At 41.5% G+C, this 105358-nt stretch overlaps 2 protein-coding genes and 1 long non-coding RNA gene across 5 annotated transcripts; 2 read left to right on the top strand and 1 right to left on the bottom strand.

The window, feature by feature from the left end:
- Window positions 1–16900: 16900 nt before the first annotated feature.
- Window positions 16901–78957, top strand: LOC115582951 (transient receptor potential cation channel subfamily M member 7-like). The gene is made up of 37 exons (XM_030419207.1): window positions 16901–16918; window positions 17395–17474; window positions 22495–22696; window positions 22962–23175; window positions 24449–24573; window positions 24721–24892; window positions 29284–29458; window positions 31832–31955; window positions 32254–32326; window positions 33610–33710; window positions 33842–33976; window positions 34063–34116; window positions 34367–34507; window positions 34728–34999; window positions 35085–35313; window positions 39374–39529; window positions 39989–40132; window positions 41103–41231; window positions 41362–41613; window positions 44678–44852; window positions 45891–46023; window positions 46149–46327; window positions 46460–46592; window positions 47585–48387; window positions 51097–51185; window positions 53686–53788; window positions 53886–53962; window positions 54060–54097; window positions 54197–54225; window positions 54767–54823; window positions 54949–55014; window positions 56834–57117; window positions 57941–58023; window positions 58522–58727; window positions 59739–59790; window positions 78535–78620; window positions 78747–78957. The coding sequence occupies exons 1-37, from the start codon at window positions 16901–16903 to the stop codon at window positions 78764–78766; spliced, it is 5409 nt and encodes a 1802-aa protein (XP_030275067.1). The 3' UTR covers window positions 78767–78957.
- Window positions 78371–93738, bottom strand: LOC115582626 (uncharacterized). The gene is made up of 3 exons (XM_030418694.1): window positions 93358–93738; window positions 84692–84957; window positions 78371–80855 (listed from the first exon to the last, which is right to left on the bottom strand). Exons 1-3 carry the CDS (start codon window positions 93429–93431, stop codon window positions 80404–80406), a joined length of 792 nt encoding a protein of 263 aa, XP_030274554.1. The 5' UTR covers window positions 93432–93738; the 3' UTR covers window positions 78371–80403.
- LOC115582632 (uncharacterized) lies at window positions 87657–89947 on the top strand. Of its 3 annotated transcripts, none has more exons than XR_003984198.1 (7): window positions 87657–87822; window positions 88591–88659; window positions 88744–88836; window positions 88937–89032; window positions 89182–89361; window positions 89522–89610; window positions 89735–89947. It is a non-coding gene; the product is annotated as an uncharacterized LOC115582632 (long non-coding RNA). The 3 variants fall into 3 exon arrangements; XR_003984197.1 differs by having other exon boundaries at window positions 87659–87784; XR_003984199.1 differs by lacking the exon at window positions 88937–89032 and having other exon boundaries at window positions 87660–87784.
- Window positions 93739–105358: the final 11620 nt, after the last annotated feature.

The raw sequence follows: 105358 nt of genomic DNA, 5'->3' as shown, positions 1-105358 counted from the left end.
CAATTTTAGTTGTGTTTTGTATTTTAAATAGATGTGTTTTCCCAATGACTGCATGAGTCTTCCTTTTTGAACAATGTGTCTTATGTAAAAACAGTGTGTAGAGTGTTGCAAGAAGTGTGTTGGAGAATTTCAAACACAGTGCAAAGCATATATTGTGTTTGCAGGGTTGGTGCTTTTGTTTAGGGCATGGTCACCACTTTTAGTGTGTAATAGGGCTGGGCGATATAGACCAATAGTCATATCCCTATATGTTTAGGCTGAATATCGATGTACGATATATATCCCGATATTCTTATTGCAAAGTGAGAGCAAATGTTCAGTCAAAGTCAAAGCCAAATATGACATGTGGGTGGGAATTTTGTCATTTTAGGCCAAGGCCATTCGGCCTTCATTTTTTTTTTCCAGGGGCACCAAGGCCACATGACAGGGCACAAAGACCACCAAGTAAAATTTGTTGATTTACCTTTCAGACTGACACCATAACATCCTAATTTATAATAAGACATGGATTATGTATTAAACATTTTATAAATACCAATGTCAAGTTGATGTTACATTAGAAAACAGTTTTTTTTAAGTAGGGTTAGGGTGAGGTGAGTTTTGTGACACTACACTGAATATTAGTGTTATTGAATATTTCTCCCAATAAAAATTCCCCAAAATTATGGCAAAGCACATTTTCTTCCCAAACAAAAAAATTGTAGAATAACCAGCAAGAGACCACTGATGTGTGGAATGATTTTGGCGACACTACACTCTGAATAATAGTTAAGTTATTCATAGTTGCCAACTCTCCCGATTCACGCGGGAGACTCCCGATTTTTAACCCTATCTCCCTCGATGCTCCCGGTCAGTAATTTCTCCCGTTAATCTCCCGATTTTACAGTAAAGGAAACAAGTAAGATTGTGTCCCTATATTTGTTGCAGTATCTGGCAACCCTGGCCTGCCTGTGTGGATGAGCAGGTGTGTGATTGTTACTGATAAATCCCGCAATCCGGCTTTTCCGACCTGAAGATGAGGCTCTCGTGAATCATGCAAATCCGTTTTTCTTTTTTTGGGGGGGGGGGGGCGTTGCGCAAGGCACGGTCGGTCGGGTATTGATAAACATAATGACATTGGATTTTGATGATGACGTGATTTTTGTCGGTTTAATATCACGAGCGAATGGGGAATTTAAGTTGCACACAGTGAAAGCACTACACCCCAAGTTATCTTGAAATCGATTATTATTGTCATTACTGCTATTTGTACCGTTGAAGTTGAGTGACTGAAATCCTCGTCATCCTATTTAAAGGCTGCAACGGGCGACTCATCGAACCGGGGTGAAGTTAGTTTCAGTTTGGATATTCTGTAGATATCGGGTCCAGCTGAGACTTTACTGAGGTTCTCCCAGTGTCAGCAGCAGGAGGACGGTCAGCTCACCTCTCAGAGCCTGGCGCTGAAACACTGAGACTGATTTAGGGACCGTCATTAAATTACTTAGCATAAATAAATTAATACAAAATAACTGCTGTTTTTTAGAATATCTTTCATGTCATGTGACCCAGTGACTCCAAACCAGCTGCAGATTGTATCAGTAAACTGGACGAGTAAGACACCTATTGTTATTGTATTTTAGTGCTTCCTCTATTTAATATGAATATTAATATGCAGAAATTATGATGAATTATTATGATAAATATTATGAATTATTTCTCAATAGCTTCCATAGCATGTGGCTCACTGACTTCTGAAATGCTCAGGATGTTAACATATTTTCAAGCAGCAATGTCAGCTTCTACACTATTTTGTCTCATGTCTTAGATTCTGATTCTGAAATTCTGAAAATGATTTCCTTTTCAAAAATCTCACGAGTAGGTGAGATTTAAAGGGTCATTTTTCAAATTTTTTTCTGGGGGGGCATGCCCCCAGACCCTCCTAGTGTTGCTAGGTTATCAACTCAGAGCACAGCTGCTATAAAAAAAATTAGGGGAAACACTGTTCTAAGAATTTTGGACATGTGTGGTTTAAAATACAAGGCAAGAAATTATGACAAATAAATCGCACACCTGGTGAAGGAACCTTGTTACTTGGGCCGATACACCGATGAAAAAAATCTCCCTATTTTTCACAACCCAATGTTGGCAAGTATGGTTATTGAATATTTTTTGTAGTATCTCTTTTCGGTGTTGCACTTTGTAGACGGTCCCTGCGCCCTCGTCTCACAGCCGGCTGATCATAGGCACAGTTGCCAAGTCCGCTTATTATAAGCGACTTTGGGCTTGTTTTTCTGTAGAGTCGCTTATAAATATTGATAGTCGCGGGTTGCGGGTTTTTGGGCTTGTTGTTAAAGTGTTCCGCTTCCTATTGTATTGCATGTCATATTGATTTGAAATCCTGGAGCTAAAACAAAAAAGGGTCATAACTAGGGCTGGGCGATTAATTGAATTTTAATTTCGATTTCGATTTTGGCTTCCCTTGATCATGAAAACAAGATAATCGTAATAAAATGATCATTCTGCCGCACGCCGTGTCTTGTGTGGTAAATGCAGCGAACCCTTCCATCTCCACCTGTGCACTCCACTCCGCCCCCGCCAGAAAATGTTCGCTTTCAGCCACGCCGGTGCGTATTTGGATAAAAACGTGTAGAAGAAGACGGTAGAAGATGGCAGGAATGCTGCCTTTGGTCGGAAAGAAATGTAAAGCGAATTCTGTGGTGTGGAAACACTTCGGTTTCGAGGAGTCTGACTCGGTGTCTGCACCTCAAGGGAACACGACCAATTTATTTAACCATTTCAAATCCTCATACAGAGTAATACATGACCAAGCAGTGAAGGAACAAAAAAACTCAAAAATCAAAAACTCCTCGACTCCAGTCACCGCCACCGCCACACAGTCCTCAATTAAGGCACTTTACAGTGCCACCGCATATCCACACCCAGCTCCCACAGGCATAAAGAAATAACGGATGCCGTCACATACATGATTGCCAAAGACATGTGCCCTGTCAACACCGTTAGCGACCCGGGGTTCAATAAACTGATTAACACATTGGCATTATATTTTGCCACCACAACGGACCTATGGTCGAGTCGCACCAGGATAGTGTTTATTTTTTATTTAACATATTATTTAATTCATTTTATTGATATATTTTTCTCGTATCTATTTGCATATTTCTTGTTATTCAGTTCAAACTTATCATGTTAAAAGAAATACCAGAGTTCAAAGTTCAATAAGTGCTTGTTCTCAAATCAATGAATAATCGTCTTTAATAATTGTGATTACAATATCAATCAAAATAATCGTGATTAGGATTTTTGCCATAATCGAGCAGCCCTAGTCATAACATATAAAAACAGTAAGAAATACGATGATATTTCTGGATTCAGGTTGATATTTGTGTGTGTGCAAAGTGTAATAATCTCTCTCTTTTTTTTTCTTTCTTTTTTTTTTTTTTTACCACGAACGGAAAAGTCGCTTGTTTTGGGCTTGTTTTCATAGGCCCGCTTGCTTGTTTCTCTCACGATATCTGGCAACACTGATCATAGGGGCCAGAGTTAATGTCCAGCCGCTCGTTTTTGATGAAAATATGGTTGTAGCACATTGTCTGCCTTACTACGGTAGGAAAGAGCCGTCGTTTGTGTTTTAACAAGGTTTCACTTATGAGTTACTGATCCGGGAAGTTCAAATCTGTGAATATATTTCCAACTTTACCGGACTAAATCCCACAACATAGTCAGTTACGTATCACGTCAAACCGGCTGAACTCACTTGTGCACCTGTGCTGTAAGTTTCGTTCTTCTGTTTTGAGATGCTTCTGCTGTTTGAGAGGCTTTCGCGTGAGATCATCGTGATGATGAGGCTCCACCTGCACGAACCGCGGACTCACTGAAGTTACTGTGAGTGACTATTGTCCCCCGGGTGGCTGTAATTCAAGCAAGCTCACTACGCTGACCGGGCCAGGGGCACAGAGGCCACTGTGGCCGTACGATGAGTTTTTTTTTCACGGGGCATCAAGGCCAAAGTGCGGGGTAGGGGTGGGCAGATCGATCCAAATATCGATAGTATCAATACCAAGTTGAGTATTGTATCGGATCGATACTAGCGTGATGAGATCGATATTTTTGTTGTAGTTTCTCTTCTATAAATTCAGCAAATCACACGTATTTCTTCACAGAGTTTGTGTGAGCGCAGTGTCTCTCTTAGTCCCCAAGAACAGCGCTCCTCTTCACCTCTCTCACTCGACTCACACAGGTTCACTGTAACTTTAACACAAAAATATATACTTCTATTTAGATATATAGCCTACCTCAAGAATATAATAACCCTTTTGTGTATCTGTTGAAGGAACATTAGTATTCCTATTTAGGCTACATGCAGACAGGTTATAGATTTAATTATGTTAAATATAATTTCCTTATTTGGCTAAAATCTTTGTCCTGTGTTTTATCGTTATTATAATCATGATCAACTAATTAAAGGCAAAAGTACAAAATCATTCATTGATCAGAAATTTTCAAGTAAAAAGTATCAGTATTGGTATTGATATCGGCAATACTGGCCCTGTTTTTACTTGCTATCGGATCGATACCAAAATTTGCAGTATCGCCCACCCCTAGTGCGGGGCAACAATAGTTTGTTGAAGAGTGCCAGAGTGTCTGTTCCAGCCCCTCCCCTCTCTGTGCATGAAAGAGGAGGGACGCGGGGAGCAGTGCAGAGAGCTCCGGGTCAGCAGCTTGCCTGGAGCAAGGATCACAGCGTGAATTTGAACTATATCGATGCGATAGGGTCTAATTCCATATCACATTAAAAAAAAAATAATATTATATCGATATATCGCCCAGCCCTAGTGTGTAAGCATTAGACAAAATCTGTAATAAGGAAGGACTAAAGGACTGGACAAATGCAAGCCACTTGCTGAAGGTTCATGAGGATAGTCGGGAGCACAATACCCACATGGCAACATGGAAGGAGTCGGAGGTCGTTTTGCAAAGTGGCTGACAATAGAAAAGTGAGAGATGGCACTCTGAGGCTGAGAGATAATATGTTTGTACAATGCCTTATTTATATTGTGTTTTTATCACTTGTTTCTTTCCTCAGTTTTTATTTGGTGTGATATTTTTGACTTAAAAGAAACAAAATCTTAAATACATACATGCAGTTTCTGTGTGAGTGTATGAACATTGATTGTAAAATTGACGGCGAAGATCTTGCCTAAGGCACCCAGGTAAAGTCAGTAACGTATATATACCCAATATTTACTTCATAAAGTTGTACCATTTCAAATAATATACAGTTCATGGACTTACAGACTTGCTGCTTTTGCTTGCAAGCTTAATTGACATAAATCTGTTCATCGTATAAGTCACGTTACTTTTCGTCTTTGCTAACCCTCCCCTCGGTCATGTGCATTTGTCTACAAGGAAGCCAGCAGGAAATCAATCAGTGGATCGATGGATTATCATACACACATTATGACGTGTATATTGTGTAGTCGTATCTGTCATAAACAAGAGATTACAGGTTACGGGGCGCGTTTGTGTCACGGTGCTGCAGAGACGAGAGCTGGGACACCGGGTCGGAGGCTCCATTCTCCATGTAACAAGTTACAAGTCGTTAATTTAACCAGCACTATTACTCTGAAGCTGTTTAATTAACGCAAAAATGAACCATAAGACAAATGTCCCGCATAGTTCATTTTTAGCCTCTTTCCATCTGTGCTCCTCCAATCAGACTGGCGTCTATACAACTGTCTGTTATACAGAAATCGACTTATTTAATTCAATTTCAATTATTTCATCTTTTGCAGCTCTGTGCTAATTAACTAGCACAAGCCAACTTCTAATGCTAGTAATAGTAGCACTAGTAGCGTCACCGGCATGTCGTTAGCTTGCAAGCTTAAACAGTAAGTCTATAAGTCCATGAACTGCATATTATTTTAAATAGTTCAATTTTATGTATAAATGCTGGATATACATGTTATTGACTTTACCTGTGATGCTTCACAGGCACCTCCACCGGTCTACTGCTGCTAGCCAAGTTTGAGTTTGGTGCATGCGCGTTTGGAGTAATTGAGGTTCGATTATTTTCCCCTGTGACCTACATGACGTAATTTCAACACTTTTCTACTCGTACCCAAAAACTTGAATTCGTGTTCACAGCGAGGACTTGGTAGTCATAGAAATTAGAGTCGTACTCACAAGACTTTGCACTCACAGCTTTTAGATTCATACTCACATAAAAACAATCCTAACCCAAACAATTTCTCAGACTTGCGTATATGACAGATTTTGTGTACAACAATTTTATTTGCACACAAATGTTTAACATTACGAATACAAATGATAGAATCATGCACACGTCTTTTTGACAGCGATCTTACTCCATTACTGGAGCTGTATGTTACCAGTGTACTGTGGTACTGCTCATGCAGAAGGGTTAGGGTAGGGGATTCCTGGGGTATCCTTGGGTGTATGAAACTGGCACCTGCTTCCCACATATACATTCCGGCAACTCTACTCTCCGTTTCCGGCTGGACTCATGTGACCCGTCCCCTGGTTAAAACACATTTCTGTCGGCTTGAAGCATCTTAGACCTTGTTAGTGCTATCAGTGACAATTTTAAAGGCAGTTTCACAAAGAAAATATGCATTCCTTATGTTTTAAAATGGTTGTACAAATCCACGCATACCAACCTTACCAGTTGAGGTGAAATCCCTGGCTCCTTTGAATCTCCTTTCTCCCCCTCCTCGTCTTCCATCTCCTTTACTGTCCCACTATCCATTCACCTTGAGTGCACTTTTCTTCCCCCAGTCGTATCCTTGATCCAAAAGCCAAAATATTTAAATTTTTTAAAAATCAGCTAAAAGAGCTTTCCAAAAAATAGGAAAGACTAAAAAGACAAAATTAAATACATCTCTTTTTGATAAAATGTAATTGTTTTTAATAATCATCTAAATAAGGTGTGCCAAAAAATTATTGAATATATAATTTTACATGTCAACTTTAAGTAAGTACATTGAACAAGAGTATTTTTCACTGCTGCACGTGAAGGTCTACAGTGGTGACCTTAAAGCTCCTGTTTGTAAGATGGAAAAACTGACGCTTTGGGTTTCCGAACTCGTCAGATACTGACACTTTCAGATGGTGGCCGACCCGACCTACAATCCTAAAGCGTCAGTATCTGACGAGTTGGGAAACCCAAAGCGTCAGTTTTACCATCTTACAAACAGGAGCTTTAAGTGCTTTGGAATAAAAAGATAAAAAATATCTGAATGGATGAATTCATTAATTGACACTTCAGAGGAAAACAAAAACCAAATGCTGACTTGGCTTGGCTAGCTAGCTAGCAGGAATACATTTCAGACACAGTTAGCTTTTGTGCTAACTGGCTTGACTTCTATAAAAACTACAAAACATTACTTACTCTCAGGAACCATGTAGTTCTCAGAAATTGAGTTAAAGGTGTGTCGGCATCTCCCTCGGTAACGTACCACCGTCCACCCTCTATCCAAACTTCCCATTTCTGTGGGTAAGTGTTTTCCACGTTTCCAGCTGTTTAGCAATCCTTAGTTTTGCTTCTTTCTGTCATCTGTTTTTCTGCCTTCTCCAACAGGTTCTCTCCCCTTGCTGGGGTTACAATTGTAATAATACATAATTCAGCCGCTGCAGATGTACGTGTATGTACATAAGAGACAGCCGGCATTCCGGTTACTCTGCTGTTTTGTTATCACTGAGCTGTCATCTGAGTGCTGCCTGGCTTGGGATAGGTTTAGGGTAGGGGACCCTGTACCCTCTCCTGAGGCTTTTTCTTTTTTTTTCCTTGACTGTAGGAAAGCATGAGGTTTATTGGGAGGGAAAACACATGTAATTTGACAATAAACTTTTCAACAAGTAGTAATTCCCGAATGTAAAAAGAAAACTTAAAACCACATACTTCACAATTAACATCCTGGTCTTTGACAAATGTTAAAATGTTTCTGTAAATGCTCTTGAAGCAAATTGTGACATGTATCCAACAGATGCTCGTATTCCACCAGCTCAATTGCCTCTTTTGTTCCACATGGCAACCATCCTGCAGAGAGACAATAAATAAATAATACAATAAATGCATTTGCATGTTTGCTTTTATGCATTTGAAGGTGCAATAATAGCCTCTGCGCTCTCACACACTGTCCTCTGCTGCAGCGGTGCAGTTACGTACGTGTCCAACATTCTGGACCCGTTCAAATCCAGCTGTCTCCGCAGGTACATTTCATGTTTCTATATTTGCCCTTGTATTTTGATTGTATTTGTACTTCTATTGTCCCTACATAATTTAATTGTATCATTATAAACAGGGAGTTGCACCAATAGGCGGCCATTTTATGTCAGACCAAAAAGCTGTTATCAGCGTCCCTATGCTGTTTTATTTGGGGCTATAGCCCAATAAAGCTTCAATAAATCAATGTTTTTGAACAGGTTTGAGTAACAACTAATTGTTATTTAAAAACAAAAATCCACCACAACAGCATTGGCACACAAGTGGGTAACACCTCCAGGTTGCAAGTCATTCACCCAAGAGCTTCAGCGGTCAGGCGCGAATTGGCTTAACAACAACAAGCAAGTGTTACAAGATGTCACAACAAAGAAAGACTTCCATGATTTTCGAAATTTGAATTATTTGAATTACTTTCTTTTTTCAGTGCCAAGACTTGTTTCAATGCCAATACAACTGTTTTCAATACAAATGTTTCAATGACAATGTTTTTTTTTCAGTACTGGTTTTGTTTTCAATGCCAGTTTTTTTTTTTTTTGGATGCCAAATTTTAAAGTCACCGTTCTGGCTCCAAAGTAACGTCTCACAACAGCAGCAAAACGGAAATTAATTGAAGATTATTGAGAAGTTGTTGTTTTTCTTTTAACCGAGCGCTAGCTAGTGTTAGCGCTATAGTATCAAAACAATGTGTTCCCATAGCATTGCTAACATTGTAAACTGGCCTACAAGAAATGCTAAATGAGCTAATGATAACAACTGAAAATACACCTTACCTGGATGTGTTTATTCAGATTTGACTGAGAGTTCTTGAACGCCAGAAGCTCGTAGTTTTTAGGTTGGCACAGGACACAACGCATTTGCCATGAATCATTCTTGGAGCCGACAACATCAAACAGTTCTCTTAAATAAGGTCATGGAGGGGAATGTCTTGCTTCTCCGAATATGATGCGTCGTCGTTCCCTGGTTTGTTCACTTTCTTCCTCCATGTCACTGCTGCAAGTTTTCTATCTAATATAACCTGTAACTCACGGCGCTTCTCTCCATGGTTGACTTTCCATCTCTAGGTAGTAGTTACGTCTTACGTCGTGTTGTCAACCACGGAGGGAAAAAATAAAAAAGTAACAAGCCTGTTTTGACAGTGTAAGGAGTAGTAAAGTACAGACTTGAAAAATCTACTTAAAGGAGAACTTCGGTCGATTTAAACATGCAGCTTCATTGCTCAAGCTATCCTTGACTTGCCAGTACCGAAGACGCAAACACATTTGGTCCAACCATTACAGAGCTCTGTGAACGCAGATTTAGCATTGAACGCTAACAGCATGGGGTCAGAACTTTACACTGTGTTTTAAGCGTCTTAACATGCTCCACATCTCACACCAAAAGTTATGCAACATCAGCAGACACCTTAGCACACAGCACTGTAGCGTGTATGACTCAAACTGAATAAAAAATTTGTTAAAACAGTGTGTTTGTGCAAGCAGCTACTTACCTGTTTGTTGACATCCGCTTCTTCCGGTGGCTAGACCAAACTAGTCAATCCGTCGAGTGTGCACTTAACAGGCTTAACAGGCTATTTTAAGGCTCATGGCTCATGACAGGATGTAACATGGACATGTACATTATGAACAGAAACACGAAACTGCTGGAATACGTTTCCATCTCCGCCAGTGAGGGTGTAAGCGCACGCTCGACGGATTGAATAGTTTGGTCTAGCTACCGGAAGACGCGGATGTCAACAAACAGGTATGTTTGAATCAATCAATTCCTTTCTTTTCCCTGTCCACTCTAGATAGCTCAAGGATGAAAATGTATGATTATGACTTCATGGAAAAGCAATCAAAGTTCATATGTGTCTTACGTACAACTTTATAACAGTTATTATCGAGAGCACAAGATATTCATTGTGTTGTCTTTGTCTTTTTTCTTATTTGTAATTGTTGATTTTCTTGTTGTTTGTGAAGTTTTGCTGGTTTAGTTGGTGCACTAATTTCCTGAGTATTACAACTTTAAAACTTTTTTGTCACAGAATCAATTCAAAGTCACATAATTATAACTGCCTATCATGTAGTTTAACTTTTTGAGCAGGTTCTAGTCTTTTTTTCACGTCTCTTAAGCTTACATACCCAACTGGCACAAACTGAAACAAAGGCAGCTCGGACGTGGTGAAATTGACCCAACATTGTCTGTTTCAACATAAAAATTTGTAGTTAAAATCTTGTGAAAATACCTTTTAACATTCCAGCATATGCGAGATGCGAGAAGGAGGAAGGGAACTGATGTAATTCTTGGACTCATCCAGGGAACTCTTTGCTGCCAGGTGTGACTCCCTCAGACTCAGACACCTCCTCTGCACCTCTCCTGCCATTTTACATTGTCACTTACTGCAGTGCCATATCTTAATAGAAGGATTTTAAACTTTTTCTTTCCTTTTTCCTCCACAGGGAAGAACTGACTGCTCCATAGATGGAGAGAAATGCTGACTTACCGTGTTAAGAATGGACCAGACTGCTGGATGCTTTTTTTCTTTTTTTCTTTTACATTTTAATATGACATTTGCAAACCGAGGGACATGTGTTACTGATCAGCAGATGCTCTCGAGAGTATGGGTTCATTTGACTGATGGTGGTTGAAAGGCTGTGAAAGGCTAATTTATTTTCTGTAGGTGGAAAACGAAGATGATTGAAAGGCTTGTTTAGTGCCTTAACGGTCTGTTCAGTTCATGTTCAGAAAACTGACTTTGCCTTGGTGACAAATGCATACAGCAAAATAAGAAGGCACTTTATAAAATTTAGCCTGATGGTTGTTTAGGGGTGTCTGTGTAACCTGTTTGTATGATGTGATTTCATTCATTGCCTTATATTAAAAATAACTTCTATCCATTGTTCTTGTGTGTATTTTGTGCCTTGCTGACACTCCAGCACAGATAATTTGGTGAAAATCAGCTCATCTCTGGAGAAATGGTGACTTGTATTGTTTGGGAAGAAATCTGCACAGCTATTATAAAGTGTATTAAAGGAAAGACGAGGTTTGTAAAGGACTTAAAGTGCATTTTATGTTCTTGGCACAGACAGAACCAAGCATTAATCAATAAAGTCTTAAAATGATTCGGCAATAAAGGAAGTTGCCAGTGTTAGGAGTACGGAGTGGAGCTGGTGCAGTGCTACTGTTGAACTACTCATCATTAGATTGTTATAAGTGAGTTTTATATCATTCTGAAAAGGATTCGACTTGATTTCAGAATAAGCACGTCAAAGAAAGACTAAACCAGCGGTTATGAAATTTTCTGTATGCATTGTCTATATTCTTGTAACATGACTTGTTTATGATGTTTGATATCAGTTGAATTTATTAACCATAAAACTAAGACTGCCCCCATAGCATAACACATTCCTATAAGGGACTCTAAACCTGGTTTTATTGATGGCTGATAATTTTTTTTCTGATGCTACTTGTTAGAAGCCATAAATAACACACTTTGACACACCGTGTTCAGAAAATAATCTAATGTCCTGTTTTTATTTGTTTGTAATATGAAATTCTCAGTTACTATTGAGATTTTTGCATTGGTGTGTGTGGGGTGAAATGCTGACAGCCAGAGTGGAGGAGCCAGCTGGAAGAGTGAGCAGGCCCTGCAATTTATTAAGAAAATCTCGTCTTCAACTCGCCCTCATTTCCACAGTTTTCACTCAAGCAGAAAAATAACAAATCCAAAGTGGACAAATAAAATGTATGTCAAATGACATATAATAAATTAAGCCTTTTGGCGGGTCTCGCGTGGTTCAACATGATTTACACACGTAAACACTACACTACACGTTACGCCCACTACAGGTTACGCCCCTCTCTCGCTGGCTGCTCTTCGGCCACAGGTAACAGCGAACAGGCTGCGTCAGAAACCTTCCGTTGGAGCTGCAGCTGAAGCGAATTTCTCCAACCTACACCAGGCTTTTCTTCCAAGGCTAACCGAGAGCACCGCCGATATTTGGATAAAAGCCAACGGTGAAGAGAATGGTACGTGATCTCCGTTTTCGTTTTTTGTTTGTCTCCTCCTGCTGTCAGACACCCAGCCGAGACCCCGGTGGATGTAGCTGTTTCCTCTACGTCTGAATGTGCTGCTGAATTAAACTAATACACTGAGTCTAGTGAAGTGTACATGGTGACACAAGGTCTAGCAAGAAAGAAAGAAAAACACACGCAGGCGTAACGTTAGCAGGCTGAACTAGAAAAATTTGTATTTCCTGCGAAAATACAGTGTGAATGCCGACAGCTGAAGCGATTTCCGAAATCTGCTGAACGTGCTGCCGAAAATGCATAAAACTATAACAATGTTGAAAAAAAGGCGAAAAGCTGTAGATTAAGAGGGCAATAAAGATGTTAAAATGGTGAAAGAAGGCTAAAAAGGTGAAAAGTTATACGCTGAAAGAGCATAAATAGGTGAAAAAAGAAGGCAAGGGATCAAAAGCTGTTGGGTAAGAGGGCAGGAAGATGTTAAAATGGTGAAAACATATGAAAAGCTGTAGAGTAAGAGGGCTGGAAGAGGTTAAAATGGTGAAAAAAGGATGAGAAAATGTAAAGTAAGAGGGCCGAAAAAGAATAAAAAAGGTGAAGAAGGATGAAAAGCTGTAGAGTAAGAGGGCTGGAAGAGGTTAAAATGGTGAAAAAAGGCTAAAAAAAAATGACAAGCAGTAGAGTGAGGCTGGAAGAGGTTAAAAACGTGAAACAATATGAACAGTTGTAGAGTAAGAAGGCTGGAACAGGTTAAAATGTTGAAAAAAGGCCAAAAGGTGAAAAGTTAAAGGCTGAGAGGGCTTCAAAAGGTGAGAAAAGGACGAAAAGCTGTACAGTCAGAGGGCTGGGAGAGGTTAAAATGGTGAAAAAAGGATGAGAAAATGTAGAGTAAGAGGGCCGAAAAAGCTTAAGAAGGTGTAAAAGGATGAAGTAAGAGGGCCGAAAAAGAATAAAAAAGGTGAAGAAGGATAAAAAGCTGTACAGTAAGAGGGCTGGAAGAGGTTAAAACGGTGACAAATATGAACAGTTGTAGAGTAAGAGGGCTGGAAGAGGTTAAAAAGGTGAACAAATATGAACAGTTGTAGAGTAAGAGGGCTGGAAGAGGTTAAAAAGGTGAACAAATATGAACAGTTGTAGAGTAAGAGGGCTGGAAGAGGTTAAAAAAGTGAAAACATATGAAAAGCTGTAGAGTAAGAGGGCTGGAAGAGGTTAAAACGGTGACAAATATGAACAGTTGTAGAGTAAGAGGGCTGGAAGAGGTTAAAAAGGTGAACAAATATGAACAGTTGTAGAGTAAGAGGGCTGGAAGAGGTTAAAAAAGTGAAAACATATGAAAAGCTGTAGAGTAAGAGGACTCCCCCGCGCCTCGCGCCTGGGTGAAGTGGGCTCAAGCCAGAGAAAAAATGTGTATTTCTTTTGCTCTTTGGGAGATCTCCCACAACAGAGTGGATGAGAAAGCAAGGGGGACAGATCTGCCCAGCAAACATCAGAACGCAGAGTGCAGCCTTTATCTGTGACCTGGTTCAGCACCCTGGACAGCTGCCTGCGTAACTGGATGTGGGAATTTGATGCATTTGAAGCCGCGACATTTGGTCAGAAACGTCATATATAATAACATTGTTTCAAGCCGTAAACAGTTCTGTAAGTGGATGAAATAAGAATCAATTAGGCTATTAGTGTTAGTCCTTCTTCATATAATGTTGTGTTACAGTCGCACAGCTGGAGACCACAAACAAAGTTAGAGACAAGAGAGACAGTGAATGAATTCCCGTGAAATGATGTGCGGTCAATATGACCGCTTATGGCTGAAATAGGTAAAACAAATCACATTTTCTTTTCCTTTTGTGTAATTTATATAAAAACTATTCTCAATTAAAATACAGACACTTTTAGAAAATGGTTAGAAATCTGTAATGTTTGCATTTTGTTTACATCGCAGATTGATAACTTAATTGTGTTAATGTTCAAAGTTATCATTATTATTATTAATAATATGATTATTATTTTTACTATTATTTCACATAAACACACATACAGCAAGTATAATGGTACTGTGCTAGGTATTCTTTTCGTGGTTCTTGGTGCTTGGAGCAATATTGTTGTTGTGGCATTCATGCCAATAAAGTGAAATTTAAATGGATTGAATTAATAAACCTTTAGATTCTTGCCTTTAGACTGATAAGTGTTGTGTTTACAAATGAGCAATACATCCAGATTTCTTGAGATTTGTATTGTCAATGGGAATTTAAATTTAAATGTCAGGCGATGTTTTCTGCATGGAAATTATTTTTCGGGCAAACAATTATGAGAGAGGGAGCGCGGACGGGGGATCTGTTGTGTGACAGTGGAGCGGAGGGTCAGCAGCTGGATTTTGCACGCACGGTCAGTATTAGTAGGTGTTTGAGGTTTATTATGTTTGCGGACATTATTACATTTGCCTTACAGCGCCTTTGCGTGTGCACAGTTTGCGCCTGTAGGCCCGTGGTCATGATAATCCGTCTATGGCTATAAGAGATGGATACACAATCAATTTCATGTACAGTGCTCAGCGTAAATGAGTACACCCCCTTTGAAAAGTACCATTTTAAACAATATCTCAATGAACACAAAAACAATTTCCAAAATGTTGAATATATATATTTTTAATATAACATCTGTTAAACTTATAACATGAAACTAAGGTCAATAACATAACTTAGATTACATATTTTTCAGTTTTACTCAAATATGGGCGATGCAAAAATGAGTACACCCCACAACAAAAACTACAAAATCTAGTACTTTGTATGGCCTCCATGATTTTTAATGACAGCACCAAGTCTTCTAGGCATGGAATGAACAAGTTGGAAACATTTTGCTACATCAATCTTTTTCCATTCTTCAAGACTTATCTCTTTTAGAGACTGGATGCTGGATGGAGAGTGATGCTCAACTTGTCTCTTCAGAATTCCCCATGGGTGTTCAATTGGGTTCAGATCAGGAGACATACTTGGCCACTGAATCACTTTCACCCTGTTCTTCTTCAGAAATCCAACAGTGGCCTTAGATGTGTGTTTAGGATCATTGTCGTGTTGGAAAAGTGCACGACGACCAAGGGCATGGAGTGATGGTAGCATCTTTTCTTTCAGTATAGAGCAATACATCTGTGAATTCATGATGCCATCAATGAAATGCAGCTCCCCGACACCAGCAGCACTCATGCAACCCCACAGAAGGACACTGCCACCACCATGTTTCACTGTAGGCACCATGCATTTTTCTTTGTATTCCTCACCTTTGCGACGCCATACAGTTCCAAAAACATTTATCTTGGTCTCATCACTCCAAATTATAGAGTCCCATTAGTCTTCATCTTTGTCAGCATGGGCCCTGGCAAACTCCAGGCGGGCTTTTTGTGCCTGGGCTTTAGGAGAGGCTTCCGTCAGGGACGGCACCCATGCATGCCATTCCTCTGCAGTGTACGCCGTATTGTGTCACGGGAAATAGTCACCTCAGTTTGGCTTTCTACTTCCTTGGATAACTGCAGTGAACTTGCATGCCGATTTTCTTCGACCCTTCTCATCAGAAGACGCTCCTGTCGAGGTGTTAACTTCCGTGGACGACCTGGACGTCTCTGTGAGATGGTTGCAGTTCCATCTTTTTAAAATTTTTGTATCACTTTTGCTACAGTATTCTGAATGATAAGTAAAGCTTTGCTGATCTTCTTGTAGCCTTTACCTTCGCAGTGTAAAGAAATGATTTTCTTTTTCAGGTCTTGAGACATTTCTCTTCCATGTGGTGCCATTGCTAACAACATGAAATGGGAAGCACTGTAGTTTTTATTGAATCAAAAATACATAGGTAGCCTATTGTCTTCTCCTCTGCTTTTTTTTGTTCAAAGACAAACTGAGCAACAGTGCTCAATCCACTCATACATTGTTAACCTTCCACAAAGACAAGTTATGTTAAAACGAACGAGCAGAGGGGTCATTCCCCGGCAGATCGCACCCATGGGCCACAGTTTATTTCAGAGCTGTGCGAGTGCGGCTGGAAGTGGGGATTTCAGCACCACGGATAGTGCGTGTAAAAAGATTAGACAAACGTTTAAATGTGTTTGCTGCAAGCAAAAATATACTACATAATAAATGAAGATAGTGACAAAGGCCTATTAGCAATAAAAAACAATGAGTTATGTGAATGTGGCCGGTGAGCGGACGGCAGTGTTTGATTTAGGAAGTAATGTAAACTTGAAAATCAATTTCGGAACAGCAGTGTTTAATTTCGGAACGGTGGTGTTTTGAGGGGAGGTTCGGAACAGCGGTGTTTCGGGGGTGTTTCGGAATGGTGGGGTTTTGCAATGGAGGTGTGTCGGAATGTCACTGTGCACCCGGTTAGGACAACAGAGACAGAGCTCCACTTCATCGGACAGAGCACACACACACACACATAAAGAGGACATTTCAGAGCAGCTGGCACTTTCAAGAAGACACGTTTCTCCCCAAGCTGTCTCAGATGTCGGAGAAGACACACTGTTATTGCCAGTAACAAGTCAATGCCACCTTGAATAGCTGCCAAAGTCTGTTCAAACTGAGGGCTTGTCGTGAAAGTTAATAATAATAAAGAGTACGTTTATTATCTCAGACCCTGTTTTGTGAGACTTCTGTACGCGCACTCATGACTCTGCGCTACTCGGTGGGAGTTAAAATGTCTTGGGCCTGTCTGCTGCAGACACTGCTGAAGACTCGTCTCAGCGTTTGTGTTTTATCAGGTATTTCCTGTCTAGTCGCTCCTGCTTTCATGGCACCTGAGATTTGCCTTTTAGGCGTAGATAGTAGGACTACAAAACATTTTTTTAAACTTTTAATGAACTTTTACAGCTAGCTCGAGCAGCTGTAAGTTTCAGGAATAGTTGAAAGGCTTTGGCGTGAAGCAGGTGACAGTGTTTGCAGGTTTCCCTGGAGGCATTGTGCTGGAAGGTGAAACTACAATTGAAATAATGTTTGTACAAGCACTTGATTACTGCACAGAGGAGTTTTGTATTTACAATCCCTGGGGAACAGTTTCCTTAGCAGCTTGAAATTATTAAATGCAAACATAATAGCAGTACGGACAACAAACAAGCAGCTGTCCGCTGCTCATAATAACAAACTGCTTCTCTTTGTCCACAGGCCCAGAAACCCTGGATAGAAAGCACTTTCACCAATAGGGAATGTGTGTACATACTTCCAGTGTCAAAGGACCCCCACAGGTATGTGCTTAGATGTACTGTAGTGCGCCTTGTGGTGATAGCCATGGAAACGCTGTAATTGCATGGTGTGTGTTAAAGAAGGCCCAAACCCTTACCACTACTCTGTCACTGTGATTACAGTGTTAAGTGAGAGGGAAGACCAGCGATGAACCTGTTTCTCTTATCTTCTCCCAGTCTTAAGGATTGGATTTGTGATTAATGTTTTATCAATCCGGCATTTAGGATGTTTGGATTTTCTGAATCCCAATTTAGAAAAATTAGTTTCCCTTAAGCTCACCTTCAGACTTGAAAGTGTGTCAATCCTTGTCATCATGGGTGGTTGTTGGGATTAAAACAAAGTGTCTTTTATTTCAGACGGAGGTGACAACAACTGTTGCTTGCATCAAGCATCACCTATAGCTAGATAGCCAAGTCAATTAAATTTAGTGTCATGATTTGGTTAAAAATCTCTCCAGCTGTCTATTTAATGTTTTTAGTCAACTTGTTTTAAGATGAGTACCCTGTTATATGTGTTTTTCATGTGCTTGATAGCTATATACATGATAGTGTCGTAAAAAAAGAGTGAAGCTAAAGCTGCAAACAGTCAGCATCTATCCTAGCTGATGAAATAAAAGAAAACATGTTGTTCTTGTATTACAATGTATTGTTAGATGCCCCTAGTGTTATAGGAGATTGTTTTTCCGCTCTAATACAACCCTGTTTGCCTGCTTTGCTCACATTCTTTGACAAGACAACTGTTTGCTTTAGTGTTTTATTTTGGAAGCATATGTTTCACTTTTCACAGTACAAGAGAAAGAGAAAAGACAGACCTGCTAACAATAGCCTAAACTCTGATCCACACAGGCAAATGGTATACAGTGGTTGTGCAAGCATGAAAAGTTTTTTTCATGGAAAAACAGAACAATAGTTCTCCTTGGTCTGTGATTCTAGGTTGGGTAATGCTGTAGGTGGTAAGCTTGTTCGGTGAACATGCTAACATAACAAACAAAAGATGGTGCTGTCCAGACCCTTGAGTACCAAATGTAGTTACTACAGCTCCGTGCACAATGTATGTTTAAGTTTAATTGATGCTTTCTCTTCCACACCACCCCTCTCTAGGTTCTCTGTCAATGACCTTGTACTTCATTTCAATTCCAAAATTACAAATGTCATGAATGCCATTGCACCCACTAAAGTGAAGGTGGTCTCTGGTAAGAAAAAATCTCCTTGGAGAAATGCCACGCTTGTCAAGATGGAAAAAAGGGAATGTCGAAAAGCTGAGCGCAGGTGGCGAAAAACAAATCTCCAGGTTCATTTTGACATTTATAAAGAGAGACTTTACATTTTTAATTTAGAATTAAAAAAGTCAAGGCAGTCCTTCTTCTCAGACATTATCACCAAGAACAAAAATAATGCTCGTGCCTTGTTTGCTACTGTCGACAGGTTAACAAACCCTCCTGTGCCAGTAGCAGCTGAACATCTGTCTACCAGGGCCTGTAATGAATTTGCATCATTCTTCACTGCCAAAATTCAGAACATTAGACAAGCGGTCAGTGCCACTCTACCAGGTACTGGAGGTGTGTTGTCGTTTTGTCCACCTAAATCCAACTCTAATACCCTGACACAATTTGATCCAATTAATGACAAAAACCTTCAAGACATTATACAGCATTTGAAGTCTTTCTCCTGCAGCCTGGATATTTTACCAGCAGGGTTCTTCAAAAAAGTTTCAGACTGCATGATTCCAGACCTGCTACAGATTGTTAATACGTCTCTTCTCTCAGGTGTCTTCCCCCAAGCCATTAAGACAGCAGTCATTAAACCACTCCTGAAGAAGAGAACTCTAGACACATCAGTAATGAATAACTATAGGCCCATTTCAAACCTCCCAATTTTAAGTAAAATAATTGAAAAAGCTTTCTTTCAACAGCTGAACAATTACTTAATAATAAATGGCTGTTTTGATGTTTTCCAATCAGGATTTCGACCACATCACAGCACTGAGACGGCCCTCGTTAAGGTCTTCAACGACATTCATTCAAACACAGACAGCGGAAAAATCTCAGTCTTAGTATTACTGGATCTCAGTGCTGCGTTTGACACAGTCGACCATAATATACTACTGGACCGACTGGAAAACTGGGTTGGACTCTCTGGTACAACACTAAAGTGGTTTAAATCTTATCTAAATGAGAGAGACTACTTTGTGTCTATTGGTGACTACACATCTGAACGGATGAAAATGACAAGCGGAGTACCCCAGGGCTCCATTCTGGGGCCTCTACTATTCAACATTTACATGCTCCCTCTAGCTCAAATAATGGAAAACAATGAAATTTGCTACCATAGTTATGCAGATGACACACAAATTTATATAACCATATCACCAGGGGACTATAATCCCATACATACCCTGAGTAGATGCATTGAACAAATCAATGATTGGATGTGTCAGAATTTTCTTCAGTTAAACAAAGATAAGACTGAAATAATTGTTTTTGGATCCAAGGAAGAACGACTTAAAGTCTCTTCTCAGCTTCAGTCTGTAATGTTGAAAACTACAGACCAAGTCAGAAACCTTGGTGTAATTATGGACTCAGACATGAGTTTCAGCAGCCATATTAAGACAGTTACAAAGTCAGCCTACTATCACCTTAAGAATATATCCAGGATAAGAGGGCTTATGTCTCGGCAAGATTTGGAGAAACTTGTTCACGCATTTATCTTCAGCAGACTCGACTACTGTAATGGTGTCCTTACAGGACTCCCTAAAAACTCCATCAGACAGTTGCAGCTGATTCAGAACGCTGCTGCTCGAGTCCTAACAAGAACCAAAAAAGTAGATCACATCACTCCAGTTCTTAGATCTTTACACTGGCTTCCTGTCTATCAAAGAATAGATTTCAAAGTCCTGTTGTTGGTTTATAAAGCATTGAATGGTTTCGGGCCAAAATACATTTCTGATCTGCTGCCGCGTTATGATCCATCCAGACCTCTGAGATCGTCAGGTACCGGTCTGCTTTCAGTCCCCAGAGTCAGAGGTAAACATGGAGAAGCAGCTTTCAGTTATTATGCGCCACATATTTGGAACAAACTCCCTGAAAATTGCAGGTCTGCTCCAACACTCACCTCTTTTAAATCAAGACTTAAAACATTTCTTTTTGCCACTGCTTTTAACTGAAGCAATTCAAGTCTTTGAACTGCATTATTACTCTGACTCTACAGTCTTGTTTCTTTTAAAGCTTCTCTATTTTAGCCTACTTGTTTTGATGTTTGTCTCTTAATGTTGTTGTGTTCTTAAAATGCTATTTTTATTTATTTTTATTATTATTATTAATTTTTTTTTTTATGCAATTTTTAATGTCTTTTAAATGAAATGTTTATGTCTTTTAATGTAATTTGTGTGTGCCTGTAAAGCACTTTGAGTTGCCTTGTGTCTGAATTGTGCTATACAAATAAACTTGCCTTGCCTTGCCTTGCCTTAAGAACATCTCTTAATAAGGAAAAAAACGAGGGGTCCATATGGAAAATGTATTTCTTATTTGTTTAGGGTACAAAGCACAAGACAGGGTTCGTACGGGTGCTTGAAATCCGTGAAAGTGCTTGAATTTCAATGTTGTGTTTTCAAGGTCTGAAAAGTGCTTGGATTTTAGTTTAAGTGCTTGAAAGTGCTTGACATTATGTCTATGCTAATGTCATATACTCTGTCTTTCACAAAATTGGGATCAGACTGGATAGTTTGCTTATTACAAGGAGAAATAAAATCACCAAGAGGACCGTATGTGGAGATGTTTTCTCCTGGACTCCGCTGAGCCTCTCTGCTCCTCTCCGCGACATGCCGGTCTGTGTGTGACCCCCCCCCCTTTCAAAGAGAGCAGGGGCGGTTCTGGGGGGGGGAGGGGGCCAACAGGGGCCATTGCCCCCGTAACTCCGAGTCTGGACCCCCCAGTGCCCCCCCCCCACCCCCCCACCCCGACAGGGAGTCTGCATCAATAATACATTGACAGATTTCTTGCAATGACTTTGTTTTGAAGGGAAAGGCAGAAATAAAGTGTCTCAGCAGTTTACTACCCAGTCAAAATCGCTGAAATTGTAAACACTGCTTTGTCTGAATGAGAGATTTATCTTTTTTTCCGGGTTGTATGTGTCCCCTAACAAAAAAGCCGGCCCAAACCTGGCCTCCCTATTAAAACTGGTCTAGTCAGTAGCCCAGCAGAACTAACCTGTTGAGGCAATGATAGCTCACCTTGTCATTGCTAACCTGGACAGGGATCTTGCTCACACATTTTCTAAAAGATGGAGAATCCACTGTTAAAAGTGGCAGCATATCTTCAACAACATAATCTGCCACAGTCTCCTCACTTCTTGAGGTTCAAGCATCACAGAACAGGAGACTGTTTTTGCTGCTTAGTTTTTTCTCCGCTCTCATCCTCAGTTTGCTTTCTTTTGGTTACTAGCTTAATGTTAGTGTGGCACCGCTCTAGATGTTTCATTAAATTACTTGTGCTGTTACTGGGATTTGTACCGAGTAAAATATATTTTTTGTAATGCCTTACATTACTGCGTTACAGCAAAAAGTAATGCATTACAGTAATTGCATTAATTTGTAATGCGTTACTCCCAACAATGCATTTTGAAACATACAAATTTATGTCAAAAAAGAAAATTACAGGGTGCTCTCAGGTCTCTCCTTGTCTCTGTGCAAGTGTGCCTGAAGAACGCCAAGTGGCTTCCATTTTTTTGGATAAAACTTTGTGTTCTCCTTTAATTTCTAAACTTTTTGCTATTATGAAACATAATTTTAGATGTTTACAGCATAACACAATGTACATAATTGTGATAAAAAGTGAAAAAAATGAGTGTATATATTCCTGTAGATATGTATTTTACCCCAGCGATAAGGTGCTGGAAAAATTTGAAAATGACACTGCTTGAAAAGTGCTTGAATTTGACCTTGAAAAATGTGTACGAACCCTGACAAGAAGAATTGAATAAAAAAATTATTGGATTATCAATCACAAGTGATTCTGTTCACCCTCAGGTGCTGCTGTGGGCAGCTGGTCCGGCAACATGTTGGCTTCACAGCCAGCTTGGCCACGAAGTACTCGGACGTGAAGTTGAGTGAAAACCCCAACCTGCCTGCGGTGGAGAAGTGGTCGGTGGAAAAACACACAGAGGCAAGCCCCTGTGACGCCTATGGTGTCATCAACTTCCAGGGAGGGTCTCACTCATACAGAGCCAAGGTAAGCTTGGCAGGGTTTGATAATTGTTTTACAGATTTGTGAGGAAATTGTCTTGCACAGTTATTGTACTGCATTTCTAGTTGATATTCAAATCTGGTGCTGAAACCATGAGGATCAGCTAATTAGTCAATAAACAGAAAGTTCATGACAGCTGTTTTGGTAATTTATCAATCATTTCACAGATTTTTCTATTAGAAGGGCTTGTTGGTTTCCACTTCTTAAATTGCTGCGTTTCTCTGCTGCTTTTCTTGTGTGAGTCGTGCAGTATGTGCGTTTGTCCCACGACTCGCGGCCGGAGAGCATCCTGCGGCTGATGCTGAAGGAGTGGCAGATGGAGCTTCCTAAAATCCTAATCTCTGTCCATGGAGGAGTTCAGAACTTTGAGCTGCATCCTCGCATCAAGCAGGTTTTGGGTAAGGGCCTCGTCAAAGCTGCAGTCACCACCGGGGCCTGGATTCTCACCGGAGGGGTTAACACAGGTATGTGGTCATAAAGAGATTAGTTTAGTCATCTACTTGCCCCCTGCTGGATGTGTTGTTCCTGGAAAATTGTATAGTTAAGAGAGGTTCCAGGAAAGTCATGAGCTTTCTTATTTCAAGGATTATAGCATTTCTTGATTATCAGAATGTTTTTTTTTGCTAACCCTTAGATGTATTTATTGGGGGGTTTCTGCTGTGTTTCACCTCAGCAAGCCTAAGAGTTAAGGAAACTAGTCTATTTATCTCTTCAGTAGGTAGATAAAGAACATGCAATTTAACTGGCTTGCAGCTCTGTCACAAACTCACAGGTTCACATTCAGTATTAGTAGCTGCTTTATGAGTGGATGTGGTTAAGCTAGTTATGTTATTTTCTACCAAGAAAGGCAAGGCATAAATCTCTGCCATGATTTTACTTTCTTTGCCAGTAGGTGGCACAGATTTCCTTGAACCTACAGGAGTAAAAAATCTTGGCACTGTGGCTCTGCAGGCTTAAAACACTAGCTCGGACTGGTTTTAGGTTCTTGCATCAATGAAATCAAATTCTCTATCTTATTTGAACTGAAAAATGACAAACGAGTGTACTAAAATAAGATAAAAATATTACAGCCAGTATTACAAAGTGATGTTGCAGCTAATAAGTAATTACTTTCCACCTCCTGCGGATTCCCAAAATGAACACTCTCTCGTGCTTAAATTGTACAGCCACCATCGGTATGATGCGCTGATGTAGCAGAAGTTGTAATACCGGGCTCAAAGCGTGTCATTTCACTGTGTGCAGTGGTTCAGGTGTGTCTGCAGCCACAGCGTGGCGTTAAAGATGGTGAGGTTTGATCATAGTGTTTAAATCATTACTCACAGGGTCAATTACCCAGACCAGTGATTACTTTTAATGCCTCCTCTGGCACTCTGGCCAGTTGGGATGGTCTCCTGACTCACAAATTACTGCTGAACCCATGAGATGCATTAGCCGAGGATTGTGATTCACAAGCAACCCCAAGGACTGATGTACTCAATATGGTCTTGCCCTATATGTGGCATTTTGGTCACTGAAGTTCAGGTGTTTTGGCTATTTCTTTTCATATACATGGTTAGTAGGACCTGCAGTATTAACCACACATTTACTGTTCATAGATTTGTACTAAAAGCCAGTTTTATTATTCAGACGCCCAAATTTTAAGCGAGGTATGCCAAAAGGTTAAGTAGCAATATAAACTTACCACTCCAGTTAAAGGAAAAATGTATTTATTGATTGTTTAATGCATCCTTTCTGAAGGTGTGGCGAAGCATGTGGGAGATGCTCTCAAAGAACACTGTTCAAGATCATCAAAGAAAATTTGCACTATCGGGATCGCACCCTGGGGAGTCATTGAAAACAGGAATGATCTCCTCGGCAGAGACGTAAGACAACTGTTACAATCTTTTTGTTATTGATCTTTGTACTTTTATGTTCATTATGACAGAAGTCATTTTTCTTTCCTTTACCCCCCTTCTCCTCTCCTCTCCTGTCCTCTCTCCGCTTACCACTTCTTCATCTTCGCCCTGCAGATTATAGCTCCTTATCAGACGCTGCAGAACCCTCTGAGCAAACTAAATGTTCTCAACAATCTGCACTCTCATTTCCTCTTGGTGGATGATGGGACAGTGGGCAAGTACGGCGCCGAGGTCCGCCTGCGGCGGGAGCTTGAGAAGCACATCACCCTCCAAAGAATACATGCACGTGAGTACAGCCAGCAACTTACATTTCCATATGACTGCTTGGATTCCTGAGAAACAGGAGATTATGTGAGATCAATTAGGATCTGCTGAAACAGTCTGAGTATCGTCTTCAGAGAAAATGCGGTGACATCTTTTGTGTGTCTCACCTATATGCTCATCTCCTCCCAGTCAAAATACCACATTTGATCGATTAAATTACCTAAAATCCATAGCGTCATGTTAAAAACATTTGGCAACTTGAAGTTTTTTTTGTCTCCTGATTATTCTTTGTCGTCATTATATTATTTAAACCTGGACATCAAAAAGATTGAAATGAACTTAAAATGTATGTCACTGTATCTGGTGGCTGATATCCAGTGTTGGGAAGATTACTTTGGAAATGTAGTTGGTTACAATTACAAGTTACCCTGTTGAAAATGTAATAGTAGTGTAACTATTTCAGTTACTTTCTCAAAGTAATGTAACTAATTACATTTGATTACATTTTGATTACTTTTCTTAATTTTGAATGAAATCTCTCAACTGCTAACCATTTTCACAATTTAAGACCTATAGTGTGATAAACCTTTCAGTTCAAAGGTTGAACCATATATTATGAGTCTGACCTTAGGCCTGTACTGTGAAGGAGGCTCACTTCTTCACTAAATGGAGCGACAACGGGCTGATTTCAGCCAAGAGGAGCAGGTTGTTTTAATGGAGAGAGTATGAGGATACAAAAAAAGCCTGATCACAGCCTGAAGGAACATTGTTGCTGCAAATATGACAAGAGGAGGCTGATTTTAATTTCTGACAGCACTACATTGAGCTACTTTTAAATATGAAGCTTTAGAGCAACAACAACTGTTGTTTTAAACTGTGTTTTATATTGTTTTCATATATATACTGATCGCAATTATAAAATGCCAGTGTGTGTTTTATTGAAAGCGAGGCTGGGTGAGCGTATCAAAATAGGTTACAGTGGGTTTTTTTAGGTGCTGTAGCTACAAGCAAATCTCATGTTGTCTCAGTACAAAGACCTTTTTAAATGTGAGAAAACAGAGGAGACCTATTCAAGATTTACTGTGTTAGGCAACACATAACAGTCGAAACAATGAATTTATTCATGGCCACATTAAGTTAAATAATCTGTCTTGCTGCGAGCGCACAACTTCTTTCAGTGGTGACTGACTGTATATAAAAGTAAATAGGCTATAGCCTAATAAATGACCTCGATGCGAGTGGGATCAACAGTTGAGCAACGTATCCCCTCAGCTGAACATTTGTAGGCAGAGACGCGAGAAAGCAAACAGCAGCGGATCAGCGCGATCTCTCCCTCCGTACAAATGCTCCGTTCTGATCCAGCTCCACTGAACTTTCAAAGTAAAGGTACAGGGATACGATTTTTCAAATGTAACTTAAGTTGTAATCATTGAAATTTCCAAAAGCAACTGTAATTTAATTACATATTTTCTCTCAGTAATGTAACGGATTACAATTACGTAAATTTTGTAATTAAATTACGTAACGTCGTTACATGTAATTCGTTACTCCCCAACACTGCTGATATCGATAATATAAGTGCAAATTTAGGGCTGTAATCAACCAAACAAATCCTTGGTCGACTGAAGCCATGAAATTTCGACAAAAAATCTACTAATTGGGGTAATTAAGAATGACAAAAAATTGTTTTTTTCAGCTGAGGAAAATCTCCAAACTTAGGTAAATGGTGTCACAAAATGATTTGGAGCTGATCATTCATGCATTTGTGTCTTCGCGTTTAGCCTATTGTAATAATTTGTTTTCATGTCTGAACAAGTAGGAGCTGTCTCGCCTGCAGTTAGTGCAAAACTCTGCAGCGAGAATTCTGACCCCTCTAATAGGAGGACACACATGTCCCCTATTCTTAAAGCTCTTCATTGGCTGCCATTTTCATCTGGGATCAATTTTAAACTTCTGGTTTTAACTTTCAGAGCTTTGCATGGTCAGGCTCCACCTTACATCAGTGATCTGATCCAGCCTTACACCCCAGCTCGCGCTCTGAGGTCTGTGGATCAGAATCTGCTGATGGTTCCGCTCACTTGTTTCCGGACCAGAGGATCCTTCCAGACTGTTGCTCCCCGGTTTTGGAATGATCTTCTGCTCTCTCTGCGTTCGATAGAGTCTGCTGACTCATTCAAAAGGCAACTTAAGACTTATTTATTTGTGCAGGCCTTTGCTTAATTGTCTTGAGGCTGCTATGATTGTCACTGAGTTGTCTTGGCCAAGTTTAAATTTGTATGTACTGTGTATTGTTTTGTTGTTAAAGTACTTTTGACCCTGGTCTGTGAAAGGCACTGTACAAATAAAGCTTACTTACTTACTTACTAATTAATTAAATAAAATTAATTAAAATTAAACAGAAAGACTAGTAGTCTGTTTGCTTAGGATTAAATAATTTTTTGACCCTATTATTTTGCACTGAAATTAATTATTAATTAATTAAAATGAATGAATTGATAAACCCACTCATCACGTGCATCTGCGCAATATCATAGCCCAGGCGTGATCTGGATGTATCTAGGGGATGCTGCTGTTGCAGGCTGCTGCGCCTGCAGATATAAAACGATTATTAGACTAAAACATTGAAATATGCCAATTCTGATATGTTCATATACTTAAAACGGATGCAGCAACCTAACGCAGACAAGTCAGCTTACAGTTTTTAGATGATATGCCATATTTGTAGTCGAGCTGTGATATCCAGACTGTTGTTTGCAAACTTTGCATTCAACGTTTTTTCCATTTGCTATTTTTATAAAATGCTGCCACACTGCTGATGTCTTTGACATGGTAGAATTGGAATGACTGTAAATGAAACACTTGAAAATAGATAAATATTTGACAAACCACCGGACCTAGGCCTTCTAGTACATTCTTAGTCTGTTTGTCTGTAGTGGGTTGGGCTAATCCAAAATAGTGTACAACATGTTTTGCATGCTGCTTTTGTTCTCCTTCTCCTCCTTCTTTCTCTGTGTTTTTGGCAGTACCAACTGTAAAGTTGCATGACACCACCTACTGCATCAGAGTATGCAAATGCTGTGCTTAAAGGGCAACTCCACCACTTTTCTTGAGGTGCATATGTGAAAAGAGTAGTGTAAAGCCTTTTGTGGCTCCAAAAGAGGCTACATGTAATCTGAATAATTGCCATGTCACTCTTTTACATGACGTTTACATGACACTCAAGAAAACCGAATTACTTGGTTAGTCCGACTATACACCTTAGTCTGACTAAAATCAGACCGGATCAGATTTCTCATAGTCAAATTAAAACACCCAGATTATTCGATTGATAGTCGCATTACTCCTGCATGTATACGTTCCATCAGATCGGATCAGATTTTGCGTTCTGCGCAGGCGCTGGAAGAAGTAGGACGGCGGTGGCTCCTTTCCTCCAAAATCACAGTAAGAAAGAGCACCATTGTGCCCCTAGTTTGTGTAATTATCATGTACACCATATACGAAGTGTACAGAGATGTAGCTTTGTCTCGCTCTTCGTACGCCATCTTTCTTAAATGCCGAGGCAGCTGGTGACGTAAAGAGGTCAGCCAGAGATGTTTCTGTTACCACTAGTTGAAATGGGTACAGCGCCATCTAGCTTACCGGGGTATGACATGCTGACAGGACAATAATCTGATTTTCTCACTGGCATGTATACTCGGATAACTGCAGTTGTCTTGTTGAGTAGCATAGTCGAACTATGGCTGTAATCTGACTAAGATGTGCATGTAAACGCACTGATTCAGTAGCTTAATTGCATTGTGGGTAATTTTGGTGGGGAAAGGGAAGAAGAATATGTGACATAAAAAAAGTGATATCTCAGTTTCTGCTGTATCCATTTTGATTATTTGTTTTTTGAGTCGTCCGCAACAAGTTCAGTAGTGTTACAGCTTTACAGCCATTGAGTGACATCACTGAACGTAATTTATCTGATTACATGCAGCTTCCTCTGGACCCATAAAAGACTTTATTATTTTATTTTCACATATTCCCCAAGATCTGCACACGGTTACGACTACGAGTATGAGTTACTGTTTAAGTTCTTACAAGCAACTTGGCTTCATAAGTGCTACAAACAGATGTTGTTGAGCAGTTATTTAGCACATCACATCATGAATACCTACAGCATATTAGACATAGCAGTGAATTATCATTACATACCCTACAGACAGGAGTAGACTGTGAGGTGCAATCATTGTGAAGTCAGTGTGTCTTTGCTTGGTAGAAAGTAGGTGATAACAGTGGACTGGCAGTTATCATCTCAGCCTCTTTCAAACTGTCACTTGGGTGGAGCTGTTTTATGTGATTAGAGCTGAAGTGAATGATGGAACCATGACATGACACACGCTCTTTTTGTTCTTTTGTTGTTACTCGTAGGAGTCCGTCAGGGTGTTCCCGTCGTGGCCGTCATCTTTGAGGGGGGTCCTAATGTGATCCTGACCGTGCTGGAGTACCTTCAGGAGAGCCCTCCCGTCCCAGTGGTGGTGTGTGAGGGGACCGGCCTCGCTGCTGATATACTGGCCTACGTCCACAAGCACACAGAGGAGGGAGGGTACGACGCGCGCGCACACACACACACACACACAAACAAACAAATGTAGAGGAAAAGTAGGTGGGGAAAGACAATGAGCAAACAAACAAAAAAAAGAATTTGACACTACAGAAGTATTTATTCGATTAGGGTATAATGAAGGAACAGTAATATTAATATTTATCATGACACACCTGACAATGAATCAAATAACATTTTGTGAAATTAAGATTTCAGCACTTGTTCTCTTCAAGAACATTTATAGAAGATTCATAAACTAAAATGGCAGTACGATAGTGTTTGTGATGACTTATTTACTGTGTTTTCAGACAGAGATGTTACTTGTTTTTCCCATTTCCTTTAATGTGAGGGTCATTCGTGGCGCTCATCTATTTTTGTCCTAGAAGGATTTCTAACAACCTAACCACAGCCCAGTGTGTTATAAAACAGAGTGCCGTTAAAAGCAATCTGTTGACAGGTTTCATCAGCAAGGATATTTGCAGGTACTGCTGCAAAATATTCACCATGTAACTCAGTGAGAACATGTTTTATCTTATAAAATGGTTAGCGCACATGCCACATACGCGGCCGACCCCGGTTCGATTCCGGCCGGAGGTCCTTTGCTGCATGTCACATCCCCCTCTCGCTCCCATATTTCCTATCTGTCTACTGCTTAATAAAGGTGTCTATGCCGTAAAAAAAATCTTTAAAAAAAAAAAAATCTTAAAAAAAAAATTAAATAAAATGCTCTATGCTCTAATTTGTGTAAAAACTTCTCAGTGATCCAATATAAGGCTCCAGTTTTACTGCCAGTCTATGGCATGTGATGCTTCAGTTTAGGATGTATCTCTCTGTAGGTCTCGGCTTACTTAACTGTGAATATGAGCTTCATTAGTCCAAGCATAAAAAGGTGGAGGAAATGTGTACAGATGCAAATCAGCAAGGTTTGATTTAGGTTTATAGGTCAACTGTAGACAAGTTTATCTATGAAGCCTAAATCTCTGGAGAAATATTTAAAAAATCACAAAATATGCAGTAAAACAAGCTGCAATCAATCATCTCCAATAGTACTTCATTGTATAACTAACCTTATTTTACGTTACAGAACCCTGGCAGTTGAGGTCAAACTGATATATTTTATTTGCAAATTATGAATCTAAATTTAACTAATTACAATAGTTTTATCTCACACTGATAAACTAATGTAAGCCATCTTGGATGTAAGATTTTAAAAAGTGTTATAATCAGTGCAGGAATTTCCCCTCATGCCCTCATGCCCTCGCAAATTGGCCTTGTGCCCCTGAAAAAAATATCTGCCCTAAGGCCACAGCGGCCTTGATGCCCTGCCCGCACTGCCCTAGTTGATTTTGCAGTTTTTTCCTCTGCCTCTTCCCTGTCAACACGGCTTTGAACACCAGCGTCTTTTGCGGAAAAAATGCGTCTTTTTATGACATTCTGGCAACATCAAATGAGACGATATCTAAGTTTTATCTACTATTTTATGTTTTTTGGGACTTAAGGTCCATTGTGTTAATACGGTATGTCAAAATGAAAAAAATAACTGTACAGTCACACATGTGAGGTTGTGCTGAAAATAATGACACCAAGCAAGGCAAGGTAAATAGTTTTTAAGTTGAAATATTATGGCAAAATCAAAAATAGTCAAAAACGGCCAATTATACCCTGGAATATCAGATGTCACAACAAACCTAAATATCCCTGACGTCCCACCTTCAAATACAGCCTCATTTGGCCATCCATGAAAAAGCTACTTAACCTCCCACTTTTCTATAGGAATACATCCTTCCTACGGGCAATGCACTAGTAGTCTGTGGATTATAGAACGGATAGCTGCCGTTTACTCTATTTTGATATGTTAATTCTCTGACTTATTTTGCGGTTCCACTGGTACAGATATTTATACATTCTTAGTCCTTAAATTAAATTCATTATGGACGTGGACTTAAAATCATTGTTTGCTGCCCTGGCTTTTGGCCTTTGTGCCCTCAAATAATTGACATCCCAAAAGGCCAAGTGGCCTTGCCCCTAAAATGATGAAATTCCAGGCCTGGTTATAATCAAGCTGCTAGTCGTGCTGTCATTTTTGTTTTAGCAGGACTAGTTGGAAGGAAATACAACAGTCTTAACTTCTGTAATTAAAAGGCTCAGCCAAATTTGAAGTCCTGGCGCCATGTGTTGTGTTCAGGGACAATGCAAAACATGTTGTCCTGTGTTGTTGACATAATATTTTGACTTTAAAGGCCTCTAAGGAGTTCACTGTGAAGGATATTTAGACAGACATGCTGGAATCAAACCTATACTTCTAGCGTTTTATAGCCGTGTGGGTTTTGAGAAGCGTGACTGTAATCATGTTATACTGTAATTCTTCTGCAGAAGACTTCCTGATGGAGTGGAGACTGACATTATCGCAACCATTAAGAAAACCTTCAACTTCAGTCAGAGCGATGCCATCCACCTCTTTCAGACTTTGATGGAGTGCATGAAGAGCAAAGAACTGGTACATTCATGCACATTCATCACGTGTCCACTTTTTATATCTCCATTTCAATGACAGTGGAATAAATCCTGGTCAGTGTTGCTTAAGAAACTTCCTGAAACACAAAAACTTCAAGAGAAGTAAAAGGAAATGAATCTGCTGTCAACTCAATGAAGCAGTTCTGGCACTGCCACTGAGACGACTGTGAATTTCTTCGGTTTTGTGTTTGTAAATTAATGATTCACATATCACAAACCCATGAAACATCTGGAGAATGTCTGCGGGAAAAATAAGTGCTATCTTGTTTCCTGGAAAACAGTTAACTGTGTTCCACATCAGCTCCGAGGAACGCCAGTACCTTGACGTAGCCATTCTGAGGGCTTTACTCCAAGGTTAGTGCCTGACTTATTTGTTTGATAGAGTAAAAGTCATAAGTTCCACATCAGCTCTAAGGAACACCAACCCCGTGACTGAAAAAGCCCACTCAGGCAAATATTTGTCGGCCTGAGGCGCAGTCACCTTGGTGAAACAGTAACTCATCCTCAAAAGGCTAAGCTGCAAAACTCTCAGGGCTCTTGAAGACTATTGAGTGCTGCCGTTTCTCTCGTCCATCATGATTCAATTCATTTAACAGGCAGGATATGAAATGGGAAGTTAAGAGGTAAAGCTGGTGCTGAATATACTGTAGAATACTTGGCGTGAATGCTGAGGTTATTTTGCCCGCCGGAAAGGGAGGGGTGATGAAGCGAATATTCAGTCCAGCAGACAGGCATTGTTTGTAAGTCACAGTTAGTCTACCCAGGAATCCGCATTTCCGCGATCGTGGAAATTACCACAGATTTCTCGGCCGTCTGTGGATTCAAAGACCTTCTGCGGAATATCACATTTTGCATGTAGTTTTCATTCCGGCCGCGGTTTGCGACCGGTGACCACCATGAGCAATCTCAATAAATGCACTTAGTCATGGAGCGACTTATCCGACCCAACCCCCTGACTGCAAGTAACTTCAAGCTTGCAAATATTACAGTGGCTGAAACAGTATAAAGAACTACACAAGGATGGGGCAAGCTATTTTGCACACCATGCAACAAAGTCCTGAATCATAGAAGAAATTCAACAATAAGAGACCACTTGTCTTCCGCTTATCATCTGAAGCGAAAGATTGAAACTCCTGCAGACATTGCTGCCGCGGAATCAATAATTGCTCTCCGCGGAATTTAAACTTTTTGCCTGCAGATTCCTGGGGGGACTACACAGTTTATGATACGCCATGTTATCATGGGGGTGAGAGGTGAGAGAGAGAGGGGGAAGGAACCAGGCCCTCTGATGAGGAGAAGGGGGTGAGGAGAAAGGGGTGCATGAGGGGGAGTTGAACACAGACACACAGACAGGGCCTCCTGCTGTGGAAGAGGCGAAGGACATGTTCCTACAATTCAGATGGTTCCTAGTGGAGAATACGGCAGATTACTGAGGAGGAGGGATTTAATTTGTTGTCTAATCTGCTGTGTATTAGTGTGTCATTGACTGTATTACTGCCCTGGCCCTGCTCTAAAACCCCCTCTAATCCTGCTAGCTGGCTAACAGGAGATACACAGTTAACGAGGCTTTACTTGCCTGGAAATTCATATCTGTTTATGGGTGCATGTTTACTCACGGCTTTACCTGTGTATTTCAGGCACAAACGCGACTGCCTTCGATCAGCTGGTCCTGACTCTGGTCTGGGATCGGGTAGACATTGCCAAGAATCATGTGTTTGTGTATGGACAGCAGCTCCTGGTACGTGTGCATGGTTTGTTATTTTTTGACATTCGGCTGTATTCTCCCTCATCATGTTTGTTTTATAAATAATAATTTGCCGTAAAAGTATGCTTCATAACAGCATGTTTATCTTTTGTTTGTGTGTTTAGGTGAGCTCTCTGGAGCAAGCAATGCTGGATGCGCTCATGATGGACAGGGTGGATTTTGTCAAGCTGCTCATAGAAAACGGCGTGAGCATGCACCGCTTCCTGACAATCAGTCGGCTGGAGGAGCTCTACAACATGGTAATGTGATGACACGTGCGCCAGAATAAAAGCGATCGACCATCTGTCAAGAAGGGTTGTTAATGTTTTTCTATCTTCTGTTCTAGAAACAACCAAGCAGCAACCCAACTCTCCTGCAACTGGTCAGAGACATCAAACAGGTAGAATTTGTCTCCTTCGTATCAATTTTATCAGCAGTGTTTCAGCAGGGGCATGCGCTAGAAAGGCAGAAATATTAATCAATGTATGGGAAACACAGAAGGTGTTTTAAGGTTTTAAGGTGCGGCGGCTTTTATTTTGCCGTGGCGGTGCGCCACAGTCAGTTACATGTAGGAGAAACCCTGAACAGTTAACTTTAACCCGTCTCTTCAGTCTCATGCATAATTTTGTTTCTGTGTCTTTTCCCTGTAGAGTCATCTGCCTCCAAACTATAAGATCACTTTAATTGATGTGGGCCTGGTTATTGAGTACCTGATGGGTGGGACTTACAGGTGCAACTACACCAGGAAACACTTCAGGATTATTTACAACAATCTCCATGGCAGCAACAGGGTGCATTTGAACTTTTGCATTTTCTGGGAATTCTTTGTAGAAATGTAAAAAAAATGTTTTATGTTGTTTTATCAAAACTGCTCAGCCATACAGACCCAATATAATCTCCTCCAATACAATTAAAGGAATGAGGCTGATGAAAACCTGTCTCATCTAAGGAGGTACTGTAAAATGGGAAAAAATAAAAGTTTGCTTCTTCTGTTCTTCCACCCCCTCCTAGCTTGAGTCCACCGCCGAGCAGAACAAAAAGAGAAGCAAAAAAGAGATTGTAGACGACCCAGAGATGCAGCAGTTTCCCTACCCTTTCAACGAGCTGCTGGTGTGGGCTTTGCTGATGAAGAGGCAGAAAATGTCGCTCTTATTCTGGCAGCACGGCGAGGAGAACATGGCGAAGGCACTGGTGGCCTGTAAGCTCTGCCAGTCTATGGACTACAAGGCCAATAAGAGCGACGTGGTGGACGACACCTCAGGGGAGCTCAAGGAGTACTCGAAGTATGTCTTTGTGTGGCTATGATTACATGTTCTCCCATCACTGAGTAAAGGTCTGAACTGAATCTTCTGTCCTGACGTATTTCAGTGAGTTTGGCACATTGGCGGTGGACCTGCTGGAGCAGTCGTTCAGGCAGGATGAGACCATGGCAATGAAGCTGCTCACCTGTGAGCTGAAGAACTGGAGCAACTCCACCTGCTTGAAGTTGGCCGTCTCCTCCCACCTGCGGCAATTTGTGGCTCACACCTGCACCCAGATGCTGCTGTCAGACATGTGGATGGGAAGGCTGAACATGCGCAAGAACTCCTGGTACAAGGTTCGTGTTCCATTTAGATTTTATTTCTGGTAACAAACAAGAATCTCGGGGAGTGTGTGTGTGCATGAATCAGTGTGTTGTCTGTGGGCAGCCTAATGCAAATATTAAGCCGTTCTGTATTGGTTTAAAGTGAAACTCTCGCCAAAAAGCAACCAAGGCTTTATTTATGATTGAATATGAGTCAAACCTTTGTGTAAACGCATAATTATGCATAATTTACTGCAGTTACGTTTTGAACCAAGCCAATTTTCAATGGGGTGCAGGGGCATTCATCAAAATCGCTATTTTTAAAACATTAAGAGGGCTCGACACCACATGAAACTTTGCTCGTAGTATCACCAAGGTCTCTTTGCATGAACACGAGCATTGCGAACATTGTTTGTGTACACAAAGGTTATTATAGTTTTGAAATTTTCATTAGTTTTTATTTTTATTTATTTTTTCATTTTTTTATTTCAGTTTAGTTTTAGTTAGTTCAACAAATGATTTAGTAGTTTTTATTTTGTTTTTATTTTGAGAAATTGACTAGTTTCAGTTTAGTTTTTATTTACTTTTAGTCTTAGTTTTAGTTTTTCAGGTATTAAGAGAAAGCCTTGACTAGTAGACGCTGAAAAGGATGAAAGAATGTGTGACACCCAATATGATCATCACCGTTATGAAATCTCTATGAAAATGGTCTCCATTGTGGATAGGACTAACAAACATGCATATTCACACACACAGGCACACATACCACTCTCACCACATATCTTTAGTGCAATACCTTTTTGAGGAACAAGCGTTATTCAAGAGAAGTCGTAGTCCGATTTCTCAGACCCAACGATAGAAGTCCACACATAGAGAAAATGCGCTCCACAAATGCTTGGGAGGCAGGGGCACTGACTAAATGTAAAGCCACTGGGGCAAGTCTTGAATAAATGGCTTCCCTTGACCTCTAGAAATCCATATATCACCATTGCAATCCGGATGTCAGAGGACGCTGGCATGAATATCGCTGCTTCTCAATCCTTAGCAAAACTGATTTTTTCTGTTGGAAAAAGAAAACCAAAGTTGTCCCTCCAAGTTCTGGGGCTGTGTTATTAACTTTGAAGGCTGCACACCAAAACCATCCGTGGACTCACCTTTCTCCGGTGATCAGCTGTTAGCCTTGCTGGTCAGCTGTTAGCCTAGCAACGCTAACTTTCAAACCGATGCACTCAATACTCCGTGGGCTGTCCATCACTGCTCCGCTGGTCCTCCTTCCACCACAACCTCTCGGTTATTCACCACTGGGCTCCTTCTCCTGCTGCTGTGTTCTCCCCCGGCTCGCGGCAATGTTGGATGGTCACTGCTCCGCCGTTGCTGGCGGGGTCTTCAGGTGTTCAGCACAGGAGCTCCTGGACCTCTGCTATCACTTCACCTAGGCTCCATCACTGGGATTGGATCTCTTGGTCTCCTGCGTCGTCCCGCTGTGTGCTCAGGGCCTCCAGATGCAAGTTTGTTGTTTATACGACAGTGGCGGCGGCGGCGGTCAGTCATGCGTTTGCAAGGCACCTGGTAACAGAAAACCGCCGGCGGTAGCAGTTATCTGTCATGGCAGCACCCATAGGCTTCTGAAGAAACGGGTGAATACGGACGGTGCCATTCCATGGTGCTGACTTTGGTGCTAGTGTTCCCTCCGTGCTGACTGCCAGGCACTCCATTTATTTTTTGGTTTGTTTGTTTGTTTGTTTGCCACCCTCTGGACTGGAGGAAGGGTAGCAGCACAGCGGCTGCCGCAGGACAGGCAGTAATCAAGGGAGAAAACGAAACGACAACAAAAACAAAGCTGAATTTATCTACAGTTCAGTTTAGTTTTAGTTAGTTTTGCTTTGCTCATTGTCGTTTTTACTTCGTTTTCATTTTTTTTTTAATTGTCGTTTTTATTTTTATTTCAGTTAACAAAATTATTTTATCACTGCTAGTTTCAGTTTTAGTCTTAGTTTTCGTTAACTATAATAACCCTGGTGTACACAGAGTTTACTAAAAAGGAGGTTTTTGAACTACTCACGTTATCAGTAGCACCTCTGGTGCGGCTCCGTCATAGCAGACAAAAAGTGTCGATCCCCGAGTGTGACCTAACAGGTAGGAGAGTGCCTGTTAGGTCGTACTCGTGGATTGATACTTTTTGTCTACTATGATGGAGAGACCTTGTTGATACTACGAGCAAAGTTTCATGTTGTGTTGAGTAGGGCCGGGGCAAAGCGTTGACGTAATCGGCGACATAAATTCGTCGACATGAATAATTTGCGCCAACGCGTCGTCCGCAACAGGAAGTGGTAGTACCTGGCTGAGAACAGCCCCCCTCACACAGAGACGCTGCATTAAGGCCGCAGCGGCGGTTCGTCAATTCTCCGCCGTTGGTTATTCACACAGAGCGAAGCACCGCTGGAATAAGGACGAACCGCCATGTAATTCACACAGAAAGCTGCACTGCCGCTCCTAAAGAGATGTGACGGTACACGTCATGATGATGAAGTTGGGGTCTTTCCCAGGTGTCCCCCCCGTCAGTCTAAACCCGAGAACCGTTTATGAGTAGTGATTGAGAACCCGGCCCCCTTAACATCCTGGAAGGTGAAGAATTACGTTTTTCGTGCTAAATTACATTATTACATAATCACCATCAGTCAACAGGTTGCTGCGTGTCACTTGCGGGGACGTAGGCTGTTTTCTGGGGGAAAGTTCACTGAAGTCTCGGTCGGGAGGGCTGACCATCGCAGTGATTTCTATCAACACAACCACTTGAGTGAATTAAAGGTTTTTGCCGGTGACAGACGCTGTTTTTCAAGCAGAAGAGTTGATAGGACAAGGGGGGAGGACAGACGCTGCTCCGCCTCCAACTGCGGTATTTTTTTTCCTCATAAGTTACCATGGACAATTACAGATACTACGTAACTTTTTTTTGGTCATGTAACATTAAGTTAATCGTTAGATTAGTCGACTAATCAAAAAAAATAATGCTAGATTAATTGTTTGAAAAATGATCGTTTGGGACAGCTCTAGTGTCGAGCCCTCTAAAAATAGCGATTTTCGAGCGCCAATTAGTTCAGTTGGTAGAGCGCACACCCCATGTGCCGAGGCTCTGCAGCGGATCTGGGTTCGACTCCCAGCCTGGGTCCCTTTGATGTGTGTCACTCCCCCTCTCTCTCCCCCTGTTTCCTGTCATTTCTTTAGCTGTACTTTCAATAAAGCAATAAAAGGCCAAAAAAATTCTTTAAAAAAAAAGAATAGCGATTTTGATGAGTGCCCCTGCACCCCATTGAAAATTACCTTGCCCAAAAATCAAACTCCAGTAAATATTAAAAAAGCCTCTTTCATCGTAATTATGCGTTTACATGAAGGTTTGACTCATATTCAATCTCAAATTAAAGCTGCAAGCAGCGTTGAACGGGCCCTCGCAGTCCACGCGCGATGGGGCATGCTGCTGTCGATGCATGCTGCCGTCGGGGGTATGTTTAGGCAGTGAAATATGCGATCATTTTGGACAAAGGAAAAAAAAAAAGGTTCCCTGCTCGGCCCTAATAAAGCCTTGGTTGCTTTTTGGCGAGAGTTTCACTTTAAGACAGGGTGCCCAAACTTTTCCCTAGGAGGGACAAAAACACTTGTATGGAAGCGACTTGTATTGGTTAGATGTCAAATGGTACCGCATCCAAAGTCCCCTTAATTGACTGCCCATTGTGCTTGTAATATTTAATTGGTCTCGCTCAGACCTCTTGTCTTCTCCCAGCTGTTCTGTTGTAGCTGTCGTCTCTGTACCGGGGCAAAACAACATTGTATAGATGTTTTTAACTTCTAACCAGCTCTCATTACCTCTCCTCAAAAAGTTCTAAAATTTTTGTAACTTTTTCTTCTTTTACTGCAGCTGTGCCTTAACTAGGAAAATGGATAAAACAAAACATTTTAAATTAGCGAGAAGCCACAAAACATGGCCAATTAAGTGCTTGAAATTTATAAGTGTGTGCATGTGTGTGTTTATAATGCAAAGGACTTTGTAAACTTAAATAGCAGCATCCACCTACATGCGTGTGTTTTTTGTCTCTAGGTGATTCTGAGTATGTTGGTGCCTCCTGCCATCCTACTGTTAGAGTACAAATCCGAGGCTGAGATGGCTCACATCCCTCAGAGCCAGGACAACCACCAGATGACCATGGAGGACAGCGAACACAACTTCCAGAACATGGCTGAAGTCATCCAAATGGTTAGGTTTACTAAGATGTTCTGGTTTGGTGTTTTTATCCAGTTGCTTTGTTTCCTTTTTTCTTTTGAAAATATGGTAAAATATGATCTGTCCTTTACTTTAAAGTCATCTGAACGGCCTGCATTAAAATAAATCATTTTAAAAACCATATCCAATTTCATCACAACAATGTTTAAATAAACAATTCTCCATTGTTTAAGTGATGTTAATTAATGACCTGTAAATGTGTCTGTTGTATAAGAAGAATAGCCTCACAGATATTCATAGAAAAAGTTTTTTGATTAAGACTTCTTTGCATTCCTCTTTTGTTTGTTTTGTTTTGATTCAGTTATTTATTTGCTTACCTTCTGTCGCTCACATTCTGTTTTTTGACTTTGCGCTCTCTCTCTGTCCATCTCTATTTTCTTGCCTCACTGTGGCTTGTTGCTGTCTAATTTGGGCCTTTGAACCTCTCTGCAGGATGTATTCGAAGAGGCCAGATCCCACGACCACATAGAAGCAAAGAGCGAAATGGAGACGCACATTCGCTCCAGGAACCTGCCCTTAACCAGGAAAATGTATGCCTTCTACGAAGCTCCCATTGTCAAGTTCTGGTCCAACACGGTAGGTAGATTACAGAAGAGAACATACACATGCATACAGTCATCTGCTCATCCATCCAGCTATTCTATGGTGGTTTATCTGGGTAGGATTCTGGGTAACAGGATCTACAAGGAAGAGGGTGTTGCTAGCCAGGAGCAGTCACCGAACACGCATTGTTTGTGTTTTTGCACTTAAAAGAAGATTTACACCAACCACCCTGCGGAGATACAGATATGTTCTTAATGTTACTGTTTACAGGGCGTTTCCACCACAGGAACTTTCCCAGAGGACCAAGAACCTTTTATGGGAATACATTTATTTACTTCACAAGTATTAGCGGAGCTTGTAGTGCTGAAAGTCACTTAAATTTAAAACCCAAGTGCTGCATCAACACACGTGTAAATTGCCTGTATCGATTGACTTTTAAAAACTTTCCCACAGTCTGCAGGATGGTTGACCTGTGCTTCACATGCACAGGGACTCTTTTGTCCAGACTTAATTCACATTTAGAATTGTTATTCAGTGTTACTATAAAGGATTTTTTTATTGCAGCTTTAAATGAGGACTCTGTTATAAAATTCCCATCTCTATTTCTTATAATTCCCCTCATCCCTCGCCTGTGAGAGCAGGCTTTGTCAGGAACTGTGAATTTCACTTGAGACTTCAAAGCTGAAGTTTATCTTCTCTCACACGGGCCCTATCCACACAGCTAACCGCCAGCTGACCTCTGAGACCTCAGGGACTATTTGCTCCTGACTTAAAGTGCCACAATGTGATTCTGCCCCTCCAGAGGGCCTCAACTGACCTTGTCTCAAAATATTTCAGAGAGAGGAACACTTGACAGTTAACATCTACGTCCAACATATCTTACATACTGTACATCTAAATTGCTCACATTTGTGTAGTTTAAGAAATGTATACTTTGAATAAGCATTTTATATGATATTTCAGGGTTGTTAAATAGTGTTATTGTTGTTTCTGCGACTGTCAGCTCTTCTACCTGGGCTTCTTGATGTTGTACTCGTATGTGGTCCTGGTGAAAATGCCTGAATGGCCTTCTCCTCAAGAGTGGGTGGTCACCCTCTACATATTCACCTCTGCCATTGGGAAAATTCAAGAGGTATGTGGAACTGAATTGTTTAAGACATTTAAAAATTATGACAAAGACTAACTTTGGTAAGTCCTAGTCCTTAGTCCATCTCCTGATTATTGTTTCATATTGTTCCTCTTCATCCTTTCTTTTTTTGTAGATGTTCATGTCTGAAGCAGGCAAAATAAGCCAGAAGATAAAGGTGTGGTTCAGTGACTATTTCAATTTGTCTGACTTTCTGGCCATTGTGACCTTCCTCATTGGCTTCGGCCTGAGAATGGCTGGAGGAGAAGCCTTAGTCACCGGGAGGACGGTGTATTGTGTCAATATCATCTTCTGGTACGTGCGACTCATGGATATCCTGGCTGTGAACCATCAAGCTGGACCGTACGTCATGATGATCACTAAAATGGTGAGTTCTATGAGAGAGAGGGGCACCGCTGGATGATGTAAGCTAGCAGCTATCAATGTTTTTGTACACGTTGAAAGACTGTCATTACTTTTTCTTCCATGTTTTTTCTGAAGGTGCTCTTATATTTACACAATACAGAAAAAATATGTTTACCAGTGATTATTGATACATAAGGCCATGACAGTATGCAGCTTTTGTATTGGTAGCTTTTTAGCAATTGGTTTAAACACACTGAGAGTTATCATGTTTTTTTTTGTTTTTATTTAACCAATTTGAACATTCACATTTAAACAGCATTAATCAACTACATGATGTTTTCAGGTATTGTAACCTACTACATTAGCTGAGCAGCCACATCAGTGTTAGAACAGCTCCACGTCGTAGTTTAACATAGTATTTTTATCATTTTTGAGAGGTGGATTACCTCCAAAAGCATATTGAGTGAAATGATCTGACAGTCATGATAAAAACGTGTTGATTACACTTTTTTAATTTAGTTTTTTGTTCATATTTGAAATGTACTCTCTTGCCCTGTAGTACGAGGCTTGTACGGTGGCCCTGAAGTGCAAATCACAATGGCAAATCAGAAAACACAACAACAAAACAGAAAACACAACAACAAAACAGAAAACACAGTGGCAAATCAGAAAACACAACGACAGTAACCAAATCAGAAAAGGTAGGTACCCTCAGTTCCTTTTGAACCAGAAGGAAGTTGTTTTCATTTTTCAAAACATGAGTGCTGCCAGTTCAAAGAACGGACCAGTACAGTCAGCGATGATTCATGTTGCCTGAGGGTACCTACCCTCTCCGTTTGGTTGATGTCATTGTGTTTTCTGTTTAAATGTTGTGTTTTCTGATTTGCTGTTGTGATTTGCACTTCAGGGCCACCGTAGGCTTGAGATGCCATACAGCTTAGCTCGGCTCAGCTTAGCTTGGTTTGACCTAAAGACTGGAAGCAGGCAGAAATGGCTAGCTTGGCTCTGTCCAAAGCTAATACAATCTGCTAACCCCAGCAACTCATAAAAAAAAGTTACGTGTTACTAGGGCTGGGCGATATGGCCTAAAAATTTAATCTCCGATTTTTTCACACCAAACTCGATTTACGATTTTAATCGATTTTTTTTTCTCTTCTCAAGAACAAACTTCAAATTACAAAGAAATAATTAAAAGCATTGCTTTTATTTTAATGCTATGATTTACAACAAATTTGCCCTGCTATTGTAAACAGTGCAGCTTCAAACTCACATAAAAAAGTCCATCCTTTTGAAAAGACTGTGTTCCTTTTTGATAAAATGCTTTTGTAAACATAAATTTAACATGTCAGATTGCTTGCTATTATAAAAACAGATAAGTTTCCATATTGGTATTGATAAAGTGTTAATATAACTTTCATTAAATCCTTTATTTTGCAAAAGGTGCCTTTATTTACAAAAAAGTATTTCATATACCTGATGATATGTAATCTAAATTAAACATCTGCATGCATTGCATAGTACAAATGACATGTTGGTAGATTTGACTAATTTTTGGGCAGGAAGACGAGCCTGTCTGCTTCCTGTGACTTGAGACATCATGCCCCGTTGTGGCTTCGTAACACCAGTCTGGGGTCGAACATTTTCAGCATGTGGATGAACCTCCGGCGTTTCCACAGTAAATACGAACAGCATAGCATGTCTTTGGCGATATACAATGTGACTGCATCTGTAACAGCTGTCCACCGGGACCCTTTCTTCTCATCAGGACACAATTATTAAATGATTCCACTAATGTTGGCTGCTATATAGCGGATACGTGTAAACAACAAGTGTCCCACTGTGATCCAGGCGTCTATTTGAGATGCTGAAATAAATAGTTCGGTCCGCTACCTTTAGTTGCAACAGCCTTGTACAAACTTTGCGGCGGACGGTGGTTTGTTCAAGGTCTGACGCCAAAAAAACCAAGCTACTGACGAGACGATACCTTGTTTGAACGAACACTTTGCTCGCTGCATGTTGTGTTTGTTTATCTGTGGAAAGTCGATGCGGGGAGGAGGGCGGAGCCGACTATGAACTACGGGAGCCCATGAGGAGCGGCGGTGGAGCAAGTTAAAGGAGTCATCACCCGGAAATCTCAATTTCTCTCGTTAAATCATGCATATTGGTGTTGGACCTCTGTTGAAACTTGCCTGAAAAGCTGGAGTTTGAAAGTGGCTTATTTTTTTGCTTTGGCTCTTTTTCCGAACAGGAATAGCGCACAATAGTGCGCATTCCTAAAGCACGAGATTTTGACTCTGCTCCTGTGGTGACGTTACCACAGGAGGCTACTTGCATAAGCATCGGCTCACAGCCGTCCTCAGCCAGACTTTCTGAGTGAGCTCGCCGAATCTGCCCATTTCTCTGTCATTTTCACGCCATACATCGTGACCGCCAGCATTAAAACTCAGGTCTTACATGTAAAACACGAGTGTGAAAAGTAAGACGGAAAAAACAAAGAATTTACCATTCAGAGACGTCCTGCTGTAAACGTGTCTCTTCCACCGTCTCTGCCTCTTCACTCTCCTGTTCGGATTTTTTTTTTTCTAATAAGTTTTAAGAATTGATCCAAAGCGATCCAAGAGGGACTGGATATGTAAAAAACCAGGTGATGACTCCTTTAAAAAAAAAATCGATTTTCATTTTTAAAAATCGTCCTAAACCAAAAACTCGAATTAATCGATTTTGCCGATTTTTCGCCCAGCCTTACGAGGCAAACATTTCTTGGCTAAGTCTATACAGCAATGCTGACTACGTTTTTACCTTTTACCTTTTACCTACGCTGCTTTGTTATAATGTTCCAGGTTAGCCATTTCCCCTGTTTTCAGACTTTATCCTGCCTGGCTGCTATCATTAGCTTTTCATTTAGTGTGCAGATATATAAGTTGCATCGGTCTTGTCATCTCAAGCTGAATTAATGATGTAGTGCTGATGTTTGATCCCCAGTGTAGATGTGTGTGCAAAATAGAGACTTTATAATTCAAAGATTGTTTCAAGTAGTGATAATACCATCAGTTACATGTTTTTCATTTGGTGTGTCCCTCTTTCAGGTGGCCAACATGTTTTATATCATAGTGATAATGGCTATAGTCCTGCTGAGCTATGGCATACCAAGGAAAGCCATTCTATACCCACATGAGGAGCCCAGCTGGAAGCTGGCCAGAGATGTGGTCTTCCAGCCGTACTGGATGATGTACGGTGAAGTATATGCTTATGAAATCGATGGTAAGGATGACGAGGATGGTAGGGGAGATTACGAGTGTAAGAGCAGTTTTATTCAAAGCTTCTCACCACAGGCAGATTGTCACTCAAAACAAGCACCAGAAATCAAACCCATGACAGAATAATCATTGCTCCCCCTCACAGCCTCTTCACACAACTTGCGCAGCCAACACCGGTCTCTTTAGGCAGTGCAGTGCCTTTTGCTTCACCCTATCATCGACTGCCTCAACTCAGTGACAAATGGTCTGGATGAATTGCAGCACTGAGTGTTGATGACTTAAGTCGGGCGCATTTGAAGCTTTGGTGCAACAAAACAGCTGGCTGTGCCACTTAACCCGAGTAGGCCGTACCAACTTCTCAACCACAGTTGGAAATTATCACATCATTTATGACAGTTAACGTGAACTTCATAAAACTGAGGAGGTGATAGATAGTCATTTGTCAATCAAGCAGTGTACGTTTGTAGAAAAGGTAAAAAAAAAAATGAGGAGAAAAAAATAATTAAACGCTAAAGGTTCATTTTTGAATAATCATTCAAAATATTCCTCTGAATAAATTCTAGTAATATAAGTTCATGTTTTCACCATATGACAGGCAACTATCAGCGTAACTCCTTCCCAATCACATGAACATTCTTGGTAGAAAATATTGATTAAATGATTGTAATGCTGAATTGATTTTTTTCTTACTTTCCAAACATTGCTTCTGGTCTCAAGGTAATACTGGAAGAAATTATGTGTTAAATGCTGTCACTTGTTATCTGGAAACAGTAACCGAATCATGCCTGCAAAATGCTAAAATACCTGTTTCTATTTTATTTCATAGTAATATTAGTTGAAACCATGAAAAACCCAGAAAACATCTAATTACATGGCATTACCTATTACCCCTTTATCATTAAACTATTACTCCAATTACCTTCTTATTTTCAAGCTTGACTAGGTAAAGATGAAGACTAAGACGTTTTTAGACCATATACATTTATATTCAGAGGTTGCATACGTGCGTGTGTGTATCCTAAAAAGCTCCTCCTCTTCACAGTGTGTGCCAATGACAGTGTGAGCTCAGTTAAGACCCTGTGTGCAGCAGGAGTGTGGCTGACTCCTCTGCTACAAGCAGTCTACCTCTTTGTACAGTATATCCTGATGGTCAACCTCCTCATCGCCTTTTTCAAGTAAGTGCCCAACATGTCACTGCTTAATCCAGCTGTGTTACCAGAATAATGTGTGTGTGCTCATTAGCCACATTCTCCACATCATCATCATCATCAATGTAATTTCTATACCCTTTGTTTTCCAGCAATGTGTTTGTGCAAGTGAAGTCCATTTCTAATCTGGTTTGGAAGTACCAGCGTTACCACTTCATTATGGCCTACCATGAGAAGCCTGTCCTCCCGCCGCCCTTTATCCTGCTCTGCCATATCTACTCCCTCTTCTGTATGTGTAGGAAGAGGAAGAAGGAGAATACCAACGGACCAAGTACGAGCACACAGTTGGAGGCATTTTGCCACTGATAAATGCCTGATGCCATTTTTCAAAAGAACACTTTGTGTTCAATACAAAAAACATTTGGTAGGTTATGGAAGTTAACAGTTCTTTCTTTATTTCCAGAGCTGTTTTTCATAGAGGAGGACCAAAAGAAGCTTCACGATTTTGAGGAGCAGTGTGTAGAGACGTATTTTCGTGAAAAGGATGATCAGTTTCATTCGGGGAGTGAAGAGCGCATACGTCTAACCTCAGAAAGGTGGGACTGTTATTGGCCTTCTGTGGAGCTTTCTTGTAAAGGAACTAAAGTTATGTTTGCTGTCACTGTCATCAAAACATACTGTGCATAAATCAAATCAAATCAAATCAACCTTTATTTATATGCCGCTTTTCATACAGAAAAGTATTGCAAAGTGCCTTACAGAGATGTACAGACAGCAGAAAAAGAGAAACATCAAATAAAATCAGGAGAAGAAAGTTAAAAGAACCCAACCCTCCCACCCCCACAGTCATGCACAGAGACATACACAAATATATACACACTCATACACACACTCACACGTACGCACACAGACACACACACTCACACCTACACAAACACTAGCTGTCACCACAGAGACATGGCTGGGCGCAGGGGAAGCTACCTTGAGGGGGGGCCAACCACACTGGGAGAGATCCCAGTCCAAGGTCGCAGGGAGCGCCGCCACAGAGACCACCCCAACCCGGGCAGACAGGAGGCCCCGCACCAAGGTGCAGAGCCCTCGAGTCGCCCGGGCCGGAACTGTCCACAGGACAGCACCCCCCGCGGCCAGACCAGAGACAACTCCCAATCTGGCAGGCCCCCATGAGGAAACACTGGAGATTAAAAACTGATAGCATAAAACAGTAAAGGGTTAAAGTATGGAGGCTAAAAACACGAGGGACTAAAACATAAAAGCATAGAGGCTAAAAACACGAGGGATTAAAACATAAAAGCATAAGAGCCGAAGACATGAGAGACTATAAAAAAAAAAGCATAAAGGCTAAAACACGGGAGAGATTAAAACAGTATAAAAGGATAAAAAGTCCGCTGATTAGCACAGCCTAAAAGGAATTAAAAAGAGTTAAGATTTAGGGTGTTGCAATTGTGCTGAACACATTTGTTCCTCCATAAAATAGACTTTCAAATTTCTTTTTATTTCTATTTCTTTAGTATTTTAAATGCTACTTTGTTTACACGAGCTAACTGAAGTTACTCTTTGTCCTTTGCAGGGTTGAGACCATGTGTATGCAGCTAGGAGAAGTAGGGAACAAGGTCAACTTTATATCACGCTCTTTGCACACGCTTGACTCTCAGATCAGTCACCTGCAGGACCTCTCTGCTCTGACCGTGGACAATCTAAAGACCCTCACTGCTCAGAGGGCTTCAGAGGCCAGCAAGGTCCACAATCAGATCACCAGGGAGCTCAGTCTGTCTAAAAACGTGGTCCTCAGCATCGGTCCTGTGGCACCAGATACTGGCCCCCACTCCAAATCGTCCACGATGGGCAAACGCAGTGTAGGGGCCTACTATGGCTCCTCTTTTCCCCAGGCAGGAGTCAACATTGCAGATTCTCTGTTTGGGATTGGTGTAGGGGGAGGGGTTGGGACAGAAGGTAGCCGGAGAGTCGGGCCCAGCCCTGCAGAAGAACTGGGGCTGGACCCCAGCCTGAACCCAGCATTAAGTCCAGAGAGGAGGTGGTTGTTTGGGCTCGGGCACTTTGCTGCAGAGGCTGGCTCCTCGGGCAGCATCGGCCCCAGTGCCTTTGTCCAAAGTGCTGTGGCCATTTCCTCTCCGGATCTGCGTCTCAAGGGCCACTTACTCACCCAGAGTAAGCTGACTTGTCCATTAGAGCCGGGCCTTTCTGACTCCCCATCCAGCCTGCCCAATGTGCCCTCCCCCAGGGCTCAGTTCCACATCAGCAGCACCCCTTCCCAGCCCAGTGGCTCCAGCCACCCAGAACTTGCCCTCACCGGGCTTTACCAGCAGCCCCTCCAGCCAGACAGTACCACTGTCGAATTTGGGGCATTTGTGGGTAAGTATGAGACTGAGAATGAGTCTGTTGTTGATGAGGAGGTAAAAGAGGATGGTGAAAACTGTAGCCCTTTTTACACAGTGTCTCTGCATTTTCTCTGGAGCAGTGGTTCGCCAATTCTCCGCCGATGGTGATTCACACAGAGCAAAGCATCTCCGCCATGCCACCTGTTATTCACACAGAAAGCCGACACTGTGGCTCCTAAAGAGGCGTGACGGTGCACGTTATGTTGATGATGTTGGTGTTTCCCCAGGTGTTCCCCCTGTTAATCTAAACCCGTGGACAGTTTATAATCATATGGATGCTGTTATAATGTGTAGTGATTGAGATCCTGACCCACCAAACATCCTGGAAAGTGACGGAGTTACGTTTTTTGTGCAAAATGACATACATAATCACCATCAGTAAACGGGAAGCTGTCTGACTCTGTCACTCGCGGGAACAGAGGCTGTTTTCTGGGGCAAAGTTCCCTGAAGTCTCGGTCTGGAGAGTTGATGGTTGCAGTGATTTATTTCAGATTCAGATTCAGATTCAGAATACTTTATTGATCCCCAGGGGGAAATTGTTTTTGTTCCAATGCTCCATGCAAAGAAGAAATAGAAATACAGCATGAATGTAAACAAGCGATAAGATGAAGATGTAAATAAAATAAAATATTGAAGTAGACATTAAATAAAATAAAATATCAAAGTAGACAATAAAATACAAATAAATAATAAAATAATAAAATAGTAGCCCATAGTATACAAAATGAAATATATACAATATACAATGAAATGGTTGTAACATTATAAGTTAAATGAGAATGGATAGTTATATTGTTTGTTTAGTATTATGAATAGCCAAGTGAGTCTGATCATCAGTGGGGGGAGTTGTGCAGTTTGATGGCCACAGGTAAGAATGACTTCCTGTGGTGCTCAGTGGTGCATTTAGGAGCAATCAGTCTCTGGCTGAAGGTGCTCCTCTGTCCGACCAGAGCGTTGTGGAGAGGGTGAGAGACATGCTGAAGTATCGCCCGCACCTTTGACAGCATCCTCCTGTCTGACACTGCTGACAAAGTGTCCAGCTCCACCCCCACAACGTCACTGGCCTTTCTGATCAGTTTATTGAGTCTGTTGGCATCGGCTACTCTCAGTCTGCTGCCCCAGCACACCACAGCAAACAGAATAGCACTGGCCACCACAGACTCATAAAACATCCTCAGCATCGTCCGGCAGATGTTAAGAGAGCGGAGCCTCCTCAGAAAATAGAGGCGGCTCTGTCCCTTCTTGTAGAGGACTTCAGTGTTCTTAATCCAGTCCAGTTTATTGTCAAGTTCATCACAAACACTTGGTGAGTTTTACATTTTTGCCGGTGACAAACGCTGTTTTTCAAGCAGAAATGTGAGGAAGAGTCAGGAGGACAGAAAGGAGGACAGACACTTCTCCACGTACAGCTGTGGTATTTATTTTCCTCATATAAGTTGCCAAAGACAGTAACAGTTACTACGTTACTGTTGTTCGGTCCTGTAACGTTGCTTTGTGGGACATTTCTCTGTATTTAGTTGAGTGAAGGACCTGTGCAGTTATCAGACTGTCAGACCGACACGCCCTTGCTCTGCGCCTCCGGATTATCCATTCACACTGGTACGGCTCACCAATAATGTGGCCCTGATACTACCTCCAGAGGCGGATCAGCGCCGGAGCCAAATTTCCCCCCTCTCCACATCTGAAACTTTCACACAGGGGAAGGTTGCGGAGAATTGGCGCAGGATCCCCACATGCAAACGGCAGTGTGAATGTAGCTAGAGTTAGTGTGTATCCTACAGTTGTTATCATCTCTAAGACTTCGGGCTCTGCTAGGCCTGCCTGCTTGCCTGCTTACGCTACAAAGCCTGAGAATGCAAAGGGGTCAGGAAGGGGGCAGAGAGACGGGGAAGCATTCTGCGATGACGAGGGCAGATCAGGCTCTCTTAGTAGACAGAGCAGACACTGAAGTCCCACTGACTCCTGAAGCTGAGTCATCATCAGGTGACACTCATGGAGATAGCGACCTGCTAGGTGGCACCCAGAAGACCCCACAGACGAAGGAGCAGAGAACAAAATGCGTTGGGACGATCTGCCCCTCTCGCGTGGTAAGAGAGGTTTGAGTTTAAATCTGAGCTTATGTTGAGGGTGGCGTCTACCGGGTGCTGGGGCCTGTTCATCTTCGGATCAGGGTCCCAGTAGACCTTTAACTGGTGCTTTTTGCTTTTCTTTCTCTGCTCTGTCTGGATCTCTTGGCTGACTGGTTTACTCTTTGTTCCTGGGTGGTTCTGAGGTTTACACAGTTAATGTGACTGGAGCATGAATGATTGGTTGACTGGTTGAAAATTTTAGTTTTAACCATGATTGATAAAAGATTTATTTGGCAGGTGGAGGTGATGGTGAATCAGATGTTTGAACTTTGATTATTATACAATTGAGATGATCTGGTTGTCTTGTCACCAGGCATTCTTGTTATGAATGCTACACAGTGATCACCTTAGATTTCACAGTGGGAGTAGAAAACAAATCCTAAATGCGAGAAAAATAATTATTTGTGATTGTTTTGGTGGGATATTGTTACAGGATGCAGAAATGAAAAATATCTATTCATTTATTTTTATTTTTATTTTTTGATAATGCGCAAACAGCAAGGGAAGTTTTTGAATTAGGCCAATATGGACTGACAACATTTTCTTTGTTTTAGGACATAAAGACAAATTGGACCTCCAGCACTGCTCACCCAAAGAAACCTCCAGCAGACAGCAAAGCCTGACTGCACAGGCCAGATCGCAGGTGTGTGTGTGTGTGTGTGTGTGTGTGTGTGTGTGTGTGTGTGTGTGTGTCTTCAGGCCAATTATACATCCCAAATGTTTGTTTTTGTTTCATTTACTTGGTGTGTTTGTTCAGTGTGTGTTTCTGTCATATTTTTCTCCCATCTTGTAATTACTCGGAAGAATGTCGTCTGTCCTTTACATTGAGACACAATGCGATTGATCAGTCTGTCACCTGTCAAGCTGCTGCTCGTTCTATCTACATTATTAATACTGATTATGATATTTCATGAAAACGTTATTATTAATAATTACGTTTTCTATTCTTCTTCTATTGTTCTTCTGGAATTTATCTTTATTCAGGATTCCGTACGTTTTTCGGCACGCTTCTTCTCCTACAAATCTTGAGCTATTGAAACCATTTAACCCTCAAAATGCTCAGCTTTTTTAGGACGTGATGGCGTGTATTTTTCTCATTTTACCTTTTATAGTTTTGGAAATATTCAGCTTTTTCTGCCAAATTTTTCCCATTCATCCTTATGGGGATTTTTTCAAATTTCACTCTGCTATAACTGCTATATTAACTTTTTAACTTTTCAGCTTTTTCAGAAATTCAGCTATTCCCCCCCAAAATTTAACATTGAATCAAATGGGAAAATCTTCAAATCCTCTTCAAAACTCATCGCCTTTCAACATCTTCTTGTTCCTCATACGTTGAGCGAGAGACACCATTCAAACTTTTTAGCTCCTCTTCTGATTTTATAATGGGTGTGTATTGTGTCAGCTAGAGTGTGTGACATCATCGCTAGAGACTGATTTGTCTCTCGCTTTTCTGCCCTCATTTCTCACTCGAAAGAAATAAAAATGACATGAGCTCGTTCAGCCATGTCCCCTCTCACTCACCATATAGATATTTGGGGGATAACCATTACAGTTTTTGACATCATCGCTAGAGTGTAGCGCAGCTGGAAAATCTGGAGAAAGAATTCTCTTCAGCTGGATTTGGATCCCATATCTTTTACTTCACATAGACAATGTATACATACAAAATGGAGGAAATCTTGTTGGCTTGCTTCATGGTTGCTCCTCCTCCAGCGTATGTGCGGCCATTTTAAGCTCTTTCACCCTTTGACTGTTTTACTTTTTCTTCCTTTTTTCACCTTTTTACCTCTTCCAGCCCTCTTACTCTACAGATTTTCATATTCTTTTCACCTTTTTACCTCTTCCAGCCCTCTTACTCTACAGATTTTCATATTCTTTTCACCTTTTTACCTCTTCCAGCCCTCTTACTCTACAGCTTTTCATCCCTTTCATCCTTTTTTCACCTATTTAAGCTCTTTTAGCCTATAACTTCTCACCTTTTTAGCCTTCTTTAACCATTTTAACATCTTCCTGCCCTCTTAATCAACAGTTTTTCGACATTTTATTCAACATTCTTATACAGGGTATCCGCGCATCCTTTAAAAGTCTTAAAAAGTCTTAAATTCACGTATCTAAAATTAAGGACGTATTTAAGACTTTTGAAGGCCTTAAATACGTCCATATTTTGAACATAGGTCTTAAATTACCATTAGTTAGGTCTTAAATATGTACATTCATTTACCACTTCCTTTGTCGCCTTTTCTGTTTTGTTGTTTTTGTTTCTGGGAAATGTTTTGGGGAGATTCACAGTCAGCTCTGTGTGTTGTACTTCTGTCTGAAGTAACAGGAACGTAAGTGGCATTTTGCCAACAGCCCGGTCAGAATTTATCGCCGCACACTTCACCAGTTCCAGAAAGACTTTGACTGCGGAATCTGCTACAACTATGGGAAAGTTTAAATTTAAATTGAGCATTGAGAACATTGTTTGTGTACACACAGTTTACTAAAAGAACTTTTTGAACAACTCACGTTAGCAGTAGCTTGTTCCGCTCGCCGCCATCATGGCAGCCCAGACGTACTCGGGGATCAACACGTCTGGGCTGCCATGACAACGGCTAGAGTAACAAGCTACTGCTAGGGTGAGCAAAGTTTCATGTTGTGTCGAGCCTTCTTAGTGTTTTAATAATAGCGTCTTGCTCTGTGAATGGCAATAAATGTAGTTTGTTTTTTTTCTTAGTAATCCGGGGGACTTTATTTTTCCTTACTTTTTCGTACTTTGTGTAGGTCTAAAATTTTGTTTAAAGTGGTCTTAAAAAGTCTTAAATTTGACTTGTTCAAACCTGCCGATACCCTGTTATAGTTGCATTTCCGGCTGTACGTTCAGCAGATTTCCGAAATTGCTTCGGCCTTCAGCATTCACACTGTATTTTCGCAGGAAATGCAATTTTTCTAGTTCCTTATGATCTTGGTTGAGGCACTCTTTATAACTCAAGAGGTGAAGTCCCTCTGAACCATTTAACAATGTGTGTTGGTAGCTTGCTGCCTTTACAGTCTTGTCACTTGTGGCCATGTTTCAGCATTCAGCTTATTGAAATTAAACATATAAACTAACCGAAAGTTTACCTTCGTTCTCCTTTTTTTGTTTTTGTCTCTAATTCTAGCTACATGCTCAGGCTGAAAGTCACGGTCACATCAGAGCAGTCAACTCCTATGCTGGTTTTACAGAGTTTGACAGAAAACCAGCTTTTCTCCATCCTGCCTCCAGTAAGCCTACAAAAAAAAGCCCAGAAACCCAACAGCAGCAGTGATATACTCACACTTGTACTGTTACAGATGGTAATTGCTCGCTGTGTTTCTGCAGCTCTGACAAAGAAGGACAGGAGCAGCGTGTCAGCTGAAGACACCCCGATCCACGAGGATCCCGGGACAGCAGTACTGGTAAGAAGTGTGTCTAAAGCAAAAACCAAACAAAACAACACACGTCTGTAGCTCGATTCTGTCATTGTTTAACGACGTCTTCTTGTTTCCTCAACAGGAAAGAGTTCAGGTCAAATCAGCCCAAGCGAGCAGCCTGTAAGTGTCCCACTGGCTAACATGATGTACACACACACATGCACACACACACACACATGCATGTAAAACTGATGTGTCTCTGTTGTCCCTTTCTTTCAGACGAGCCCCTGGAGAAGATGCACTAAGCGGTAAGCTGTGTAGTTTCAACGTGGTGCTTTAGTTTGTTCACCCTCGTTCTGTCCTGATCTGCAAGTCCAGCCACATTTACACAGACGCTGTTATCAAAGTGACTTTTACTCTTTTTCACTTTCAACGCATGTTTGTTTTTGATGCAATCAAACAGGGATCTCCCATGAAAACCATTTTCCAGTGTTTTTTTAACTTTAACATAATGATCGCATCAGAACCAGAGAGTGACCTTTGCTGTACGTTGACTCAGGCTCTGAAGTGTGATGGACAGTTTTTTTTACTGTGTTGACTTTTACCAAACCAGGCGATTGATTATGTAATCGAGGGAACAGTCAGCAAATTACTCACTTATAATTAATAAATAACTGCAGCCCCACTCCTGCATTTTGTTTGACATAAATAAATGAATGGATCATAATAAGAGATGTGCCTAGATAAAATGATCTTGATCTTGTTGTTGTTGTTGTTATTTATGAGAAAAAAAGGAGATCAAAGAAACATGAAATACATGTAAAATCATATACATCTATTTTCTATTAGTCCCCCCCGTAGCTATTGGCTCCCCTTTCAAACCCATGGAAAACTACCAGTGCTCAGGTGAGACATGGAAAATCGATATCATGTTTTCATGGCTTTCCAAAATCGATGCAGACTATATTCTGTTTGTTCTTCTTCCGCACTTGTCTTAAACTGTTTATTTGTGTTTGTGTTACTTCTTGTAGCTGTGGAGCGCAACAACTTGATGAGGCTGTCCCAGAGTATCCCCTTCACCCCTGTGGACCCAAGAGGTAAGTCTGGGTCACAGCACAGCGTCAGACATGTCTGGTCAGGTGAAAATCCTGCAGACACTTCTGAGAAACAAGAGTTGGAAAACAGTTGGAAAATTAGGAAGTTTTGTGGCGGATAAGAGATGTGGTTTTTGCATTGTTTTCATTGCACCAAGCAAGTGCCTTCATACAGGAACCAATTATTAGTCTGATTATGATTTTAAAATGCCTTGAAGCAAAATTTTAACTATCATCGTTTGATGATTTGACAGACATAATACAGTTATCAGTACTACAACAAACTAAAATCTTGGGTCTTGGACAAAGTTAGAGACAATATGTAAAAGGGACAAGCGAGTCTTGTTGAGAGTAAAGGGGTTTGAAGTTTAAACACATAAATCCATTGTTAGTTAATTGTGTGTGTGAACTGAATCATAATCTTTGTGACAGACTTTACTCAAGACCTCATTAAACAGTGGACCATCTAAAGGGCACAGTCATAACTCACTATCTAAAAACAACATATTCTATTTTGAACAAATGAACTTTTTCAAGAAATGAACCTCTTATTAAATTCAATTAAATATGTTATATGACTGGGGCTAATTTAGCTTTTACACATCACCAGAATTTTACCAGAGTCCAACACTACTGAGACAACGGCTATAGCTCCTCTGCTAAGCTAGGCTAGTTACCTACTAGGAGCGCTACTTTAACTGGTGTTGGCCTTCTTTTTAACTTCATTACGATTTAACAACTGTCTTATTTTAGTGATATAATAAACTGAACTGCCAAAATGTTGGAACGTCGAAATAGATACATTTTTCAATTACAGGAAGCTGGAAAAAGGGGGGAAATTAACTTGGCTAAGGGTCTTGCACGCTAGCCTTAACTGACCAGATTGCAATCACAGTAGATTGGTGATTTCCTACGAGTTTTTTAATTCTTGAACATTTTCTATGCCATTTTTTTAAGCACATTTTTAGACCCTGAAAGCAAAACAGGTAAACAGATGCAAACGTATTAGACTCTGGTCTTTACTCAGTTCTAAATATGTAGTTATTACCTTTTGGCTTTTTAGGGCTGTACAGCAAAACACAAAACCGTGGAAATAACTTACTAAATTAAATATTAGAGCAGCATCCTTCCTTCCACAGTGCACACAGTTGTCGCGGTTAGCTACTTGGTGTTTATTAGTCATTTCTAGATGGTAACTCACGAAAAGATCGGGACAGATTGATCGCTAACTCAAACCATGATCTTTCCGACAACCCTAAGCGCGTGTCTGCTCCTAACCCGATCTTGACCGCAGTGTTGTTACATTATATAACATAATTAGTTCGTACGTGCACAAGAACCGAGTTGGATGTCTCTCGCTGACACACCTAGAAAAAGAACCGTCTCTGTGTTATGCTGAACAGGTAATATCACCACCACCTTGTAATGCAATGTTCTTGGTTCAGATCCAGACCTGAGACATTCTTGTAATTCATATCCTTCACTGTGTGCCCTCACATTTCCTGTCTGACTCTCTGATATATACAAGTCGAATACCTAGAATGTTAAATAGACCCATACTACAGACATAATGGAGGAGGCCAGTAGAATCAAAGTGTTCAGGCTACTGTGTCAACATGTGAACATATCAGCCAGATAAACAGGTTGTATATCAAGGATCTGTTGCTGAGTTGATTTAGATAACCTTCTTTTAAAAACTGTAAAAAAGAAGACTTTAAAGCGTGCTTCTGTTTTGAGAAACAAACAGCTGAGGGGGTTACAGAGGTCAGCAAATCATCTCTGTGTCTCTCTGACCCTCACATGCTGCTCTGTGCTCCTGCAGCTGAGCTGGTGACTGTGTACCGTCTAGAGGAGAGTTCCCCCCACACCATCAACAACAGCATGTCTTCCTGGGCCAAGCGGGGCCTCTGTGCCGTGATAGAGTTTCTCAGTCAGGAGGAGATGGGCGGAGGACTCAGACGGGCCCTCAAGGTGCTCTGCACGTGCTCAGAGTACAGCATCCTGAAGCCAGGACAGATGTATATAGTCAAATCCTTCCTTCCTGAGGTGGTCCAAACCTGGCAGAGCATCTACAAGGAGGACACAGTGCTGAACCTTTGTCTCAGGGTAGGAAGACAAACACACACGCACTTAATGTCACATTTTACTTATTTACACTGTTGAGCTTCACAGAATCTCTTCTGTGCGCCACTAAATGTGTCTGTCTTTGCCACTGACAGGCGGAGATGTTTATTTTGTAAGTGTATGACAACTTTACAGAAACAATTACAGTGAGACCTTTTTGTTGAATAATAAGCTCCTTTTTGTAACCAGAAGCACAAGTCTCATTCAAGGAGAAGTCTTGCTCTGAAATCTTCAGAGAGGCTGTTTCAAGAAGACTGCGGTGTAGAGAGTTGGAAAGAGGGAAAGAGCTGCCAGCGGGAGTTCATCTTCAAAGTCATCACTGAGCAACAACTTGGGACTTCCCCTTGAACGAGACTTGAGACTGGTCGAACAACAGATCTTAATATTTATCTACATGTTTCTCGCTCTCAACTTTGACTGTCATTGCTGCCTCAAAGGATTACATTATAGCTATGTCTTGGCTGCCAGCATGAGTTGATCTGCTGGAACGACTCCAAAACCTTTGGTTTCATGTAAATATAAGGCCTGTGTTTAAATGTACTGGAATTCCCCTTTTGATAATCAAATAATCAGCAGTCACGCTGTGTTGTGATTTTTGCTATTAATACATTAGATGCAGCAGAATTTACTGTAATACATTACCCTTGAAAATCCCCCACTAAATTGCTTTACTGTTTGTTCTTGTGACCTTTATTGTTGTTATATCTTCAGCGTCTATCTTGTGAACAGCTCTCACACCTACACTAACGTAGGACATTAATATTAGACCTGTTATGATATGATATGTTTTCCTGCGTAATTACAGGAAATTCAACAACAACGAGCTGCTCAGAAACTGACATTTGCCTTCAACCAAATAAGTCCGAAGACTATTTCTTACTCACCAAGGTAAGCACATTCATTTTTTTATTTGTTTCCCTGTTGGACTGTTTTGCTTAGCTCAAGGTGGTTTGGCAGGACATCAATGTCAATATGAAGCCATCCTTCACCCGATCTAATAAGCATTGTTCTGACTGTGTTGCCATTGTTCCTTGTGCTGAGCTAGCTGACAGTTGGACGGACAGACAGACAGACAGACAGGAGAGTGGTATCAATCTTGTTGTCTAACTCAAAGAGTTCCCAAAGTGTTAAGTCATTCAAGGATCAAGACATTTGTAAACTGATGACATTATTCAATCAAGGAGTCTTTTTTCAACATTCTAATTTCATCAAAGCTGGAATAACTTAACATGCAGCTTGTTAGGACGCAATTCTTTCTTTATCTTTAACGCCTCATGACTAAAAGAAAATCTAAAACTGACCAGGAGAATTTGTTGGAATGTTATTTGTTCAAGAGTCTGCTCTTGTGAACCATTAACCTGAACCCTGAGTGCTCTGTGTGTTCAGGTTTCTCGAGGTGTTTCTGCTCTACTGTCACTCTGCCGGACAGTGGTTTTCTATAGAGGAGTACATTACCGGAGAGTTCAGGAAGTTCAACAACAACAACGGAGAGGAGATCAACCCCACTAACCTGCTGGAGGAAACCATGCTGGCCTTTAGCCACTGGACCTACGATTACACCCGCGGAGAGCTGCTGGTGCTCGACCTGCAAGGTAAAAGACTCTCTGCATGCTGACTAGAGCTGCAACGATTACTCGAGTAACTCGAATAATTCGATTACAAAAAATGATCAAGGCAAAATCTCTGCCTCGAGGCTTCGTTTAAATCCTATCACCTGCGTTATGTGGCCTGCTTAACTCAGGGATCATTTTCCACACGGACTGTTATTGCGGCACACACCACTACATTCAGAATTGAGTTAGCGCGATGGCGGAGAGCCAAGAAGTCGTCCGTAAAAGTCAGAGAATGTCCAAAGTTTGGGATGTAAAGCAGAGCTGGCGTATCACAACAGCACGTCAACAATGATTTAACATCTGAACCGAAAGCATCCAGTTGTTAACACCAGCTGACCAAGCGTTGCCGACACAAGTTAACACAAACATTGATGCTAGCTAATTTAACGTAGCCTACCATCGCCAGTAAGAGCGTATGGGATTTGTGGAGGCTGTAGCCTGATGTCTGTATGACTAGATATCATGTTAAGATGTGGAAACTACTTCCTGTTAAATTGCAAGAGAGTAATAGACTACACCAAATAACTCCTTTCCACACACACTCATCTCGTCTCTCACCCTCCCTCACGCATGCGTGCACACACAAACAAACACACACACACACTTACTCCTGGTGTTGGGAATAGTTGGAAGCAAGTTGCTGTAACGTTATGAAAGCCAATAGCTTGGTCTATTTAACAGGCCTGTCATTTTCGTTTTGCATTATTTGGTATTGTTGTTTAATAATGCAAAATTATTTTGTATTAGATTACTCGATTAATCGATGAGGTAATCGGTAGAATACTCGATTCTAAAAATATTCGATACCTGCAGCCCTAATGCTGACATGTCACCATACAGAGTCATTTATAAATGAAGTTTCCTGTCTTTAGTTTTAAATAGCACTTACTCATGTAGATTAGCCTTTATCTCCAGTGACTTCCAGTGTTCAGGGTTATATTGATGTCATGATAATAAAGCTTGTGTGTTGGTGTTTGTGATTCTCTGAAGGTGTTGGGGAGATTCTGACGGATCCATCCGTCATTAAGAGCGGTGAGAAGGGGTAAGTGACCTTTTTTAAATGTGTTCTGTCAGCTTCTTCTGGCTGAATTATTTCAAACTGAAACAAGGAAGGATTAGTTGATTGATCAGCATCTATTTTGGCCATCGATTAATCAAGTTTGTCTTTTTTTATGCAAACATAACTTAGTTTCAGCTTCTCACCTGTGATTTGCTGGTTTTTGGTCTTAAATTGATTGTTGCTCAGCTCAAAAAAAAAGTTTCAACAAGACTTCTCCCCATTTACCAGATACTTTGTCCAGTAATATTTCATTAAAGGACTGCTGTGTGACTTTTGCAGATCCTACAATATGATATTTGGACCTGCCAACCTGGGGGAGAATGCCATTAGTAACTTTTGCGCAAAGCACCACTGCAACTCCTGCTGTCAGAAACTCAAACTTCCTGGTGAGGAATAGTACACCGCAGAGTTTGCATCACAAATATGCTCAGCGTCTTCATATTACAACCTACAGACGCACTCTGATAAGATGTTATTTCTTCTTAAAAGCTCCTCAGGTCCATCTCCCACTGTGAAGGCCGTCCTTGACAAAAGAGCACAGCAGGTTCAAGTTTCCCCATCGCACTGGTTATTTGCATCCTTTATCTGTATGGAGTTTAACACAGAGACAGTTTCCCTCTTCAGCAGAAAAAAGTGAAAACAACCTCACATTTGCACTGTCACTCTGATGTATGAGGAAAAATTCAAGTGAAAGTACTAGAAGCAGAACACATTTCTAGCTGGTGTTCGTTTATTTCACTGTGTTTGTGCCCTGATAAAAAAAAAAAAAGTTAGAATAAAGATTCTAATCTGTTACATAACGTGGACTTTTCCTACTCATCAGATCTAAAGTGAAATGATTGCACACCAGATAAGTGAAGTTTTGACCCTAACAACACAAATGCATACTCAAGAGACAAATAACAACCACATCATCATCATCAGATGCTCTCTCTGGTTCCCTGCTACCCCCTTTCCTCCTCAGTTGGCAGTCTCCTCCTTTTTCAATGATTCAAAGACTCAATTTCTAAACTTCATGAAATTATTTCAAATGTTTAGGATCAGTAGGTATTGAAATATTTATATTTTCAACACTAGTCTATAACTTGAATAAACAATTAAGCTGTACTTTAATAAGCTAAATTAATGAATTAACTTAACTCCAGGATTCACTGGCCCAACCAAGAGACCCATCATCAACATTTAAAAACAGTTTTAAGGGCTAGTTAACGAAATACATCACAATTCACTCTTTTTGCGAATTTAAGCACAGCATCCAGCTCAAATGTGTGTCTGAACTCTGTTGCTTTTAGAGCAGCGACAAAATACAAATCATTTGGAAAAAAAAAAAAAAAAAGGGGGGGAAAACTTCAGACGTGTCTGCTTTGGCCTGAAAATGAGACATGTATGCCTTTAGTAAGTTTCCCGGAGCAGGGACACTTGAAAGCATAATGACTCAAAAGGCATTGCAAGACTGTAGAATTAGCTGAAGAACTCTGTCCAAAGGAGAAAAAACTACATCCTACCACGGCTAATTAAAATTGCAACATATCTCTCCAGTGAGACAACATGTGTTCTGCTGTTCGTGGAGACCAGTGTACTTGGTCACGTACGGTTTGAAACATTGCTTTTGGTAATTTTGGAAGGTGTGGCAAGCTTTCAATCAATGTGTTAATATGAGAGAGCGTCCATTGGTTTTTGTTTGGAAGATGCTTTGAGAAGGAGATCAGCGGCATGACTACGTCTGCTTTCGGAAATCTTTCTCTGGCCACTTTAAAAATGGCCCCCAATTCCCTTTTTACCTGCCCTCCATCCATGGCATTTTTGTCATTGATTCCAAATGAAAGAATGACTTTGAGGACATGATCCGCTTTCTTTGTGTTCTCCAAAATGTGCAGAGCATTGCACAATCGTGCACCTGGGTAAGAATCCACTTTTGTGATTGCACTTCGGTAGCCGTGAAGTATTTGAGTCACCAAGCACAAGGATCGACCGCTGGACGCTTAGCTTCCATTTTTTAAATTTGTCATTGAAATGCTCGTGCCTTGTAAACAGGGGTTTGTCCCCTGCCACTTGATTGAATTTTTCCGTCAGCTTTACTTCAGCTCTCAATGCCACATCCATATTAAAATCAACCAGTTCTTTCTTGACCCAGTTTACTGCCATGGCCCATGCCTTCTGCCAGTTTGTGCTATCAGCAGTGAAGTGGAAATCCGCCAATACACCCTCAAAATGTCTAGTGATAACTGCAACTGTGTCCTCAGTCCAGTGTCTGCAAGCTGTGTTAACTTGCTTGTGCACGTTCCCATCTGATGGTTTGGTTTGCACAGCCAGCCTAAGACGTTTGTAAGCATCTTTAATGTCTCTGTTTTCCAAAGTTTTCCTGTTGAATTTTAAGCAGTAATCAAGGTGCTGATGAACCTTAAGATATCTTCTGAAAGATTTGGCGAGGGTCTTAAAGACTGCCTTGCCTTCTGCCATGTCTTCTTTTTTTTTCTTCAAGGAATAAAAGCGTTTAAGTAGCAATTAAAATTGCTTTTGTGGCTTCAGGTAACAGCCCAAAGAAAGAAATGCTCTTTAGTAGCAATTAAAATTGCTTTTGTGGCTTCAGGTAAATGCCAAAGGAATAAAAGCTCTTTAGTAGCAATTAAAATTGCTTTTGTGCCTTCAGGTCGTCTGCAGATCTCTGACACAGTCTCGAGAGGGAATCTCCGGGTCAGTGAAGAGAGTTGACCTGGGCTGATATTTATACCAACAGAGAGAGGAGGTAGTTGGGCTAAAATGAATGTCTCTGGGTGGAGCTACTTACAGTTCAGCCCAACCCATTGACTCTCATGCATGTAAATGAAGTGGGGAGCAGCCTTCTCTGATGAGTCACAAGTACAGTGAAACTCAGCTAATTGCTCCATCATCACCTCCCTCAGTCATATGTAAACAAGTCATTGATTACTGATTAAGTGTAAAAGACGCAGAGTACATTAATCAAAGAAGACAGGTATTTGTATTTGCTGAGTGGGAGAAAGAGGAGGGGAGGACAGAGAAAAGAACACAGCAAAATGTAGGTTAGAGGAGAAAAGACAAGCCAGGAGAGATAATACATTACCCCAAATTTGACTCAGTTTTTCATGTCAGAAATCTGATTTAATTCATTGACATTTTAGATGTATTTCTTATGAGATTTTGAGTTAATTTAGAGACTTTTAGGAAAAAAACGCAGAGTACACTAATCAAAGGAGACCGATATTTGGATTTGCTCGAGCAACATTTTTAAACAGTCTTAAGGGCTAGTTAACGAAATACATAACAATTCACTCTTTTTTGTAAGTATCTTTAATGTTTCCATTTTCCAAAGTTTTCCTGTTGAATTTTAAGCAGTAATCAAGGTGCTGATGAACCTTAAGATATCTTTTAAAAGATTTGGCGAGGGTCTTAAGGACTGCCTTGCCTTCTGCCATTAGGGGTGGTTAATCAGCCCATTGTCCCGATTCGATTCCGATTATTGAAGTCTCATATTGATTACAAATCGAATTTTCGATTATTAACGATTATCGATTCGATTTTCAATTATTAACGATTATTGATCTTCCATTTAACATCAGTCAGCTGCTGAATTATTTGACTTCACCCTCACAGCACCTTCAATATTGTATAGTGTCACTATTATCCAATTTATAATTTTTTACTTTGTTTTAAACTTATTCTTTCACTGTTAAAAAAATGTCCACACTTGTGAATAAATGTCCAAATTCTATATATTTATTTTATTCTTCACATAACAACGATGCAGATGCTTTGGAACATTCTGTGGTCACAGGACAGCTGTGTAATACTTTGCATCTTCATGGCAACTTAAATGGCAAAATGAAATAGGAAATAGAACCAATGTTCTGTAGCTTATATACTGTAGTAGCAAACAAAACAGAACACAACACACTGTGTTGTGAGTAATGAAGTACTGAATCAGTGGTCTAGAACAACCAGATTTTTGGTCATGGTTACTCAAATGGAAAGTTAATTTCCTTTACACACATTTTAGTGTAGCCTCAGCTTAGCTATACTGTACACAGTAATAAAACAGAACACACTGTGTAACTTATGACTGATCAAATAATCTGAACAACATTCATTGCTCTGGAACAACCAGATTCTTATGGAGGAAGACCAGCTGGTCCACATGTTGTGGAGTGAGCATACTCCTTTGTGCTGACACAATGTCCCCCGCAGTGGAGAACACGATTTCTGCAGCAACGCTCGTGCCAGGAATACACAATCGTTTGGCCAGTTTGACTAGGCGAGGGTACACAAGATCGTTGGAGCTCCACCACTCAAGAGGGTTATCAGTGACAGGAAGTGAAGGGGCCTCCAGATACTTGCGAACCTCTTCCTCAACCCTGGTTTGTACTGACTTGGGCTCCACTGTGGTGACTGCATTAAAAGTTTGGCCCAGTAGTACAGTCAGTGAAGATTGTCTCAAGGTGGAGGGGCTGGAGGAGCCGGCCTCCTCCAGCTCTGGGCCTTGGAACCGAAACTCCTCAACTACTCCATCCTCACTTTCATCGTGCGTCTCAGCCATGTTATCACCTTCCTCGGTGAGCCATTAGCACACTGCATCTGCTGCTGGTCCGGCCCGGTCGTGAATGAAACAGGAGGACGGCCACAGTGACAACATCAGCTGCTGGATAAAAACGCTGAAATCTGTCTATTGAGAGGTAATTTAATGTTTAGTTATGTCGTAGTTCCCTCTGAACATGTAGGAAAACTTTATCTAGTACTAAGTAGCAGCTAAAAGAGGAGCTAGTTTAGCAGTCTGCAAACGAAGTTAAGCATTTAATGTTAGCATTTTAGAAGAAAAAAAATTATTTGCATACTGCCATGAAATATGAACAGCTGTGTCTGGACTTAAGACTGAGGGTGTTATTTGCAGATGTGAGTGTTCAGTAGAGCTAATGTTATATTTTTGACCAACCAGTGTGTGAAATATAGTGTGACAGTCTAGATTTAATTAGCTATTACACAAGAACAAGCTGGGATTTATTTATCTGCTCTGTGATTTAAGGGCTGTTTAGATACTTTTTGCTCTTAGAGATAAAGCACTTTTTGTTTAGATCATTTAGCTCATCTTAACAGTTCACATATTTTTTAGGTGTTTAAATAGGCAGAAGCCGAGCAAATTGCATTCAAATGCCACACATGCTTGAGATGCAATATGTGTTAATTGTGTTATTAAAAGTGATCGAAGATGTCGGTAGTTATGTAAAAATAAACCTTTGTAGATACTCTAAATAGACATAATTAAGCACATTGTTGACAACTTCATTCTTTTTGTTATTTTAATGGCGTCAAATCTGTTATTTAAGGGGTTCCAGAGCCCCATGAACACTTGTATTTTGCACACAGATTTTAACCCCATTTGACAATGATCCTGCTTGATGTTTGTAGTTATAGCTATTACTTCACAGTGAATTGACTGACTGATTGAGTGAATGAATTACATTTCCCCAGGGTTATTTAGAGAATAGCTATGGCCCGGTCCAGTCAGCAGCCTCAATACAGCTGTAGTAACAAAGGGCAGTCAGCTCCCCCTGCACAGGATGGTAGGTCATGCTTGGATAGATGGAATGTACCATGTAGGCTCACATTCAAGTTGTTTGTCACTCCAGTCATACAATTACAACTGTATGTATGTATCTGTGTATGAATGTGTGAGTGTGAAAAAAACAACAACATATATATATGTACACTACTCACAATAAGTTAGGGATATTGTGAGAGACTCAGTGGATTTCATTCATACGGTGTTTGTTTCACTTCAGAGAGTTTTGGGACAGGGAGGCAATTGTATTGGGGTGATAGACACACCTCATTTTGAGTTTTCCACGTAATGGTCTCACTGTGTACAGTGTGCCTTACATATTGGGGCCAATACCAAAAAACTAAAAGACAACCCTTTTCAATGTGGCATCAATTTCAACATTCTGTGGGTATAAAAAGCTGGTATTGTCAGTAAGTCATTCCAAATTCATCATTCAAACAGCCATGAACACACGACGTCACTTAACGGACGAGCAGCGCCACCTGGCCATAGTGCGCCTTCGGGTCGGTGGCAGGCAGTCAGATGTTGCTCGTGAACTTGGTGTGTCTCAAAGTGTCATCAGCAGACTTGCATCAAGACACAGAACTACTGGCAGAGTTCGTGACAGACCTAGGAGTGGAGCCCCACGAGTGACAGACCGCAACGATGACCAGTACCTAAGAACCTATGCACTCAGACATCGTTATGCAACTGACACACAGCTGCAGGCCCAGTTACGAGATGTGAGGGGTACTAGGGTTTCCAGACAAACCATTCGAAACCGACTCCACCGCTTTGGCTTGAACGCCAGACGACCGTTGCAGGTGACTCCAATGACACCAAGACACCGCTGTGAACGTTTGCAGTGGGCACAAGACCATGTGACCTGGACAATGCAGCAGTGGTCTACCGTCCTGTTCACTGATGAGTGTCGGGTCACCTTGCACAGAAATGATGGTCGTCAGCGTTGCTGGAGAAGGCGAGGTGAGCAATACGCCGAGGTCAACATGGTCCCCAGGGTTCCCTTTGGTGGAGGAGGTGCAACAGTCTGGGCAGCGATCACCAGTCAGTGCAAAACAGATTTGGTTATTGTAGATGGCTCAGTCACTGCACGTTCTTACCTCAGAGACATCATAGAACCCATCATCATCCCCCAATTCCGCCAGCACACCCCCAACTTTCTGTTCATGGATGATAATGCTCCACCACATCGTGCCAGAATTGTCACAGCTCGACTTCAGGAAGTCGGAGTGCCTCATATGGTATGGCCAGCAATGTCCCCTGACCTGAACCCCATAGAGCACGTCTGGGACCAGCTGAAGCAGAGACTGGATGATCGTACCCCACCCCCAAGTGACCTGGCAGAACTGCGTGTAGCACTTGTGGAGGAGTGGAACGCATTGCCTCAGATCATCATCATGAGGCTAGTGAGGAGCATGAGACGTCGCTGTCAAGCTGTCATTGCGGCAAATGGTGGAAACACCCGCTACTGACATTGTCAATTTTTGTTATTTGGGGCTATCCTTGTTATTGTCTAAAGTTTTGGGGTAATAAATATTAAACTAATGAAAATGGTGTTTCTTCTCATTCATTATTAGTAATATCAAAAGGGAACTTTTACTAATTTCATTAAAATTCAGACCAAATAGGAAAAGCACTCATGTAAATAACAATATCCCTAACTTATTGTGAGGAGTGTGTGTGTGTGTGTGTGTGTGTGTGTGTGTGTGTGTGTGTGTCAGAACCTTTAGCCTATTGATGTCTCAGATTTCACAGATATCTGTGTATTCCCACATTTGACCAGCCACACCCAGCAGATCAGGAGATAGTGAGAGATGAGTTTGATTCAGCAGTGTATGGAGCTCCACCTGCTAAGCATGATATGTCAAGTTCTGTTTTGTTACCTGAAGTTGTCATGTACTCAAATACATGATTTTATTTAACAAGGATGGTCCAATTTTGCCTAAGTGTATGCTGTATATTTGCTAATACACAGCAAACCCTACACTTAAACATAGACAATCTGTTCTTTAATCTCAACCGCGGTCAGCCGCGTACGTAGCATTACACTTCGCTATGCCATGGCCACCCCACACTAGCATTTTGTCCCATTTTGGCCACCCCAGTAAAAATATCCTGGATATGCCACTGATAGATATACACCTGCATGGTCTGATATATCTTTTACCCCTATTTGACATTTTAAAATTTTGTGTCTTTCTGAATTAAACATAAAAAAGTAATCAATTCTTGAATGGACATTATGAGGGTGGGAGAAAAAGTTAACTGCCTCATTGTTGGGTTTAATTCCCTCCAAACATCCATCATACCTGCTTCAAGGAGAAGTTTCTTAACAGTCACTGTCTCAGGATTAATTCTTTTTGTTATATTAGTGGAGTCAAGGGAGAGATGTAATTGTACATTCCAGTCTCCACCACAAATAAGGACCCATCAGTGTCTTCAGCAATCAGATCGAATATTTTTCTTTATAAATGCTTTATCATTACCTAGGGGTCTATACACATTTAATAGTGTTACCTGCTTGAGGTCAATGTAACCTTTTACTAGAATGTGTCTCCCCTCAGTATCCTTTATATGTTTTGAGATCTGGAACATAATTTTGTTTGAGATTAATATTATAACTCCTCTCTTTTGTCCATGTTTCTAAGATGAGTAATATGTCAATATATTTCCAAAGGCCAAATGTTTAAACTTTTCATGCTCTTTATCACTGAGGCCAGTCTCCTGCAGAAAAATAATATGTTGTTTTCCTCTTATTTTTCTCAGACTCATTTTGGATTTATTTTTAATATTTCCTGACATTTCTCAAACCAGAGCTGCAGGCCCTGCACAACCTCCCTCGTACTCAGCACGGACAGGGTAGGACCAGTAGGCCTTTTTATTTTATTTATTTTATTATTAAAGGATATTGTTGTTACATTGTAAGAATGTAAGTGGTGCTTAAAACTGATTACTAACTTCTTGCTAACTCTGTATAACAAACATGCTAGTGTTCTGTGTGTTACCACTTGGTAAAGGCAGGAACACACTGGCCCAACCGTTGGACGTCTGAAGTGTTTGGAGAGACTCGGATGAGGTCGGGAACAAATATGTTCGGTGTGTTCAGCTGCGTCGGAAGCTTTCGGAGCCACTCGGACGTTGTCTGATCCAATTGAACATGCGAAGTCTGAGGAGGTTGGCTGTCGGCTGTCTGAGCCATTGGATTCTCTGATTGGCTTTACACTAGCGAATCAGCGCGGTGTGCGGGGGGACGGAATATTGTGTGCGCTGAGTTTTACTACGCACTCCGTTCCGTCATTTCTTGTTTTCATGTTTTGGAGTACTGGCATGAGACTAGCTGCTATTATGTCCGTTCAGGACGAATTAATCTGTGTTCGTTTGGTAATGCCTCGCTGCATGTTTAGTATGCAGCTGTTTTTGTCTGAAATAGTTAAGTTTCGTTTTGATCGAAAGTAAAGAGAGTTGCATGCATAAACCTCTAGTCTAGCGTCTTAGAGCCACCCTCTTATTGCATCTCGCGCAAGCGCAGAATGTACACCCTACTGTGGAGCTGGCAGCACGTCGAAGCAGTGTGTTCAATGCAACTTTTCTGCCGAACGGGTCAGACAAGAGGCAACAGAGTGGTCGGAGAGTGGTCGGATAAGGCAGTTGGACGTCTGGTCGGTGTGGGGGGGCCTTAAGAGAACCCCCAGCAGATTTAATGTGGCCAAGAAAAGCAAGATGAAAACAAACGGTGTGTAACTGTACAATATAAATTGAAGTGATTACCCTTATTGAAGTGGGCGATCAGTGGCAGCTGTCATTTTTGTTACTTTTTGTCGCCCCCCCAAGGTTAATTGTTACCCCCTTTGCCCCCCAGCAGAAAATTCTCTGGACGCGCCCCAGCTGTAGCTGATCAAGCTGTTTTGTGAGGATCTGGATCAGTGGCTGAGCGAGGACGAGCAGCACGTTGCTGCCATCCGCTGCAAGGCAGGAAAAGGCCGAACAGTTGTTGTGATCTGTGACTACCTGCTGCACCGGGGCAAGTTCCAGGAGGAGCTTGTCTTCTACGGAGAGGTCCGGACACGAGACAAGAGGGATGTGACAATCCCCAGTCAGCGGCGCTATGTCATCTACTACAGCTTCCTGCTGAGGAAGCAGCTGCTGTACAAACCCGTCGCTCTGCTCTTCCACAAGATGCTGTTTGAGGCGCGCAGCTGGTCAAGTGGTTAGAGCGCATGCCACCCCAGTTCGAAATCCCCCTCTCTCTCCCGTGTTTCCGATCCGTCTACTGCTTAATAAAAGGTGTCTATGCCAGATAAAAATATTTGAAAAAATGTAAAAAGATGCTGTTTCTGTTTGAAACCATCCCCATGTTCACTGGAGGAACCTGCAACTCTCAGTTCATGGTGTACCAGCTGAAGGTGAAGTTCCACACATCGAACCGTTTCACACCAGGAGAGAAGACAAGCTGATGCTGCTTGAGTTCCCGCAGCCGCTTCCTGTTTGTGAAGACATTAAGGTGGAGTCCTTCCACAAGTAGAACAAGATGATGAGGAAGGTGAAGCTGTACTTCACAGAATTAGCTGACTGTGACGCCAGCAGCACGTTGGCCTCTGTGACACCAGAGAGAGAGAGAGAGAGAGAGAGGGGGAGAGAGAGAGAGAGAGAGAGGGAGAGGGGGAGAGGAGAGAGAGAGAGAATGAGAGAGAGGGGGAGAGAGAGAGAGAGAGAGAGAGATGTACCTGCACTCATGACAAGACAACAGGTTGTTTCTGCACCTGTGATGGAGCCGCTTATACACATTCAAGGACAACAGCCTCTCACTGCCTCCATGTTGGCGGCAGCTTCACTCATGGATCAATAACAGCTTCTTGGGGAGCGACTGTATCCAATTATTCCTGCCTTTCAGCCAAACTTGGCTGGTAAAACTACTGGGATACTGCTGGAGATTGACAACTCGGAGCTGCTGCACATGCTGAAGGGTGCTGAAGAGATATTTGAGCTGTTTTGAAAGAACGAGAGCAGAGCATATGACTGTGACTGTTACTGTAATCTTTTGGTCTGCATTGGTAAATTTCCCCCTGATATTTTAGTCATTAACTTCACTAATTAAAGTGATATCCTGACTGGCTTGGCAGGGCAAAAGAAGGGCAACATTGGGTGATTGGGGTAAAGGAGCACAAGACAGCAGCAGAGCAAGTGGCCGCCTTTGCCCTGTCAGAGGAGGAGGTGCATGGAAGTTCATCACATTTCCTATCAGAACCTGTCAGAATATTAACCTTAATTCTTTCTCTTCTGCCAACAGTGGTTTGATGTCTACTACAGACTGGTGCGGCCACAACTCCTGAGACCCACCAGGAAACGCAAGAGGGATGTGAGAAAGAGAAATTTCATTGTGATGATTAAAACTGGTAAGTCCACAGAACACTGAGATTTTTATTCAGTTTTTAAAAGTAATTTTAAGTACTTTTGGTCGGCCCCCCCAGGTTAATTGTTACCCCCTTTGCCCCCCAGCAGAAAATTCTCTGGACGCGCCCCAGCTGTAGCTGATCAAGCCGTTTTGTGAGGATCTGGATCAGTGGCTGAGCGAGGACGAGCAGCACGTTGCTGCCATCCACTGCAAGGCAGGAAAAGGCCGAACAGTTGTTGTGATCTGTGACTACCTGCTGCACCGGGGCAAGTTCCAGGAGGAGCTTGTCTTCTACGGAGAGGTCCGGACATGAGACAAGAAGGATGTGACAATCCCCAGTCAGCGGCGCTATGTCATCTACTACAGCTTCCTGCTGAGGAAGCAGCTGCTGTACAAACCCGTCGCTCTGCTCTTCCACAAGATGCTGTTTGAAACCATCCCCATGTTCACTGGAGGAACCTACAACTCTCAGTTCATGGTGTACCAGTTGAAGGTGAAGATCCACACGTCGAACCCGACTAACACCAGGAGAGAAGACAAGCGGATGCTGCTTGAGTTCCCGCAGCCGCTTCCTGTTTGTGGAGGTATTAAGGTGGAGTCCTTCCAGGAGGTGGAAGCTGAAAATTGATGTGTTTTTTGAAAAAACATCTATCGACTGTTGGGTTTAGGCATGTTCCCTGATAGGTTAAGGTTATTAAACATGGCCAGATCAGGCTGTAAGTACAAAGTAAATACAAGTCAACTGCAAGGCAAGTATATGGGCATAGAATACTGTCATAAATCGCGTGCGCGCGCAAATCAAACATCTGCCTGCCTGCGAGGAGAAAAACAACTCTCCTCTCGTCGCTCAGAAAACTTTCACTCTGCTCGCTTGCGAGTGATTTTTTTTAATGGGCGTTTTTGTCAGTAAGGGGGCGGGCCTTGGGGCATGCCAATCACCATTGTATCCCCGAATAATTGGTTGAGCGTATTCGCCAATCGGACAGCAGAGTACGGCAACACCACTAGGATAAACGGGACAAACCACACAGCCCTGAATGCCTTAATGACAAGTATTGCGATTTGGTGTCTTGACTTGAATGTTTGCAAAATGTCACACAGAGCAATGAACCTCAGTATGTTTGTCTGAGTGCTGTCTTTTCTTTCCTCCATCGTTGACATTAATCTGATAAAATGCTGATCATTTTTTGTAACTTTGGAAAAGCGCTCGGGGAAAAGAAATGCGCTCGCGGATGTTTGATTGTGTGCGCACGAGTCTCAATTTATGCGCGCGATTTATGGCAGTATTCTATGCCCATACAAGTAAGTCATTTGTCAGACATCTATTGGACTCTTTAGTCTGGCATCGGTGATGCTAGGTAACTGGAAGTCACCTAGCATCACCGATGCACCCAAGCCTCCACGCCACGTCAAGGCAGTGTCCATGTGGAGCGCCCTAACTATAACTATATACAACTCAATTAATGGAACTATGACTACATGTAACTACAACTAACTATAACAAAAAGTATGTAAATCTAAATAAATCTAACAAACTATATCAAACTAAAACTACATCTATATAGAACTAACAAACTTAACTAACTATATACAATTGAACTATTTACAAAAACACCAAAGTTGATTAAATATATCACATAAAAGGAGAATGTCGACCGTCCTTAACTCATATCCCTGTTGATCGAGGTTAGAGAGTGCTGTCAGTGGGAAAACTAACGTGAATGTCAGGCACAGTATCAGCAGGTATCAGTGTGGCAGTTAGAGCCAACCTATGCTGGCTGACATAGGTTGACTCAAGCTGCCTCTGTGATACCTACTAAATATTGTGCCAGACATTCACTGTATTTTTCCCACTGACAGCACTCGGTCACCTCGATCAACAGGGATAAGAGTTAAAAACGGCCGACGTTCTCCTTCAAGCAATCACTCATTCAGTGAGAGGTTGCAACCCTCAGTTCATGGTGTAACTGAGGGTTGTCATAGATTGAAATATGGAAATTGGATTACTACTGTAATCATTGTGGTTATTACAAGCAAGTGATCGCACAGAGCTCATACATTCAAGCTATACATATATATACCTATGTACACAAAGTATAAATAAAAACCACAAAATGAGAACCCCCAAAAGATTATAATTTTTATACATATTCAACACCAACAAAAAAAAAAAAAAAAAAACGGTAAAAAGGGGACACAATCAACCTGGGGAGGGTTTTATTCTAACTGCTACTAAAAAAGAACATCCAATCAAGCAAATACTCATTTTTGGAGTAGTTGATGTTCAAAGCACTCTCTAGTGGGGATAAAGTAACAAACAAACACTCAAATAAGACAGGACTTTAACTAGTACTAAGCACCCCATCCCTTGTTTTATAAGTCTTACATGCTAACGTTCTCAAAGGAGAACGTTGGCCGTGTTTAACTCGTATCCCTGTTGATCGAGGTGAGAGAGTGCTGTCAGTAGGAAAACTAATGTGAATTTTCAGCACAATATTCACCAGATATCATATCGAATCCCTCACCCCCAGAAGGAAAACGATTAACCTTGTCCTTAAGACTCTCCTTACTTGGAGGTGTTTGGAGGGAGGGGGTGGGTGAGGGACTAGGTAGTCAGGGAAGGGGACATTTTTCTTTAAGGCCAGAAGCCACATCCTCAAATATCGACTGTGTCTGGCCGTCCACTTTACTGACTTTCAAAATGTCTCTTTGGTTAAATTTGCGTGATCCCTAATGCCTAAACCCCTAATGAAACAGTAAAAAATCCCTATATAATGAAAATTAAGTGTATAAAAATTAGAAGAAGGGCAATAAAAATAAAGTTGAAAATTAAAATTACAGGAACATTTTGTTGAAAATTAAAGGAACATTTTTGTTGAAAATGTATAAGACCTCCTAAAAGTGGAAGAACGGGGGGTTTATGAAGCCGAAGTGCTTTCCCAAGACCGTCCTCAGGGCTGCGGTCATCTGAGCCCTCTGGAGATTCCAGAGATGCTTCACCGTCCCCTTCAGGATTTCCGCCTTCTCCAGTTTAGAGTGTCTGTAGCTATCTTTTTTGAATGCATCCAAGATGAGAGTTTTCAACTTGCCCAAGCTCTTGTTCATTCTGGCTCTTCTCCTCTTTTACTTAATTGGCTTGGACAAGTTTCTGTCTGTGTGTTTCTGTGATGTTTTCTATGACGCTGAAGTCTGGCCTCAGTGATACTAGTGACTTGGACACTCCCTGGTATCACCAAGGCATTCAAGCCTCAACGCCATGTCATGGCAGAGTCCATGTGGAGGGATCTAACTAACAATATTTAACTCCTACTGATTAAAAATAACTATCTGACTTATCTAAATATATCAACTATAAGTAACTATGAGTAATTTAATCAAACTTAATTATGTATAACTATGTACATAACAACAAAGGATGCCACATGGGACTCAAACTGCCTGGGAAAAAACTACCTCCTTCCGTATCTCTAACTTTGCTCGTGATGTGTTTCATTACATTCTATCATCTTTAGCTGCTGCTGCCGGGGGTTTGGGTAGGGGTAGCATCGTGGGAAGGAAGCATTCATTGAGCGACACATTGTGCCTGATTCTGTCAGGCTCAGTTTCGTTGCTCACCCTCCGACTCGCGCGCGCGTTAGGCTCCTTGGTCCGTGTTTCAAGACGGGTCGGGTGGGTTGCCGACATCGCCGCAGACCCCTGGCGCCTTTTACGTGGGCCGGTCCCCGCCCTGGCGATGTGACGCGGTTGGGGCGCACTGAGGACATTCAGCCGCCATATAGACAGTGTTTGATTATTGGTTTAGTATTTTCTAGGTTTAGGGAAACTGAAATCAGCATCCACCCATTCATACCTAGAGATAGCATATTTGACCATTTTTGAGCTACTGTAAAAACACTTTGCTTTATAATTTCTGGCTTTGGGTGGTATATATGACTTCTACACATAAAAGACTCCAAGTATAATTAATAAAGTATTTTTACTGTACCAATATGATTAGACAACAATTTGTTAAATTATTTTTGTAATAAACGAGTGTTGCTATCTGAGAGGTTTTTTTTATTTTATCATCTGTGTATCTGTTATTTATTTATTTAATTTATCCTTTTTGTCTTTTGACTTAGAATTGTTTGTGTGAAATGTTGTGTATGTCACCTGTGTCTCAGTGGAGTTGGGAATATTCGATGTACACTTCTGTGAGTTTAACTGTGCACACGTGTTTTGAGTAACATGTCAGTGAACATATCTTTCAAAAATGGTCAGAAACATCTCAAAAGTCACAATAAGATGAAAGACATGAGTCAACCTCTGAATGTCAAACATTTGAAAGTGAAGACTTTTAAGGCTTTAAAAGGCATCTGGGCACCTTGAGGATGATGATATGAGTACTTAATTATTACAAAAATCCCCAAGTATAACAAATTTAAAATAATCACAGTAAAAGAGTACAGTTGATTCGTTCTATAAAATGTGTCTCTGGAAAGGAATGGGATGTTAGAAGATTTGAACATCTGATTAGCAAAAGCGTTGTGTTGTAGTGAAAGAACAAGAAAGGGGTGACATATGCCATTAAAGGCAAATCATTTTTTTGCGTATAAATTTGTTCAAACTGGATTGAAATTTAAAGACTCCTAATGTCATGGTTCATTTTGTGTTATGTTTTGATATCATGGTTCCCTATGATATCAAAACATATTTCCCTGCGGTTTGTTGTAGTGTCTCTTCGTATGTCTCTAGTCTGTGTTTTTGATTTCGCCTTTTTGATTTGAACTTTGCTTTTTGTTTGCACTTTGTTTAGCTGTTTTGTCCTTGGTTTCCACTTTGCTTTCTGTTCTCTTTTTGTGCTTTATTGTATCTGGCTTCCTTTTGTGTAATTCACCTTTTTGAATAAAGCTCGCTTTTTGTTCTCTCCAATCCTGCCTCCTGTGAGTAACTGCGTTTGGGTCCACCTCTTATTCCCTCAGCCTCGTGACACCTAATTGACTCACTAACATATTTTGGGGCTCGTCCGGGATCTGAATCAGAATCAGAATCAGAAATCCTTTGATGTCCCACAGACGGGGAAATTTGTCACAGCAGCGTCAGATTGTTACAAGAGCAAAAGCAATTTAGTTCAGTTGGTAGAGCGCGCGTCCCATCGGCTAACGTTATCAGCTAGCCTGCCTGACAATATGACAGCGTTAGATATCTAACACCATCACACAAATTAGTCAACGTGAACTAAGTTAGCAAGCTTCATGTTTAATTAAATATCCAACAGAGTAGGCTAATAACATGACACCAATCATTTTAATGCTTTAGTTAACAACTCCACCACTGCTCCCATGACTTCCTTGTCAGAAAGACGTCGTTGGTGTAGACACTTGTCACTCAAACATGTCTGACCAATGGGGAAGCACCCGCCCACTGCCGGATGTTTGTGTCAAAATAATTCAATCAAAAAAAAAAAACGACTTCAAAACTTTTTTCACTTCATTCAAAAAAAAAAATCACTTTAAATCGAAAAAAAATATTTTCAATAAAAACAACACTTCAAAACATTATTTTTTTGGGGGGGGGGGGGGATTCAATTTTATTTTTGCATTTGAACAGTTTTTTCTTTGATTGAAAATATTTTTTTTGATTGAAGCAACTTTTTTGGCATTGAATTATTAAGACACAAATGTCCTACCCATAATATGGCCCAAACACAAAAAAGATTACTTCAATCAAAGAAAACATTTTCAATCAAAAAAGTGTTCAAATGCAATTTTTTGAGTCTCAAATATTTTTTTGCATTCCAAAACTTTTTTTTCTATGATTGAAAACGTTTTTTTTTTTATTGAAGTGAAGGTTTTTTTTATTGAAAATATATATTTTGATTGAAGCAAACTTTTTTTTGATTGAATAATAAAGACACAAATCTACCTTCATAAAATACAAGATTGCTGCAAGTCTTGTAACATAGAAATAACTTGTTGGTACAAAATAATATAATTAGCTAAAATAGCTTAATGCCTAATTTAGTACAGCCAAACCACTTTGTGTAGTTAAAATAAAATGTGGACAGCTTTTAAGATATTTTAGTAAAATTAGAGGAACAGTTCAACTTTAAAAAAAAGTGTGAGCAGCAGGACGACGGTCAGCTCACCTCCAGAGCCTCATGCTTAATCACTAGAGACTGATTTAGGGACTGTCATTAAATAACTTAGCACAAATATATTAATACAATGTGACCCAGCTAATCCAAACCAGCAGCGCAGAGAAATGAGACACAGCTCTTTTTATTGTATTTTAGTGTTTCCTCTATTTTATATGAATATTGATATACAGAAATGATTTTTTTCTCAATAGCTTCCATGTCATGTGGCCCACTGACTTCTGAAACAGATTCTGTTTCCATAAAATATATAATAATGAAGAAAATAATGGCAAAAAAGTTCTCTAATGCTCAAGAGGTTAACATATTTTCAAGCAGTAATGTCAACCTCTACACTATTTTGTCTCATGTCTTAGATTCTGATCCTGAAATTCTGAAAATGAATTTATTTCTTTCAAAAATCTCACCAATAGTCACCATTTAAAGGGTTATTTTTCAACTCTTCTTCCAGACCCCCCTAGTGTTGCTCACTTACCAACTCAGAGCACCGCTGCTACAGAAAAAATCTAGGGAAACACTGTGTTCAAAGAATTTTGGACGCGTGGGGCGAACTATTACTTTCTTAGCTGCAGTCGTCCCACCAGGACAAAATAAATGTAAAGAGAGACAAACTGGAGCCGTATATTTTCCTTCTTTTTTGTACTTTGCCAATCACACCTATGAGTAGTAGTAGTAGTTTAGATAGTTCCCTAATAAAAAACAATCAGTGGGCAATTAACAATTATCTCTATGCTGTTCAGTGTTTCCTACAAGAAATCTGTTGGTTAAGGTCGTGATTGTGAACACTTTAATGGCCGGTCAAAACATATTTTGGCTTATTCTGATTATAATACTGAGGTTTGGAAGACATGCAATTCTTAATAAGAAATTAACACTAGTTTATTATTTGACTATTTATTGGAGCGCAAGTGCAAACTAGAAATACAGGCTACACATCTAAACAAAAAAAACAAAACAAGAAATGACTACCGACTGCTAATGTGACTGTTAGTCGGAAGCCCGCAAATGGGCCCTTTCCTGAAATATGACTCATATTGAAGCACATTGAATAAGTGGAAGGCGACTTGTTAGAACCCACAAGGAAGTCATGTTGATGGATTTATAACTCACTCAGTTCAAGTCGCTCAACTGTCACGTCTCATCTCATGTGTGTGGTGTGGTTCTGATGAGGCAGCGGCTTTTCTCTCACTCTCTCTCTCTCTCTCCCTCCCTCACACACACACACACACACACACACACACCTATGAGAGCCCTCTTCCCTCTCCATCAAGGGATGTTTTGTTGACTCCACAGGATCCAGTAGAATAGTCCTGGTTGCAAGGAAAAGAGTCAAAAGAGTCTTTCCTCTCCTTTCATTACAACAGCACAACTTTTGAGCTTTACGTTGGCTATTTGTTCACTCTTGGTGTATTTGTTACAGACTATTTTTACTTCATTTATGGACCAGATGAACACATTCAGATCAGGCTGTGATTGCTGCTTTATTTCCAGACTGTAAAACTGTAAAGTCCAGTAAAACATTTGAATTGAATACAGAGCCACATTTAGGATGATCCTACTTTGCTATTTTATAACCATTTTGTCAGACATAACACAAAAAGTCTTTTACATTTAATTTTGTTTTAGGGAGAAAGCAGCAGCTGAACATCAAAGGCTGGGCAGAGAACGACCACCTTCACAGGAGGGAAACATTCCGCCATGGCTGGATGGAAGTAAGGCAATAATAAATTATAAACAATAAATAATAATGCACCCATTTGTCGGAACTGACGTCACTTTTTGAAAATCTTTGCATCCGTGTTAATGTGATCTTGTGTTTACCTTTTCTCTGTGTTTAGAACAAGTCTGGAAAAGATAGGCCTGCAGGGGAAGGTCGAGCCCAGCGGGCCAGAGACAACTGGGACAACTTGAAAACAAAAATCTCTCTTCAGACACAACCTATGTGTTCACGTGTTCGTGCCTAAGTGTTAATGCCTCTGAAGTTCCTGTGATGTTGACCAGAAATGTCAGCTTTTGTTTGTTAAAAAATAAAACTTGAGTTGAGTTATATTTCTGCTGGCATGTGAATTTTTTGTAGGCTATTATATTTTGTTTCATATACACCATATGTTGATGTATTTAACGCTGAGTTGAATGAGTATAAGTACTTGCTAAAGCTACTTTTTACTAGCAGTAGTTTTACAAGCTACATTTCTGAAAATATTTCTTCATGCCTGGACAAGATTACAAAGCAAGGCTTAATTGGAGAGTAAATTCTTATATTAAAATCTCAAATAAATGGCCAGCAGAATGCATCACTTAAGTATAGATGACTTCCCTATAGATTGAAAAAAGTGATTTTGGTTTAAGAGATGAGGGACAAAATCCCGTTAAGGGTGTCTCTTTTGTGTATGCATTTGTGTTGTTAGGGTCTGGAAACATATAAGCTTTGCCTATTCCAACCCATTTTCAAACTCTTGTAGTACTGTGTACTGTCTGCTGATGAATTTGGTGTCTCGTGAATATTCAGTTTAAAATAATTCTTGTTGATTCTGAAAATATTCTTGTTCCACGGTACTGATAACAGCTGAAGTTTCCTTGTTTCCCTTGTACACACACAGTCTGTAGTAAATGTGGGAGAAAATGGGAGAGGAGGGCAGAAGAGAGAGAATCAAGGAGAGGACAGTGGGAGAAAGAAGGGGGGAGGAGAGAGAAAAGAACACAGCAAAAGGTAGGATAGAGGTGAAAACAGAAGCCAGGAGAGATAATCATTAGCCAAAATTTCACTTTTTAAATGTATTTCTTATGAGATATTGAGGTAATTTGAAGACTTTTAGGAATGCATTCCTACCACTCATGCACTGTGTAATAGGCCATATAGCTTAATTACACCTCCACCTGAAAGAACCACCAATTATAACACTGGAGATTATAACAGTTTATATGTATTAATAAAATGTCTGTTTGTGCAGTAATTATCATAAACAATACAATGATTTTTATAGTTAGTATAGTATAGTTATTAAGTAACCAAGTAACATTTTTGGGTAACATTTGATAAGTTAAATGTACAATGAAAACCCCAGACATTTTCAAAACTCCAACTTTCCATCAGCATGGGGATGAGTACATAATGATAAACTTGTAATCAAGGCTTATGTGTGTCGGTAGGTGATCACGCCTGAATCAACACAATCATGAACATGTATGCATACTTAGAAAAAGGATATGTAGAACTATGCTTTACCCAACCTCCCACACCCCTCTATGTCCAACCTGTTGGTCTGCAACAAAATTGTCTTAATTAAAACTAAAAATATGTTGCACACATATTAAATAAAGGATTAACAGAACAATGAGCATTTCTTTTAGCCAAGCCACATGCAACCCACACCAAGTATGCTGGCATTAATATTTAGGAAAACATCAGTGATCAACAGTTGTGTAAATAGAACATGCAGAAGATCCTACACAACACACTGACACAGATACTTCAAACACTCAGAAAAACAAACATTAAGTAAAAAATCTATGAGGGGAGAAGTCAAGGTAATAATATCGAGGGCTATCTTCCTCAATCTTGACACGAGGGGGCACTGGAGGGCATTCTGGAGAGGCAGGGCTGACCTGAGAAGGCAGAAGGGATGAAGCCCTGGTTGGAGTGATCTTTGCTCTGAGGCGAGAAGGGCGCAGGGTGGACACAGGAGAGACGACACTCGTGATGCTGGTGGTTGTGGTGGTGTTGTGTGTATGGGTGTGTGATAAGCATGTAGAGCTTGCATGCGAGGGACTGTGGTCCCCCCGGGAGAAGAATGATGGGGGAGGCAGTATGGTGGAGGAAGGTGGCTGATGATCTTGAGCCCCTCCTAGACTGGCGGGGTAAGCTGAAGGGCAGTGAGCATGCTGGTGGATGGCTGGTTGACTGTACATGTTACCCAACGGGTACGACTGGTGTGCTGTGATCCCACCTGCAAGGAAACAGATTTAAACAGAGATGTGACAGCTGAACTTTACCGAGGGTATTTTAGCTCAGGAGGGCAGGGCAGGGCCATATCTCAAACACACCTCATTCTCTTATATGTCTATATATACACACACCTACCTGACCTGTATTCCTGTTTGTTCCCTTTTTTCTGTTCCCCACCTTGACTCCCCTCTTATCTCTCTCCTCTCTCATTAGTCCCCATAAGCTCATAAGTGGTTATTGGTGTGCCATGATATCTATTGCAATAGATGCAATGCACAAATATGCAACAAGTAAGTAACGAGTTTTTAATTCCCTATATTGGTACTTTGTACGCATTTGGCATTAATGCAACTGTCTGGTGGTGGGAATTATTTAAAGGCCCTGATTGATGGCCCGTGTGAAGGAGGATAACGGGGGAAAAGGGATCGTTTGCTGTACGGAGCAGCTCACCTCATTTTTAATTTTGTGACCTGTCTGGTTTAAATCTGAGTTGCTGCTTTTATGTCATTTTACAAAGTTTCAAATGAATTTTTGAACCATTTCAATAATACATATTTCATGGTCGATGTAGTTGTGCCAAATTTGATTTGGACTTTAGTAGATAAAAATATGGGTTTAAGTGTGATTAGATTACACGTCATTATCATCGTTAATCTTTCGTTTAAAGTTCAATAAACACTTATAATGTTGTGTCCTGGTGTCTGAGTGATTCAGCCACCTGCTATGCAATACGTAGTTTCGAGTTTTGTTTTCTACTACAGAAATCTATATCATGTCTTCCCTCTTGCTTCCCTCAAGATGTTTACATTGAAGCGATATAGCCCTTTGTTCCATTAACAAATGCACAAGAAGGGCAAACAGAGACAAAAACATAGTCCAACCTACAGCCCTGGTTTGGTAGAAGCTTCTCTCTTGTTCTTGTTAGGGATGCACATTTTTAATTTTTTTATGACCGATAACCGACGCTCATTAACCGATTAATAACCATTATTACACGGCTCTTCTTAATGCTGCTAAGCATATTCGACCGTCGTCAAGGAAAGTGGCCTTTTTGCCTCTGATTCGCATATTTCGTATCACTCCGCTCTAAAATCTTAGCCCTAAAATCTTTGCTCCGCAAGTAGTCCTGGTCACTTATCACCTCAGCGTCTTTGGTTGCCGACCGACGTCAGCTGATCTGTAGTCTACTTCATATGGGAAAAAACTACTCCTATGCCACTAGTATGGATGAGTTTCACATTAACTTAAATATTTTTGGTAAATACGGTGATTTCGAGTCTTGGCAAAAGGCTGAGTTGTCATCAAAGGCCAAGAAAAGAAGAAGAGGAAAGGAGCGAAGAGGGAGAAGCGAAACGGCATCGGTTTGGCAAACTATTTCTCTGCTGAAAAACACTGAACGCCTGAACGGTAACAAATAAATTGTATAAAGACATACTATGTGACGTCTTTTTCTTGTTGGCAAGTAGCCGTGTAATAAGCGGGATAATGTATAGAACGGCGGTCATTATCTGGAAAATAAGTCCCTTCAGGAAGGATCAGACCCCGACGCGCAGTGTACTGGTATTGCTTGAATATTTCAGTGCTGTACCGCATAGTTTGCAAATAACCTCATCTCCTTTTCAGTGAAATTTGTCCCACACAGAACTCCTTTTTTCTCGCTTCATTTTTGCTGTGAAGTGGGCTGTGGCGGAAAGTACATAAAGGCACATTTTGCACGTGTGGCACGCGTCGACACGCTCCCATGAGTTGATTGACAAGTAGCTGAAAAAAATTTAACCGATAGTATTAATCGGTCAAAGTTCCTGTTATCGGTTAACGGTTAAACGGTTAACCATGTGCATCCCTAGTTCACGACACATCATTTTATCCTATTAGACATTTCTGTACAATTTAGTTGTAATTATTGTATGAATTCTTGAGAAATGGCAAAAAATTTGTTTTGGAGGTCATAGTGACCTTTAACCACCAAATCTTGATCAGTTAATCCTTGAGTTTAAGTGGTCATTGGTGTCAAACTTGTTGTAATTCTCTAAGCATTTCTGAGACAGTGGCCCTCATTTATCAAACGAACGTACGACAGAAAAACGTGCGTACGACCATTTCCACGCAAACTTCGGCATTTATCAATCTGAACGTGAGCGGGAGCTACGATCAAATCTCACATCAGGTCTGAGATCGTGTACGCAAATTTGAGTCTGTGGATTTGCGGTGCAGCACAGCAAAATCTGGCCGAGTCTGAAAATAACAAACCTCAGCTGTCATTAAGCATAAGCAGTCACATATTTAGATCAGAGATCAAAACGGGTTCTTAAAACGAATAAAAAAAAACCATTTTTTTTAAAAGCCCACATTCTTACTGAAAGGCTACCACTTTTTTGTAATATAAAATATGAGGCTACGTGACAACTAATTAATGGAATACCTAATAACCCTGCTACAGAGCAGGAACGCAGACACAGTGTGCACACACGCACACGGGTCACAGTGGAGCTGCTTCGGGTTGCTGAAGGGCAGGTGGCTCTGTCTCGGACCAGCAGGGGGAACGCTGCTGTATATCCCGGAGAAAGTGTGCCATATCATTTTGGCCTGTCAAGTTTTGCACAACATTGTATTAGTGAATGGAGTGAGTGCCTTCGATGTGCCGGCGCAGCCAGATGAGCCAATGCCCATGGAACCGTGGCAGCACAGCCTCCACTGGGGGCTACACAGAGGAGACAGGACCTCATTCATCACCTTTAAAATGTAAAGTATACCTTAAACTCTTGCAAATGCTCTGCAGTATTTAATCAGTAATGTGAATTATTGGTGGAATTGGCTAAAGGCATAATAAACACAGAAAATGGACAACATTTAGTCATTTTTAGACTTTATTAAGGCTTTTTTAGAGTTTCATTAATTTCTTTTAATGTGTTATTTGTTGCCTCATGTGCGCCGACAACTGAGGCCAATAAACTGCATATTTCTATTTGTCTGTCCAGGACCTCTGCCGTGATGATGTTTGGTCTGGGTGCAGCACCGGGGCCAGAGGGCACGCGCTCTGGGGAGGAGACCTGGCCGACATGATGCTGGTGCCTGGCTGTGAAGCATTTAAAAATACAATAAAAATGTATACCCATGTAACATGTGTAAGCCTAATTATGTGTAGGAAATGTGAACAGTCAGAGTTTGATAGATTTTACAATGCAAGCAAAAGGGGGTTGTTAGTTACCATTCTGCTCTGGCTCTGACGCGACTGCATCTGCGTCACCTCAGCCGGAGTCCGTTCCTCTGGCAACGCTGTTGACTGCCTCCGTTATTCTCTTCCATACAGCGTTTTTATGACGTCCTTTAATTCCATTTTTCAGACTGCCAAAACGCAAATCTTTGTTTTGCTCCACCTCGGATGTCAGGATGCCGAGCTCCATTTCGAAAAAGTTTATTTTCTTGCCAGTGTTTCTTCTCTCCATGTTTGACCTCAGTGGGCGAGGCCTCCGAACCAGGAATATTTAAGGGCGTAACATGTTAATGACGATCGAATTCAGCCGCCGCATTTATCAAGACCCGCTCATTCGTACGCTGAGATTGGTCAGATACGAATGTTTCATAAATCACACGTGTGTCCTGTCATACGACCAATTCTGCGCTCAGATCTGCGCCCGTTTTCACACAAGATTGATAAATGAGAGCCATTGTGTCCACAAATAAATAACTTTTGTATTTATGGATCTTCATGTTTTGGTTTCCTTTTTTTTTTTAAATATTTTGCAACCATGTTCTCACCTCAACATGTAAGACGCTGCACTGGTGCATTTTTTGTTTCCAAAAATAAATAAATCAAATGTCATCCCTGTGACTCACCACGATGGCCTGCAGACTGCAGCAGGATCTGCCCTGTGCTCTGGGACTGGAAGTAGGCGTGAGCTCCAGTCGAGAACGTGACCGTGCCAGTGGAGTTTCTTCTGGGTCCAAAGGTCAGGGAAGATGTAGGGTTAGAATCTGGGGGGTTGGGGGTGAGGTATGCCATGCGGGGCAGTGATGCTTGAGGTTGATGCTGGGGCTGGCTGGTGGAGTAGGAGGCCTGCAGCTGATAGGGGAGGTTGTTGTTCTGCTGGGTTGAAGTCAGACTGAAGACGATACAAAGAAGAATTTAGTCTCAGATGCACACACCCAGTGTGAGAGAGATCCATATGGTCATAAACTATTAAACTCCAAATAAATCCATATGTCTCTGATCCATCTGTCTTTTTATCACTCTTCCAAGACAAGGAGAAAAGGAGTTATACAAGGAGATGTTAGGTGAAGGCTGTGCAGTGACAGGACTGTCAAAAATGACTGACAACATCTTTATCTGGAAAAGGGGGTCCAGAAGGAAATCTGTGGTATTTTTTTACAATGATTAGTTTATAAATCACTCATATTAGCTCCCTGTCTGGGTTAGGGTCAGTTCACCCTAAGAATTTAGGGGCTGTTCACACATATCTAATCAAGAGCAGGGACAGTAATAGGCTGCCGCTTATTATGACTTGGACGTGTACTGTTGCAGTCCACCATGCCCAGCTGAGCAACTGAGATGTGGAAGACGCTCAGGGGACAGCTGAAAAAATGTTCTAGTTGATGCAAATATAACAACCAGATGAGAGCCAATCACACACAGAGAGTTTTTTACCACTCTGCTCCACTAATAGAGTGAGGATTGTTTCAAGTGACTAAACTGCAATCTTGTCAGCTCAGGTGCCACCATATTAAAACAGTTTCAACAATGTATACTGCCCAGAGATTTATGATACTATATAAAAAATATAACTACAAAAGAGCTATTGTGCACTCAGGACACAAATTGTCTAAGAAAAGAAAATCTTCCTTGAGTGTACTATATGGTGGCTATGTTAGACACAAACAATCGAGCAAGTAAATTGTGTGCTAGTTAAATTACAGCATACTGCTCTGTATCTATGTATATGTGTGCAATAGTGTCGTCAAAAACATCGAAATACCAACACAGAAAATCTGAATATTTACATTGTACATATCTACCCATATCAACTGCGCTTACTCGCTCTTTCTTCACTCCAACCCTTGTTATTTTTATAACTCAATATTGTGTTAATTTTTCTCTACAGTATCAATATTTTTCAAGATATTGTACTGAAGTAGGCCATTCCTGTATCTTAAAAAAAAAAGTTTGATAAGTTTGGGTCTACAGTCTTGCTAGCGACTTTGAGAGGCTGTACTTGTGCATAGTCATCATAGTGATGTTCACCAAATTAGTTTAGCATGTTTGCATTAGGTTGATGGAGATGTCATTAGTGTTCCATGTGTACCAATTTCCATGCCAATCTATTACAGTAGTAAGAATATTTAACCTTAAACATCATTGTTATGAGAGAAGTAGAGTCAGGGTTCGTACACATTTTTCAAGGTCAAATTCAAGCACTTTTCAAGCACTTTTAAGGGTCATTTTAAATTTTTTCCAGCACCTTATCGCTGGGGTAAAATACATATCTACAGGAATATATATAGTCGTGTTTATTTATTTTTTTCACTTTTTATCACAATTATATAAATTGTATTATGCTGTAAACATCTAAAATTATGTTTCATAATAGCAAAAAGTTTCCAAAAAAAGGGAAGCCACTTGGCGTTCTTCAGGCACACTTGCACCGAGACAAAGAGAGACCTGAGAGCACTCTGTAATTTCCTTTTTTGACATACATTTTAATGTTTCAAAATGCAGTGTTGGGAGTAACGTAGGGCTGGGCGTTAAAACAATAACGATATCTATCACAATAGACAAGTGATCAATATCAATAGAAAATACGTTCGATAGAACGATCAATAATTTCACCGAACTCCGTTAGAAACAGGTGATCAGCAAGCGGCAAAATACAGTGCAAGGCCCAGTTGATGGACGAGAGTCTGCTTCTCCAAACTGAGGCTGCACTGATCGGTGATTAGAGTAGGAAACAGTCCAACTATAGATATGTACTTTATATGACCCCAATTCAAAAAACTCGAACTATCCCCTTTAACATATTGTCAAGCAGCAATGTCAGCTTCTACACTATTTTGTCTCATGTCTTAGATTCTGAAATCTTGAAATCTTGGGGGGTGGGGAATCAATAATTATCGATATCGACTGATATGAAACACTTATATCATGATTTTTCATCCATATCGCCCAACCCTAGAGTAACGCGTTACAAAAGTAATGCAATTACTGTAATGCATTACTTTTTGTTGTAATGCAGTAATGTAAGGCATTACATAAAAAAAGGAAACGGTAATATTTTACTGGGTAACGTGCGTTACAATGCATTATTAACCCTAAATTAAGTGCTGTGTTGTTTTCATACAAATTTTCCAACACCGCGAGATTAGGAGGGGAGAAAAAATCTGCGCAAATGTTTAGTCCTGTTAGTGCGAGAGAACTATTGATTGAGGAGAAGATTACTGCAGCAGCAGACAAGTTGGACTCTACATTTGCGAGATGAACATACACTCATTATTTTTAGTTCATCAGAGACAACAATTAAGTTCACTTTGTGTGAGAAACCAAAAGATCTCTCTACCTCACAAAATAGCAATTTTTAAGTAATTTAACGAAACATCTAGAGCGATGCCACACTAACATGAAGCTAGTAACCAAAAGATGGCAAACTGAGGATGAGAGCGGAGAAAAAACTAAGCATCAAAAACAACATTCTCCCGTTCTGCGATGCTTGAACCTTGAAAAGTGAGGAGACTGGTGGCAGAGTATGTTGTCGAAGATATGCTGCCACTTTCAACCAATACCCAACTGCAGCCACTACGACCCCCGAAGCCACTACAAACAACGCCCCATACAAACCACGCCCCCACAAACTACGCCTACGTGTTGCTACGGTGGCTGGGAAGGACGATTAAACTCACAGCAGCAAATGCAAGCAGTCAAAACAGAAGAAGAACAAGAAGGTAAATGCAGGCAAGACAAGACGGCAATGCCAGTTCAGGTGAGACGCATTTATATTATTTTTAAGTTCCTGGTTAGGAGGTGTGAACATTGAACACTTAATGTCATTTTAACCGTACGTTCGCCAACCGCAGTTGTCAGCAGCGCCTGTAGGCAGACAAGATGGAGATGCCGTTTCACGTTAGGTCGTTTACATTTTGGGAAGATGTTGACGTTTAATTTAATGTTTGAGACGTCTTTTGCCAGGCAGAAATAGCATTAATGACTGTTTTTCAAAGACACCGGACTCCATTTGTAAAAACACATTTCGTCAAACTGATATACTGAAAATGTCCGTAAGCAAACCCATTTTGTGTCGTCTTTTACGTTATGAAAATCAGGTTAATGACTGAGCAAGGGATGATGACAGAAGTATTGAGGGAACACGGCACGTAGACGCAGAATATTGTCATTTAACTCAACATATCAATTTGTTATTTTGACACACAAAAACATTAGAAAATAGGGTCATGTGTTATATCACTTCAAATAACTGTACTGGCTAGAGATTTGTCAATGGTGACGTTTAAGTGCATGTCAGAAATGTGCGTGAGTGACATACAAATACATTTATTGCAAAAATGACTGATGTATTCTTGAATCCATTTAAATTGTTCATGTTTGATTTGTTTATTGTAAAAAGCAGAAAGTTTGTATATTTTGTCAATAAACCTAATTTGCAATGTGGGTGCGATAGTTTTAAGTGCAAATGTCAATCCTACCTGGATCCCCATAAAACAAACTGACAGTTATGGTTTGCTTTCTGCAGAGTCCACAGGACACCGACCACATGTACAGCAAGAGGCCTTACAGCTTTCCAGCCAGAGAGAATATTAATGTGAGAGAAGATCATCGCATGAGAGCAACATATCCAGTGTTTACAGCTGTGCACTAAGTCATGACTTTGTGTGTCTTGATTAAGGACAATAATGATAGCATGGACCAACACGATGTGGTCACCACAACCAGAGACGTTGGGATCCTGAGTGAAGACGCATCTTTCGACAGGCTTGTGGTGAGGACATGCAAAGGATCAACAAACAACAAATCTTATTTAATATACTTTACCAGAATAATTACGTTTAACATCTGAATGCTGTTTGATCAAATTTAAGCAAAGGGCCCAGCAAGCTGACCACCATAGAAGAATCACTAGTGACCTTCATGTAACGTTCATCACTCAGGATAACGGTCTACTGCAACATCTTGAAGTGAGTTTGAAAATGGAATTTAAGTCACATAGTGTAACTAATTTTGGTCAAAACATGTTAAATGAATGATTTAAGTGAAACATTTTCTGTTAGCCTAGTGTTTGTACATTTATTTTGAGCATTCTCCAAAGAAATATATATATTTACAGGCGGTCATTGCATGAAAAGTTACATCCTCCTGGGCAACATCAAAGGGCAGGGTGATCATTTTCTTTGAGGAGGATGAGCAGCTGGACAGAGTGCTGGGCTTCTTCACAAGCCTGGTTGAAGCACAGACAACCAGGTGTCACAATCACGTGGCATTTGTTATGGATGTGCTTCTGCCAGAGGTAAACTATGAAACTTTTTTATTTATTATATTAACATATTTCGTATAATTGTTATTATTGTCAGTCTTTAACTTATGGTTAATATCTTGTTAACTGCAACATGACAGACAACTTAAATGTCTAAATGAAAGATGTCCATTTTGTTCACCTCATGACACAGGCAACAGTCCACGCCCTTTCAGCTGTCCATGCATGTTCCATTGACAGAGCCACAGAAGTGTATAAATGTGGACTGCAGTATGACTTGAGGTATGCTACATACATAAGGAGAGTGCTAATACCTATAAGTATTGTTTTTTATATTGTTTATGACAGCCTCTCCGTGTGAATTTCCTTTCACTAATCGCTATTTTCTTCCATTTTGTCTCATCAGTGACAAACGGCTGTTGGCTCATTACATGACAAAAAACAGGAGCAAGGAGGCAATACAGCAACTAGAAACATATGCTGAAAAACTCAGAAGAGCTCTGGACTCTGAGGAGCTTTTGAAGAGGCTTTAGTATGTGTGTAGGATGAATTAAAAAATAGTCTGTGAAATGATAATGTTTTATTTTATTGCCAATAAAAGTTGTTGATGGCTAATTCATTTGTCTCAACTTTGTGTTTTGAGGTACATATTTTAAAGACCTGTGTATGGTCATATTATAAATACATAAATACATTTTATTTGTGTCAAAGGGCCAGCAGTCTTTTCTGTTAACCCAGAAGAAATCATCACCTTAGAGTGATATTTATGGCATCTGATGTAGTAGGCCAAGCTCTGTGACAGAGTGGCTCTTAGAAAAACGGCCAGTGGAAACAACCTATTTTAATCGGAATGACTGCTACTAATTATTATTATTATTGTAAATATTTTATTTTAATGAGTTTAAAATAATCTTGTGCACATACATTAGTCACTTATATAAAAAATGAAAAGATGCATGCACCAGATTTAGCAGTCCTATATAATCTTTTATCAAATTAATCTTTTATCCCAATCTTTTATTACTTAACTTTCTATTTTTGTATATATCTATTGTTTCAAGCACATTGTTTGCATTGAAAAGCATTTAATGCTGTGAATCAACCATTAAAGTTGTTAAAAATGATCTGGTTATTGCTTTGTTTCCTTTGCTTTGTTTCCTTGTGTTAGTGCTCTGGGCCTCCACAGCCACCGTAGTGTAGTATGGGTGTGGTTTGTAGTGGCTCCGGCTTGCTGCAGCTGCAGCTAGACCCTTCTCCTTGGATTCTCCAGTGGATTCTCCATCTTTTATAAAAATTGTGAGGAAGATCCCCATCCAGGCTAGCAATGACAAGGTAAACTATCATTGCCTCAACAGGTTAGTGCTGCTGGGCTACTGACTGTAATATAAAGCCACCAGAACAGCGACATAACTTCAATCTGCTTAACATCAGTCTGTATCCAAATAAAAACATACAAAAACTTATGTTAAACTCAATAAGCATTAGCTCAGGGGCCTTACAATACAATGCTTAACATTGCAATTCATATTCAGCATGTTCAGTATGGCCAGCCCTTTCAAAAACTGTTTTCAGTGCTGGTGGTTGTGAATTTTGGTGAAAGTAACTTAAAAGTAATGCAATAGTAGTGTAATGCCTTAGAATTCAAAGACAGTAATATTATAATGTAATAAAGTTACTGAAATGACAGTAACAAGTAATAAATAATGCATTACATGTTTGGAGTAACTTGCCCAACACTGTCAAAATGTGTCACCTATCTGTAAGAAGTCTTGGCTTGCCATCTAATCTTACTTTATTAGATGCAAGTAATGAAAAGTGGAGAAAAGTGAACATTCCCTTTTAACACTTAAAGCTCTTACAGATGTCAGTGCCTGGTGTGACATTACACAGACAAACTGAACAGTCAGTTTCTGACTCTGGCACGTTCAGCTCTGGTGTGAGTGACTCGTTTGCTGACAGCCTGTCAGCAGCAGGAGAGATGCTCTGTGCTGCACAGAGTGCTGTATGCTTATTCATCCAAGTTTATTAATATTGAACGTGTCATCAGTCCAAATTGCATCGAATTTGACCTTCTCCTCAGCGATCCTTCTCTATTGCTACCAAGCTGCATGTGTGACGACACACACACAGGCCACAGACTGCATACACAGTCAGGCGCTTATTTAATGAGGTCACGTAATGTGATTAATGGTGCGTTAATTATTCTTCAGCATGTTATGGTTTCCATATTAATCACATGTGTTAATGCGTACCTTTTTTTCTGCAGTCTATAGTTTACACGTTAACTTTGACAACCCTTAATTTATATAATTTAGTCTGTAACGTTTAGCAAACGTTAGCAGTTAACATAAACAAAGTGTTAACGTGCAGCGTTGGCATAAGTTACTCAAAGTCTAAGCTTACATTTCATGTGACTGGAGAGCGCAGACTCTCCCATTGCACAAATCTGAAAATCTTTTTTGCAGCTCTTGTATGACGCCACACTTTGATTCGGTCCTCGTCTTAACCATGGTTTGTAGTTATCATTTTCAAGCCATGCAACGCTCGTTAAAACAGCAGCCTCCCGGCATTTTGTCATCTCTTGCTGTCTCTCTTCGAAAGGGGGCGGGGCTACACACTAACCGGCAGGTCAAAGAGAGGAGCAGAGAGGCTCAGCGGAGCCCAGGAGAAAACATCTCCACATAAGGTCCTCTTACTATCTAGTCTGATCCCAATTTTGTTGAAAGACACAGAGTAACAATGTCAAGCACTTTCAAGCACTTAAACTAAAATCCAAGCACTTTTCAGACCTTGAAAACACAACATTGTAATTCAAGCACCTTCATGGATTTCAAGCATCCGTACGAACCCGGAGTCTGAGGTTGATAAACTTTGTGCCAATCAGGCAATTTTTGTAAGCGAAAACTTTTGAGTGTTAGGGGATCGCCAAAAACAGCAGGTTTCATCCTCTTTCATGGCAAAGCAGATTGACCAACCAACATTGCCATCCACAGAGACATGCCACTAGCTATACAAAACAAACATTTTCTTAATTACCTCATAATGTCCAACACTGCAGGTAGTCATTGGGTTATTACTACTTGCACTGTTTGAGATAGAATGTCCCAGTTACTCTACAGAACACACTGTCAACCAATCTGAAAGGAACTATTATTTATGTTCAAAGTCGTACCAGTGAAAATATGTTGTAATGTTGTTGTAATTTAAGTGAACTGACCCTCCAACTTTAATAGCAGGACAAGATTGAAAATGTATTAATATTTATTGTTTGTCTTTGTGTCGTCTTCGGGGGACTTATAGTGCTGTGATTCATAACGTCATCTAATAAACAAACGTAACTTTGTAAAAAGCAACTGTGGAAAATCGCTATATTTACTGAATGATGTAAATGTGCTAATTAGGGGTTTATCACAACTACATGTGAAAGGAGCTTCACTCTGTTTTGATTGATATTGAGCCATTTTCTATGAGGATGAAATATAATGTGTGGACTGAAGAAATTCAGTGGAATGGGAAAGTACACTGTGTTCATGAGACACGGGACGCAGGGGGTGACTCGGGGTGAAGAACGCACAGTTCCAGGAACAGTAGATATCTTCAGACATAATGTTGCAGGTGTAATTGTATAAACCTGTCACATATGCAGAAAAACAAGAGAGCGTGCTTGAAGGCTAAAGATACAGAATAGGAACTGGTTAGAAGAGATGGCTCTGAAGCAAAGCGGAGCGAACCAGTTTGGGGTGAAAGCAGGACAAGCTCCAAAAGTGAGTGATGTACCCCAGAGACGAACGTAGCCAATCACAGAGAAGGAAGGAGTAAAACTATCCAATGGTAAGAGCTCAGGGGATCGCCCAAGAGGAGGAGCGCGTAGAATGAAACCCAGAGTCACAGCTGACCGAACTCAGAACACAGGGCACTTAGCTCGAATGCATATCTTTTATGTGTGGTGTTCTCCAAAGATCTTTGTTAAATAAAATACTGCAGCTTGTTTACAATCCGGTGTCAGACTCTTCTCTCGCATCAACCAACCTGGGGAAGTCAAGATTGGCTTCAACAATTTGGGGGCTCGTCCGGGATGCGAAAGGAGGATTGAGATTCGGCATAACATCGTTCGAAACGTGGACCGTTGCGGAGACAGACCGGTCAATCTCTAAAAGGCAAGCAGAAACCTATTGTAACACTGAATTCTGCACAATTTGGACATATTTTACGAAATTCCTGTCTCTGGGACGTTCCGTGTGAGATCGCTAAAAGACACAAGATTGTGAATTTAATACTAACAATAATCTCTGTGAATTGTAAATAAATTAGAAAATAAGGAAAATAAAATAAGTGTAGTCGGTTTAGAGCCCGTGGTCGGGGCAGACCGGAGAGTGAGGGAGAAGTGAAGGGGTCCAGCCGCTTCGTGCCAGAAAGCAGCCTACACAGGAAATAGAGTGGTGGGTTTAGAGCCCCGAGGCGAGTAACGGTTTCGAGCCCGTGCAAAACAAATGTAAATAGGGTAGTTTTTTGAAAGCAGCTGCTGCCTCAAAAGCAGCCCCTCTAATACGCGTTACTAAGTGGCGAGAAGTCTGCTCTAATCGGACGCGGTTAGAGAACTGTACTGGCAGGGTCGGACAGGGCCGGGTGAAAAGGGTGCCCGGGGAGTTGACGCGCCCCAAAACAACACCCATGGAAAAACATTAAGGATTTTACAGAGATTAATGTGAAGTGATTTTTGTGTATATAACTGTTATATTTGACTAAGATTTTTGAACAGAAAGAGAGACTGACTGACTGACAGACCCTGGGAGGAGAGGAAGAAGCAGGGACGGCGCCTGAAGGGCTCCGTTTCTCACCAAGAAAACGAAGTAAGCAGAAAAAGAGACTCCGCGAGCAGGTAAAGTATTACCACCCACACCAAAGAGTGGATGACTGAGAGTAGATAACGGGGCAACATTAAAATAGGAGTAGGGATAAAAGAGTGAATGCGTGCACAGTGAAGCAGCGGGATACCTGAAACCTCACGGTGTTAACATAAAGTATCTGACAGTTGAAGTAGCTGTGCATGAACAAGAACACACAATTAGAACCGTAACGACAAAAAAAAAAAAAAAAAAAAAAAAAAAAGTAGACAGGAAAATAAGGAGGAAACAATTACTTAGAAGGGAGGGCGTTGCCTTGGTGTCCCAGGCTGGGGTGCTACAAACAACAGACGCAAGTCAGTTGGGCAGTGGATCCTAAAGAGGGGAGCTGTCACCTCGAGGAGGCTAAGTCAGTTACTCGGAACGAACGTGTCACACGAACTGACTGGCCAGGGCAACTAGGAAAATGTATGGGGAATTCGACAGGGAGATAGACGATGACGGGTGGGGTCCAGTAATGCGAACTTGGTTGCCATTACTGGTCCAGGTGCAGAAAATGGCAAAGGCTGAGGGTGCGTTACAGTCCTCAGAGAAGAGACAGAAAAAGAAAAAAAAGCATTTGAGGAATTGACACAGACACTGAAGGATTTAGGGAAAAATGGAACAGAATGTGAACCACTAGGACAAATATTTTGGAGAAAACAAAGACTGTACGAACAGGGAACGGGAAGCCAGAATAGAAGAAGAAAAGGCAGGACCCATAAGCAAACGCAAATGGAAGAAGGAGAAAGAGACACAGGAAGGACATAAAAGAGAGTGGATGAGAAAAGCGCTGCAGTGGCAGGGGATAGAGCACCAAATGATAGATGAGGATTGGGATGGGTTTGTAAGGAAAAGACCTCCTCCATACACGCCCGCTCCACCACCGGGCACGAACCCAAGTCCGCCCGCACCTAGGTCATTATACCCAATACTGAAGGTGGAGTAGGGAGAAGTATTGGTTAGCAGCTTAGCCCCAGAGGATGCAGGTGGTGACATGAGGAGCAGTAGAGGAAGTCTCAGAGAAGTAGAGGGTGAATTCTCGTCAGTACAGACATATACGCCAGGGGTAAAGCAACAAGAGTTGAAACGCAAACCACTAGGTCACGAAGTTAAGAAACTCCGGATGCAGGAAGATTTTGGGGGACAACACTTGGTAGACAAGGAGGTAGTGTCACCCAGAAAGGAGATACCCCAGGCTTTTGAGGATAGGCAATTAAGAGAACGAAGGCTGGGATTTATTCCGGCAGCGGCAGGGCATAAAGTCGATAAAATCATGCCTAGAACCCTTGTGACACAACCAGGCCAGATGAGGGGATCTAACAGGGGTAGGCAGACTGATAGAACAATGACACGGGTACAGTCCGGCCGAACACCATCCCCCGACGACGCCCCTGATAATATAGGCAAAGTAGATATAAGAATGGAAGGTACGTGGAAAGAGACAGGAAGGAAAGCAGAGGTAGAAGGGACACTGGAGGGAGTCTGGTATCCGTCAGATGGGGAAGGGAGCAGCGATGAGGAACACAAGGAGTGCAGTGGTCAGGGGAGTCGGGACCGGGAGCGCACATACCACGCCCTGAACGACATGCTCGACAAATCGGCCGTAATGCTAGAGCATTTAGAAGAAGAACTTGGTACCAGAGGAGCTCAGGTAAGACCTAGAGAGCTGTCTGGGTCAAGGGAGATGGGGAAACTGAGGGCACAGCCGAGGGTAGAATATCAATATCCATTGGTAGCCACCAGATGGAGGGCGGGATAGGTATAAACCCTATAAAGTGGGGGACGTGCAGGCAATCATAGACAAATTGCCCCCAATATTGGAGGGAGGAGGCAAATGGCTGGGACAGGTAGACAGTCTGACCGCAGAAAACCGCTTGGCGTTGGGAGATTTTAGGGCCATAATGTGCAGATGTCTGTCCACAGCGGATGGAAGGGAGATAGAAAATGAAGCGCGCACAATACTTACACTGGACGACACACCACTAGTCAATGTCATCTCAGATTTGGGAACAGCCATTAGAGCAAAATATCCATTGCCAAATGCAGCGGCCGTGCCTAAGCTGAAGTGGGACGGGGAGCAGTCTCCTCGAGAGTTTCTGGATAAAAGTAAAAATACTTGGACTCAGCATACTGGCTGTCACCCGGGTAAGCCCGGAGTCCAGAGGGAATGGTATAGACAGGCGGTGTTGGAGGGAGTGCCAGCGGACGTTAGGGACGCCATGAAAAATAATCCAGACATGGCGGGGTGCGACTCTCATGTGTGGGAGAAGCACCTGATACATCACCTGACCAGAGCGCTTGATCAAAAACAGGAGGAGAAATCCACCCTAAAAGACCTACAGGCACAGCTATTAAAGCTGCAATTGAGCGAGGCGAGGGCTACAGCTACGGAAAAGAAAAAACAAAAACCAGAGCCCAAGAAAGCCATGGTGGGCTCTACTGACTCTGACTTTCCTGACTCACATCCTGTCCCTGAGGGAAATGTAATGTATCAAGGGTACAATGGACAGAGTGGTAGAGGAGGTCGTGGCGGTTACGGGGGAAGGGGGTCGTTCCGTGGGCAACCGCGTAACATGGGCAGGGGAACATGCTTCTTGTGTGGCAAAACAGGACACTGGGTGAGAGAGTGCCCAGAGAACCCGAATAATCAGCAGCAAGATACCCGTCAGTCTTACGGACCTCGCAAAAGAGGAGGAGGCGGTCCACCACAGGCAGGAGGCCCTCCACGAGGGGGACACATCACGCAAATGCAGGTTTCACAACAACAGGGAGACTGGCAGGGGTGGGAATGGCCAGAGTCACAGTGACACACCCCACAGAAAGACCAGGGCGGCAACGCAGAGGCAGAGCCGATGCTGCTCGTACGGGTCGATAAATGTGAACTGCCTTTCTTGGTTGACACGGGAGCCACGTGCTCCACTCTGAACGCCGTTCAACCAGGGACACTATCAAGTAAAACCACGACCGTAATGGGTTTTTCTGGGGAACCACAGATACTGCCATACACTAAACCATTGCTGACCGTGCTAGGAAAGCAATCACTGACTCACCCGTTTGTTTACTCCCCTACTGTACCTGTAAACCTGCTGGGCAGAGATTTGTTGACGCGACAGGGGGCGTCAATTTTATGCAGTCCGGATGGACTGGTGGTGACTTTGCCGGATGGCACAGAACTCAACTGTAATGCAGAGCAGGGGGGAGGGCAGTATCTGCTGAAGCCAATTGAGGAAGAATATGCAGACATATACTGGGGCCGACTGTTACTGGAAACAACGGCGCATGGGGGCGTGCTTTCCGCGTTTATGTTGTGGAAACCCTGGATCGTCTCCCTCGAACCGTATGTCCCGCCTCCCGATCCTCCACATGTCACACTATTTTATGACAGGCAAAACACAGAGTGGTATCAGGAACAGTTTCGGAGTCGGTTGAAGGGTAAACACTGGCAGCACAGTGAAAGAAATCTGTATGTTGCGCCGCAAGGGGTCGCGGCTGAGGTAGAGTTGTCGGATGAACAGGCTTACTGGTACATGATGAGTGATGAATTTGTACAACATGTATCTCTCGCCTTGCACCCAAAATATGAGGCCAAAGAACTGGGGGGGATGGTTAAAAGAGCGAAAACAGCGACCGACTGGCAGTCCACTCCGATACCTCAAATAACATATTCCCCTGCCGCTAAAACCTATTGTATCGCACTCACGTCCGATGACACATGCCTCCTGGAAGAACTTCAGATTGCCAGACATCACGGCAGGGAAAAAACTGATCACCCAGATGCGGCAGCACTTATTGACGGGTTACCATCAACATTGTGGGCTAGCGGCCCTACGGATGTAGGGCTACCACAATGTGATCAAGTTAAATTCTTAGTAAACACATCCTCGCCTATATGGCGTAGTCAATATCCCCACAAACCTCAAGCTGAAGAGGGGATAGCAGACACTATTGAAGGATTGTGGGAAAGTGGAGTGTTAGAACCCTCTTTCTCACAGTGGAATACACCCATTCTACTGGTAGAAAGGAAAGGCACAGGTAAATACCGTACGGCACATGACCTTCGCGCCGTAAATGACATCTTGGGGACACAGACGGTGCCAGCTCCTAATCCTTACGTAGCTCTCACGAACCTCTCTCCTGACCATTCTTGGTTCACCTGCATAGACCTGGCAAACGCCTTTTTCTGTTTGCCCTTAACGGAAGAGTGTAGGGATTATTTCTCGTTCACTTATCAGAGACAGCAGCTCAGATACACTAGGCTGCCGCAAGGTTTGCACTTTCCCCGGGGATTTTCAATCAAGTTCTATAGTCAGTTCTGTCCACGTGCTCGCTACCGGAAGGCGTTACACTGATACAATATGTTGATGACTTACTGATTGCGACACCCTCAGCTGAGGTGTGTCTTCAGGCGTCAAGGGCAGTTTTGCAGCATTTGGCGGACGCAGGTTTCAAGGTCAGCAAAGCTAAACTACAGCTAGCAAGGAAACAAGTATCGTTTTTGGGACGACTGATATCCCAAAAGGGGGCGGGGCTGTCTCCAGCTCACAAATCAGCCATACTACACCACACCAAACCCAACACGGTCAAAGACATGTTGTCCTTTTTAGGACTGACAGGGTATAGTAGAAACTATATACCCAACTACACAGGTCTCACACAGACGCTGCGGGCGTTAGTAAAGGAGGCTGGCATGAGGAACCTCTCAGCACCTTTGACCTGGACACAAGAAGCCGAGGAGGCATTCATTGAACTAAAACAAACTATGGCGGCCGCTGTAGATCTGGCAACTCCAGATTATGGAGACATTTTCTATCTGGATGTTTCTGGAACAGGCATGGTGGTAAACGGTGTGCTATTCCAGAAAAAAGGGGGAGTTAGGAGAGTACTAAGGTATGTTAGCGTCATGCTAGATAGCATGGAACAACGACACCCCACCTGCACACAGTAGGCTGCAGGACTGGCAAAAATAATCCAGAAAACAGCACATATTGTGATGGGGCATAGCCTACAAGTCCTGAGCACACATGACGTAGTAGCCTATGTGAACTCACAAGCGTTCACATTGACCTCGTTGAGACAACAACGGCTTAGCAAAATTTTAAATGCACCAAACATCTCATACTCGCACGAAGGGATCAACATGGCGGACAGAATAGGGACAGGAGAACCGCACAACTGTGATGAGAGAGTGCGGGTAGAGGTGAAACCAAGACAGGACTTACAGGCAGAGCCAATACAGGGAGCTGAGGACTACTACACAGACGGGTGTTGCTACAGGGATGACAAGGACGGGCTTAAAGCAGCATACGCAGTGGTAAGGGACAATCAGGGGAAGTTTGAGACAGTGAAAGCCGAAAGGCTCCAAGGGCCACAGTCAGCACAGAGGGCTGAAGTGGTGGCAGTGATCGAAGCGTTAAAAGCTGGGACAGGAAAAAAGATCAACATATACACAGACTCGGCGTATGCGACAGGCGCAGTCCACGTAGAGTTAGGACAATGGCTCAGAGCAGGGTTTTCAACAGCATCAGGAAAACCCATTAAACATGGAGAGATGAAAGAGCTAGTAGAAGCTCTAACGCTACCAGAGGAAGTAGCCATTATAAAATGTAGAGGCCATGATGCCAGCAACAGCAAAAGGAAATGATGCAGCAGACCAGGCAGCTAAAAAAGCAGCAGGGTATCACAACAAGATGATGACAGTGCGAGCGGAGCAAGGAACCAGGTTACAGGTAAACCTGGAAAGCATAGGGAAGCTGCAAGCACAAGCCTCGCCGCAGGAAAGGACAATGTGTATGGCCCGAGGTGCAGTGGAAAAAGATGTGCGAAACATGTAACAAATACAACCCTAAAACCACAGTGAAAACAGAACTGGGGAGAAATCCTCTGCTAACGCAGGCAGGAAAAGAGATTATTATCGACTACACTGACATGATTGAAACGCACAAGGGATATCGATATGTGCTAATGTAGATGCATACACTGGATGGCCAGAAGCTATCCCTACAAAGAAGGAAGATAGTCAATCAGTGGTGAAGTTCTTGGTTAACCAATACATTCCGAGACACGGGTTCCCAGAGAAAATTCGATCGGATAACGGAACCCATTTTAAGAACCAAGATGATGAGGGTGGAGAGTTTGTTAGGGCTGAAACATGCGTTCGGGACAGTGTTCCACCCACAGTCCCAGGGTAAGGTGGAGCGAATGAACCAAACTGTCAAAACACGCCTGGCCAAAATATGTGATCAAACAGAGATGAACTGGGTGGATGCATTGCCCCTGGCACTGATGTCCATTAGAGCATTGGTGAACCTGCGGACAGGGCATTCACCCTTTAAGTTGCAGACAGGGAGGGTGTATCCGGGGCCAGGTAACAAATTGGTGGGGCTTCCGGAGAACCTGAACCCGTTGTCAGGCAGGGCCTATTTTAATGACCTCCAAGCTCTCCTTGCAGAATTCTCCACGCAGACGGAGGCGAGCGAGGACCGGGGGGGAGACGTCAACGCCAACGCCTCCCCCACAGCTAACTGGGTCAGGCTGAGGGTCATCAGCGTAAGTGGACAGAGCCAAGGTGGACAGGTCCGTTCCAGGTGACAGAGCGGACATCGCACGCAGTCCGACTGAAAGGAAAGGGTGATACCTGGTTCCATCAGCGCCCGTGCTGACCGCACCGCGCATGCGTTGAGGGAGCCCTTACGGTGCAGAAATGGGTCCGAGTGGCCGGAACACGCACGAAAAATATCAGGAACGGCTCCACCTGCACCGTCGACCGCCCCCTTATGGTTGCCACCCCCTCCCCCCCCGCGCCCTGCCATGAAAAAAATGAACAAATTAATAAAAATTCCTCCAGAGTGCCAAAGTTGTCCAAAATGCCACAAAAACCATCAGAAAGGGTTCCATGCGAGGCTGTGCACTGTAAGAATACAAAATATCTGATTTTTAACTTTTTGTGCTCAAAACAAAATTTTCTCTCCAGCGCATGTGTTAACCGAGTCCACGTACCTATAACCACTTGTGCAAAAGGGATCCAAGTGGCCGGAAAACCCACAAAGACCATCAGAAACGGTTCCACGCACCCCATTGCATTGTACGGCCACTAAAAATCAGGTTATTAACCTTTTTGGATTCAAAACTTAAATTTTCTCTCCAGCACATGTGTTGACCGAGTCCACGTGCCTATAACCACTTATGCCAAAGAGGTCTAAGTGGCCACAAAAACCATCAGAAAGGGTTCCATGCAGGGCTGTGCAGTGTAAGGTCACAAAATATCTGATTTTTACCTTTTTGGGCTCAAAACTAAATTTTCTCTCCAGCGCATATGTTGACCAAGTCCACATGCCTATAGACACTTGTGCCAAAGGGGTCCAAGTGGCCAGAAAACCTACAAAAACCGTCAGAAACAGTTCCACGCACCCCTGTGCACTGTAAGGCCATAAAAGATCTGATTTTACTTTTTTGCACGCAAGACTAAATTTTCTCTCCAGTGCATGTGTTGACCGAGTCCACGTGCCTATAACCACTTATGCCAAAGAGGTCTAAGTGGCCACAAAAACCATCAGAAAGGGTTCCATGCAGGGCTGTGCAGTGTAAGGTCACAAAATATCTGATTTTTAACTTTTTGGGCTCAAAACTAAATTTTCTCTCCAGCGCATATGTTGACCGAGTCCACGTGCCTATAAACACTTGTGCCAAAGGGGTCCAAGTGGCCAGAAAACCTACAAAAACCATCAGAAACGGTTCCATGCACCCCTGTGCACTGTAAGGCCATAAAGGATCTGGGCCCGTATTCACAAAGACTTTTATCTTAACGTAAGGAGTACTCCTAAATCGGACTAAAAGTTTTTATGTAGGAGTCGTTTCTTAAAAGTAATTCACAAAGCTGCTGAGACCTACTTTTAGTTATGAAAACAGTGAACTCCTAAACTAGAAGTAACTGTCTGTTGCTATGGATGATGTCATTTTATAAGGACGCACTTAGAGGCGGTGACAACGGTGATTGGTTGTTGAGTGACAGGGAAGCCCATTGAAAAGTCATTTAGGCTACGCAATGCATGAAGTGAAAATAAGGAAGTTGCCTACAAGCCCATGACAAAGCCTATGAATAGATACTGGATAAAGAAATTTATTTATGAGGAGAATTCACTGCCCAGCCCCCCCCCCCCCCCCCCCCACCCCCCAAAAAAAAGCACTTAGGGCAAAATTGCGATGAAAGATTGCGATGAAAAGCGTGAATTGTCAATAAAAGCGTCATTTGCTCTCCAACTCTCCATTAAAATTCGGGAATCGGGCCATTTTGCAACAATGTCCAGTATATTGTAACATGCGTCAAATACAATTTGCGTGTTGATGGAATGCAACTTTTTCCGATTGACAAAAGCCCTATTCACACAGGGACTAGTATAACCTGGGGACCTCCAGTAATTTGTAATAATTGCGGAGGTCGTCTGTGATCTTAATCCCGTGCGAATCTGCCATATCCTTAATTTGTAATGTAAAAATTCCACCGCAAATTACCTATTATATTTTACCAAACACAGAGGTCATTTGATAATATTAGTCCTGTGCAAAGTGGCATCTCTGTGATTTGGGGTCGTTCTTTGTTTTTCTTAAGGTTTTTTGTGTTTTCCACACCTTTTTCTGCCTTTTTCCCGGTCGAGAATTAAGGAGGCTGCGTTGGGAATTATAAATGAAAGTTTTGACAGCATTTTGGGTGCAAATTCAGGAGGCTCATCAGAAGAGCGAAATTTCGAAAGATGATTAGATGTAATACATGCATGGCAGCATGCGGTAAGGAACATTTTTCCATCTTTCAACAGGCTCACCAGTTATTATATTAAAAGTATCCATATCTAACCGTTGTGCTGCTCCAGTAAGGGCTCCGGTGCAATCGATTGCGGGGAATATGTCAGTAAATTCGAGTTAAAACACAGACTTCGCTTATCATGTGCGAATGCGCCGCACGAAACACTGACGTGGTGGGATAATTTCCTAATCACTTGAGGTCCCCAGGTAATACTAGTCCCGTGCACAGAGCTGCATTTTCCCCCTAGACAAATACCGGACTGTTGCCAAACATTTTAACTCTGGCGTTATTGGATTGTTTCGGTTGGTTGGGGACGTTATTGCAACCCTCACCAACGCAACCACAACTTCAATCCCTTCGCGGTCCATCCAACATCATTTTAATAATTCCCTGTCATTTAGCGTCTCCAAAACATTCGGCTGTGACCAGGTCTTAGTGAGTTAGGAGTCCTCTGGACTACTTCTAAGGTCTCCCAGACTTAGGTGCTACTTTTAGGTTTAAAATGTTTTGTGAATAACTCTTATTTTCAAAAATTAGGAGTCCTAAAGTTACGACTGACACGCCCATTATTTTTAGGAGTTGCTCCTAAATTCGCCTGTTAGGAGCTACTTTTAGCCTTAAGATTCTTTGTGAATACGGGCCCTGATTTTTACCTTTTTGCACGCAAGACTAAATTTTCTCTCCAGCACATGTGTTGACCGAGTCCACGTGCCTATAACCACTTATGCCAAAGAGGTCTAAGTGGCCACAAAAACCATCAGAAAGGGTTCCATGCAGGGCTGTGCAGTGTAAGGTCACAAAATATCTGATTTTTTACTTTTTGGGCTCAAAACTAAATTTTCTCTCCGGCGCATGTGTTGACCGAGTCCACGTATCTATAAACACTTATGCCAAAGGGGTCCAAGTGGCCACAAAAACCATCAGAAAGGGTTCCATGCGAGGCTTTGCAGTGTAAGGCAACAAATATCTGATTTTTAACTTTTTGGGCTCAAAACTAAATTTTCTCTCCGGCGCATGTGTTGACCGAGTCCACGTGCCTATAACCACTTATGCCAAAGAGGTCTAAGTGGCCACAAAAACCATCAGAAAGGGTTCCATGCAGGGCTGTGCAGTGTAAGATCACAAAATATCTGATTTTTAACTTTTTGGGCTCAAAACTAAATTTTCTCTCCAGCGCATGTGTTGACCGAGTCCACGTATCTATAAACACTTATGCCAAAGGGGTCCAAGTGGCCACAAAAACCATCAGAAAGGGTTCCATGCGAGGCTGTGCAGTGTAAGGCAACAAAATATCTGATTTTTAACTTTTTGGGCTCAAAACTAAATTTTCTCTCCGGCGCATGTGTTGACCGAGTCCACGTATCTATAAACACTTATGCCAAAGGGGTCCAAGTGGCCACAAAAACCATCAGAAAGGGTTCCATGCGAGGCTGTGCAGTGTAAGGCAACAAAATATCTGATTTTTAACTTTTTGGGCTCAAAACCAAATTTTCTCTCCAGTGCATGTGTTGACCGAGGCCATGTGCCTATAACCACTTATGCCAAAGGGTCTAAGTGGCCACAAAAACCATCAGAAAGGGTTCCATGCAGGGCTGTGCAGTGTAAGGTCACAAAATATCTGATTTTTAACTTTTGGGCTCAAAACAAAATTTTCTCTCCAGTGCATGTGTTGACCGAGTCCACGTGCCTATAAACACTTATGCCAAAGTGGCCAAAGTGGCCACAAAAAACATCAAAAAGGGTTCCATGTGAGGCTGTGCAGTATAAGGCAAGAAAATATCTGATTTTTAACTTTTTGGGCTCAAAACTAAATTTTCTCTCCGGCGCATGTGTTGACCGAGGCCACGTGCCTATAACCACTTATGCCAAAGGGGTCTAAGTGGCCACAAAAACCATCAGAAAGGGTTCCATGCAGGGCTGTGCAGTGTAAGGTCACAAAATATCTGATTTTTAACTTTTTGGGCTCAAAACTAAATTTTCTGTCCAGCGCATGTGTTGACCGAGTCCACGTGCCTATAAACACTTGTGCCAAAGGGGTCCAAGTGGCCAGAAAATCCCCAAAAACCGTCAGAAATGGTTCCATGCACCCCTTTGCATTGTACGGCCACAAAGAATCTGATTTTTACCTTTTTGGATGCAAAATTTTAATTTTCTCTCCAGCACATGTGTTGACCGAGTCCACGTGCCTATAAACACTTGTGCCAAAGGGGTCCAAGTGGCCAGAAAACCTACAAAAACCAACAAAACCCACAAAAACCATAACCCCTAATTAGGGGTTGTCAGGGCATTTTACGCCTTTACTAGTTTTAATTTCGGCTTTCCAAAAACCTGCTTTCTACGGTTTGAC

Source organism: Sparus aurata, chromosome 6 (genome assembly GCF_900880675.1).
Source record: "Sparus aurata chromosome 6, fSpaAur1.1, whole genome shotgun sequence".
Taxonomy (NCBI): domain Eukaryota; kingdom Metazoa; phylum Chordata; class Actinopteri; order Spariformes; family Sparidae; genus Sparus; species Sparus aurata.
This window is presented reverse-complemented; position numbering and strand designations above follow the sequence as displayed.

Coding starts and splice junctions, on each gene's coding strand:
- LOC115582626 (XM_030418694.1), bottom strand. CDS start 93,431: ATGCCGAATCTCAATCCTCCTTTCGCATCCCGGACGAGCCCCCAAATT. Junction 84,958..93,357: donor GCCAATCTTGACTTCCCCAG/GTTGGTTGATGC, acceptor TATCGTCTTCAG/TCTGACTTCAACCCAGCAGA. Junction 80,856..84,691: donor GCAGTCTGCAGGCCATCGTG/GTGAGTCACAGG, acceptor GTTTCCTTGCAG/GTGGGATCACAGCACACCAG.
- LOC115582951 (XM_030419207.1), top strand. Junction 35,000..35,084: donor GAGCTCAAGGAGTACTCGAA/GTATGTCTTTGT, acceptor GACGTATTTCAG/TGAGTTTGGCACATTGGCGG. Junction 54,226..54,766: donor TGGAGAAGATGCACTAAGCG/GTAAGCTGTGTA, acceptor ATTTTCTATTAG/TCCCCCCCGTAGCTATTGGC.